The following is a 144,179-nucleotide window of genomic DNA, read 5'->3' on the forward strand; positions in this document are numbered from 1 at the left end:
ATTCTTTCTGACCCATTTTAAGTAGATTTTTCTGTTTACCTGTGAATTCTTTAAACATTTGCTGTACAATGATCACTCAGTTATTTAGCATGGATTTATTAGGTATCCTTTATAGGCATAGCACTTGGCTAAAGGATATTTGAGTATAATGATCTTATTTTCTAAACCAAAACAAATAGGACTCATGCTCAGACAAATATCTCTGGTGACCGTGCTTCTGTATCATAGAAATGAAAACTATCTAGGACAATCTCAAGCACAATGCTGCCAAATACACATTACTTGAAAAAAAAAATAAAGACATCTATAAAGTAATAATCAAGTGACTTAATGAATATCAATTATATGTCAAGCACTTTGTATACAGTATAGTGTACCTAATTTTTACAGCAACCCAGCAAGATAGGTGCACTTATTTCCATTTTATACTCGCAGAGGCTGATGTTTGGAAGTGGGAGTGAGATGGTTATGTAATTTGCCTGATATCAAATGGCTGGTCAGTGCCAGAGCTGAGTCTCAAAGTCAGAGCTGATCTAACATGGCCTATGGTGTCCCAGTATCTCAGTGTACTGATACTCGTGGTTAGAAAAGAATGAGGAACTCAAATATGATACTAGGTGTGGGTGAAATGTTTGATAAATGAAGCAACTAAATTAAATTATGTTACTAAACAATTTTGAAACTCTGAAATGCACTAGTAATATTCACATTTTTCTTTTACTCAATCAGATCAGATCAGATCAGTCGCTCAGTCGTGTCCGACTCTTTGCGACCCCATGAATCACAGCACGCCAGGCCTCCCTGTCCATCCCCAACTCCCGGAGTTCACTCAGACTCATGTCCATCAAGTCAGTGATGCCATCCAGCCATCTCATCCTCTGTCGTCCCCTTCTCCTCTTGCCCCCAATCCCTCCCAGCATCAGAGTCTTTTCCAATGAGTCAACTCTTCACATGAGGTGGCCAAAATACTTTTACTCAATAAGAAGGCTTATTTATGAGATTCTATTGTTGAACCTTCTTTTCTAGAGTAAACCTTGTAGAATTTGTACCAAAAAAAAAAAAAAAAGGAGGAGGAAAGGGAAGGAAAGGATGGAGAAGGGAATCAGGAGTCAGACAAATCTGGGCTGACTATTGGGTATATGGCCTCCACTACTAAGTAGCTGTCTGACTGAGCAAATAGACTTAACTCCTCTGAGCCTTAATTTTCTCATGAGTAAAATGGGTTTAATAATACCTATATTGAGGGATTATGAGGATTGAGTTGAGATAATACATATATAGCACTTAACACAATGCCTACACATCAGTTCAGTTCAGTTCAGTCACTCAGTCGTGTCCGACTCTTTGCGACCCCATGAATCACAGCACGCCAGGCCTCCCTGTCCATCACCAACTCCTGGAATTCACTCTAACTCATGTCCATCGAGTTGGTGATGCCATCCAGCCATCTCATCCTCTGTTGTCCCCTTTTCCTCCTGCCCCCAATCCCTCCCAGCATCAGAGTCTTTTCCAATGAGTCAGCTCTTCGCATCAGGTGGCCAAAGTACATGCACACCCAGGACTGATCTCCTTTAGAATGGACTGGTTGGATCTCCTTGCAGTCCAAGGGACTCTCAAGAGTCTTCTCCAACACCACAGTTCAAAAGCATCAATTCTTTGGTGCTCAGCCTTCTTCACAGTCCAACTCTCACATCCATACATGACCACTGGAAAAACCATAGCCTTGATTAGATGGACCTTTGTTGGCAAAGTAATGTCTCTGCTTTTGAATATGCTATCTAGGTTGGTCATAACTTTCCTTCCAAGGAGTAAGTGTCTTTTGATTTCATGGCTGCAATCACCATCTGCAGTGATTTTGGAGCCCCAAAAATAGAGTCTGACACTGTTTCCATTGTTTCCCCATCTATTTCCCATGAAGAGATGGGACCAGAGGCCATGATCTTTGTTTTCTGAATGTTGAGCTTTAAGCCAACTTTTTCACTCTCCTCTTTCACTTTCAAGAGGCTTTTTAGTTCCTCTTCACTTTCTGCCATAAGGGTGGTGTCATCCGCATACCTGAGGTTATTGATATTTCTCCTGGCAATCTTGATTCCAGCTTGTGCTTCTTCCAGCCCAGGGTTTCTCATGATGTACTCTGCATATGAGTTAAATAAGCAGGGTGACAATATACAGATAGGAGCATTCAATAAATGTCATCTGTTATTTGTTGTTGTTGTTGTTATTTTTATTATTATTTCATAGTAACAATTCAAAGAAGAGTGACATTGATATATGCTAGTAAAAATGTTATTGCTGGTGAAAATTTTTATAACATAGATCTTCTGATCTCATGTAATTCTCTTTTATCAGATTTAATAATTACTAATAAAATTATTTCTGAAAGATAATTTCATTTTTTAGGATTCTGCTTTTTAAGAAGTTTATTACTTTTGTGCTTATAGTAAATCTAGATGAAGCAGTAATAGAGTAGAATTAACAAATATTTATTGAGCAACTATGTGCCAGGCACTGTTTAGGAGTTGGGTCTCTAAGGCTGAGCAAATGGTGCCCTCATGGAGTATACAGTCTAGTGGGAGAAGCAGAAGAATCAAATAATCACACAAATAAATGTAAAGTGGTCCTTGTAGTAAGGGCTACAAGAAGATGTAGATGGTGCTATGAGAGACTGTAGAAAACATATTTAATTTAGCTAAGGAAGTTATGCTAGGCTTCCATGAGGAAGAGAGAGATAAGCTCTGAAGGATAGGTACAACTAGAAGAAAACCCTGGGAAGAATATTCCCAGCAGCGAAAGCAGCATCAGGAAAGTCAGGAGCACCAGGGACTGAAAGAGAGTCTGGATAAGAAGGATGCCCAAGCAGTGATTGGAATAGGAACTGGAGTAGGTGAAGGTCTAGAATGACCAGGATTTCGGAGGCTGTGCTAAGGAGTGTGGGCTTTAAGGACAATGGAAAGACAATGAAGGTTGAAGAGTTGAAAGTGACATTCAGTTTTCAGTTCAGTCACTCAGTCGTGTCCAACTCTTTGTGACCCCATGAACCGCAGCACGCCAGGCCTCCCTGTCCATCACCAACTCCCGGAGTCCACCCAAACCCATGTCGTGATGCCATCCAACCATCTCATCCTTTGTCATCCCCTTTTCCTCCTGCCCTTAATCTTTCCCAGCATCAGGGTCTTTTCCAATGAGTCAGCTCTTTGCATCAGGTGGCCAAAGTACTGGAGTTTCAGCTTCAACATCAGTGCTTCCAATGAACACCCAGGACTGATCTCCTTTAGGATGGACTGGTTGGATCTCCTTGCAGTCTAAGGGACTCTCAAGAGTCTTCTCCAATACCACAGTTCAAAAGCATCAATTCTTCTGTGTTCAGCTTTCTTTATAGTCCAACTCTCACATCCATACATGACTACTGGAAAAACCATAGCCTTGACTAGACAGACCTTTGTTGACAAAGTAATGTTTCTGCTTTTTGATATGCTGTCTAGGTTGGTCCTAACTTTCCTTCCAAGGAGTATTTAGTCAGTTCAGTCGCTCAGTCATGTCCGACTCTTTGCAACCCCATGAACTGCAGCACGCCCAGGCCTCCCTGTCCATCACCAACTCCCGGAGTTCACACAAACTCATGTGCATCGAGTCGGTGATGCCATCCAGCCATCTCATCCTCTGTCATCCCTTTCTCCTCCTGTCCACAATCCCTCCCAGCATCAGAGTCTTTTCCAATGAGTCAACTCTTCGCATGAGGTGACCAAAGTATTGGAGTTTCAGCTTTAGCATCAGTCCTTCCAATGAACATCCAGGACTGATCTCCTTTAGGATGGACTCGTTGGATCTCCTTGCAGTCTATGGGACTCTCAAGAGTCTTCTCTAACACCACAGTTCAAAAGCATCAATTCTTTGGCACTTAGCTTTCTTCACAGTCCAACTCTCATATCCATACATGACCACTGGAAAAACCACAGCCTTGACTAGACGGACCTTTGTTGGCAAAGTAATGTCTCTGCTTTTCAATATCCTATCTAGGTTGGTCATAACTTTCCTTCCAAGGAGTAAGCGTCTTTTAATTTCATGGCTGCAATCACCATCTTCAGTGATTTTGGAGCCCCCCAAAAATAAAGTCTGACACTGTTTCCACTGTTTCCCCATCTATTTCCCATGAAGTGATGGGACCAGAGGCCATGATCTTCGTTTTCTGAATGTTGAGCTTTAAGCCAACTTTTTCACTCTCCACTTTCAATTTCATCAAGAGGCTTTTTAGTTCCTTTTCACTTTCTGCCATAAGGGTGGTGTCATGTGCATATCTGAGGTTATTGATATTTCTCCCGGCAATCTTGATTCCAGCTTGTGCTTCTTCCAGCCCAGCATTTCTCTTGATGTACTCTGCATATAAGTTAAATAAGCAGGGTGACAATATGCTGCCTTGATGTACTCCTTTTCCTATTTGGAACCAGTCTGTTGTTCCATGTCCAGTTCTTACTGTTGCTTCCTGACCTGCATATAGGTTTCTCAAGAGGCAGGTCAGGTGGTCTGGTATTCCCATCTCTTTCAGAATTTTCCAATTTATTGTGATCCACACAGTCAAAGGTTTTGGCAGTCAAAAAGCAGTCAATAAAGCAGAAATAGATGTTTTTCTGGAACTCTCTTCCTTTTTCCATGATCCAGAGGATGTTGGCCATTTGATCTCTGGTTCCTCTGCCTTTTCTAAAACCAGCTTGAACATCTCAAAGTTCATGGTTCACGTATTGCTGAAGCCTGGCTTGGAGAATTTTGAGCATTACTTTGCTAGTGTGTGAGATGAGTGCAATTGTGCTGTAGTTTGAGCATTCTTTGGCATTGCCTTCTTTGTGATTGGAATGAAAACTGACCTTTTCCAGTCCTGTGGCCACTGCTGAGTTTTCCAAATTTGCTGGCATGCTGAGTCCAACACTTTCACAGCATCATCTTTTAGGATTTGAAACAGCTCAACCGGAATTCCATCACCTCCACTGGCTTTGTTCATACTGATGCTTTCTAAGGCCCACTTGACTTCACATTCCAGGATGTCTGGCTCTAGGGCAGTGATCACACCATCGTGATTATCTTGGTTGTGAAGATCTTTTTTGTACAGTTCTTCTGTGTATTCTTGCCACGTCTTCTTAATATCTTCTGCTTCCGTTAGGTCCCTACCATTTCTGTCCTTTATCGAACCCATCTTTGCATGAAATGTTCCCTTGGTATCTCTAATTTTCTTGCAGAGATCTCTAGTCTTTTCCATTCTGTTGGTTTTCCTCTATTTCTTTGCATTGATTGCTGAGGAAAGCTTTCTTATCTCTCCTTGCTATACTTTGGAACTCTGCTTTAGATCTTACCAAAAAAAAAAAAAAAAAGAAAATCTATAGCATGGAGAGCTGCTAAGAAAGAAGGAAGAATAACTACAGGTGGAACAAGAGGGCACGGAACTATTTGAAGCTAGGCATGATTGGTTTGCATTTGGATGCTCTCCATGGTGGTGGTAGGAAAATTAAATTCGATTTGAGTGATATTTAAAAGAAACAAATGGAGAAGGAAATGGCAACCCACTCCAGTGTTCTTGCCTGGAGAATCCCAGGGACGGGGGAGCCTGGTGGGCTGTCGTCTCTGGGGTTGCACAGAGTCAGACACGACTGAAGCGACTTAGCAGCAGCAGCAAAAGAAACAAAAAGTTTTTTATGGAATGGATCATAAGAATTAAAGGACAATGAAGTAAGTGGTTTTACCATGAAATATAGGCATGCTTTAGAGATAAAGTAATTTGGGAGCTAATTGTATTCACAACCACCACAGCAATAAATCAAAACAAAAACGTTCCTAGAATGTAACTGAAGACTAAGTGCTATTAACAGATAAAATATTTTATCTACACATTATTGACTATAAAAAGCATTAGTAAAAATCTAAATTATTTCTGTTTTTTGGTGGTAGCCGAGATGTGGAACATTTACATGTCTTCTTATAAAATTTGAAATGGTATGTTAGATGTACTTTCAGATTTCCACATGCAAATTGTGATTGTACTCTTCTTAATGATGCATTAATCTTGATCATCTTTCATCCCAGCATGGTAAAAACCTTTGCAGATATTAAAATTCACAACCCCTCTGACAAACAGTTCATAGGTAATTAAATGCTGTTATCTACCCACTTGATATATGAATCGTGTGTGTGTGTGTGTGTTCAGTTGCATCTGACTCTTTGCAACCCTATGGATTGTAGCCCGCTGGGCTCCTCAGTACATTGGATTTAGGTTGCCATTTCCTACTCCAGGGGATCTTCCCAACCCAGGAATTGAACCTGAGTCTCCTCTGTCTTCTGCACTGGCAAGCAGATTCTTTACACTGAGCCATCAGGGAAGCCCCAATATATTAATCATTTCCTGGTTAACATGCTCTCTTACCTATTTAGAGTGAAATATTAAAGTTTAAATAACAATAATGACACAAGTCACAGAGAAATACAAAGGAGTTTAAAATAACTAGGAAAACTCTATTCAACCACAGAGCTCCTTTAGAAATATGTGAAATCTTAAGCTTATACTAGTTCATGGTGGACCTAAGACACTGAAAATTAATTCATTCTTCAAGAAATATTTATAGATGTCTATAGTGCATCAGACATGTGCTGGAGCGGGTAATACAAAGATGCATAAATACAGCAGCACTGGCCCCTGTCCTTGAGGAGCTATGAGGGAAGCCATCAAGTAAGCAAATTATACTACAAAGTGACAAGGGCTATAACAGGAGTGTTTACAAAACTGCTATCCTACTGATGCATAAGGATATTGTCACGTGAAAACAAAAAATACGTTCCTAAAAGTAATAACAATCACTTCAGAGACTCTGTTCATGACACTAATTTTTCTAAAGCACGAAGCTGTTTTCGTACTATGAAATAATGTGAGGGGCCTCACGAAATCTATGAATAAGCTGGTTCTTTGTCAAGCATCTAATTTAAACCTCTGATTTTATAGATTCGTTAACCCACCACTGAGAAAACTGAGTGCCTACCACTACCAGAAGTTTAGTGAATAGAGTTAAGAGCAGAGACTAAATCTCTTTGGAGTGGGTAGCCAATACCGTCTCTAAGGATTCTTCCCAACCCAAGGATCAAACCCGGGTCTTCTGCATAGTGAGTCTTCTGCTTTGCAGGCATATTCTTTATCATCTGAGCCACCAGGGAAGTCCACTGTTTAAAACATGTACTTACTTCAACCTTGTTCTTGATTAAAAAAAGGAAAAAGTACTTCAAATCTCTGTAAATTCATACAATAGAGATGCAGAAAATACAGTCCAGATTATTTCTAGTGTTCATTCGTTCATATTCCTTTACTCAGGATATATTAAATAGGGTCAGGTCTTATTTTAGGGGAGGAAGGCCAACTCCCATCCCAGGAATACTGACGTAGGAACAAGTGGATACAATGTGTTACAGGAGCTCTGTAAGGGAGTAAGGAGAAAAAGAAAGAGACTTTCAGCATTATGGGTGTTTGGGGGCGGGAGTACAGGAAGTGCTTCCTTGAGAAGATAGTGCTTAGTCTAATATGTATTCTTAATCTGTACTTGCAAAACAAGGGCATGGTCTTTGCAATTATATCTGACTTGTACAAAATTTGGAGGCAATAGTTGCTTTTTTTCGGGCCAATTAAAGTTATGTAAGAACTTTCCTAGGTCCTGCTTATTTTGGAAATTTTAGCCCTAAGTTATTGCATTTATGTTTTCTCTGACTGTTGACACACACTAATGAGCTTTTGTTCTTGAACAGACTGGTTGCAACAGCTTTGGAATGTGTTTGTTAAGTTAAAAGACAAACAGAAACACTACAGTTCAAATTTAGCTTTCTATTAGACCTGCTACTTTGCTTCAGACTTTAAACTGTGCACAGATAATGCAAAAAACAGATAAGTGCAAGTTGCTGAGAACCTTCTGTGCTGATTGCCTCTTGGGAATCAACATTTGAATATACTTCCCAAGGTCTGAACATACAGTAGGAGTGGACTCTGGAAGATACAGGCGCCTACCTAGTTGTGAAACCCATTATTATGAAGAACAGAGTCACAGCCAAATGAAATTTTAGGCTGTCCTTGAGGACATGCATAGAAAGTTATGTTACTAATAGATGATTTGTAAGCCTGAAGCCTTCAAAAGATTCAAGCAATATTCAGGCTAAAACAAAACGTGCTACTTTGTTAGAATAGAGAGAATATGCTTTTTGTTGTGAAGCTAAGTCCTAGGAGAGTCAGAGACTAAATAAATATAGATAGCAAGTCCCAAAGAATCTTATTTTATACTGAGTGGCATTGAGCTACCATATGAACCAAGGTGGCAGGTGTTTAGTTGCTCAGTCGTGTCCGACCCTCCTGTGACCCCGTGGACTGTAGCCCTCAAGTCTCCTCTGTCCATGGGATTTCCCAGGGGAGAATACTGGAGTGGGTTGCCATTTCCTACTCCTGGGGATCTTCCCAACCCAGAGATTGAGCCCACATCTACTTCATTGGCAGGCAGGTTCTTTACCACTGAGCCACCAGGGAAGCCCAAGACTCAATGACCTTCCTAGAAAAGTGAAGTGTTGCTGTTGCTATAGCATAAAAGCATCAGAGTGGTGTTTTTAGTGGGTTAGATCGGGGGCTTACAGGAACTCTGAGGAAGAACAGAACCAGCATAGGCATAGAGCTGAAATGTATGAGTGGGGGTGTAACTTTGAGGGGAAAACACTAGAACAACGTATAGACAAGGTTGGGCCCAGATTGTGTTATAATGGGTGCCTGCACAGCCTTTTTTGGCCCAGCATTTTTTTAAAGGTAAAATCAAGTTAAAATGAACATGAAAGCCTAAAAGTAGAAAAGAGATCTCTCAGGTTGCACAGATAAGGTATGATTAGTCCCACTCTTGGTGGGAGGGTGACTAAAAACATTGACCACTGATTTTGCGCCTACGTGTAATAGAAAGAACAGCGTGTCTATAGTAGAAAAGTAGAGAGTTCATGATGGTATGGGCTTCCATGGTGGCTCAGGAGTAAAGAATCTGCCTGCAGTGCAGGAGCTGCAGGAGACCTGGGTTTGATCCCCGGGTAGGGAAGATCCCCTGGAGGAGGACATGGCGACCCACTCCAGTATTCTTGCCTGGAGAATCCCATGGACAGAGGAGCCTGGCAGGCTACAGTTCATAGGGTCACAAAGAGTCGGACACGACTGAAATGACTTAGCACACACAGGATGGTATGATAGTTCGATTTCGAATAGAAAACTTGCATTCCGGAGAGGGCAGTGAACCCATCTATCTCTATGTGTTGTTTGTTAAGTTCCATTTTTCGTTGAAAAGAGCATTCTAGGTGCATCTGGTAAGGGTCTGGCACACCACAGATTCTAGAAGTTCTTTTTCTTAGCTTCCACTGGTGGGCTGTGTAACATCTTAAACTTTTTATTTTGAAATTATCGTAGAGTCACAGGAAGTTGTTTTTAAAATGTACAGAGAGATCCTATGTACCCTTCACTCTCAGTCTGGGCACTTTTTGAGTGGGATCTTTCTTCCCTTATATTTTCCAAATGGTTACTGCTACTTTATGGGAAAGTTCTCTTGTAACCAAACATTTTTCTGAAACTCTCTTATTAGTAGTAACACTTTCTTAGTTGACTCTTGGTTTTCTGGTTTTACATCATCTACACACAGTCATAATTTCTCTTTTTTTTTTTTTTGAGACTATACCTCTTATTTACTTTTCTTATCTCATTTATTAACTAGCTTCCTGAACAAATATGAGGAATAGCAATAATTATGGGGATTTTTTTGTTTTCTATTTTGGTGGAAATGTAACCAAAATTTTAATGTTAAGTTTGAATTAAAAAAAAAAAAAAGATGAGTTTTGCTTTGTAAAACATAAGCTTTATTGTGTCTTCATTTACCCTTTTGTTTGTTTACAAACCAGGAACAGACATTGAATCTGATCAAGTCCTCTTTCGTTCTGTCTCAAAGCACTCTTGGATTTTTACTCTTTTGATCCATTAATGTCGTGAAATTAATTTATTGATATCCTAATGTTGAACCATCTGTTCATTCTTGAAATAAGCCCCACTTGGTTAGGGTGTGTTATTCTGATACTTCACCACTGAATTTGGTTGCTAGTATTTTATTTGGGAATTTTGGCATCGGTTTTCATAAATAGTGTTAATCTGCTGTTTTCTCTTTTTTGCCACTTTATTTTTTTTAATTGAAGGATTATTGCTTTACAGAATTTTGTGGTTTTCTGTCATACACCAGTAAGAATCAGCCATAGGTACACCCATGTCCCCTCCTTCCTGAGTCTCCCTCCCATTTCCCTCCTCATCCCACCCTTCTAGATGGTCACAGAGCCCCTGAGTTCCCTGAGTCACACTGTGGCTTTCTTTTGTGTGTGTGTATGCTGAGTGCCTCAGATTTTGTTCTCAAATTATTCTAACTTTATAAAATGAATACCAATAAAGCTTTCCATAGCATTCTGTTTTCTAGATTAGATATTATTGATTGTAATCTATGTATACCTCAAAGTTTTGGTTGAATTTGTGTGGAAATATTTATGAGCCTGGAATCTACTTCCACTCTTTCTAGATAAGGAAACTTCATTTCCCAAGGCTTTGTGTACCAAATAGAAAATTAACACTCCCATCTTACCAAGGCATTTGCTATCTGCAACAGCCTGTTGTTTCTCCAGCATGATGAATTATCCTGAACTATTATAAGGATATCTGGCAAATAAGGGATTCTTTTCATCTGATAGGACAGACTTTACCAAAAGCTTCAATAATCTGACGTGGAGGGGAAATGAAACTTCTGTATTTGTGAATTTCCCATATATGATCACCCAGTGGTTAGCTGTCCCTCCCATCCCAGCCCCCACTTGCAGCTTCACTTTTAGCCTATGGGGGAGAACCAGTCAGGCTTATATTCTCTCTTGAAAACACTCTTTCTGGCCTTGAGACTCTCTGCTGCTACCGAAAACCACTAGAAACTGACTGAAGTCCATTCTTTAAGCTAATGCCTTCTCTCTCAACAGTATACCTCTGGCTCTAGCCTCCTTGTTCTTTTAGACTCCACAAAATTTACCTAGTAAGCTTTGAAACATAGACAAATTTCATAGACAAATTTCTCTAACGCCTATTAACAAAATAACATTTTCTCTATATTTGCTGGCCTTAAGCTGAGTCAGTAGAAACAATGACTCTCCTTTGCTGTACAGAGAAACTTTGGGTCTTTTCTTGCCTTGCTCAGAGAGCCCAGAAGCAAAATTAAAGCACTTTTAATAGCGGTTCTTTTGTCCCCTTCCACCTAACAAAAATTATTCTGTTTATTTCAACCACTTACTATGAAAATCTTTTAAAATGTGAAGAAATATCACCAAAGAAAAATCTAAATGGCCAATAAACATATAAAAAGATAATTAACTTCATTAGCAATCAGGAAAGTGTAAATTTAAGCTACAGTGAGGTGTTACCACACACTCACCAGTATTGCTAAAAAAGAGACAATACCAAATATGAATGAAGGTATGCAGTTACTAGAACTTATATAATGCTTCTGATGAGAATGCCAATTTGTATGACTACTTTGAGAGAGTTTGACTATCTAATAAAGCTAAAAGTAGTCCTATTTCACTCTTATCTACACACTCACGTGTCCAAGAAACATGCATAAGAATATTCGTAGGTAAAAACTGCAAACAACTAATATTCATCAACAGAAGAATGGATAAATTATGGTGAATGCCATATAGTGATGAAAATGAATAATCTGCAGCCATATGTGAAAACATAGATGAATCTCATAAACAATGGAGTACAGGCTACCTTCTCTTTCTTTACCTGGGTAGTGGTTTTTTCTTTCTTTCTTTCTGTGTGTTTGTGTGTATATGTATGTGATAATTCATTGAGCTGTATGTTTATTTTGTGCACTGTTCCATGTAATTCACAATGGAAAGGATTTTTAAAAAGTGCACGTATATACAGTATGTATATGTACTATATGTAGTATATAACACTGAGACTCTTGAACAGTATGTTGAATATCATTTTGTCTTTTCCTAATGATTTAGAGGCACTAAGTTCTTGTGATACTGGGCTGAAATAAACTTGATTTATGTGGAACTTTTTGTCCTACCACTAAATGACTCCATATCCATGCTTTTTAAGTTCTTGTATCTGGTTCTTGAGTGTATTGAGTCAGAAGCAGTCTGAGTCACCTTCTGAGTGGTAGAAATGATATGCGATTTTTATACTAGCTTGTAGTTATCTCTACTTTTCAGGAAAATGTATGATACAATAAATATGAATATGTATTTTCTTTTTTGTATTAGAAAGCTCTTAAGATGTAAAAGGAAAAATTCCTCTAGATGATTTCAAGAAAAATTTAGCTAATTTTCTGTCTTATTCAACATCTTACTGTGATGACAGGAGATGGTCCTATTTCTCTCTTAAAGATACTCTTATGGATGTGGAAATACAGTTCTTTTAAAGCTAGGATAAACTGACTTCTTATCAGTCAAGGAAGGAGTTTTCAGGAGTGGTCAGAATGCTTAAATGTTGTAGACAAATTGAGAGGCATGAGGACTGCAAACAACCTTTGGAAGGAAAAAGAGGTAGCAGAGGGTTAGAAGAGTGCTGTGGAATATGGGGTATGGTGTGGAATGAGAAAAAGAAATGAAAATAGGGACATAGAGTCATCTTTCAAGATGAGACATGACATGTATATTTAATGTGGTTGGATGGATCCAGTGAAAGAGGCAATAATGAAGCTGGGTTTCAAAGGAGACTTGTGATAAAGGTGATAAAATCAACAGCCTCAGTAGAAGGGTTAATCTTGGGAAAATAAATTCATCTTTACATGTGTAGATAGGTGGCAGGCGAGAAGACAGAGGCGTTGTCAGCTAACAAATATTAATGCCAAGAATGCAGGGATCTTGTTTTCTTCTCTGATGAAGCCCAAGTCTCTAGAACTGTATCTAACATATAAAAGGCACACAGAAATATTTATTGAATAAATGGACTTTGACATCTAATCGATCTGAATTCTAATCCCAGCTCTTCTACCTACACAGAAGAGGGATCTTGGGTGATTTCTTTACCCTGCTATACCTCAGCTTTATTATCTCTAAGACAAGAATAATAATATGGAATGTAGTTCTCCTATACACGTTTGTGACATAAACCTTTAATCTGAGCCCTTATGACTTTCTTATATTTAAATATTAAGCTCAGTGCTTGGCAAAGACCTTTACACCTAAAAGTTGCTCTCTAAATGATGTAAATTTAATTTTTATACTTAATTAAGAGGAATAAACTTGATGTATTATAGATCATAATATCTTTAGATATTTTTCAGGAGTTTTCTAGCTGTGGGGCCTTAATTTTGTTGCTGCTAAGCTGCTAAGTCACTTCAGTCGTGTCTGACTCTGTGCGACCCCATAGACGGCAGCCCACCAGGCTCCCCATCCCTGGGATTCTCCAGGCAAGAACACTGGAGTGGATTGCCATTTCCTTCTCCAACGCATGAAAGTGAAAAGTGAAAGTGAAGTAGCTCAGTCGTGTCTGACCCTCAGCGACCCCATGGACTGCAGCCTTAACATTAAATACATATTTTATTTTTGTGAAATTACAAAAATAACTTTTTCTAATAGTTGGTTATACAGTTAGTTTTTACATAGCTCATTCTTTAGCTCTTAAATCCAAATACTTAGCAATACATTCCGGCATTTTCTCTAGCTTCATCAACAATTAAAAAGGCAGTATAGTGGACAAGGGTGAAAGGTATCTATTTTTTTTAATTTATTTGTTTTTTAACTGAAGAAAGGTAGCTTTGTATGCTAGAAGGAGAATAAGGTGTATGTGTAGAGCAGAGAGGGGAACGCACTGTCAACTTTCCTGATAGAAAGTTCTAAAATGTAAATAACCTTTATGAAGTAAGATTAATTGTATCTAAATTAATAATGGAAAAAATTAGTATTCTCATGATGCCTTCTAAGTTTAAAACTGGAATGCCCACTTCTCGTGCTAGCATCTACATTTGTTGCTATAGGGATCGCCCAAGACTCATGTTTATGTTCTTAAATGAGTATAATTGCTATTGTTACAGACATCAGAAAAATTCTGACTTATGACCAAGAGATAACCATCACATGACAACTCTAAGTACATTTACAATTTTAACTCCTTGGAAACAGATAAAGGCAAAGTAGTACTATATTATTTATTGTTTCTTAGAAGTCAGCCTCCCAAATCTCACAATTATTTCTTGATTAATCATAGCTGAAAACATTTTATGATTAATTTACCATATGATTTCTGCCCTACCGAAACTTAAATTTTGGAGTCTGCGAGACAAACATATAGGATATACATAAATAAAACTGCTCTAGTGAGAATCAAGCCACTATCAAGATGATGTGGTAAAGTTTATATTAATAACACCAAAAAAGAGTAATAAGTTGATAGTTCTGAGGGAATCAAAGTGAAGGAAAAAAGGTTTGTTAAAGGATAACATGGGCTTGAATTTGTTAGCAGGTCAAAAAAGGAGCAACTGAGGGGAGATACTAAAGAAACAAGCATGGGATAAGATCTTAGAGGTTGAAAAAAATATGGTCAAAAGCACAGCTGTAGCCTTGGAAAGAAGACAACAGAGGAGGAAAAGAGGGTGAGGTGAAAAGAAAATTTGGGTTGAGAACAGAAGTCATACTGAGTGGCCCAGATTTTGTAAATAAATGAGGAGGCAAGATGCAGCTAAGAAGGAAGATGAGGTTGGAGTCTTGAGAAAAATGAAGAGGTTTGGAAAAACTGTTGTAGCGTGGTCAGTAGAGATGGCTTTAAAAGACATTAGCGTGTCTGTGAGGCCCTACGATTAGAGGGCATGTGTTTCATAATACCTTCCAATGATAGATCAGGAAAAGGCAGCAGAAAGCAAATGCTGGGGCTGATTCACGGTGCGAATACCAGTGAGGAATTCTGGAGTGCCGGTGAGGCTCTAGAGCATCCTGATACTTGGGTCAAGCACCTGAAGAGCAGAAAGAGTATCAAGAGTTTTATTTATTTAGTAAGTATTATTTACTTTTGTATACTGATCAACTTTGCGTGTATGTGTGTGTGTGTGTTCAGTCGTGTCCAACTCTTTGTGACCCCATGGACTGTAGCCCGCCAGGCCCCTCTGTCCATGGAATTCTCCAGGCAAGAATACTGGAGTGGATTGCCATTTCCTACTCCAGGGGATCTTCTCGACCTAGGAATCAAACCTGGATCTCTTGCATTTCCTGCAATGCAGGTGAGTTATTTCCCACTGAGCCCAGTCTTCCCAATACCTGGAGGGCATCACTGCTTTGATATTCCATGTCTAAAATCCAGTGCTTCATCTTCTTCCCAAACCTATTTCTATACCTGATTGCCTCAACTTTGTTAATTATGACCTTCCTAGTCTCCTATGTCTGAAATTTCTGACTCATCTCTGACTTTTCTTCTCTCTCCCTTGATGTGTAATCAAGTTGTCACTAAATACATCCACTGAAATATTTCTCCTGGCTTTTCTTCCTTACCATTGCCAAGGCAATATTCAGGCTGTTGTCATTCCCTACTCATCCTTCTCCAGTGTCCTCTCAACTGGTTTCCCTGCCTCCAGGCTCCACTCAACACAGTCAGTCTTACCTACCACACCTAGATTAATCTTCATAAAATTTCAGTTTGTTGACTCACTCCTCATCTCAAAAAATCTTCAAGAAGCTGTGGTGGAGTCCCCAAGGGAACAGGGAGACTCTAAGAAAAGCTCATGTTTCAGTGAGAATAGGAGTAGTTGATGTCGTCAGGAGGAGATGTTGGTTTAGAGAAGGCTTCCCTGAAGAGTGACAGGTGAAGAGAATGGATGGAAGAAAGCTGGGAAGTACCAGGATTTAGGGAATAGGCTGAAGAGGAAAAGGTGATGGCAGAGACACTCAGGACAGTTCAGAGAGGTAGAAGGAAAGCCAGAGTAGAGTGTGTCACAAAACCAAATGTAGGAGAGGATGCCAAGGAACAGAATGAATAAGGTGGGCTCCTCCTTGGTTAGAGTCTATTGGATTTGGCAGTTAGGGGTTTAGAATCAAAAGCAGTTTCAGGGAGGAGTATGGGGAAGCTACAGAAGGTTGAGAAATAAAGAAGTAGAAACAAGGAGCATAGGTTTCCTTTTTTAAATGTTGGTTGAGAAAGAGAAATAGTGCTGAAGATCAAGAAAGATGTACTTAATCTCCTCCCCACCCCCACCCTCAGGAAAGAAACTTGCAGCTAGATTACAGTCGAAGGGCAGAGATCTCAGTAGTGAAGGAAAGCCTAATATTGGATAGAGGGAAGATTGATGGATCAAGACCCTAAGGAGGTCTGAGGAGATAGAAACTAATGAGGGGGAAAAGTCTTTGTTCACTGATAATCCTCTTACTATATTCTGCTGCTGCTGCTAAGTCGCTTCAGTCGTGTCCAACTCTGTGCGACCCCATAGACAGCAGCCTACCAGGCTCCTCTGTCCCTGGGATTCTCCAGGCAAGAATACTGGAGTGGGTTGCCATTTCCTTCTCCAACTATATGCAGCTTATTCTAACTGTATATATATTATGGTTGTGTATGGTTAGGTAAAAATGCATTATGAAATAACTAGATGAATTTTTGCAACTTGGAGAGGTAGCAGTTGGATGAATCATGACAGAAAACTCTAGAAGTAGGAATTGCTAATAACCTCAGCTTGAAAGAGCCAAATCATTCATTAAAGATCAAAGGTATCATTCATTATTGCTGTGAAAATCAGCTGAAAATTAAGAATATTTTCATCACTGGATATATTATTTTTCTATTGCTTTTCTAAAAACTTACCAGAAACTTAGTGATAGGTCCACAACACAGGTCTCACTGGGCAAAATAAAAGTGTAGGCAGGTTTATGTCTCTTTCTGGAGGCTTTCAGGGGAGAATCCATTTCCATGCCTCTTCTAGCTTCTAGAGATCACTGCATTCTCTGGTTTATGGCCCCCTTTCTCCATTCCACACCAGCAACATCATATCCCTCTGACCTTTATTTAGTCCTCCCTTCTATCTGACCACACCCAGAAAAGGTTCTCTACATGTGAGCAGTCACATGATTAGATTGGGCCAACCTGGATAATCCAGGCAGCTTGGATTGGAGATGCTGCACCTAGAGATGCAGCAAGCTGCCTGGATTATCCAGGTTGGCCCAATCTAAGCATCTCTAGGCCCTTAACTTTAATCATACCCGCAAGTTTCTTCTGCCATGTACAATAGCATTCAGACTCTGGGAAATAGGCTGTGGACATCTTTGGGGGCTATAATTCTCCCTACCACACTGGAACCAAGAGAGAGGTCTTTATTTTAAGAGGGAAGATTGAAATGGAAAAAAAGAGAGGTATTTAGTATTGGGGAATTTGGGTTTTGTTTCTAAAATAGGCAAGATGTTTATTCTGGTAGGTAAACTCACTCCAGCACTCTTGCCTGGAAAATCCCATGGACGGAGGAGCCTGGTGGGCTGCAGTCCATGGGGTCATGAAGAGTCGGACACAACTGAGCGACTTCCCTTTCACTTTTCACTTTCCTGCATTGGAGAAGGAAATGGCAACCCACTCCAGTGTTCTTGCCTGGAGAATCCCAGGGACTGTGGAGCCTGGTGGGCTGCCGTCTATGGGGTTGCACGACTTAGCAGCAGCAGCAGCAGCAGCAGCAGCAAACTAGTTTCTAGATGCCAGGAATGTGGGGTCTAGATGCTAGGAAGTCATTAAGAAACATCTTACTGGTAGTTGAAAAAGCTTTTTCAGCTGAAAAAGATAAATTTCACTTTTGCTAAGACAATAAAAGATGGGTGTTTTGACCTAAACATTTAGACTAGAGAAAATAGGATAGCAGCATGACTGCTGGGTTCTAGGTCTGATGATGGATACGGAGGTAAGAGGGAGAAAATCCTAAATGTCTTAGAGTAACATTAGCATGTTTCACCAGGAACTCTTAGATTAGAATTAAATGTTCAGAACTGATTTCTGAATTTTAACTGTCTTAATTCTATCTCTTCATCCATAATCACCAGGCAGTCCATGAATACATTGCAATATGGGGCTAGTTATTGGTGTCAAACTTACAGTATGCCATGAATACCATGCTTCAACCACTTGAGCTAACTAGTAAAAAAGATGGTGGTCCTAATTACAAATATTATAAATAATAATCATTTAAATATTTTAAGGAAAAATTGAAAGAATTTAGTACATTTCTATAATAGGTTTGAGTGCCTACAGTGTTCCAGGCATGGTAGTAAATTTTTTTAAAAGATTTTTTTAAATACATAGCAATATTTTAAATTATATCTGATGATAATAGGTTGTAGCCTGAACACTAAAGAGGAGGAAAAAGTAGTATATTCCAGTATTTTATATTCAGTATTAACAGAAATTAGTAAATGAGATGGCAAATATTAATGCAACTTTTATCTGGTAGCTATTTACTACAGATAAACTAAAACTTAAAAATTAGTTTTGCAATTGATAAAAATAAGAACTCTGTAATTCAAATTTTAAAACTTTCTACTTGTTCATTATATGTCTTATTTTTAAAAACAATAATCTATTTGGCTGAATATAGTATAACTTTTTCTGTAAATTGATATAGAGATAATAATTAAGGTAGTCTCTCTAGAGAGAGTTTCTCGGTTGTGTGTAATCTAAATTCTATTTCTAGGATAAGATGAAAGCAGCCGCCTATCCGACTCTGTTTCTTTCACTGTAATCAAATTAAGTTTGTATTTTATATATCCCTTTAACTTCTCATCCATCCAACAAATATGTATTGAACTCCTGTCATGGAAAAAGCACTGTGCTAGGCCCTGTGAAATATTTAACAGACATTTTTTACTTTGTATTTGCAATTCTAAACTTATTTCCAATTGTTGTGTTGAAGACTTTATTATATTAGCTATCTGTCCTGACCTGCCAGCTTACCATCTAATCTCTGTATCTTAAAAATGTTTATTCAACTTTCTACAAGTGAGAAAAATCTTCCTTTGACCCCTGTCCCCAGCAACTCTTTTCCCAGAGGCAACAAGTGTGTTATTTTACAGTATCTTTCCAGATGCATTTTACGTATCAAGCAAATATATATATACATTAAGTCTGCATTTAATATACACTAAATGCATATTTTAATGAACTTTTTAAAAAATTTTCTTATTCTTATGTCTGCATACCATTCCATTGTATGAACACATCATACTTTAATTATGGACATTTCCATTAAGATTATGCTATTTCTAACAAAGCCAAAATAGAGTCTAATATTCAAATATGGGATATTTTCCTAGAGATGGAGATTTTATGTACATTTGTAATTTTGGATAAATATCACCAATTTGCCCTTTACAGAGGTTGTACCTGTTTCCCCAGACTTACCAACATATGATGATGATCTTTGCAAATCTGAAGGATGAAAAACGTCATCTCTGTGTAGTTTTAATTTGCATTTCTCTTATTATGGGTGAGGTTGAGAATCTTTCTATATGTTTTAAAAGCCATTTATGTTCTTTTTTCTGTGTATCTTGGCTTATTGTGATTTATTATTATGACAGGAAAACAGGAAGTTATACATTAGGGAAATCATCCCTTTGTCAGTGAGTTGCAAATAATTATTTTCCCAGTTTGCTATTTGTCTTCCAACTTTGTGGTAGCCTTTGTCATGCAGAGACTTTTAATTTTTATTTTATAGAATTATCTTTATGGATTTGGGACTGTGAGTTATAATACTTAGGCTTTCACTGCTCTGAGATAATTTTAAAAATTCTCCATGGTTTCCTCTAACAAACATTCTTGATCATTACAAGTTCTAAATGCATTGTTTAGTGCATTGGCTCAATTTCCCTGCTTCAATTTATATCTGAGTTAGATTAGCAAATCAGTCCCTTGGAAATATAGAGTAGTAGTAAGGAGTTTGGACTCCATAGAGTTGATAATTTCATTTTTTCTGCTCCTGAGCTATCTGACCTTGAGCAAGCTACTTAATTATCCTCTCTGAGCCTCAGTGGCTTCATCTGTAAAATGGAAGTGATAAATAGTACTTTGTTGAGAGAACTGCATGAGATGATTCATTTAAAGCCCTTAGCACAATGCTTGACAAGCTGGAAGCATTCATTAAATGTAAACTATTTCTGTGATGATGATGATAGCCACAGACATTCTTTCAACTCCTACTTACCATCCCATAATTCATATCTTTAAGGGGTTGAATAAAAAATGAATTCAAAAATTGCCAACATTCCTACTCCAGCCTTAATGATCCAATCTCCTCTTAGTAGTTCTCTAGTTGGCAGTACATTAGAATCATGAGTTGATTTTTTTTGAGTTGATTTTTAAACCCCCCAAACCAGGGTCCCTACCCCAGAGTTCCTATTAATTAGTCTAGGATATGACCCAAGCATCAGTATCTTTCAAAAACCCCTCTGGTGATTTCAGTGGGCAGCTAAGGTCTAGCACCTCTATCCTAATACAAGGCCAATGGTTTCGGGTACTCATTGCTTCTAAAGAACAATATATAAAAATCTTTTATAGGCAAAATTGCCATGAATTATAAAGACATTAAAAAGAGAGCAAGATCCCCCAGAGGAGTGCCTGGCAGTTCACTCCAGTATTCTTGCCTGGAGAATCCCATGGACAGAGGAGCCTGGCGGAATACAGTCAATAGGGTCGCACAGAGTCAGGCATGACTGAAACAACTTAGCCAGCATGCACGCATGTAAAAAGAGATCACAGAGTTGAGACAGGCGTCAGAGATACTAAGGAAAGGAGTTATGAAGTTGAAGATATTCCTTGAATAGAATTATAAGACACCTTTCTCAGCTATCCTCTGAATATTTGTGTAACTGCTACTTAGAGGCAAGGGACATTAAGTGTTTATATTTGTTAGATGTGTTTACTGAAGCATGGAGATAGGTCTTGTCAGCTCTTCAACTGGACAAATTTAGGATTTGTATTACCCCGATTGCTTTTCTGGATAATTCTCAAAAACTACTGTTTCTGATCATGAGTAGTATATCTTATCCCCTTACACATTTTAGGAGTTTAGGAAGGATTTGTAATAGTATTTTAGCTCATTTATAGATACAGTGCAACTAGGGTATACAAGAAAATTAAATATTATCAAATCCACGTCTAAAGAGACTAGACAAGGAGTCAGGAGGCCTAGATTTCAGTTCCTGAACTTCCATTTCTTCAGCTGCAAAATGAGAGAATTGAGTTCCCAAAGCTTAATAAAAATAATTTTTAAAAATGTGTTAAAAAAAAAAAAGTTCCCAAAGCGTTCTTTCAGTTCCAGATAACTACTGTCTCACCAAATCACCTAAGTAAAGCCTTTCTTAATCAGTCAATAGAAGACAAAGTATTCTAGCTCAAGCTTTTTAAAAAATACATATTTCATACCCTTGTCTTCACCTATCCAAGGCAGTATACCTTCTCAAATATTAAACTAGTCTGGATGGTATTAGATTGGTGTATGTCCTGCCTTACTAGAATATGTACACTTTACATTTAAGTGGGGGCCACTGGTTTCTTCATCCAGAGGGGTAACAGAGTGGAGGGTGGCATCTTGAGACTTGAGAGGAGGATATGCTGGAACATGAGCTTTCTATTGCCATCCAAATCATGCCCTGTGAATGACTTCATTTAGGACCCACCCTGGGTCCCCCTTCTATATTTTCTTTTAATCTTTTCTACGTCTCCTTTTGCATTGTATTACTCATGGTCATTAGGACTCACACAATTCTTGTATTAGTTATTTGCCCTTACATCATCTCTTTCCTATTGGAGAAGGAAATGGCAACCCACTCCAGTGTTCTTGCCTGGAGAATCCCAGGGATGGCAGAGCCTGGTGGGCTGCCGTCTATGGGGTCGCACAGAGTCAGACACGACTGAAGCAACTTAGCAGCAGCAGCAGCAGCATCTCTTTCCTACAAGATTATACATTTTTTGAGGTCAGGATACATTTATATTGTATCCCTTACATAAGCTAGTACAGTGTCTTGGCACATAAATGGAGGACAAATGTTTAACAGAATTAAATTGATAAAATTTTAAATTAATTTGTTTTCTCTTTTTTCCTTTGTGATACTCTTTCATAGTTTCCTTTACAATGTTTTTAATTTTTTAAAAACACAAAGTCCTATTTCATGACAGTATCTTTTAACTACTTTCTGAATACAGCAATCAGCTTTTCACTCTCAAGTCTAGAAGTAGTAAAGAAGCAAGAAGGTGATCATGATACCAATATATGAAATTAATAATACATTAGGTAAGTTTTCAGTAGTAAACATGTAGGATAATTTTAGGAGAAGTGTTATTTTGAGGTACGTTAGCCATGCTATTGATTTGATCAAATATAAGCATATAAAAATAAACTTTGAATATGTTAATTATAATTTATTAAACATGTTCTAAAATAATAACTATGTATAACAATGATTAAATATCAGAAATTAAAGTAAATCCTATGTATGTAACTCAGAGAACTGAGTTATGATGGTACTGAAATTTGGATATGGTAATTGAGAAAATTAGATGGTAGTAGTTTGAAGTAAAGTAAAATTTTAATTTTAGGTTAGTATAAAGAATCCAGTTGTTTAAAAATTTATATTTAATAAAAGTAAAGTCAACATTACTATTTTTGATCATGATTTTAACAAATTAGCTTAGCAAATAGAGCTAAGAAATATAAAGATTATATAATCAGACAAAATTTCATCTAATTTTAGCTTAACAGTTAAGGTGGGATTTTGAGTTGTGAGAGTGATGGTTTAATATTGGTTGAAAATTATCCATTCTCCTTGTCCTCATTTTGAGTTTATCTTTGTGGGTTCTAACATTTTTATCTGGGAAGTTACTTTATAGGTAGGGAAATCTATATTATCACTCAGTGTACTAATTGGAGACCAGTTTAAAACACCAAATCTTTGCATTTATAATTTTTTGAAGACTTTATCCGGGCTAAAAAATATACTTACTACTGAGAGCACTTTCAAGCTTCTTCAGCTGTACACTAGGTGCATTAATTTGATTAATGATTTTTGAAGCACGAAGTTTTATTTTGCTAGCCACCATAGAAGTATCTTAAAAGAAGTTTAAAAATAACTCGAGACTTGGATAGAATTCTAACATTTTCTGCTTCCATGTATATATGTACTTAATTTGAAAATACAGAGATGATCCCACATTGTTTCTATAACTGAGATCATTTCATAGTATTACTGCATCCTTTTTTGAATGACTTCTTCAGACTTACTGTCTTTTAGACCCATTCTTACATGTTAATCTGCAAATAAGCAAATGTCAAGGGCAGCAGCAAAAATGACCATTTAATACAAAGATGGCAAACATATTTTGACAATTCTTTTAAATTCATGAGTCACATGTACTATATGCATTAAAATTAGTTTCACAAATGGAAATCATAGATATGGGAAAGTTGTTTTAGGGGAAATTTCACTAGTAAATTCATAATCTTTGAAATTCTGGATGATTGAACTAAATATTGATCCCTTGCATATATTTTCAGCGGCGTATTCTAAACATTACTTTTTAAAGGTGTGGTTTTTAAATATGTGGGGGTCGTTCTACAGACATGACATTTTCTGACGTATACTTTTCTTTTTGGTCTTTTCTTCTGCTAAATCTTTGAATTATCCTAAGTATTAAAGAGCACGGCTGTCAAGAAAAGTATCTTCTTTTCGAGATGAATGTTTACACTAGCAAAGTATTTTATTTTAGACATGAGAATTCTAATTCTGAAGAAGAAAATTTCAAAAGGTTATTCATTTCTTATTCCTTATCTCTCGTCCCATCCTTAAAATACTAGTTAAATCTTAATCGGAATCCTTTTCCCATCGTGGAACCAAGCGCTGCTGCCAGACTTGAAGAGGAAGGCTTTTACTTTGTTAGCCATGTGTTTATGAAACCCCAGCGCTCTCCCCAGATCTTTGGGCTGATAATCGCAAACATGGAGGATGCTTCTGATTCTTCACTAGGGGTTGCTCCATTAATTAATAATGTAGCTCTCCCAGGCTCTCCGCCGTCTCTTCCTGTATCAGTGACAGGCTGTAAAAGTCATCGAGTAGCCAATAAAAAGGTAGAAGCGAGAAGTGAAAAGCTCCTCCCAACAGCTCTTCCTCCTTCAGAGCCGAAAGTAGATCAGAAACTTCCCAGGAGCTCCGAGAGGCGGGGAAGTGGCGGTGGGACGCGATCCCCCGCGCGGAGCCAGGCCGTGGCAGCGGGAGAAGCGGCGCCCAGCGGTGTGGCGGGGCGGCGAGAAGCGACCCCCCGGGGGGACAGAGCCTCCCCTCGCCGCCTTTGTAGTTGAGAAGGTGGAGAAGTGGCAGCCGGCGTGCTCGCAGGTGAGGGGCTCGGTGTGGTCGCTCGGTAGCCGGCCAGCGCCGGCAGGGAAGTGTAGGCGAGCGGGGGAACAAAGCGGAGCGGCGCCGGGGTCCGCCCGCAGCGAACTCCCTCGCGGCGTCGGGCCGGCCGGCTGCGCGCCGAGCACGTTGTGAGCCCGGCGGCGGCGGCAGCGGCAGCAGGCAGGGAGCGGGCGCTGGGGGAGGGGGCCGCCGCTCCCGCACCGCCCGCGGCAGGGCGTCCGGCCCCATTGTGAGCCGGCAGCCGGGTGTGCGGAGGTGGGGCGGCTCCGCCGGTTCACTGCTGGTCGCGACAGCAGCCACCTCGGCTCGGGTGGCAGCCGCGGTCGGTCAATCACACAAAAGGCAGCCGAGTTTCCCCCGGCGCGCGGACCGGCCCACGCCGCCGCCGCCAAGCGCTCCCTACCTTACCGGCTTTCCTTTCCCTCCAATTTTGATAGGGAAGCGGGGCCGGCGCGGGCGGCCGAGGGTCCGGGTGAGCCCGCGGGCGGACGCGAGATGCCGCTGCTACACCGAAAGCCGTTTGTGAGACAGAAGCCGCCCGCGGACCTGCGGCCCGACGAGGAAGTTTTCTACTGTAAAGTCACCAACGAGATCTTCCGCCACTATGAGTAAGGGCCGGGCCGGGCGCGGGGGGTGCGAGGGAGTGTGGGGACTCCCTCCCCAGCGTCCTTTTGTCTCTCTCCTTTTCCTCGCCCCGGGCTTCTGGCGGGGCGACTCGAAAGTGACGGGTGGCTGCGGGCCCGTGTTTCTCTGGCCCCCAGAGCCCGACCCGGTGACTCCGCGGGGGCCCCCGGCGGCCCGAGCGGCCGCGGCGCGCGTGAGGGACAGCCGGCCGGGGCGGAGGAGCCTTTGGTCCCCGCCGGTTGCGGGGACCGCTTCTAGTCGCGGCTGCCACCCGGCCGCCGAGCGGCGGAAACTCCCCGCCTCGCCCCTCCCCGCCGCGGCCACACGCGCGCTCCGGGGCCAGTTCCGGGATCCCCGCCCGGCGGCCGAGGGGATCCCCTTTCGGGTCAGCGGCACGGAGTTGCCGTCCCCCGGCCCGGGGAGGGAATCCCCGCCCCCGGGGGCAGGAAACGGCCGGGGCTGGGAGTCGTTTTGCCCAGTCTGGAGTGGAGCCTGACGTTGGAGCTGCCCCGGGTAGGGGCGGGGGTGGAGTGGGAGCGGAGTTGAGACTCGGGGAAGCGGGGGGGGGGGGGGGGTCCCCGACGGGCCGGGGGCCGTGGAGCGCGGGACGCCAAAGCCTCAGCCGGCCGCCCCCGGTCCCGTGCAGCTAGGCCTTTAGTGTGCGAAGCGAGCCGTGCGCTCTGTCACCGCCTCTTCTTGGTGACTAACTCCCGGCCCCGGGGAACTTGGCGTCTCCGCCCCCGGGAGACCGGGTGAGGAAGAAGTCGGGGCCGGGCGGGGGAAAAGGAGGGGGAGAGAGCCGGGCCCTGGGCGCCCCCTCGTTTTCACTTTCCCGTAGCCCGGAGCGGGGCGGTGGGAGTTGGGGGAGGGGGTTAAGACAAGTTCAACTCCAACCCTAACCAGCCTCTTTATCCCCTTGAGCATGTGGGCCGCCTGACATGTGCCACTCGCTATTGTTTTGATAAGAATCCGGAGCTGCTGCGTGTGTAGTTGCAACCCCTAAAATTTTAGTCCCTTGCCTGGTGTATCCCAAGAGATCGCCTTGTCCTGTGACACCTAACAACGGGGTGTTTCAGATCTCTGTGTTTAAGCAGGATCTCCAAGTGAGAACCTGAATTGATCAATCGCTGAAACAGCCGGACCCTCCCTTTTTCTTATGCTTTATCCTCTCCACTCAGAAGCAATCCTTTTGTGGCTTAGAAACCGAGTGTTATAGCAACCAAATAAATTGTGTGTAGGAGGCACCTTTTCTGAGTAGGGGCTTGATGGAAGGAGGGCTTTAGGCATCTGCACCTGTCTAAGGAATGAGCAGTGGTTAGGACAGACGTTTCCTTTAAGCTTTTATTTTTAAGCAAGTCTTTTTCTCCAGCTCCACAGGAGTTACACGTAAACGTGTTACATCTAAACAAGTTTTTCAGCACACAATACTTTTAAATAAATAAGAGTGCACGTCTTACTCTGCTCCTGTACGGACTTGTTTTGTTACTCAAATAGAGTTCACTCTTGTAACTACTTAAGTGAATTTGGATTAAGTAACTTGACAAGGATGTTGTCTTATTTTTAAGGAAGATTTAAGTTAAAATCCTTGGTAATTCTGAATTTTTTCACAGAGTTGTATTTAAAAGTGCCAACAAGATAGGAAATGGGGTTAAATTTCAAACTTTTCTTCTTTCATGTAAGCAGTCATAATTTTTGAGACACTCTTCTTAGAAGGGTGTGTAAATATGACCTTTATCCTCTTTGAATTAAACACTTTTCAAATACTTAGATTCTTGATAATTTATTGTTAATATAATCACGGAGAAATCCAAAATGCCAAATAAAGGAAGAGACTTTTGGTATTCCAAACCTACCTTCCATTAATGTTAAGGAACTGCTTCCTTTATTGTCTTATGACATTAAAATTTAAAAAGAAAAAAAAAACACTAGTTTTTTTGTTTGTTTGTTTGTTTGTTTTCTGTTTTCTCTGTGCTGAAGTGTTTGGATTTTTGGAAATTACGAGCAGTTTAGGGGATAGGATTGGTTTGGGAGCAAAAATACTTAATCATATATCCTGAGCAAAGCAGAACTGTTTATGACTTTGAATTGCAAAATTGGAAGAAGATTGCCATTTGTGTTAAAATTTATTTGAATTACTTTCTCTTATATGACTACAAAGAGATTTTTCTAAAAATGCATTCATGATGAATGGTATATGGTAGTCTGCAGATTATGGTAATCTGACCCTTGCCACAAGTCTGGAGAAACTGTGATGGAAGCTTCTGTTTTCACTAATTCATTAAATTACATATTGATTTATGTGAATTTGTTTGAAGATTATCCTTTAAGTGCATAAATTTGAATATTCTTTTGTATTTGTCTGAAGATCACTATGCTTACCTATTTGCTCAGGTTTTTGATTTCTTGAATATAGCTTTAATCAGTCTTAAAGATTTTTACAACAGCTCCCCACCTCATTCACTTCCTAGCACAAGGCAAAGAAACTGCCTCTAACTCTGGTTAATAGAGGTTGCCAGTGACCTTTTAATTGCTAACTAATGTTTTGTCTGTCTTACTTGATATTATAGCCTAACACTTCCTCCTTTGTCCTTCCAGCAGCAGTGGTCACCACCTCCATTTTATCTAGTGTAACTTTTATCTGCAGTTATTGCTCTGTAATGTAATGTGTTTGTTGCATCACATTTTCTCTTTTTCTAGACTCCAAATTCTTTGAGACAGGGACTATGACAAAGATGTATTCTTATCATAAGTGTAACCACTTATACAGCTCAAACTCCTTTATTTTTGAACTATGTACTCTAATTAATTGCTAATTCTTGTTTGACCTGCTTTCCACAAGTAAAGAAGACCTAAAAAATAGCACATTAACTGTAGGCAAATGCATAAGCTAGAGTGCAAAAGAATGAAACTGAGCCACTGTCTTATGCCATAAACAAAAATTAACTCCAAATGGATTAAAGACTTGAACATAAGACCTGAAACCATAAAACTCCTAGAAGAAAACATAGGTGGTAAGCTCCTTGACATAGGTCTTGGCAATGATTTTTTAACCCAATACCACAAGTAAAAGCAAAACTAGTGGGACTACATCAAACTGAAAAGCTTCTGCACAGCAAGAAGTATTAACAAAATGAAAAGGCAGCCTACTAAATGGAAGAAAATATTTGTAAGTCTTATATCTGACAAGGGGCTAATATTCTAAATATATAAAGAGCTCATACAATTCAACAGCAAAAAAATAACAAAACAATTAGATTTTAAAATGGACAGATCTGAATAGTTTTCCAAAGAAGATATTCAAGAGCCAACAGGTGCTTTACATCATTAATCATACGGGACAGACAAATGAAAACCATAATGAGTTATCATCTCACACATGTTAGAATGGCTATTATTATAATATCAAAAAGACAAAGTAATAAGTATTGGGGAGGATGTAAAGAAAAACAAAGTCTCATGCACTGTTGGTAGGAATATAAATTGGGACAGCCATTTAGAAAATAATATAGGGGTTCCTCAAAAAATTACAAATAGAACTACCATATGATCCACTTCTGGGTATTTATCCAAAGAAAATGAAAACACTAATTCTTTTTTAAAAGATATATGCCGCCCCAGTGTTCATTGCAAGATAAAGAAACAAACTAAGTGTCCACTGATGGATAGATGGGTAAAGAATACACAATAGAATATTATTCAGTCTTTAAAAAGAACAAAATCTTTCATTTGCAACAATGCCTATGAACCTTGAGGGCATTATGCTAAGTGAAACGTCTGACAGAGAAAAGCAAATACTATATGATCTCACTTATATATGAAACATAAGGGAAAAAATATAAGAAAAATGTGAAGCTCATAGATAAAGCAAGCCAAATAAAGTACATAATTTACTCTCTTAAATAAACATTTATTCTGTAATTTAGTTAGCTGACAACAACTTCATTAAAATTTTTTTTTTGGTCTGTGAAAATGGAACAGTTAGGTCTGAATCCCAGAAATCCTAGTTTTGTAGGATAGGAAAATGATTTGTATTACCTAGTGACTTAAATCTCCTTAATAAAGTGACTTCTTTTTTTAGGCATTTATACTCTTGGAATGTATTTCCCATCTTTATGTGAGTCATATTTTTCATATACAATGCAGGAATCTCTTCCACAACATCACTGACAAACCAGCTTTATGTTTCAACCTGACTGCAATGAAAAGTGTGACTGGTTTATAAAACATCCTGTTTTCATTGTTCATCAGCTCTTCCCTTGTTGATTCAGTCCTTGCTGTACTCTTTTTGCAGATGAGAAAGCTGGGATTGGGGTAAGAAGAATTAAGTCCAAGATCAGTGTCCAAAACTACCTATATAGCAATTTGGTGACACTAGAGTTCTCACTCACATACCTAAGACTCTAGAGCTTGTGTTCCTATTTACCAACACATAATGCTTATTATATGTTCCCTGGTGGCTCAGATGGTAAAGTGGCTGTCTGCAATGCGGGAGATCCGGGTTCAATCCCTGGGTGGAGAAGATCTCCCGGGGAAGGAAATGGCAACCCACACCAGTATTCTTGCCTAGAAAATCCCATGAATGGAAGAGCCTGATAGGCTACAGTCCATGGGGTCGCAAAGAGTCAGACAAGACTAAGCGACTTCGCTAATGCGCACTAGTGAGAAGTGAATGTGTGTCTGGAACACAGTGATATAATTCACATATGCTGTGGAGCCAGTGTAATGGAAACATAGACAATGGAGCTGAAAACTGCTGGGGAGATGAGGAAGCCCTCAAATAGGAGATAACATCTAAGTTGGGTCCTGAAAGATGGAGCCATATGTTTCACCTTTGTTGATTTGTGCTTTAGGCTTTGTCTAGATTTTAAAATTCTGTATTGCTATTCCTCACCTTGCACTCATGCAAAGTTGCTTCAGTCGTATCTGACTCTTTGCGACTCTATGGACTGTAGCCCACCAGGCTTCTCTGTCCATGGGATTCTCTAGGCTAGTATACTGGAATGGATTACCATGCCCTCCTTCAGGGGATCTTCCCAACCCCAGGATTGAACCCTGGTCTCTTGTATCTCCTGCATTGGCAGGCAGGTTTTTTACCGCTAGCGCCACCTGGGAAACCCATTCCTCACCTTAGTGTCATCTGAAGATTTTAGGAGCTTACCTTGTATGTCACTATCTTAAGTCTGACTGAGGCAGCACTAATTGCAAAGTAATATCTTGTTAAAGTGTCTTTAAACTTTATATTTTTAATTAATTGAACTCCCCCTCATCAAAACAAACGTAATTTTCCTCTTGCAGCTTTTTCTGTCTATAAGACATGTTTAGTCTACAATGGCCATAGTTAGCACCTAATCTGCTCTTGTAACCCCTTCAGTGAAAGCAATTGTTAGACCAACCCACGCTGTCTGTTTTAAGTTCATAAACCATACTTTCCATCCATCTATTGCATGCCATATGCTGTTTTAGTCGAGTTATGTTAGTTTTTAACCTATGGATGGGTTTCTCAGTTACTAATTATTTTGCAGATGGAGGAGTTTGCTTATGTCCCTTAGATTTTTTCTGCAGTTTTGTGCTGAATCTTTCTTGTTGTATGTCTAGTTAATAGTTTGGGCCATTAAGTAAATAAAGTATGCTTTGCATTTATCTTTTCTTAATTGTATTTGGTTTCTGTTTTTTATGTCACTTCATTCTTAACCTTATTCTACTAGGTTTTTGGTTTTCCAGATACTCAGCAAGTTAACAGAAATATTGCCCTTAGAAGTGTGTTCTTACCAGTACTTGACCTGGTAACTCAGAAGCAGTTTTTCCTTATGAAATAATAGTAAAGGGCAGGGGTCATCAAACAATTTCTTAAAGGGTCAGATAGTCAATATTGTAGGCTTTCCAGGCTGTTAGGTGTCTGTTGCACCTACCCAACTCTATGGATATAGTGAGAAAGCAGTCATAGGCAATACCTAAATATATTGTGTTCCAATAAAAATAGAAAAACAGGTGGAAGTCTGGATTTGACCTCTGGGCTAGTACTATGCCCATTTCTAGTAAAGAGGATTGTTGAAGGAATGTATTATAGCAATCAGTTGGAGACATAATAATCTATATTAGTCTAAACTGATATAAAATAGTACTTTGTATTTTATAAATTTTTCCTCACAATAATAAAATGTGCTTCTTGGAAATTTTTCATTATTTATAGCCTTATAATATTAAAATTGAAGAGGCACTGTAACCTATCCCCTAGAGTTCAGTATTATTAACAAGCCCCCACACATTTGAATGAGTATGATGAATGGGTGAAGAGCAGAATTGCAGAAGTGGAAGAAGTGAAGGTGTATAACGTTAGAGATGGTGCAATGTTGGCAGGGGTGTTGAATAGGGAGACAGAGCTTTGGGCTTTATTTCCCCTTGCTTCCCACACCACTATGATAGTGTGTCCTGCCTCCCTCCTCCTAATGGTGGATTTTGTACATAGCAGGGCTATAATGTAACAGCAGCTTTGTAGAATAGATAAGCATAAAGGAAACAGTAGAAACCCTTTACAAGAGGCTGTGGAAACCTGGTGAAGTCAGGTAGCTCTACATCACTGGTTGTTGTCTATTTACATGTTTAGTGGAGGTTTGTGGTACTTACACCATTCCTCTCCTTGGTACTTTGAACAGTGATAACAAATCTAAATAACGTTTATTCAGGGAGCTTAGCTCCCTGCTTTTTGATGACCTGGAGGGGTGGAATGAGGGATAGGGTGGGAGGGAGGCTCATGGATGAGGGGGGATATATGTATACATAAGCTGATTCACATTTTTGTACAGCAGAAACTAACACAACATTATAAAGCAATTATACTCCAATAATAAAAAATTAATCAAAATAAATAAGTAGTGTTTTTTGCAGCTCAGTCCAAAGTCTTCTCCCTGCCATGGCTGCAAATACTCCAGCCTGTTAGATACCGACCTACAAAGGCTAGAGCTGTGTTGTCTAATGCAGGAGCCATTGGTTATTAAGAACTTGAAATGTCACCTGTCAGAATTAAGATGCACAATAAATGTAAAATATTTACTGGATTTTGAAGACTTAGTACCAAAAAAAAAAGTAAAATATTTCATTATTGATTACATATTGCAATATTTTGGAATATATTGAGTTAAATAAAATGTATTGATTTCATTAGTATTTCTTTAAAAGTTTTTAAATGTGGCCACAAGAAAATTTTAAATTGTATGTGTAGCTACCATTTTGTTTTTGATAGCAGTGTCTTAAACTAGTTGGGCTTCCCAGGTGGCTCAGTGGTAAAGAATCCACCTGCCGATGCAGGAGATACAGGAGACGTGGGTTCGGTCCCTGGGTTGGGAAGAGCCCCTGGAGTAGGAAATGGCAACCCACTCCAGTATTCTTGCCTGGAAAACTGCACGTGGACAGAGGAGCTTGGTAGACTACAGCCCATGGGGTCACAAAGAGCTGGACGTGACTGAGCACAACCAGAGACTAGTTAATGTGTAAAATAGCTAGATTTGAAGTATATTTTTCCTTAGAGTTGGGGCTTACCTGGTAGCTCAGTTGGTAAAGAATCTGCCTACAATGCAGGAGACCCTGGTTCTATTCCTGGGTCGGGAAGATCCACTAGAGAAGGGATACGCTACCCAGTATTCTGGCATGGAGAATTCCATGGACTGTATAGTCCAAGGGGTTACAAAGCGACTGACACAACTGAGCGACTTTCGTTTCACCTCACTTCCTTACAGTTGACTGTGAATAAGGAGAGCTGATTGTAAAGTTACACGCAGATTTTTGACTGTGTGGAGATTAGCACCCCTTCTTCCTCTCCTCATAGTGCAGAGGTCACCTGTAAAAGTGAAAGTGAAGTCGCTCAGTCGTGTCTGAGTGAGTCACTACGGTCCACATGTCTCAGACCCCGTGGACTGTAGCCCACCAGGCTCCTCCGTCCATGGGATTCTCCAGGCAAGAGTACTGGAGTGGGTTGCCATTTCCTTCTCCAGGGAATCTTCCTGACCCAGGGATTGAACCCAGGTCTCCCACATTGCGGGCAGACGCTTTAACCTCTGAGCCACTAGATACAGCTTAAATTATTAGAATATCTCATGCACATTAAATATGTGGCTTGGGAACCTATGTTTGTTTCTAAAGGAAAAAGTTCAAGACTTTTTATGAAGCTTTCTAAGTGAACTGCAGTTTTAGGCAGTAAAAATTGAATAAGACCTCTTCCAAGATCTGTCTGTTCATTCATTTTATTCTGCACTATTGATAACCCTTGATTGGGTAAGTCTCTTGCCTCTCACTTAGCTAATAAATTATTTATCTGACATAGATTTTATTATAAAAATCAGATTATATTCATTGTTTTTTTCTCTCACATATTTTTTCTTCAACTCTACTTTTCCATTTCATCCTAACTTTTAATGCCACTTCCCCCCAAAGATGTTTCCTAGCATTTCTTGTTTGTGCCTGTCTCTCTTTGTTCCCTTCCTCTGAATTCCCAAAGGATATCTGCCTCTGTTTAGTAAAGATAATCACTTTTTACTTTGTATTTTAACGATGTGCACCCATTATCTCCATTACTGAAAGGTACATACTTCAAAAGGATTTTCCTTTGTACTGAATTAGTCTGAGCTTTCCAGACGGCGCTAGTGGTAAAGAACTCACCTGCCAATGCAGGAGACCCAGGAAATGCTGGTTCAATCCCTGGATCAGGAAGATCCCCTGGAGGGAGGGCATGGCAAACCACTCCAATATTCTTGCTTGGAGAATCCCATGGACAGAGGAGCCTGGCAGGCTACAGCCCACAGGGTCTCAAAGAGTCAGACACAACTGAAACAGCTTAGCATGCAGGCACAGTCGTGTAACTTGGCTTATGTGTGTTATCTCTTTAGATCTCATTTATGTTAAGGTATGATTAGTTTCTCTTTACTTCTGTAGGTTTTATTTTTTGTTGTTCTTGTAGACTACAGACAAATATACAAATGAAACTATCTTAATGGAATTATTCCAAATCTTCTTTGAAAATCAGACCCTACTGTAAGGGTAACCTGGACAGATATACTGATGAGGAAATACGCATGTAATAGTTTTTAACAATTTTTAGAATGACAGTAGAAGGGAAGGTGAATCTCAGGAAGGAGGAAAAGTTAGAGAATTGTGAGTTATGTTGGTTACACATAATTGTTGAAAAGGAGACCAAAATATAGAAGAGGGCAAAATATTTACCCAAATTTTGCCACTTAGAGGCAACTATTGTTAATCTTTTTGCATATTTCTAACCTTTTCCATTTAAAGATATTTTTGTTACAAAAACATGAATACTCATCATAAAAATTCAAATAGAGACTTCCCTGGTGGTTGAATGGCTGAGACTCCACACTCTCCATGCAAGGGGAGTGGGTTCAGTTCCTAGTCAGGGAACTAGATTCCACATGCCACAAGTAAAGATCCTGCATGCCTCAACAAGAATCAAAGATCCCGTGTGTTGCAACTAAGACCTCGAGCAATCAACTAAATACTTTTACAAACGCAAACAATATGGAAATATTTAGAATGACAAATTTTCTTTTCTTCCTTCCCAGTTCCTCCCTTTCTCCATAGGGAACATCTGTTTATGGTATTTGTATAAATGCAAACCTTTGCACATTTTTGCTATTACTATATTAATGCATGTGGAATTATATCATTCAGTGATTGAGTTTTTTCTACTTAATATACCTTAGAAGTCTATCTCTATACTAGATCTCTTGCATTTTAAAAATGACCAAATTAAAGTTTTGAAGAGAAATCAGTGCCGTAGTAAGAAATCCCAACAGTGTAGAAAAACACTGAGTAGAATGGTCCCTTAATCCCATCCCCATTCTGTAGCTGTTACCTTGATTTTTGTATTAATATAACATATATTTTGTATTACAATTCCAGAAATATTTTATGCTTCCTTAAGCCATTTCTCTACTTTCCTTCCATCTTTCTTTTTTTAATTTTAACACAAGTGGACCATATTCTATATAGTTTTGGTAAGCTTTTTTTATATACTTATTACATTTTTTTTGGAGTATAGTTGATTTACAGTGTTGTATTAGTTTCAAGTGTGCAGCAAAGTGACTCAGTTATACATGTATGTATATCTACTTTAGATTCTTTTCCTATATTAGGTTGTTACAGAGTATTGAGTAGAATTCCCATGCTATTCAGTAGACCCTTGTTAGTTATCTGTTTTATATATAGTAGTGTGTATATGTCCATCCCAATCTCCCCATTTGTCCCACCTACTTTTTCCCTTGGGAACCATTAGTTGTCTTGGTAAGCTTTTACTTTGAAAAAAATATAGGATGGAAGCAAACTGGAAAGTTGTCTTTCCTGTTTACATTATTTAAGAACTCTCTTACTGTTTCATGACTGTGAGTTTTCATTGTATGAAGTACTATAATTTATTTAACTTTTCTCTTATTGTTAGATGCTTAGATTTCCCAGTTTTTCACTATTATGTTAAACCCTTTCAAAATTCATAGCCAAGTGCTTGAATTCAGTGTTTTGACTGCTTTGGAATAGAAAGCTTAAAAATTAGAAGGAAAAAGAAAGGCTGAGTTTATTTTGTTTCACGCAGTTTCAAAACTGATAGAAATCACAGTCCAATTTTGGCCAAATGTACCTTTAAATTGAAAACTATAAATGTCTAGTTTAAATATACTTTTTCTTATGTTTGTATTAATGTATAAATTGACCAGTCCCTAAATTTTTGTATGAGTTATATGATTCTGTATAAAATTTTGCAATAAAGGCTCAATCCTTTGTCAGCTTTTAATATAAAACTTGTGAATGACAGGTAATGCATTTTTGTTTGTGTTTTTGAATCAGTGACTTTTTTGAGCGAACCATTCTGTGCAACAGTCTTGTGTGGAGCTGTGCTGTGACGGGCAGACCTGGACTCACCTATCAGGAAGCACTTGAGTCAGAAAGAAAAGCGAGACAGAATCTTCAGAGCTTTCCAGAACCACTAATAGTTCCAGTTTTATACTTGACCAACCTCACCCATCGTTCACGCTTACATGAAATTTGTGATGATATTTTTGCATACATCAAGGATCGATATTTTGTTGAAGAAACTGTGGAAGTCATTAGGAACAATGGTGCAAGGTAAAGTACTTTTAATTTTTTCTTTTGAATACATACATTCACATTGCTCAGATTCAAAATACACAAGCAGATGAAATGAGGGAAAGCTTACCTTTTACTGCTTTCCGGCTACCATTTTATCCTCCCCCCAAATAACCCTTGTGTTAACAGTTTCATATGTATTTTTCCAAAGCTGATTTTGGTATAGACCACCAAAAGTGTGTACACACGCGCACACACACACACAGTCTCCTGCCCCTTTCAATGCGAAAGGTAACATACTGTATTTTATACCTTTTTTCACTCAAAATATCTTGAAGATTGGTCTATTGCTTTATAAACCATTTTCCTTCTCCTTTTCATTTACTGTGTGTTCTATTATATCAGAGTTTCATCTCTCTTTTTTACCAGTAAAAAGATCTTAGATAAATGTATCTACTGTGTTGTCATTAGGTTATCTATTAAATATGCCTATATTTCTTGCTGGGTTTTAGTAGTTCTTGATAAGATGAGGACTACATTTTTGATAAGATTAAGAGAATTTTTGCTAAGTTCTCTTCTTTACCCAGAAAAAAGTGGATTTTTCATATATGAAATTTAAAATGAGTTTGTCTGTGGCACTAAATTAAAAATTATCTGCTTTTCTGAAATGTTAAGAATTTATGATTGGATAGTCACTGATACTTATTATAGTAATCTTTATTTGCATTAAAACTTTTTATACCCTCTTTTGAGGCAGTGACTCTTTTGGGATGCCTTTTTTCCCCTTCTTTGTTAACCTGAATGCAAATTTATTTCTTTTTGAATTTTAAACTTCAGCAGCCAAAACTTATTATATATGTTCTTAATTATATGTCAATAATTATGTTCTTTATTATTTTATTTTGAAGAATCATCATGAATTTATGTGTAATTTCAGAATAATGTCTTTAATATAATCCATTTCATTTATTAAATGCTACTCTATGTGAATGTTAAAAAGCCAAAAGATATTTATGTTTGAATTTGATTTTGGTGAATTACTGAACAAGTTCTTTTTTTAACTGTAGAAGTAAAAAATGGTAAAAATTGAAACATTTTTCATTTGTCTCCTGACATTTAGTAAAAGACATATCTTTATTTTCAAGAGGAAAGATTGGTATGTCACCAGTAATCCCACCAAGAACATACCAATCTGTATTACGAAAAGAGCCTATTTGAGGATGAGGGCAATTTTTTTCTCCTTATAGTCATTATTTTATTTGACTTACGCCAATAGTGTTTTTTAACTCACAAATCATTGCGATACATTAACCTTTAACACTAGGTTAAATATGGCTTACATCTAGGAATATAGTTGTTTAGTGTTTTTTGCATAGCTTTTTTAAGTTGTACCAACTGTCTTTGGCTTCAGATAATTATTGCTTTAATCACAGTAGTAAACTAGGATACATTGTAGAAATGGGAAATCTGAGAGTCACAATTTTGTTGATTATTCATTAGAAACACTCTTCTGCCTTATGAAGCTTCTAAATGGTAAAGTATAAGAAATTGATATTTTTCTGAGTAATTTAAGGCTTTATTTTCATAATACATATTGGCTGTTCTTAATCTGGTGTGAAAGGAGAAATCATTGATGACTCAATCTTTATTTTTTGCCTTTAGCAGCTGGGTGGATGATAAGATGCAGAGACCTCAGGAAGTAATAGTGCCAGAGTCTAGCCTTCTGCACTGTCATCTCAGGCCCAGATATTTCTGATTGCTCTGATTTTGTCTTTCATCCACATACTGCTTAAGTGATTCATGAGTGTCACTTAGAGGGTAGACGCTAGTTATTGGGGATGTAAAAAGGATTATTAAGATGTCCTTTAAGAGTTCAGTTAAAGGAGAGACAAACATGCCAACTTGTGGGATATTAAAAAAAAAAATGTGAATGAGGTGATTCAGGAGCAACCAGGTCCAGAGTGACTGTAGAGGCTAGGCCTGGGTTTCTTCACGTTAACATTGATTATTTTGGTCTTTTCTTCTTTGCCAGATTTGATGATATCTCAGTGTTTAATATGCTTTTCAGGTCCTTTGCTCATTTTTCTTTTGGTTTGTCTGTGATTAGTAGATTTGTGAGAGGGCTGTTAAATATGAGGCATATTAAACTCTTTGTCACTTTGTTGCAAATATTTTTGTTTCATTTTTTGCTTTTTTTTAAATGTTCAGTAAATGTAAAGTTAAAAAGACTTAAAAAATATGTAAAAGGAATACTAGTAGAATTAAGGAATAATGAATAAAAATTCAATAAATACACATTCACCACTTGGTTTTAATAAAATATCTTTGTCTTTGATGTTTGTTTATAGTTTGAGAAAAAGTATAAATTTTTAGTTTTATAGGAAGCAGAATTGTGTGATACTGAAGGTTTAGGCTTTGGAGTCAGACTGACCTTGCTGGACAAAATATTTTCAGGTTTTTGTGAGACTAAAATGAGAGCGTGGCTGGAGCGAGGGTGGGGGGTTTGAATTGCTGTATAAATAGAATATAGTGGCATTTTACTGGGGAAATAATGCTGCTTTTGGCCCACAAGTCTTATATGCAAGTTAGTATTTTTCTTCTATTATTGGCTAGTTTTTCTATTACTTTATATTGTAATTAAGCTTCAAGCCTGACTTGGGATTTCTGCAACTTTAGGTACTATTTTCTGCGTACACCCTTATCTTTTCACCTTTTTCACTTAAATTTCAGTTTAAATAACTTTAATATATATTAAACTTGACTAAATTTCCTTTGGTTGGAATTGTACCACCGCCATCTATTTATTATGGGCATGAACTTGGACAAACTCCATGAAATTCAAGGGAGAAGCCTGGTGTGCTGCAGTCCATTGGGTCACAAAGAGTTGGACATGACTTGGTGCCTGAACAACAACAACATGTATTTGTTACTTGCGCCCATGTCTCCTGCATTGGCAGGAGGATTCTTCACCAGTGAGCCATCAAGAAAGCCTTTGAATTCAGTTTTGAGGTGATGATGCTAGTGGTAAGGTTCTGGTGTCCTCTGGGTGGGCTAGGGCAAACCTGGCTTCAGTGATGAGAGAAGCATCACATTGAGTTTCCTCAGTATCTCTGTTGACTTTAACTGCAGGCTCCTGTGACCTTTGTACATAATTGTGTCTTGAGGCTTATCCTTAGGGGACTTATTTGGAGAATTCAATGGATTTCTTACAGTGCCTGAGAAATAGCAGGCTCTATCTTCATGGGGATCCATAGGATCCACAGTATGAGATATCTGTGTTCCTACTTCCACTTGCCACTCTCTGAAAGTTAAGAGTGTGAAGTTAGGAGAATTTTCTTGCACAGTGCATAAATTTTTATCTACCTTTGCTTTTAAAGTTTATTGAGATATAATATTCACACACTGTAAAATTCGCCCAGTGTACAACCCAGTGGGTTTTAGTTATGTGACTGTTTCCGCTATCTAATTCCAGCATATTTTCATCACCCCAGTAAATCCTGTACCAATGAACAGGCCCTCCCAACTGCATTTTCCCTCAGCCCCTGGCAACCACTAATCTATTTTCCATCCCTATGCATTTGTCTATTCAGGATATTTCATATATATGAAATTATAAAGTATGTACCTTTCTTTTCTGTGTTTGGTTTCTTTCACTTAGTACAATGTTTTTCAGGTTCATCTGAGTTGTAGTATGTATCAGTATTTTATTTCTCTTTATTAATACTGCTGTATGGATTTATCACATTTTGTTTATCCATTCATCAATGGATAGATAAATTTGAGTCATTTCCACTTTTGGACAATTATAAATAATGTTGATATAAGCATTCCTGTACAAGTTTTTGTGTGGACATATGTTTACAGTTTTCTTGGGTATATACATAGAAGTAGAATTGCTCAGTCACATGGTAACTTAGCATTTAAGGCATCTTCCAACTTTTCTAAGCAGCTTCATCATTTTACATTCCTGCTAGCAATGTATGAGAGTTCCAGTTTGTCCATGTCCTCACCAAGCCATACATATTTATTATTGTAAATCTTTTTTTAAAAAATTAGTTTATTTAAATTGGAGGCTAATTACTTTACAATATTGTAGTGGTTTTTGCCATACATGGGCATGAATCAGCCACAGGTACACATGTGTCCTCCGCATCCAGAACACCCCTTCCACTTCCCTCCGCACCCTATCCCTCTGGGTTGTTCTAGAGCCCTGGCTTTGAGTGCCCTGTTTCATGCTTTGAACTTGCACTGGTCATCTGTTTTACTTATGGTAATGTGCATGTTTCAGTTCTGTTCTCTCAAATCATCCCACCCTTACCTTCTCCCACAGAGTCCAAAAGTCTGTGTCTCTTTTGCTGTCTTGCATATAGGGTTGTCGTTATCGTCTCTCCAAATTCCATATATGTGCATTAATATACTGTATTGGTGTTTCTTTTTCTGACTTACTTCATTCTGTGTAATATGCTACAGTTTAATCCACCTCATTAGAACTGACTTAAATGTGTTATTTTTCATAGCTGAGTAATATTCCATTGTGTATATGTAACAACTTCTTTATGCATTTGTTTGCAGATGGACGTTGTCCATCTGTTTTGTTTTACCATCCTAGTGGGTGTGAAGTGGTTTCTCTTTGTAGTTTTGATTTGCATTTCCCTAGTGGCTGATAGGAGAAGGCAATGGCACCCCACTCCAGTACTCTTGCCTGGAAAATCCCATGGACGGAGGATCCTGGTAGGCTGCAGACCATGGGGTCGCAAAGAGTCGGACACGACTGAGCGACTTCACTGTCACTTTTCCCTTTCATGCATTGGAGAAGGAAATGGCAACCCACTCCAGTGTTCTTGCCTGGAGTATCCCAGGGACGGGGGAGCCTGGTAGGCCGCCGTCTACGGGGTCGCACAGAGTCGGACACGACTGAAGTGACTTAGCAGCAGCAGCGGCAGTGGCTGATAATGTTGAGCATCATTTTATGTGCTTATTGATCATTTGTGTATTTTCTTTGGAGAAATGTCTACTCTGGTCCTTTGCCCATTTTAATATTGGGTTATTTATCTTTATTACCGAGTTCCAAGAGATCTTTGTGATTTTGGGTACAAGTCCCTTAGCAGATACGTGATTTGCAAATATTTGCTCCCTTTTTGTGAGTTGTCTTTTCATATTCTCGATGGTACCATTTGCAGCACCATTTCCCTTTGCTTTTAAGCTTTTGTATCAAAAGTATCTACCTTTTGTTTCTATCTCTGTTGGCAGAATTTAGCAGTGGTCCTAAAGACCTCTTCATCCATTAGAATTAGATTTACTGGAAAGAACATGCTACATTACAGAGAAGTGGATGGGCCCCTTCTTAGGCTGAATTATTTCAGTATGGGTACTCTGGATCTCCTCACTTCAGTATTCTTATTGTCTTATTTATCTTTAGATATCCCTCCCTCCTTTCTTTTTTGCATCTTAGAGATTAGGTGCTTCCCTCCTCACCAGAACTTTCTGTTTTGAAATTAGCAAGCAAGCTGACAGATTCTTCTAGAAGATCCTTTGTCATTTCTGTGTTAGATAAAGAGAACAGCAGGCTACCTTACTGAACCACACCAGATTAGTTCTTTATATGCCCATCTGCATTACCACCAGCTTGCCTGCCAGTCATGCTGAAATATGTTTTCTGCTACTTCCTTGGAGCCTATGGGAGAAGTGAAGGGATGAGTGGTCTTGTGAAAAAACCACCAAACAGTCAGGTCTGTGAATTCTTAAATAACTACCAGATGTTTGTATATACATTACATCAGCAGATATGAAGCAGGGACTTATGGTTTCCATTTACAGATGAGGAAACAGATCCAAAGAAGTTGTGATTTTGGGGGGGGTAATTTTTTTTTAACATATATTTACTGATACCTGCTGTTTACTTACACTGGTTCCAGACACTGGAGATTAAGCAGTGTACAGAGCGGAGTCATGGACTGTCCATTCCAATCTTACAAGTCATAAATGGTAGGATTTAAATTCAGATAGGCCTGACTTACAAAATTATTTCTTTCTCTGTATCACTGTGTCCTTGGTTTTGGATTCTGCCATTTGTGATTAGCTGTATGGTTCTGTGCAAGTGATTTAAACTCTAAGTTTCGGTCTTTTTTTCATGTGTTAAATGGACCCTTGACTTACAGGGTGGCCTCATGGGATAAAATGGCATAATGAATGTGGACTTTTAAAAGCTATATTAATATAATACTGTCTTTGCTGTAATTGTCTTGTTAGCATTTGAATGTGTTTATCAGTGGCCATGCAGTTGTATTTTTTATTTATTTTTAATTGAAGGATAATTTCTTTACAGTATTGTGTTGGCTTCTGCCATACCTCAACATGAATCAGCCATAAGTATACATATGTCCCCTCCCTCTTGAACCTCCCTCCTACCTCCCACAGCATCCCACCCCTTTAGGTTACAGAGAGCCATGTAGTTTTAGTGTTTTATTTTTGTTTGTTGTCACATGCTAGTAGTGATGTGAGGCTAAACAGTAGGCGCCTGGGACACTGTAACTTGGAATCAAATTTCTGTTACAACTCTGAAAGGAAACCCCACAGTTAAGAATTTCTTAGAAAGACATAGTTGTTTGTTTTTGAAGACAGTCATCCCACATTTTTATGTTATCTTCTAACAATGCTACACAAGCAGATTTACAATGCTATAGAAGCAGATTTCAAGACATCCAAGTTTCAACTAACTTTACCATCTTTTTTTTTAACCACCTTGATAACCATTGTTTAATGAAAGGTTAGGAGGATGATGAGCTAGAGCTCAAATTCTTGCATGATAAACTCATCTTTTGTCCCTAAGCCTAGAACTAGAGAATTAAATTAGGAAAAAGGAGGTAGAAATCACACAACAAATAAACATTTTGGACTGTTGAGTCATTCAGTGTAAAGAAAAAACTATAGAGTTTGAAAGAATTTTAAAAAATGAGTCAGAATTATAATTTTATATTTGGTAATTTTTTTTTTTAGTTAAAATAGGCTTTGGGCAGCTTGTTTTCAGGCATTTTACAAGCACAGTCAAGATGTTCTGGGAGCTGAAAGATTCATAGGAAATGCGAAACAACAGGTGTGAGAAGGTACTTTTAAAAGCAGATATACTGACAGCAGCAAGAAATGGCACCTTAAAGGAGGAGATGGACTAAACATTAACTCCAAAATATACTGGCCTGGCTCAGTGTATATTTTGATAAAGTTTGAAGACATTGCAGAATGGCAGTATGCTGGATGCTTTCATTTTAATTCTCATGATATTGATGGATGACTCAGAACTTCTGAAAGGTTATTTGCATGTTGGTATTTACCTTAAGGAGTTGAAAACTTATGTCTACATAGAACCTGCACATAATTGTTTCTAGCAGCTTTATTAATAATTGCCAAAAGTTGGAAGCACCAAAATATCCTTTAGTCAGTGAATGGGTAAATAAATGGCAGCACATCCAGACAATGGAATATTAATTCAGTGCTAGAAAGAAACGAGCCTTCAAGCATGAAAAGACATGAATGAACCTTAAATGCGTATTACTAAGTGAAGCCATCTGAAAAGGATACATATGGTAGGATTCCAACAATATGACTTTCTAGAAAAGGTAAAATGTGAAAAAGATCAGTGGTTGCCAGGGGTTGAGAACGGTGAAATGGAGATGAATAGGTTGAACTTGGAGGATGTTTGAGGCAGTAAAAATACTCAGTGGTGCTATAATGACATATTTGTCCAAACCCATAGACTGTATACCACCAAGAGTGAAACTTAGTAACTGTGAACTTCAGCTGATAATGATGGTCAGTGTATGTGCATTGATTATAGCAAGTGTTACTTCTCTGGTGTGGGGTGCTGAAAGAGGAGGAGGTTATTCATGTGTTGGGGCAGGGAGTGTATGGAGATTTTTGTGTCTTCCTGTCAGTTTTGCTGTGAATCTAAAACTGCTCTAAAAAAAATGGTCTTTAAATTTTAAAAAGTTATATACTCTGCTTATTAAGACTGAACTTTCTCATTTTTTAAAAATCTGCTTTTTTCCCCTATAAAAACTCACATGTAGCAGAGAAAAGTGAAAGGTGAACGCCTGGAATACATTTCCCAAATGCTCCTCTCAGAGATAACCATGGTCAAAAAAAATAGTGCACAGTTTTTGGGGGGGCGGTTTGTATATAACACTAAATTTTTTTCTTTTAAAGTAACTTTTTCAGTTAGTAATGGTTTGGATAGCTTCTTATATTAGAAAACCATGCACACCGTTTCTAACTGATTTTTGCATAAACTAGCTAAACTGTTTAAAAAGCTTAATTGGAATATTGCTTTTTCTGAGGGTGGAGAAAGTTATTTCGTTTGTTAAACTTTGTGTGAATTTGCTCTTTGAAAACAATGACCTACATTTTCTTTCACATAATCTGTGACTTAATGACAGACCTTTTCTCCAGTGTAGGTTAAATCAGTACAAAAGCAGAATTGGATTTGCACCAAAGAGTTTCCCCTGTAGCTAGATTTTCCAAATACTATCCCCAAACTAGATTTAACATTTCGAAATGTTCTCTAATTAAGCGTAAGAGACTATAGTTCAGTATGGTTTTTAGAACTGCTTTGTAAAATGCAGGTTGTGAAATTCCTTTTAATCTTACAAACTGATATCAATTTTGTCATGAAATAGGGACCGACCACCTAGTTCCTAGAACTCTTATCTATTCAACTATCAAGGCGCATTCCCTGTGGCTTTCTGTGTTTCATTGGTGCGTTGCTCCAAGCACTTTTGTCTAATGAAGTAAGAGAAGATTAGCACATAAACCTAAAATATAGAGAGTAGTACTTGTTATATATTAGAATTGGAAATGAGAAAATGAACTTTTTTTTTTTTTTTTGAGAAAATGAACTTTTTATCTTTGCGCTCTTTTTTGTGCTAACCTAAATGATATTAGTGAATCATAATGCATTAATTAAAATGCGTTAATATTAGGACAAAGGGAAATACTAAATATATTGAGGAGATAAGAGGAACATAAAAGGTGTAAGTAAGGAACAATACAGTTATTTTGATTTAAACAATATGTGCTTGGATATCAGTGACTGGATCCAGATGAGATTAATCCAAGGAGAAGTTTTCGGAAAAGGGTTTTTTGACTAGAAATTTGAAGACAGAGAAAAAATTAGCAGAAAGGATTGAGGGGGGGAAGGCTTATTTAGGTGCTAAGATAGAGTGTATAACTTTTATTGGGCACACCATGCAGCATACGAAACTGCCTTGACCAGGGAGAGAACCCATACCCCCTGCAGTGGAAGTGCAGAGTCTTAGCCACTGGACCACCACGGAAGTCCATAGTATATAAATTTTAACAACATATATTAGTTAAGTTTATTATAGTTCTTTCAGATAAAGGCTTTCTATTGATCAGCTTACTCTGCTGCCCTTTTAAGGTCAAAGTTCCTGGTTCTTAGGCAAGGAGAATCCTAAGGAACATCCCCAAATTGATGTTTCAGTCTTTAATTGCTGATGACCCTAGTATGTTGATGATATAATTATTAATAGGGGAAAAAAGACTATTTGGGACAGCTGTTATTTCTTTGGAATTCTAAGTTAGAATGGAACCATATTCTTTAGATGTATATTATTGTATATACCAGAGACCCAGACTTACAACCTGACTACCATATTGTTGCAAGCTTAACAGTTAAAATTTAGAATTCTTATTTACTTGTATAATAATGTAAATTGAGAGGCCATCCTGGAAAACACTTTTTATACCCTAAAAATCCCTATTAAGTAGTCACAAAGACAAATGAATTTGTCTTTCTAAACATGTTTAATTCAAATAACATATAAAACTTCTGTTGTAAATTTTCTGTATGGACTCAACTGCCTGATGCTTAACAAAATAGTTCAGTTAAGTTTGGACTGATCATATAAACGTATTCATCTTCTTCAGTGTTCTAAGGACCTTCACATTTGCATTGGCCATTAGGAGCATCTGTCTAATGCCTCTCAAAAGTCTTTGATAAATAGGTGTGTGTGTGCATGCTGAAGTCTCTTCAATTGTGTCCAACTCTTTATGACCCTATGGACTGTAGCCTGCCAGGCTCCTCTGTCCATGGAATTCTCCAAGTAAAAATACTGGAATGGGCTGCCATGCCCTTCTCCAAGGGTGGTTGGTATCTGTGGCAGTTTCTTTATTAATCCCTTGTGCTAACACGAAGTCCAAGAGTCAGCTGAGTCTCTGCCATGACTTATGATCTCTATCAAGGGAGTCTTACTTGTAGTAAGACAAGTGATAAAAATGGGGGACGGCAAGTAAATTGAGGTCACCTCTTTTCTTACATAAAAGGAAATCAGTGTTTACTTCAGTTCATGTCTTGTTTAACTGATTAGCAGCAGGATGTCAGTAGAATGGTAGTAGTCCTAAAGTTCTTAGTTCACTGTGGCCAGAGAATATTAGAGACAAATCTCACAAAAGAGAGGAGACTATAGCTACTTCTGCCCTGAAATCTCTGTTAGGAATAAAAGGGAAGTCCATTTCTATGTGGTTGTTACACAGGCTCAGGTCTGGGAAATTAGAGGCCTTCTGAATAAAATCTCTCTCCTACATCATCTTCTACTTCCTGTCTGGTCTGTTCCATTTGGCCAATATAAGATCACAATGGTTCCAAATAACTGTTTTGAAAATGAAGTTATCTGTCTTTCTTAGACCAATTCAGAGACTATCCAAAAATAAAAGTTAAAGAGAACCTAGAGAAATGACATAAGCTAAAATAATTTCCAGTGAACGGAAAAGGGGTGATAAAAGTACAAAAAAAGTCTACTCATCACTAAAGGCCAGGCAAGGTCCTTTGTTTAACTTAAAAACATATGCCAAGAGAGTAATTCTGAGCAGATATTGGCATACCTTTTTAAAAATAAAGAGCCAGATAGGAAATAGACTTCAATGTCCATATGGTCTCCAGCACAGCCAGCCAACCCTGCTATAATAGTGCAGAAGCAACCATACGTAATAAAAACGTGAGCTTGGCTCTATTCTAGTAATTATTTATGGACACTGAAATTTGAATTTCATATTATTTTCATGTGTCACAAAGTATTCTTATTTTTATTTTAAGCCATTTTAAAATGTAAAAGCCATTCTTGGCTCATAAACCACACAAAACAGTCAGTGAGTTGAATCTGGCCCTTTGACCATAGTGTGCTGATTCCTGGTAGAGAGGAAAGATTACTTACTGCTTTAAAAATGGTTCTAGAAAAAAGTTTCCAGAGATCCCCTTTTAATCTGGAACCTCAGAGTATAGCATAAAGAGGTGGCTTTGTGTGGTGGAAAAAGCTTTGGGAACCAACCTGAGTTAACTAGTGTTGGGAATCTTTGCTCATCTGTAAAACAGTGTCTCCATTCGTATAGAGGTTGTATTTGGTTAGCTTTTGCTGCATAACAAACCATCCCCAAAACTTAGTGGCATAAATCAATAAACATTCTCATGTTTCCTAGTTGACTGGAATGTTCTTATTATCTGGAGCTAGATTGTCTAAATTGCTTACTCTGGCCTTACATGTCTGGGGCCTCAGCCCGGGGTGGGTATTTTCTTGTGGTCTCTTATCAAGAGGCTAATCCAAACTTGTTCCCAGGGTAGGAATAGAGTTCCCAGCAGCAAGAGAAGGCAAAGCCGCAGTGTGCAAGCACATATCAAGCCTCAGCTTGCTCCATGTTTGCTGGTGTCATAGACCACTGCAAGTCACACGAGCAAATCTAGAGTTAACGTGCGAGGGGATCAAGGAGGTGGGGGCCATAACTGCAGTAGTCTGTCACAGAGGTTAATATTTTTTGGCGCCCAGCATAGTGCCTGGCACATAAAGCACTCTGTGGATGCTAGGTCCTTCCTGTACTTGTCAGAGACAAGTACTGCCAGCTGTGATGACTCATCTTTTCTTGTAGCCAGTCACTAATTTTCTTACATCATAGTTACTGTTCTTCCGAGTTCACTATATGACATTTTAGAGAGATGATGGCAATACCACTAAGCTTTTGAGAACTTACTATATGCCAGGCAGTGTTCTAAACTTTTAACTTAGACTATCTTATTTAATTCCCACAGCAGCCACATGTGATAGGTGCCCATTTGCTCATCTTACAGTTGAGGAGTTCATGCACAGAGGTTAACTAACTGAAGCTTGCCTACAGTCACAAGCAATGATGTTATCAAGCCCAGGCAGTTCTCCTCTGTAGGAGGAATGAATGTGAAAAATTACTAAAAGAGAGCCCTGAAGCAGGGTTGAAAGATTATAAATTGAATGTGCTTATTGATTACTGTTTACTTTTCACTTTACTTAAGCATTTTATAATTCTGTCAAAGTGTGAAGCAACATAGGATTGTATATGATGTGGTTAGATTAAGCTTTTGATCATTTACTCTTAAGACTGACCCATATTGTTGAATGTCTGAAAATTAACACTGTCTTATGATTGTTGATTCAAAATGAAAAAAGCTCCTGCATTTAAACAGGTTCTTCTGTTTATATTTTTAACCATTGTACTTATCAAGGTGCCTTAATGATTTTACTTCTGCATTCTGGGCTATATAAGCTTTCTTCTCTTCAAATATTTTGCTTGCAGATGAAAGAATGCTTTTGAGTGGCAACAAAAGATGAAAATGACTGCAAACATGGGGAAAATAGAATTTTAATTTATGTATTGTTTTTCTGTCTTTTGGCACAGTTTCAAGGGATGAAAAATACAACAGTGTATGACTTTTTCTTAGAGGTGGTAGGGAATATTCTGGTTTAGTATTATACAAAGCCAGATTTTTTGTAATTCATTTATTGAACATTGCATGCTCAGTTTTGTTGTAGGTATTGGGAAGAGGGTAGTGAATAAGACAAGGACTAGGGACTTACATTCAAGTGCAAGAGAGAGAAACACAAATCAGGATAATTTCAGATACTGATGAGTGCTGTAAAGAAAGTAAAACTTGATGGAATAATTTTGAGTCATTTTTTGTTTTAGTCACTTAAATTCAATTCTCTGAAAATCACTGTGTTAGATGCAAGTGTTAATCAAGTGTCAGAAAAACATAGTACTTATTGTTCTCTTAGCATTATGTAGCCTGTTGGTAGTAGGAGTAGAATTTTTAGGGCAAAGATAAGCAAAATGCTTACCTTAAATACAAAATACTTATCAAAATACAAAGATAAGCAAAATATGTGTGACTAATGAAAGAGTGAATAAGATAAATGCATTACGAGGACATAGAGGGAAGGAGAATGAAGGAAGGGTAGTCAAAAGGTGGGCTTCCCTGGTAGCTCAGTGGTAAAGAATCTGCCTGCCAATGCAGGAGATGCAGGAGACGTGGGCTTGGCCCCTGGCTCAGGAAGATCCCCTGAAGAAGGAACTGGTAACTCTCTCCAGTATTCTTGCCTGGGAAATCCCATGGACAGATGAACCTGGGGGACTACAGTCCATGGCGTCACAAAGAATCAGACAGGACTTAGCAACTAAACAACAACACTCAGAAGGTACACACTTCCAGTTATAAGATAAATAAGTACTAGGAATGTAATGTACAACATGATGACTATAGTTAACACTGCTCTATGATATACAGGAAAGTTGTTAAAAGTAAATCCAAGAATTCTCATCACAAGACGAATATTCTTTTTTTTTTTTAACTTAGGAAATGCTGGGTGTTATATGAGGTGCTGAATGTTAGCTGAACCTATTGTGGTAATGATTTTCACTATATATGTAAATCAATCCAGCATGTTGTATGATTTAAGCTTATATGGTAGTACAGGTCAGTCCAGTTCAGTTCAGTCGCTCAGTTGTGTCCAACTCTTTGTGACCCCATGGATTGCAGCACGCCAGGCCTTCCTGTCCATCGCCAACTCCCGGAGTTCACTCAAACTCATGTCCATTGAGTCAGTGATGCCATCCAACCATCTCATCCTCTGTCGTCCCTTTCTCCTCTTGCCATCAATCTTTCGCAGCATCAGGGTCTTTTAAATGAGTCAGTTCTTCACATCAGGTGGCCAAAATTTTGGAGTTTCAGCTTCAACATCAGTCCTTCCAATTAATGTTTAGGACTGATTTCCTTTAGAATGGACTGGTTGGATCTCCTTGCAGTCCAAGGGACTCTCAACAGTCTTCTCCAACACCATACATAGTTCAAAAGCATCAATTCTTCGGCACTCAGCTTTCTTTATACTCCAACTCTCACATCCATACAGGACTACTGGAAAAACCATAGCTTTGACTAGACAGAACTTTGTTGACAAAGTCATGTCTCTGCTTTTGAATATGCTATCTAGGTTGGTTACAACTTTTCTTCCAAGGAGCAAATGTCTTTTAGTTTAATGGCTGCAATCACCATCTGCAGTGATTTTGGAGCCCAAGAAAATAAAGACTGTCAGTGTTTCCATTGTTTTCCCATCTATTTGCCATGAAGTGATGGGACCAGATACCATGATCTTAGTTTTGTGAATATTGAGCTTTAAGCCAACTTTTTCACTCTCCACTTTCACTTTCATCAAGAGACTCTTTAGTTCTTCTTCGCTTTCTACTGTAAGGGTGGTGTGATCTGCATATCTGAGGTTATTGATATTTCTCCTGGCAGTCTTGATTCCAGCTTGTGCATCTTAAAGCCCAGCATTTCTCATGATGTACTCTGCGTATAATTTAAATAAGCAGGGTGACAATATATAGCCCTGACGTACTCCTTTTCCTATTTGAAACCAGTCTGTTGTTCCATGTCCAATTCTCACTGTTGCTTCCTAACCTGCATACTGACTGGCATTACGGTACGTTTTATTCATTCTATTTGAATGTTAGTGATATATTCACTAGCCAAATAAGACTTCTTATGCCCCTTTTTTCCAGTTTTATCAATAATTGAACAAAGCTAGTGGAGGTGATGAAATTCCAGTTGAGCTATTTCAAATCCTAAAAGATAATGCTGTGAAAGTGGTGCACTCAATATGCCAGCAAATTTGGAAAACTCAGCAGTGGCCACAGGACTTGAAAAGGTCAGTTTTCATTCCAATCCCAAAGAAAGGCAAAGCCAAAGAATGCTCAAACTACCGCACAATTGCACTCACCCCACACACTAGTAAAGTAATGCTCAAAATTCTCCAAGCCAGGCTTTAACAGTATGTGAACCATGAACTTCCAGATGTTCAAGCTGGATTTAGACAAGCCAGAGGAACCAGAGATCAAATTGCCAACATCCGTTGGATCATTGAAAAAGCAAGAGAGTTCCAGAAAAACATCTACTTCTGCTTTATTGACTATGCCAAAGCCTTTGACCATGTGGACCACAACAAACTGTGGAAAATTCTTAAAGAGATGGGAATACCAGACCACCTGACTTGCCTCTTAAGAAATCTGTATGCAGGTCAGGAAGCAACAGTTAGAACTGGACATGGAACAACAGACTGGTTCCAAATCAGGAAAGGAGTACGTCAAGGCTGCATATTGTCACCCTGCTTATTTAACTTAGATGCAGAGTACATCTGGGCTTTTTGTTTTCATCAAGAGTCTCCTTAGTTCTTCGCTTTCTGCCATAAGGGTGGTGTCATCTGCATATGTGAAGTTATTGATATTTCTCCTGGCAGTCTTGATTCCAGCTTGTCCTTCATCCAGCCCAGCGTTTCTCAGATGTACTCTGCCAAACAAAGCCTTGATGTACTCTGCAAAGCCTTTCTTTGGGATTGGAATGAAAACTGACCTTTTCCAGTCCTATGGCCAATGCTGAGTTTTCCAAATTTTCTGGCATATTGAGTGCACCACTTTCACAGCATCATCTTTTAGGACTTGAAATAGCTCAACTGGAATTCTGTCACGTGCACTAGCTTTGTTGGTAGTGACGCTTCCTTCCTAAGGCCCGCTTGACTTTGCATTCCAAATAAAAGGTACTGTAATGCCAAATTAATGTAGTGCTTCATTAATAATTTCCTGTGATTAACACTAGATGGGCTCATGTTTACCTTTTATCTTTATAAAGATGTGTTTGTATTTTTCTTCTTAGCAAGTGATTCAGCATGTTGATTTCATCCTTATCATATTAAATATGCTTATTGACCATAAGGATAACAAAAAATATTCAGATTATTTTGTTTGAGCTTTTAGCTCAAAGAATCTGAGAATGCAGGGAGTAAAAGTATAATTTTGTCATCTTAATTTGTTATATAAAAATCTCTTTGCAAATTCTTATAGTTTTTTATGCCCTGTATTTTATATGTGTAGAAGTCATCTGATTTTGTTTGATTTGGCTGTCTTGAACTTCTTTCTATGAAAAATAGGGATTTTAAGATGAATTTTTGTGATGTTGAAATGGAAACAAATTCTAGAAAAGGATTTGTTACTCCCTTTTTGCATTACAAAGGACTCTCTGGCTATCTTCTTAGTAGGACCCATCTATATACTTCCGTGAGATCTAACAAATAGACCTACTTCAATTACCCATTTTCATATATATTGTTTTAAGAAAAGCAATAAATATTTTTCTTTTATGTTAAAGAATAAAATGAATAAGTTACATTCAGATAGGGCTTTATCCCAAGTAGTAAACTAATTAATTTTGATTAAGGTACATTGGGCTTCCCTTGTGGCTCAGCTGGTAAAGAATCCACCTGCTGTGCGGGAGACCTGGGTTTGATCCCTGGCTTGGGAAGATCCCTTGGAGAAGGAAAAGGCCACCCACTCCAGTATTTAGGCCTGGAGAATTCCATGAACTGTATAGTCCATGGGGTCGCAAAGAGTTGGAGAGGTCTGAGAGACTTTCACTTTCAAGGTACATTACTTTCTTCTGATAAAATTTATCCTTTTTAGTGTATGCTGATGCTAAGTCGCTTCAGTCGTGTCCGACTCTGTGCAACCCCATAGACAGCAGCCCATTAGGCTCCTCTGTCCCTGGGATTCTCCAGGCAAGAATACTGGAGTGGGTTGCCATTTCCTTCTCCAATGCATGAAAGTAAAAAGTGAAAGTGAAGTTGCTCAGTCAAGTCCGACTCTTAGCGACCCCATGGACTGCAGCCTACCATGCTCCTCTGTCCATGGATTTTCCAGGCAAGAGTACTGGAGTGGGGTGCCATTGCCTTCTCCGTTTTAGTGTATAGTTCTGACTTTTGATGCATAGTTGTGTATAAAACATTTATAGTATTTCTTTGTGCCTCTTGTTACTGACCGCACGATCTTAGTTCCCCAGGCCATGGATCGAACCCCTGCCCCCTGCAGTGGCATTTGTGCCTCTGTGTGGTCACCCTTTACCTCCATCTTCTAGACTCAGGCAGCCAGCAATCTGTTTTCTGTCCTCATAATTTTGCCCCTTCAGAATATGAATGTAAATAGAACTTTGGGTCTATCTCTGAACTCCCTTCTATTGAACTGTATGGCTGTCCTGCCAAAACTACAGGGTCATTCTTTATTGTAGCTTTTCAGTGATACATATATATTACTTCCATCTTTTACTGATTTTTCCCCCATGATGTGAACTGAATGCTTTTAATTGGAGTTAATATTTTCCTAATGTTTATCATTAGCATTTTTAAACTGAACTTTCTATTTTGAGATAACTGTCGAATCACATGATGTTGTAAAATAATACAGAATAATACACAATTTCCCCCACTGGTGCAGTATCACAACCAGGATATTGACATTACTACAGTCACGGTACAGAATATTTCTGTCACTGTAAGGATCCCTCATATTGCTCTTTTATGCCACACCCACAAATCAGAGGTTGTTAAACTTACTTTCCTGTTTCAGACTTTGTTTTCTGAAACAAATCTGACTTGAAAAATCTGTATTGCCCATGACAAGGTAACTTTCAAGTTTGAAAATCTTAACTCAGCTTTTTTGGCTGAATTGAAGAATACAGTACTCTGACTCAAAATAAATTTAACATATGTCAAGTTATAAACTGATTACTGTTTAATAAATAGAATACCTGATGGATTGCTCATATCACTTTTCCTTATCAGCTGGTATTTGACTCATGTGCCTATAATAGGACAAATATTAGTGGCATTAACAAAATAGGAATTTCTGTCTCGCACAGAACCAAGTGCAGAAGTTGTAGTGTAAGGGCAGATCCACAAAGCTGTCAGGAGCCCAGGCTTTTTCCCGTGTTCTACTCTTTCATCCCAGGGTTGTGACATTGTTTTTTTGTTCAGGACGGCAGTAGGACAGAGGAAAGGCAAGAAGGCCTGCTTCTCTTCCTTGCCTAGCCATCCTTCACACTGAGGCCAAGTGAAGTGCTCTAAAGTACTACTAGCATTTTGAAACAGAAGTCACTTGCTGCTGAGTCTGTCATGGCTTTTCATTATGTTTGATGTTTTGTTTTTTCTGATCTGCATATGTTGGTCTTTTTTCCTCACAAGTTATCGTTTCTGTTGGTGTCAACATAAAGCTGAGCCCACAAACACCTTGAATACCTATTAACTTGAATACACTAGTTGGAATTTTGTATAAAGTATTTTGGTGAGACTTTCATTAATTTAATTGAAATTAACCAAACTTAATCATGTGGCTTTAACATGGTAATTTTGAATACTAAAGAGTTTAAACAGTATATTGATACTATCCAAGTGTTTGAAACTTTGGAGATACATAGGATATAGCCCATATCTTAAATCTAGAATTCTTCTTTCTAGAGATTTTTATTCACTATATGTATCTTTTAATAAAAGATTTAGTCTTTAGTAAGAATCTAATGATTCTAGTTGTCTTAGGATATTTAGGCTTATAATAAGTCAAATGCCAATTGGAGAAGTAAGAAGATGTGGTTCTCAGATCCACAAAGAGCCTCAGAGCAGTTCAGGATGAAACATTCTTTGAGCTACTCTGATCAATTTGTCTAAAAAGAGAAATTACAAAGCAACCTTTCCTGACCTCTTCTTCCCCACTGACAAGTAATCAACATAATTCACAGTCTTTTTGTTTGAAGTAGCAAACTTGTTGAGTAGTCTAGTTTCCTCCACTTAAAATGAGGTATCACTTAACCTTTAGTTTTTTTAAACTCTAAACTTCAAATTAAGCAGGTTTTACTCTGTTTCTACCTATAAACTTGAAGTAATTATTCAAGCATAACATTTTTAAAATAAATGTTCTTGGCATCTGGATTTCGAGGAAATAAAAGGTAGCACAGGTAAGCAGGTGTGAAACACGCCATCAGTTCAGCATTTTCCGTTTTTAGAGACCCAAACAGAGAAGGACAATCTTCTATGTCAAGCAGGTCTCCCCAGGTTTCTAGTCTTCTTATCTTTTGCTGTTAATTATTTATCTTCTACCCAAATGCCTTGTAAATGCATGTTTCTTCTAGAATTTACTTTTATATTAATTAATTTGTATTTTGGGATATAAATTGAACTATGTGCATGCATGTGTGCAGAGTTGCTTCCGTCATGTCTGATTCTGTGGCCCACCAGGTTCCTCTGTCCTTGGGATTTTCCAGGCAACAATATTGGAGTGGGTTGCCATGCCCTCCTTCAGGGGATCTTCCCAATCCAGGGTTCAAATCCACATTTCTTAGGTCTCCTGCATTGGCAGACATGTTCTTTACCACTAGTACCACATAGGAAGCCCCAAATTGAACTATAACTATTATTAAATGACTATTAAAACAAAAATAACTTTTTTGGGGAAAGACATATACCATTCCAGAATATTCTCATAAAAGACTGTTTGCATTTTAGGTGGTCACTATTAGAAATTTATGACTAACTTCGGCTATATCCTCATCCTGTGCTTGCTGCTGTTCCACAGACTTGCTTTCATTCTGAACCGTGTTTTAAGTTTGAAATGTGTTTTGGAGAGGCTCCAAAAGTGCCTCTTGACTACCTGGGCTTAAAGCTCTGAACTACTCTTGTGTCAGTGTAGTGTTGTGTTCCCCTTACCTCCAGTAATAGAGTGGAAGATTAGAAAATATATGGGCTTCACATATATACCATTAGTGGTTGTGTGACTATAAGCAAATGATTTAACTTCTCTGACTCTGAATTTCATCTTCTGAAAAATGTGTCCCTTGAGGAGCTGATACAAGGAGAGCACTTTGTGTCAGTTAGGTACTTATCTGGCACACAGGAGCTCTAGTCATAATGAGGACCATCTCTTGATTGTCATTCTCTACTCTGTCCTCAAATAATGGAGCATCATTTTAGAGTTGCCATACTCTCCAAGACCCACTAGCTTGGTCTTAATTCATGATCCTTTAACCTTTTCTTAAACCCCAATCTTTTTTGAACTCCCTAGAACTAAGAAATTACAGCAAGTGGATTTGAAAGAGAGTCTCTTTGGAAATCTATTAGAACATGTTGACTTGACATTTTGCAGTTAACTGAAGTTTAGACAGGCACCAGTGAGAGGCCCAGCCTTGATTAGATTAGCAAAACTTGACCTATGGTTTGGGTGTGGTGCGAAGTTATAGTAGCACTGATAGTAACTAGTATAATTTATATATAAAATGTTTACTACATTATAAGCAATGTCTGTTGGAAAACTCAGCAGTGGTCACAGGACTGGAAAAGGTTAGTTTTCATCCCATTCCGAAAGAAGGGCAATGCCAAAGAATGCTCAAACTACCACACAATTGCACTCATCTCACACACTAGTAAAGTAATGCTCAAAGTTCTCCAAGCCAGGCTTCAGCTATACGTGACCTGTGAACTTCCAGATGTTCAAGCTGGTTTTAGAAAAGGCAAAGGAACCAGAGATCAAATTGCCAACATCTGCTGGATCATCAAAAAGCAAGAGAGTTCCAGAAAAACATCTATTTCTGCTTTATTGACTTTGCCAAAGCCTTCAACTTGTGTGGATCACAGTAAACTGGAAAATTCTGAAAGAGATGGGAATACAGACCACCTGACCTGCCTCTTGAGAAACCTGTATGCAGGTTAGGAAGCAAAAGTGAGAACTAGACATGGAACAACAGACTGGTTCCAAATAGGAAAAGGAGTACGTCAAGGCTATATATTGTCACCCTGCTTATTTAACTTGTATGCAGAGTACATCATGAAAAACGCTGGACTGGAAGAAGCACAAGCTGGAATCAAGGTTGCCAGGAGAAATATCAATAAGCTCAGATATGCAGATGACACCACCCTTATGGCAGAAAGCGAAGAAGAACTAAAGAGCCTCTTGATGAAAGTGAAAGAGGAGAGTGAAAAAGTTGGCTTAAAGCTCAGCATTCAGAAAACTAAGATCATGGCATCCAGTCGCATCACTTCTTGGCAAATAGATGGGGAAATGGTGGAAACAGTGTCAGACTTTATTTTTGGGGGCTCCAAAATCACTGCAGATGGTGACTGCAGCCATGAAATTAAAAGACGCTTATTCCTTGGAAGGAAAGTTACGACCAACCTAGATAGCATATTCAAAAGCAGAGACATTACTTTGTCAACAAAGATCCGTCTAGTCAAGGCTATGGTTTCTCCAGGAGTCATTGGAGAAGACTCTTGAGAGTCCCTTGGACTGCAAGGAGATCCAACCAGTCCATCCTAAAGGAGATCAGTCCTGGGTGTTCATGGGAAGGACTGATGTTGAAGCTGAAACTCCAGTACTTTGGCCACCTCATGCAAAGAGCTGACTCATTTGAAAAGACCCTGATGCTGGGAGGGATTGGGGGCAGGAGGAGAAGGGGATGACAGAGGATGAGATGGTTGGATGGCATCACCAACTCAATGGACATGAGTTTGGGTAAACTCCAGGAGTTGATGATGGACAGGGAGGCCTGGCCTGCTGCAGTTCATGGGGTCGCAAAGAGTCAGACACAACTGAGCGACAGAACTGAACTGAACTGAAGCAATGTCTCTATAAAGCTGTGCTGATTTGCTTCTCCCTTATTTCTCTGCCAGGGAATTGTATTTCTGTCTGTTAATTTTCTATTAGTTTTAAATTAATTAGTTCTTAAATTATTTTAGCTCTGTGGGCCCTACAGGACTGTTCCCTTCAGTGGGCTGTCAGACCATTTAGGCACCACACCAATGTCCCTGTGCCCAGCATAGATGCATTTATTTTTTCTCTGATGGCCACCACTCCGGCCACTTAGGGGCACGCACCTGGACTCTGCCAAATGAAAACCACCCCTTTTTCTAATCTGAAGAAGCTTGCTGCAGGTTCATGAAAAGCCTCCTTTATCACCTCCTGTAACTCTGAGCCATATAATCCCTGAATGTCATACCTAGGCCCTTCAGAGTTGGTTCCATTTGATTATTGCTTATTTTTGTGCAGTTCATGTCACTAAATTACAGAACCTTTTAACCATCAGACTACATAATTTCCTGTAGATGTTCCTCTTTAGAAACACTGTTTTGTTTCTATCAACCAGTGGTGAAAGTTGACCTGCAGTTCTTTTGACACCATTTCCATTTGCTTGGTAGGCTTGGTAATTGGGCCTTCTTCAGCTTTACTGTTGGGACAAAAAAATAGTTTTTTTTCTCAGTTGTGGTAAATAAACATAAACTTTACCATTGTAATCATTTCTAAGTGTATAGCTAAGTGGCATTAAGTACATTCACAGTGTTGTGTAACCATCACTACTATTTCAAGAACTTTTTCATCATCCCAAACAGAAACTCTGTACCCATTAAGCAATAACTCCCCATTTCTCCCTCCTTTCTGCCCCTGGTAACCTTTATTCTACTTTAAGTCTCTGCGAATTTGCCTAGATACTTAAATAAGTGAAGTCAGACAATATTTGTTTTTTTGTGTTTGGCTTATTTCACTGAGCATAATGTTTTCAAGGTTCATCCGTGTTATAATATGTATCAGAATTTTTTCCCTTTTTATGGCTGAATACTATTCCATTATATGTGTATATACTACGTTTTTTTAATCTATTCATTTGTTGATAGATACTCGAGTTGTTTCTACCTTTTGACTATTGTGAATAATGTCATTATGAACATTGGTGTATAAGTATCTGTTGAGTTCCTATTTTCAGTTCTTTTGGGGTGTGTGTATGTGTGTGTATATATATATATATATGTATACATACACATATATGTATACATATATATACACATAGATGTGTATATCTGTATATATATACATGCACATAGAAGGGGAATTTCTGGGTCATAGGATAATTCACTCATTTTTTTAGGAACTTTCATATTGTTTTCCATAGCAGCTGCATCAGTTTACATTCCTACCAGTAGTGTACAAGAGTTCCAGTTTATCCTTCTCAATACTTTCTTTTTTTAATAATAGACATATTAACGGGTATGAAATGGTATCTCATTGCAGTTTTGATTTTTCATTTCCTTTATGACTAATGATTCTGAGCATTTTTTCATGTGCTTATTGACTGTTTGTATCCTTTTTGGAGAAATGTCTGTTTAGATCCTTGGCCCATTTTTGAATTAGTTTGGTTTTCGTTTGGTTTTTAGTTTTAAGGTTTCTTTTGTTCTTTTGTCTGGTTTGTGCATGAGGGTAATGCTGGCCTTAGGAAATGAATTAAGAACTGTTCTCTCCTTTTCAGTCTTTTGGAAGATTTTAAGAATTGGTATTAATTCTTTAAAAGTTTGGTAGAACCTACCAGTGAAACCATCTGGTCCTGTACATTTCTTTGTTGGGATGCTTTTGATTACTGATTCAGCCCTCGTATTAGTTATAGATCCATTTAGATTTTCTGTTTCTTCTTAAGTCAATTTATGTGTTTCTAAGAACTTATCCATTTCATCTAGGTTATCCAGTTTGTTAGCATATAGTTAGTGCATGGTATTCTCTTATAATCTCTTCCAACTTTTACTTCTGGTTTTAATAAATTGAGTCTTTCCTCAATTCTTTTTTAGAAGTAGATTAGTAAGGAGTCATATATGATGCTTGAAATGAATTGAGGGAGGAAGATGAAATGCTTGAGGGTTTTGTATTCACCCACATAGTCTTTATTTTATTGATTCTTAAACCTCAGGGTTCTGTGAAACCAGTTGTTTTCCTCTATTTGTGTACAGTGCAAAATTCCTAGCAGAGAATCCATGGTCTTGATTTCCTTTGCCAACCCACTCCAGTATCCTTCCCTAGGAAATCTCATGGACAGAAGAGCCTGGTAGGGTATAATCTATGGGGTTACAAAAGAGTTGGACATGATTTAGTGATGAAACAACAACAAATAGCAATATTAGATTTTGTTGGGATACTTAATGTTCTCCTAAAGGAGAATATAAGCAAGCATATGCTAAAATGTACACTAATGAAAATAAGTTCAGTTATCTTGGAAAAATCAATCAGCTTCCCAAAATGAATCAGCTCTAAATATACTATTTGTCTTTCTGGAATTGTATGCTTCTGTTTTGACTATAAATACAACATTTTATTTTGAAAATGTAGGCAAAATGCCAAATTATCAGTTTATAGGATAAAAGGAAAGATTATAAACAAGTAAACTTGAGATTGGGCTAGGTGCAGCAGGAATAAGAGAACGAATTGCCTCTAGAACCCTTGCTGTCTCTCCTGTCTTCTCTCACTGCACAATGACCTGTTGCACATGGCAGAAAACATGGCTGCTGGCAGCCCTGGAATTTTATGTCGTACAGATTCCATGATGGGAGAGGAGCTGATTTTTACTTTCTTGACTGCAAATGTTTAAATCTTGGAAAAGATATATTGACTCAGCAAAAAGGTACCCACTGGGTAGCAACTGACTCTGGCCAGGGTCTTGTGGAAGCATGTCAGCTCTACTATTAATAGACGTCCAGTACTCTTGCCTGGAAAATCCCATGGATGGAGGAGCCTGCTGGGCTGCAGTCCATGGGGTCGTGAAGAATTGGACATGACTGAGTGACTTCACTTTCACTTTTCACTCTCATGCATTGGAGAAGCCGATTACGCTCCTCTTTCACCTTCTCCCTTATTCCCCTTTACCTTCAGGTTCCTTGCAACCACTCATCTACTTTCCCTGTTCTGAATGTTTCATATAAATGGGATCATATATTATATGACCTTTTCGGTCTTTTTTCCTTAATTTACCATAATGTTTTAAAGGTTCATCCATACTATATCATGCATCAGTATTTCATTCCTATTTTTTGCTGAATAATGTTCAGTTGTAGGGCTTACCAAGTTTAAATTACTTATCAATTGAAAATTGGCACAGTAAAAATGAGATTGAGGAATATTTCAGTTGTGGTGAGTGAGTCTGAAATTGCAGCCCATAAAATCCATATTCCGCAGGCAGAGGTAAGGCAAGCCAAAATGTTACTATGATAAAGGTTATGATCAGGAGAATTTCAGAATTTAAAATATTGAATGCTTAAAAAAAAACTCTCATAATACCAATCTGTATAATGAGATATTATGCAATAATTGATTTTCTAAACTTTAGTGATAAATTGCTAGGAATCTTGATAAACTGACTTTTAAAATAAGTTTGTATTGTTTTAAATTGTAGCTAACCTTTACTTAAGTTGGCTGTTTCTTAAATTGACGGTTTTCTTTTGTACTAAATCGGTTATATTAATCAGCCATAGTTTCTGCAAAATTGCTTTTTACTTGTTCAAAATAGATTGCTCTGAAATGTTTGATTATAAAATATCAAAAGACTTATATTTTTAAATGTCCCGTTTTCTTTCAGATTACAGTGTAGGATTTTGGAAGTCCTTCCTCCGTCACACCAGAATGGTTTTACTAATGGGCATGTCAGCAGTGTAGATGGAGAAACTATTGTCATCAGTGATAGTGATGATTCAGAAACACAAAACAGTTCTTTTCAAAATGGGTAAGCGATTTTTATCAACTTTTAAAATGTACGAATTCTTTGGCTGTCCACACACTGCCAGGGGCCCAGGTTCAATCCCTGGTTGGGGAACTAAGTTCCTACAAGCCACACACAGCTTAAATAAATAAACAAATGTATATGTTATGTATGTATGTATGTCAGATTGGGTACTGATAACCCACTGAAGTAACTTTTTCTTCTTTCTAGCCATACATGTATATACTGTGCATCTAGACCATGTGGTTCAACAACACGTTAGAGTTTGCAAAATTGAAATTTACCTAGTTAATTCTAGTCAGCTATTGAAGAGCGAGTGAAGCTCACTTCATTCACTTAACACTTATACATTCCACTTTTGTTTACTTGGAAAAATTCATTCTGTACTTTATTTTTCACTTTATGGTGTATATAGTAAAGAAACTCGGAGAAGGCAATGGCACCCCGCTCCAGCACTCTTGCCTGGAAAATCCCATGGATGGAGGAGCTGGGAAGGCTGGAGTCCATGGGGTCGCTGAGGGTCAGACACGACTAAGCGACTTCCCTTTCACTTTTCACTTTCACGCATTGGAGAAGGAAATGGCAACCCACTCCAGTGTTCTTGCCTGGAGAATCCCAGGGACGGGGGAGCCTGGTGGGCTGCCGTCTATGGGGTCGCATAGAGTTGGACACCACTGAAGCGACTTAGCAGCAGCAGCAGTAAAGAAACTGTAACTTTCTGAGCTTTATGTTTCACTTTATAGTGCAGATAGTAAAGAAACTAACTCTGAAATTCAGTCAATTGACAGTTTTGGTCAGCTGAGTGTTCTCCGAGAAAGTTATATAAATCCAAATAGATTGACTCTGCAGTGTGTGTACTGTATTTGTATCACTTTGTATCTTACTTTCGTTGCCCAGTGCTTCTCTTTATCATCCTTTCATATCATTTTTTTCTCTATAACCTCCACTTATATCCCCTTTACATTTACACTGGCATTCTAGAGGCAGCTTTTCTTTTATCTAACCATTTCTCTCTGCCGCTGCTGCTACTAAGTCGCTTCAGTCTTGTCCAACTCTGTGCAACCCCATAGACGGCAGCCCACCAGGCTCCCCCATCCCTGGGATTCTCCAGGCAAGAACACTGGAGTGGGTTGCCATTTCCTTCTCCAATGCAGGAAAGTGAAAAGTGAAAACGACCCCATTTCTCTCTACTACCGTCTTCTTCTGTCCTGCCAACATTTTTTCCCACTTAGTCTATTGCATTGCAGTTTTCTAACTGATATCTCTGTTTTCACTCTATCCTCGTGTTCACAGCCAAGATGGTCCTTCAGAAGTATTAAGTTAAATCATCATCACTCCAGTATTCAGAATCCTCTGGTGTCTTTATTCAGAGTAAAATTAAAGCCCTTCATGGTGACCTCATCATCTGTCCCTGCTTTTACCTCTCTGACTGGACCTTCTTTTTTTTCTCCCTGTTTATTCTGCTTCTTGTGCAAACCATGCATGCTTCTCTGTCAGGACCTTTACACACTCTTTCTCTCTTACTTTAAAAACTCATATCCCCAAGATTTTTCTCATGAGTTGCTCACTCATTTTTTCAGATCTCTGCTTACATGTCAACTTTTTGGAAAACCTACCTGGTCAATTTATTGGGGACCATCACCCTATATGAAATAGGAACCTATCACTCTGTGTACTCTATTCCCTTCATAGCAGTTAACCACCTACCCTGTTGGGTATTTTGTCTGTCTCCTTACTGTATTTCTGTTTTGCTCACCACTGCATCCTTAATCTTTATTAGTATATGGCACATGGTTGGCTCTTAACTATTTAGTGAATGGATGGATGGATGGATGAATGAATGAATGTACCTTCAAAGGGCAGGAAAAATGAGAAATTGGTGGGGGTGGGAATTAAATGTGTAGGCTTTTTGCTAGTTCTTGAAACAAGGTAAACTATATTATCTCCACTTTTGCTCTTGGATTACACAGCTATGAAGAATAAAGTAAATCCAATGTCTATGAAGAAGAAAGTAAATCCAAGAAGAAGTAAATCGAGAGCTATTTGTTTGTTTATAAATTTATCTAACCTAAACTGGGTATTCTGCTTATTTATCTGTAGTTAATTTCTTCACTCAGGAAAACTTATTGAATGAGCAATTAAAGTACCTATCTAACAAAATAGCGCTTTGTACTATTTTGGCTAATAAAATAGTGAGGCATATCAGTAACATACAATCATAATTAAAAGTTAAATGCATTAAATTCTGTTATAGTATGTTTTTCAAAACTAGATTTCATTTAAAATATCTTGTTTCCAAACAAATTATTAACTTATTCATATCTTTGCTTTTTTTAGAAAGAAAAAAGATGCAATCGATCCCTTATTATTCAAATACAAGGTGCAACCCACTAAAAAAGAATTGTATGAGTGTGCTATTGTTAAGGCAACACAAATCAGGTAAAAATCTGTATCTTCTCTATGCTGGTTTAAAGTAGAATAATTATATTGTTCAGTTTATGGGCTAATGAATAGTATAGTTGAGATGACCAGTATTTTCCTTATTCATAACTGAGTTTCTTCCTTTTTTTGCTTTTAGCTCAAAATATGATTTTTTTTTCTCATGTTTTCTTTTTTTTTTTAATTTAACTTTACAATATTGTATTGGTTTTGCCATATATCAAAATGAATCTGCCACAGGTATACATGTGTTCCCCATCCTGAACCCTCCTCCCTCCTCCCTCCCCATACCATCCCTCTGGGTCGTCCCAGTGCACCAGCCCCAAGCATCCAGTATCGTGCATCAAACCTGGACTGGCGACTCGTTTCATATATGATATTATACATATTTCAATGCCATTCTCCCAAATCATCCCACCCTCTCCCTTTCCCACAGAGTCCAAAAGACTGTTCTATACATCAGTGTCTCTTTTGCTATCTTGTATACAGGGTTATTGTTACCATCTTTTTAAATTCCATATATATGCGTTAGTATACTGTATTGGTGTTTTTCTTTCTGGCTTACTTCACTCTGTATAATAGGCTCCAGTTTCATCCACCTCATTAGAACTGATTCAAATGTATTCTTTTTTTTTTTTTTGCTTTTATTTCCAATATTCTGGTAGGTGGGTCATAGAGGATCCTGCTGTGATGTATGTTGGAGAGTGTTTTGCCTATGTTCTCCTCTAGGAGTTTTATGGTTACTGGTCTTACTTCTAGATCTTTAATCCATTTTGAGTTTATTTTTGTGTATGGTGTTAGAAAGTGCTCTACTTTCATTCTTTTACAAGTGGTTGACCAGTTTTCCCAGCACCACTTGTTAAAGAGATTGTTTTTAATCCATTGTATATTCTTGCCTCCTTTGTCAAAGATAAGGTGTCCATATGTGCGTGGATTTATCTCTGGGCTTTCTATTTTGTTCCATTGATCTATATTTCTGTCTTTGTGCCAGTACCAAACTGTCTTGATGACTGTGGCTTTGTAGTAGAGCCTGAAGTCAGGCAGGTTGATTCCTCCAGTTCCATTCTTCTTTCTCAAGATAGCTTTGGCTATTCGAGGTTTTTTGTATTTCCATACAAATTTTGGAATTATTTGTTCTAGCTCTGTGAAGAATACCGTTGGTAGCTTGATAGGGATTGCATTGAATCTATAAATTGCTTTGGGTAGTATACTCATTTTCACTATATTGAGTCTTCCAATCCATGAACATGGTATATTTCTCCATCTATTAGTGTCCTCTTTGATTTCTTTCACCAGTGTTTTACAGTTTTCTATATATAGGTCTTTAGTTTCTTTAGGTAGATATATTCCTAAGTATTTTATTCTTTTCGTTGCAATGGTGAATGGAATTGTTTCCTTAATTTATCTTTCTATTTTCTCATTATTAGTGTATAGGAATGCAAGGGATTTCTGTGTGTTGATTTTATATCCTGCAACTTTACTATATTCATTGATTAGTTCTAGTAATTTTCTGGTGGAGTCTTTAGGGTTTTCTATGTAGAGGATCATGTCATCTGCGAACAGTGAGAGTTTTACTTCTTCTTTTCCAATTTGGATTCCTTTTATTTCTTTTTCTGCTCTGATTGCCGTGGCCAAAACTTCCAAAACTATGTTGAATAGTAATGGTGAAAGTGGGCACCCTTGTCTTGTTCCTGACTTTTAGAGGAAATGCTTTCAGTTTTTCACCATTGAGGATAATGTTTGCTGTGGGTTTGTCATATATAGCTTTTATTATGTTGAGGTATGTTCCTTCTATTCCTGCTTTCTGGAGAGTTTTTATCATAAATGGATGTTGAATTTTGTCAAAGGCTTTCTCTGCATCTATTGAGGTAATCATATGGTTTTTATTTTTCAATTTGTTAATGTGGTGTATTACATTGATTGATATGCGGATATTGAAGAATCCTTGCATCCCTGGGATAAAGCCCACTTGGTCATGGTGTATGATCTTTTTAATGTGTTGTTGGATTCTGATTGCTAGAATTTTGTTAAGGATTTTTGCGTCTATGTTCATCAGTGATATTGGCCTGTAGTTTTCTTTTTTTGTGGCATCTTTGTCAGGTTTTGGCATTAGGGTGATGGTGCTCTCATAGAATGAGTTTGGAAGTTTACCTTCCTTTGCAATTTTCTGGAAGAGTTTGAGTAGGATAGGTGTTAGCTTAATGGCAACGGGATCATACTTATCAATAATTACCTTAAACGTAAATTGGTTGAATGCCCCAACCAAAAGACAAAGACTGGCTGAATGGATACAAAAACACAAGACCCCTATATATGTTGTCTACAAGAGACCCACCTCAAAACAGGGGACACATACAGATTGAAAGTGAAGGGCTGGAAAAAGATTTTCCATGCAAATAGGGACCAAAAGAAAGCAGGAGTAGCAATACTCATATCAGATAAAATAGACTTTAAAACAAAGGCTGTGAAAAGAGACAAAGAAGGTCACTACATAATGATCAAAGGATCAATCCAAGAAGAAGATATAACAATTATAAATATATATGCACCCAACATAGGAGCACCGCAATATGTAAGACAAATGCTAACAAGTATGAAAGGAGAAATTAACGATAACACAATAATAGTGGGAGACTTTAATACCCCACTCACACCTATGGATAGATAAACTAAACAGAAAATTAACAAGGAAACACAAACTTTAAATGATACAATAGACCAGTTAGACCTAATTGATATCTATAGGACATTTCATCCCAAAACAATGAATTTCAGGTTTTTCTCAAGCGCACACGGAACCTTCTCCAGAATAGATCACATCCTGGGCCATAAATCTAGCCTTGGTAAATTCAATAAAATTGAAATCATTCCAAGCATCTTTTCTGACTACAATGCAGTAAGATTAGATCTCAATTACAGGAGAAAAGCTATTAAAAATTCCAACATATGGAGGCTGAACAACACGCTGCTGAATAACCAACAAATCACAGAAGAAATCAAAAAAGAAATCAAAATTTGCATAGAAACGAATGAAAATGAAAACACAACAACCCAAAACCTGTGGGACACTGTAAAAGCAGTCCTAAGGGGAAAGTTCATAGCAATACAGGCATACGTCAAGAAACAAGAAAAAAGTCAAATAAATAATCTAACTTTACACCTAAAGCAACTGGAAAAGGAAGAAATGAAGAACATCAGGGTTAGTAGAAGGAAAGAAATCTTAAAAATTAGGTCAAAATATGTTTTTTATATAATGTAACCCCCTGTTTAATATTTTTCACTTTTCTATTTAATTTTTGACTTATACTTTGAATATAATTCTGCTAGATCTTGGTTACAGTCTTATTAACTCATTTTCTTCTTAATTGGTGAACCAGAGATTATAAGATGGGAAAGTTATGCTTGATAATAGAAGATTTAATTGACTTGCAGCTCTTTGTTAGCATCAAATGATAATACTATTCCTATAATAAAAGAGATAGTAATATTCCTCTAAGGTAGCCTTACTATGATAGAGTAGCTCTGACAAGGAGGACTTCCTTCAGTAATAGAAAGGTTATATGTGTACTGTCTAGTATGGTGGAAGTGTGGCTAGTTACAGTGCAGAACTGAAGTTTTTATTTTAATTTTATTTATTTAAAAAACATATGGCTAATAGGTGCCATGTAGAGCAATACATTTCTTGAGGACTAGTATATTTAGTTAACAGTCAAAAGAAAATTACTCTCAGCTAGTGTATGGTGCTGGGCTCCTTTTTCAGACCTTTTTTTTCATGTAGTCCTTCCTATAGTTTAGGAAAAATACGTATTTTGAGGAGGGCCACTACTTAAGAACTCCTATATTGTTTGTTTACTCATAGAAATTTTTAACTTAGCTTTTTCTTAAAAGGAGTACATTAAATTCAATTGAAATATTTGCTTTCTTTCGAGAACCTTTCTAGAAATACTTGTTATGTTTATTTTTTTGTCTTCTGTGTGTGGTGATGGTACTAGTGTGGTTGCTGTTTTTTAATTGGGGCCTAAGGAAAATGAAAAATAGTGTATTTTTAAAGCTTTAATCATTCTAACTCTTTAATTTTAATCTCATGAATTTGCTGGCTGCCATATGAAGTTTAAATACAAAATATTTTACAATTTGATAAAACCCATGTTCACTTCTGTTCACAATATCCATTTGAATGTTGATTTATGTAGCAGTATGTGATACATGGTAGTCTGTGAATTTTGATTATGTTAAGAATTTTAATGGTAATACTTATAGGGATGATCATCTAATTTTATAAAATTTGGTTTACTCTGTGTAGTATATTTTCTTTGAGGTTTATTTGATTTCTAAGTGGTTCCTAAGCAACAAATGCATATACTGTTTTTGTAATAGACTTTTATGGTAGATCCACTCAAGTAGATCTTATAACATTCTATATAAATACTTCTTTACATATAAATATATATATATTCTCTCCATCTTTTTTGTTTAATGAAGTAGTAACGTAAATACTTCTGTATAAGTTTCTTGTAACTTATAAATACTATTGGAAAATGAAATGTTCTTTTCCTAGGTTTGAAACTGAATTATGGATCTAAAGAGATTATGGAGCTCAGATTGAATTCTTGGATATTAACACTTTCTTCTTTCTCCTCCTTTTCCTTATAGCCGGAGAAAACACCTATTTTCTCGTGATAAACTAAAGCTTTTTCTGAAGCAACACTGTGAACCACAAGATGGAGTCATTAAAATTAAGGTAGTTAGAACAGTGATATTATTTGTTGAAAAGAAGGAAGAAAGATAAAAATGAGTAGTGTTATAAGGTTGTAACATTGCAGAAATGTTACTCCAAAGTTGCTTGAAAATATCTCTCTCTACCTGGAGCCAGTTTTTAGTAATTTTCTTTGTATTCATTGGATTAAATACAGTTTTTATGCAATTGCTAGAAATGCTAGAGGCCTCAGTTACTTCTACTGTTCTCCTTGTATAAAAAGGTCAACCACGATAGATGAGAGTAAATGGAAGACTATGGGGGAAATTCCCTGGCAGTACAGTGGTTAGAACTCTGCATTTCCACTACAGGGAGCTCAGGTTCGATCCCTGGTCAGGGAACTAAGATCCCACAAGCTGCATGGCCAAAAAAAAAAGGTGAATGGATAGGGCAACTAGAGTTTTCTAATAGTAATGCTGGCTCAGAAAAACAGATTCAAAGAACAATGCTAAAATAGATCCTACTAGGTAAGAAGATAATATATATAATAAAAAGAATCTCAGAGACCAATACTAAGCAGATAGATTATATTTCATTAATAACTATTTAGAGGGAAAAAATCAAGTTTAGGAACCTCATATTGTACACTCCAGTAAAAAGTTAAATGATAAAACTAAAACTAATTTTTTTAAATCAGAAATACTTATATTGGGAGAGAGACATTAAGTAAAACAATAGAATGGATTAGAGAAATGTATGCATGTATCAAAAGTCAGCTACTGTATGCCTAAGATTTGTGTATTTCATCATATGTATATATTACATCAAAAGAAAAGATATGAAGGAAAAGGGTATTTGGTTTATGTGAAGAGTAGTATTTCACATCTCTAGAGACAAAGATAAATAGAACTGGGACACTTGGTTAACTACTTGGAAAATAGTTGGGTCTACTTGGAAAATAGTTGGCTCTATTTGGAAAATGTTGGGTCTAACTCAAAAAATAAAAAGGACGTAAAATAAATCTTAATGTTATTTATGCTAAAGTACTTAGGTGGAGCAATATAAAAGAAATACCAAGGATGAGATTGATTTGACAATATGAACTTATGTAGGATTAAAAATGTCATGAACAGATTTAAAGGGCAAGTGCTAGAGGAAAGATACTTTCAGTGAATACATTGAGGAGCTCAAATCAATTATAAAATATGAGAACTCCATTAGAAAAATAGACATGATCAAAATTTATAGTGGATGAAGTATAAAACTTGAAAACATGTAAGGTAAAATCATCTGAAAGAATTTTTAAAGTATTTGTCTTGATAAGAGAACATGATTTAAGCATTCTTCTGTCTATAGTATTGAACAGGTAGTCATGTAAAATGATGCTTAAAAAAGTTGATGATTTAGACACTTGTGATAAATGGCTAGAACAGTACCTAACATTTGATAGACAGTCAATGAATATAGCTGCTTATGTGTATCATAAATAGCCAGTTGGCCAGTTCACCTAATTTTATAAGATTTCTTCCACATCAGTGAATAAAAATAGCCCAAATAAGGAAAAAATGGTGACAGACATAAGTTTTCACCCAGGAAAATAAAGTCAATAAGTTTGAAAAGTTCAACTTTACTTAATAAATAAATAAAAATTAAGGTTATAGTGAATATTTTTCTCAGGAGTATAATGAAAGATGGTTAGTGGCTATTCTAGTATACTTATACACACACACACACACACACCCACCCTTAAAACAACCAAGTTTGATACACAGTTAGTAGATATTCTAGTACACACACACACACCCCCTTAAAACAACTAAGTTTGATACCCAGTATGGTGAATGTAGACTGTTGTTAGGAATACCTGCAAGAACACAAAGATGTGGGATTCTTTTTTATTGTGTGTGTTGTGTGTGTGAATAAGGATACCTTGGCAGTTAATATAGTAAAGCCTATTTGATCCTTTTTGGGTATGTGTTTCAGAAGAAGCCATCCACTCATACTTAAAGTACTGTTCTCTATAAAGTGAAAGTTGCTGAGTCATGTCTGACTGTTTGCAACCACATGGACTATACAGTCCATGGAATTCTCCAGGCCAGAATATTGGAGTGGATAGCCATTCCCTTCTTCGGGGGATCTTCCCAACCTAGGGATGGAACCCAGTCTCCCATACTGCATGTGGAATATCACAGGTTATTTAAGTGGGACAGTAGACAGCCATCTTAATGGAATTTAATGTGAAATCTTAATGAATTATTCATTTACTGTGTTAGGTATTAAAAGCTATGTTCTACCAGAAGTAAAAATATTATTATAGTAAATTGAATTCCCAGTAGAAGCAATCCTATTTTATTAATAACTTAAAATTTTATATCATCACATTTTCTGTATTTCTGTAAATAGCATTTTTTTTGGAGAGGAAGAAAGAAGATAATCTTTGCTGTTAGACCAAAACTTATCTTCAGAATTGCTAATCGAAAATAAGAAGTTTAGAGTTGGACATGGATGAAAGTAGAAGGAAAGAAACTCTTGATTTTAGCAGATATCCAGGAACCACACAACTTACAGTAAAAATGAGGTTGACTTCTATGAACTTAAATTTTGAGTTGAAACTTTATAGAAATTTATCAATATTTCTGCTTTTATCCAGACCAGCTTTAAAATTTGATACATAAAGTATTTAAGTTATCATTTCAAACTGAAGGGGGAAGTCTAAATGTTCAGCAGTTAGGCTAAGAAAAATTTATTGATTTAATATAGTGGATTTTTTAATATTTAATATATGGATTATTTATTTACTAGAAAGCCTCATACAAAATTAGTCAAAAGCAAACAAAAAAGATTATTGTATAAGTGAAATTTTGAGATAGTTTTAGAATTCAGGAAACTGTTGAAGCATTCTTGAATATTTTATGGTGAAGGAATCCTTTGAATTGTGGATTTCTTCCTGGTAAAGCTGATTAATTATGTAATTTTTAAAAGGATCAAGAAATAAAATGTATGTTACTACACAATACACATAAAATTCTAATGCTTTTGACCTGGTTTTTGACAGTAATCATATGACATGTTAAAGCTTATATACATATGATTTACTAATGTGTTGTTATTATACCCTGTGTTGTCGTCTTTTTTTTTTTTTTTTTAATGAAGGCATCATCTCTTTCAACATATAAAATAGCAGAACAAGATTTTTCTTACTTCTTCCCTGATGATCCACCCACATTTATCTTCAGTCCAGCTAACAGAAGAAGAGGGAGACCTCCCAAACGAATATCTGTTAGTCAGGTAAATAGAGAATAGATAAAAAGTGCACAGTAGTTCTTAATAAAACTAACCAAAATTACGAGTAGGGTTTGGCTCGCTTCACCCCTGGACCCTGTAGGAAGGAACACTTTCCTTCACACAAGAACAGGGTGTAGTGTATTTTGACAACTGCTTAGCAGTGAGGCTTGTAGAAGTTTCAGGTGTGAGTTAGACATGAGTCTCATGCCACAGGGGTTTTGTACTGAAATGTAAGCAGTTACTAAAATGTAAAGCATGATAGACTACAAAAATGTCTCTGACATGTGTTTACTCTGCCTCTTTCTTATTTGATGTCTACACCAGCTAGTTTAAGTACCCTGAAATATTTTTGTTTTTCTAATGCATATTTTTAAGGCTCCTCTTATGTATTATTGGTTTTTTTTTCTGGGAGGTTTTTGTACTAATTTGTAGAACTATAGAATTAACTTATATTCTATATGTTACTATGATTAGAGTTACTAAAAGTTCAATTATATTTTCGAATAAAACCTTAGTATAAAGAAAGTATAATTGATGAGGGCTTTACATTTTTTCGTTTTTTAAGTGTAAGGAAAAAGTAGACCAGTTTGTAAAAGTTGTGGTTACAACTTTACTTTCTTGGTTTTTATGTGTGTGTTTTGTTTTTATTTTTTTTAGGAGGACAGCATTGCCAGTAAACAGACTATTGCAGGCTATAGGAACAAAACTACTAAAGAAAGAGACAAACTTTTAAAACAAGAAGAAATGAAATCACTGGGTGAGTTTTAATGTAAAGAATATACCAAAGATTTTGGCAAACAGAAGAGGCTTAATAAATGTCTCCAATTCCTTCACCTTCATTTGTTGTCAGCCCTCTTAATACCTTTTTTTGTCTCCAAAAACTGTTTAGTTACAGGAAAGTGTATTTCTCTGTGCCTAGGTAGGGGATGTTTCTAAAATGGCTTATTTCTGGTTTTGTCTTTCTTAAGATTAGTTTTTTCCCTCATATAACTATTAATTTCTTTGATAAATGAGACCTCTGTTTATCTCTTAAAACAACATTTCAAGGTATAACATATCCTCTGTTAAACTGACCTAATGCTAGATTAAGCACAAGTTGGCAGTTTCTAGCCATTTTTGTTTGATTCCTACAGCCTTATAAAACATTGTTTCCCAAATGTGACTATATACATGAATCATTTGGGAATCTTAGTAAAATGAAGATTCTAAATTAGTAGGCCTGGGTGGGAGAAAAGATTCTGCAGTTCCAACAAGGTGGTACCTTGCTGCTGGTCTTAGGGCCACACGCAAGGCTTTCAAAGGCAGGTTTGTGTTTGTCCTATGGCAGTAGTTTGTCTTAAACAGAGAGGACTTGCTCTTCCCATTTTAATCACCAGCTGACTCCCTCTGTGAGTGTCTCTTGATCTCATTTAAACCTTAAAATATTTCTGAGGTTCTTTTGTTACATTTAAAAAGTGTGGTATTTTCTGTCTGTGTACAATTCTAAGTCTGATCTTCTCCACAGCTTTTGAAAAGGCTAAATTAAAAAGAGAAAAAGCAGATGCCCTAGAGGCAAAGAAAAAAGAAAAGGAGGATAAAGAAAAAAAGAAGGAAGAATTGAAGAAAATTGTTGAAAAAGAGAGACTGAAGAAGAAAGAAGAAAAAGAGAGGCTTAAAATAGAAAGAGAAAAGGTATATCCAAGTATATTAGTTATACTCTCCACAAATAGTAAATAGTATTCAACACTTTATATATTTAAGTTCATGGTTAATTTAAAAATACTTTTATCACTTTCATTTACATTTATAGTTGTGCATAGAGCACTGATAAATGGTATTGCGATATCTCCATTTTCCTTGGAAAATTTAATGAATGATTTAAGGTTCAACATATATGAGTGACTTTACATCTCAGAGCCTCTTCCGAAGTACAATTCTAACGTTGCTTTTCTTCATTGTTTAGACTTCCATATTTAGGGAAATAAAACTTTCAGAAGTAAAACTACATTGTTAGAAAAATACAATAAAATGTATGAGCGATAAGAATTAGTGTAGTGTTGTTATTTTCCTTGAAGAATAAAGTATCTTTGTTTCAGCAAATCTTTTATTATCATCTTCAGCGGTAGATATTTCTTAGAGAATTCCATAGCTGGTTTCTTCTGAAGTCCATCGTTGTCATTGGTTTTCTGGATATTCACAAGCACCCTTGGAGAAGGACATGGCAACCCACTCCAGTATTCTTACCTGGAGAATCCCATGGACAGAGGAGCCTAGTGGTCTACACCCCATAGGGTTGCAAGAGTGGGACACGACTTAGTGACTAAGCCACCACAAGTACCCTAGATGATCATGTTATATATTATGTTCATTTAAATTGCATGTGTTTCTTGAATTATTTCAGATAGGCCCTTGCGTGGAAGTAGGGAGTGTCTGATATGTGTTCACTCCAGAAAGTGTAGAATACAAGAAAAAAAAAAAAAAAACCACTTGTAATCTAAATGGTAATATTTAGAGATAGCATTATTGCTTTGATTAATTTATTTCTAACTTTATTGTGGCGCTTAAAGAATAAGATCCAGCATTTATAATTTTGTATATATATATTTTAACATTATTATAAACATTCTGTCCTGCTACTAAATAAACTAAGTAATGTGAAATTTTTAGTGACTGCATGTAGTATTTAATCAAATAGATACAGGTAAACACTTTACAAATTTTTGCTCATAAACAAGGATACTTTGTTCAAATTTATGAACAAAAGTCTTTCCTGTTTTTGGATTGTGTCTCTGGATTAATTTGTAGAATTGAAATACTAGGTCAATGGGTAAGAACATGTTAAAAACTTTCTGTACCTAGTGAACATAGGTATTTGTTTGTCAAATGTGTTGTACTTATGTATACTCTTAGCAACAGTGAATGAAAATACCCATCTTATTACACCCTACAAGAATTATTTGGGTGGAGGGAGGGCTTATTTCAGCAGGCCACTCAAAGCACAGTTAAGTTCTGTAACTATCTAGGTGTTTTCTGTTAAACTTGAGAAGTGTACATCTGTTTACTTTCAGTGTTAATAAATCTCAAAGAAAGAATATTAACATGCATTAAACATATATATTATTACATAGTTAGCATATTTATTGGAAATAATTATAACAAAATATTTTGCTTACATTCTGCTTTATCAGAGACTTTTTAGGGTCAGTATTTATCCTGCAGTTTCAAATACCAGAACCAAGAAGAAAAGTTGTCAAAAGACCAACTGAGCAAAAAGTTCACCAATTGTACTCTAATATTGCTTTTACTTACTGTCCCCTCTGTGTGTCTCTAGGCAGTTAATTAGGTTTAAATGAATCTTGAAAACTAATGTATTACAAATATAAGGGGAGGGTAGTTATGTTAGGTACTCTAATAATTTCTTATCTCTTCACTTGAGATCTCATTAATTTAAAGTGGAGAAAGCACTGCTATAGACAAGGTCAGATTGAATTAATGTTTATCCATGAGTTGCTATGTGTCAAACATCTTTCATCTTTGTAGCAGTTGTATCAGACAGGCATTGTTTTGATCAGTGGTTTTAACCCTTTTATGTACAGCAGAATCCCCAAAAGAGCTTAGTAAAACATCAGTTGCTGGGTCCCAACCCTGGAGTTCCTAGTTCAAGAGATCTAGGTAGGGTGCAAGTATTTGTGTTTCCTACTAGTTCCGAGGTGATGCCGATGCTGCCTTATAAATATCTTATAAGAATTTTTATTGACCTTTCATTTTAGGAAAGAGAGAAGTTGCGTGAAGAAAAGAAAAAGTATATGGAATACTTAAAACAGTGGAGTAAACCCAGAGAAGATATGGAATGTGATGACCTTAAGGTATAAGCACGTTATGTGATGTTTCACACACCTGTGTAACAGAGGAGATAGCCAATTAGGCAAATATGTATATTTAGAGTTCTAGGAGAGCATTGTTAGTATTTTATAACAAGCTTTGATAATGATTCTTATCCTGTGGAAATAGTTGGTCATCTGTGCTATCCTTGGTAGTCCAGTAACCACTGGAGCCAGGCAAACATTTAATGTGGTTACTGGACAAAGATTCTGCCTGTCTCCAGAAATAACCAAAGTATCTATACCAAACTCATTCATCTCATTTTATATGGAACCATTTCTAAGACAATAGATGGTAGATTAATTTTGTTCCATATCCTAAGGAAAATACCACATTAGAGATTATACTGATATGGCTAATGCCTTGGCCTCAGAATCTAGGTTAGGAGTCGCTCGTAACTAGGAAATGTAGTCAGAAGTACAGCTCAACCTAAATTATGCTGTTAGTTGAATGAAAGAAAAAATGATTTAGTAAGTAATTTAGAGACTGATTTAGTATAAGGTATAAGGTTGAATTAAAGCCACAGCATCTATAATTTTTAAAGTTCTAAAAGTGATTATAATGAACATCCAGGGTTGAGAAATGTGAAATAGTTCTTAGGTAAAGAATATATCATATCTGTCTTTGTACAATTTCCTGTACTTGGTTCAAATAGTTATATAAATTGTTTAATCTTGCAGGAACTTCCAGAACCAACTCCAGTGAAAACTAGACTACCTCCTGAAATCTTTGGTGATGCTCTGATGGTTTTGGAGTTCCTTAATGCATTTGGGGAGCTTTTTGATCTTCAAGATGAGTTTCCTGAGGGAGTGACCCTAGGCAAGTGCTATTGCTATGTGATAGTTCACCCTAAAATTAGTGGTTTAAAAGAACGAATTATTCTCTCTCAAAGTTCTGTGGAGTCACTGGACCCAGCTATCCAGTCCTCTCTTGGGGTCCTTCATGTGATTATAGTCACAGTGGCTGGGACTGGAGTCACCTCAAGGCTCACCTGGCTCAGTGTTCAAGGTGGCTTCTTCACACACATGCCTGGTACCCCGGTGTTCCTCCACATGGTGTCCTGCTTTGTCAGAGTAGCCTGCACTTCTTATGTGGCAGCGAGTGCTCCAAGGGGCTGGAAACAGAAGCTATCACTTTTCTTAAAGGCCAGGCCTAGAACTGCCAAGCCTTGCTTCTGCCGTATTCCATTAGTTAGGCCTGCTGGGATTCAAGGGGGTGAAGGAATAGACCTCATTTCTTGAGGGTGGCATGGTATGTAAGTGCAGGGAAGGGAGGGATTGACAGCCAAATTTGAAGACAAGTTACTGCCTAACTTTAACTTATGATTGCTTCTCCTCTGCACTTACATACTGTTACTTTGTATGTACATCATAAGAGCTAAATTAGTATGAGAAGGGCTTTAGATCCCAGTTTAGATTTTTAGCTAACCAATAGAAAAATAATCTTCTTTAGATCCAGATAAAAATTCTAAAAGAATTTTAATGCCACTCTTATTTTATCGACTGTATTCTTCAGGAGGGCTTTCACAGTCCCTTAGTTTTTCTTTATGAGCTAGGTGAGGCATGAATCACTGTGCCTTACAGATCAAGAAGGTCTAAACAACGCTGGTTGAGGTAAGACATTTAGGGTAGGTGAATTAGATGAGAATTATTTATGACCTGAACACAATATTAGGATTACAGCTAATGCTGATGATTACCTCTTATGTGTACTGTTTGGTAAGCAGTCATGTCCCATATAGCTCTTGAGAACACTGGGACAACAATAACATCTTTGGTGTCATTACTCAAATTAGAGTAAGATTATAATTTTTAATATATGACTAATTTGCATCTCAGGTTTAAATTTAGGTGAAATATTGTATCAACTGAGGCTAATTTGGCTTTCTTTGAATGCAGTGATTTTTGGCTTATGATTTTGTTGTAATTACTAAAAATTACTTTGTGATACTTGGCTTTACCTGATGGGCACTTAAGAAAATAGTTACACAGGCTATTGTTGATTAAAATGTTTATTGTTCCAATGGAGTTGTTTTTCCAGTATGTGACCAGAACTTTAAATTCATTTTAAACATTTTATTCACAGAAGTGTTAGAGGAAGCTCTTGTAGGAAATGACAGTGAAGGCCCACTATGTGAATTGCTTTTTTTCTTCCTGACTGCCATCTTCCAGGCGATAGCTGAAGAAGAAGAGGAAGTAGCCAAAGAGCAAATAACTGATGCTGACACCAAAGGTCAGAATTCAGTATTATTGCTGGCTGATAGTAGCTTTGTAGTGAAATAAACTTGTGATTAAATTTTAAATTAACTTGGCTTTTACAGTTATAAAACATGGTTGTTCAAGTTACTTGATTTTTGAGTCATATACTAGCAACACATTATCAGTTGTTTTACAGAAGCTTTGTTTTAATATATCCTGTTTCTGATGACCTTAAAAATGCTGCAACCCCCACCCTGCCAACCTATCTTGTTTTTTATTCCTCTAGATTTCTCCTGTGATTTAGGAATCTTAGAAATTTCATTGACCAGTATGTGTAATTCCAGGAAATTTACTGAATAGCACTGAGTTTTTGTCCCCATCTGAGAAAATACTTCAGTTGTTGTTATTAATACTTTAAGTTAAAAGTATTATTACTGATTTCATTTCATATCTGACAATTTTTAGATCAGAGTTAAGGAACATTTAATTTTTAAATTTTGCTAGTTTGAACTAGAAATTTTGCTCTTTAATTTCTGTACAGTTAAGTATCTAGAGTCTGTATGGTACATATTAATGTAGGAATAATTCTTGGGGAAATCTTTTTTATTTTCAATACAGAGTAGAGTGTTCATTGTTTTATTTAGGATTTACCTCAATCCAAGGAATTGTTAAGCATTTATATTAACAGGTTGATTTGACTTCCTGAATAAAATTCTCTGTGAATTTTGCCACCTATGAGATCGGACCATTAAATAAACTTTAGTGTATTATGTAGAAATACACGATAAGAAATAGTTTCGAGCCATCTTGATAGCATAGTCTTAGTAGGAAAAAAAATGGGACATTCCTCCATTCAGGTAGCGTGGTTGGCCTTAGATACTTTGAGCTAATTTCCTTTATGCCTGGTCGATGGAGCAATAGGATAGTCATGAGGATATAGTCAGTTCAGTTGTCTTTTGATTTTGCAAAGTTCAAGCAAAATATATTCTCTTGCTTGAGTGCTAATCACTCTAGCTCCCTTATCAAGGCCATTTTAGCAATGTGGTCTTCATTGTCATCTTAGATGATTTAGTCAGTTTCATAAAAGGGAAGGGAGAGGGGTATATCCATTTATAAAACATCCAAAGATTTTCTATTGACAAGTACCACCACTAAAGATGGATGATCTAAGATAGACTGTGTAACATATATTCATTCTTTTAACCTTTAGGTTGTCTTAATGACCGATAACATCACAAGGTTATTGACCAAATTCTGACCTTAATACAAGACATAAAGCTTCTTTAATTCAGGATTTGAATTAGGTGAATTTTGTAGTTTTGGAAGCCTTAATGACAAAAAGTGGGGTCAAAAGGAAATTATATTGGAAAAGCAGCTAATGTAAAGGAAAAACTGTTGATTTTGTATTGCCATTTTATTTTCTATTCATGATTTGTCATTCCTGTAATTTTTATAGCTCTACTTCTATACCAACTGTCTATAAAGTCTACCTCGGAATAAGTATTGACCATTAATAATGCTTTGTTTGAAACTATTTAAATGTTATGGAGGGAGAAAAAATTACTTCAAAAATTTCACCCTTCTCTCATTTGCCTATTACCACATTTTAAATGGTGACTTCAGTTTCATTAAGGGCCCCAGACTGTTCCCCCAGGTATTTTTCATGTATTCTCCCATCTCAGTAACAAAAAGGGTTTTCTGTAGTCTTCCTGAAAGCACCTGAATAATCACATGGGATTGAATATTATTTACTTCTTCATTAGCTGGCCTTCTGTAAGGTGTTTCTTGCTCCTTTTAGAAATGGGGAAATTGGGCAGACAATAAAAGCGTGTATTTACCTCAGTGGTGAAACATGAGGTCCAGTGAGGTCATTTACTGAAGATCACATAGAGAGTAAGTGATCGCATAACGAGAAAGACACCATGTATGTGTTGTTTTATCCTCATACCACCATTATAAGGAAGATGTAATTATTTTTGCCTTTATATGTAAAAGAAGCTAAGTCTTAAGGAGTTTAATTAACTTGCCTAAAGACACGTGGCTAATAAGAAGTGATGGATACAAACTCAGGCACTCTGGACTGGAGCCTCGTAATGATTACATTTTATTACCTTATAATATGGCAAAGAAGTAATTATCTGTCAAGAACATGTAATTTTTTGGCCTCCTTGTTTTTATATTGAATCTTGGAAATTTTGACCAGCAATTTTTTAACTTACATTATAAATATCAGTTCCTCTCTTTAGTCTTACATCATGAACTTAAATGCCTTTCACAAGTATAGAGACAAAAGCATTCTCCTGATATATAATAGTTATGTGTATTGCTGAGATGTTATTGTTTAGTGTTGAAATTATATGTACCTGATTCTAGATTATGATGATGATAAATGTATCTGTTTCAGGTGGTCATCCCCCACACAGTTTAGCTGTATTCTCTTGGTATGATGTATCCAAGTGACTATCTCAGCAAATAAATCCTAGAATGATATTTACAGTTTCTTGAAAGAGCAATTTGGTAGATAGTTGAGTTGAAGAATATGTATTTTAGCATGTTAAACACAACTAAAAGTAAATTGTCATTTTGTTGGTTGTCCATTTCCTGAGGCCTTTACAGCCTTTGTCCCAGGAAATTATAGCTTACTATAGATAAAATAAGTTGAATTGCTGCAAAGGAAGAGAGCCAGTACACTTATACAGCTTTTTAACTAGGACTTGTTAATTTTAGAGTGCCTATATTAATTTTAAGTTTGTTTGGCTTTGTATGTAAAATGAAAATTGAAAAAAGTTTTACATCTAGTACTTCCCTGGTGAGGAACATTATAATGTCTATCATTTCGACTAAATTCATGGCCTTGTAGGAATAACTTATGTATATATGTAACATTTAGTTAGGTAACTTCTCCTGTGTGGTACTGTTTATGCTTCAAATGCCGTGGAATTGTCAGTAACTGTAATCTGACATAATCCCAAAGGGCCTTTTTCCTTTAGTAAAGGACAGCAGTTCTTTTCTCTAAGGTTCATTTTTTCAGCTTGTGAACTTTGAGGAGGGAAAGTAGAAAGTGAAGGAACCACAGAACCAGGTTAGCTCAGTGATTTCCCAGCTCTAATCCATGGAGGCCTACAAATTGTACAGGGATTCCTCCCTGCTAGTGTAGGAGAGTTGAAAAGATGAATGGGCAGGATTATCATGTCCATTCACTTTATATGGTGCTTCCAAGAAATACTTGAGGAATTTGAAAACTGCTGATCTTGACTTAGCGCTATAAAAAAAATGAAGCCAATTAAGTGCCTGATCTAGAGGCTGTGTAAGTAGAAACTAGGGATGGACAGAGCTAAGAGTAGAATTTACATTATCTGAGACTTAGTCTGAAGCTGTGTCTACTGTGGTAGAGCAGAAGGGCTTTTTATCAGCTTAAAAGTTTTTTCATTGGTGACATTTTATTATCTCTGTAAGGAATAATTGTATATCCTAATGGTTTAAATATATTTGTGTCAGTAGACTTGCTCTTTGGTCCTATTTGTAGCTTAAGCACTGTTTTCAAAGCTGAAGCAGTTTACTTAGAAAGTACAGGGATATCTTCCTATTGTTTCATGGATCAGAGAGTTTGCACAATAAAAACAGGCAATTTAAATGAAGAGATAAATCTGTGGTTAAGTGACAGTAGTATTGTCTTTAAGTTCTTCTAGCTCTTTTCCTGCGTTGGTTTTGTGATGATTACAACTTATACTTTGTTATGATTCAGTATTTGTAATTGAATATTTATGAAAGATTTGGGTATCTTCAAATAGATTCTGATTTTCAAAGTAGAGTTTTTTTAAAGTTATATTGAGCAAGGAAATTTGTCTTTCATTTTAAAGTGTATTTTACCATATTTTTGGAATGTGTATGTGTATCTTGTTGGTAACTTGGAAATTGTCTTCTCTATGTTAAGTAAGGGGAAAATTAGTGTGTAGTACATGTCTTGGATTTATAGTTTTAGGTGGAGCCTAGGCAGAATGTGAATGATGCTTGTGGTACCTAGTGTCAGCTCTTTTGAGGTTCCTGAATGTTAAGCTGTTTGCTGTTTCTTTCATCATTTTAAAAAGGGCATTATTCCCAAATATTCAAGCTTTGATTTGCACTAGAATAAAGTATTTATTTCCTTAAAGATCTAACAGAGGCTTTGGATGAAGATACAGACCCCACAAAATCTGCACTGTCTGCAGTTGCATCTTTGGCAGCTGCATGGCCGCAGTTGCATCAGGGTATGTGTGGGTTTTTGTTTTTTTTTTTTATTGCCTTTTTATTTTTATAAAGGTATATTTTACATTACTGAGGATTTATTGTTTACATTCTAAATGACTGTTTCATTTTTAATGACTATAGGCTGCAGTTTGAAAAGCTTGGATCTCGATAGCTGCACCCTTTCTGAAATCCTCAGACTACACATCTTAGCTTCGGGTGCTGATGTAACATCAGCAAATGCGAAGTACAGGTATCAGAAACGAGGAGGGTTTGATGCTACAGATGATGCCTGCATGGAGCTTCGTTTGAGCAACCCCAGCCTGGTGAAGAAACTGTCAAGCACTTCAGTGTATGATTTGACACCAGGTAAACTTTGCAAGTTAGAATTTGTATAACCTTCCTACTTATGCCCAGAATACTCGGTAGCCGATGAGAAAATTTTAGATGACATTTGGTTTTAAAAGAGAAAGGAAGAAAACAGCCTTTTAAAAAAAATTATCAGAATACAAATAGTGACCTAAATTAACTACAGTTGTTATTCATATTAACTTTTAATTATTTATGATTTTCTTGTCTTTTTTCTCTTTGGATTTTCTATTAATTTAAAAATGTGTGGTTAGTTTACTACATCTAGCAAGTCTAGAAAGATAAGTGGGAATTAGCTAGCTTTAATTTTTATTTATTAATATATCAGAAATGTAAGCTATAGCTGCAGAATGCTAACATTCAGTTGAGTAAATGTTTGAGCAGTGAGGCACAATATGTAAAATTAAGAGTTTTTTTTACTTCCTTTTATAGATAAAAGTAAAAATTGTAATGTACAATATATAGTATTGAATTTATTATGCTTATTTAAGGAAACATAAGAAAACCTAATTCCTAAGAGTCATGTAGTTTAAAAAATTTTTATTGTGGTATAGTTGAGCTAACATTCATATAATTTTTAAAATTTATGGTAGTGTTTTTGTGCAGTCTTTTCTGAGTAGCAATTTGCCTGTTGCCATTTGTGTGCGTGTGCGTGTGTGTGTGTGTGCGCATGTATGCATGCTCAATCACGTAGTCATGTCTCTTTGCAACCCTGTAGACTGTAGCCTGCCAAGCTCCCTCTGTCCAAGGGATTCTCCAGGCAAGAATACTAGAGTGGGTGGCCATTTCTTACAGGGATCATCCCGTACCAAGGATCAAACCCACATCTTGCGTCTCATGTGGTTATAACTTAGTTTTGATTTGAACTTCATACATAAGCTACATAAGCCTAAAATTAAAACTTAAAAGTTAATTCTTTGCAATTAGAAAGTTTTTCATGTCTGTTTAGTAGTTATTAGTATTTGAAATGTGTTGTATATCACATAACTGTTAATTGGATTCAAAGTTGCTTTTTTCCATAAATGCCACTAGCTTAGTTGATCTTAAGAGTCTCTTCCCTAGTCTTTATTAAATATTTTCACATTGAGCCACAAATTAAATTTTTTTCTTGTTATTGATAATCCAGAAGTTATTTACCAATTTTTGGCAGGAGAAAAGATGAAGATACTTCATGCTCTCTGTGGGAAACTACTGACCCTAGTTTCTACTAGGGATTTCATTGAAGATTATGTTGACATATTAAGACAAGCAAAACAGGAGTTCCGGGAGTTAAAAGCAGAACAACATCGAAAAGAGAGGGAAGAAGCAGCTGCTAGGTGAGAGATAATTATAGTCCGTTGTGCTAATGAAAGCTATTTATTTCTTTGCCTCTAAAAACATGTTGGGGACTTTCTTGGCAGTCCAGTGGTTAAGACTCCACACTCCCAATGCAGGGGACATGGGTTCAATCCCTGGTCAGGAAACTAAAATCCCATACATGCTGTACAGCACAGCAAAAACAATAACAATAATAATAATAAAATTTATTAAAAAATAAAACCATGTTGGGCTGTTATGAATAGATTACTTTGTAGTTTGTGATAACATTTGGAGCATTTTCTGTAATTGGGTGGTTAAAGATAAAAAGTTAAAAGTATCATGTAGACTATAATATTTTATTTTAACTTTCAGAATTCGTAAAAGGAAAGAAGAAAAACTTAAGGAGCAAGAACAAAAAATGAAGGAGAAACAAGAAAAACTAAAGGAAGATGAGCAAAGAAATTCAATTGCAGATATATCTGTTGGGTATGGTTTGAATTACGCTGCTTATCTGGATGACATAAAGAATAAAAATCAGCACCTTAAACTCTAAAATGCTTTCCAAATTTTTAGAAAACGAATTTTCTGTAGTTTTGTAATAGTGTCAGCAAGCCTATGAAATTTACATACAGAGAGTCCTCAGATATACATGTGTTGGTTTTTTTTTTTTTTTTAAAAAAAAGCACTTTGAGGGAATCTAAAACTGCTAGCATTACTCATTCTAGCATTACTAATAGTATCTCTCCCTTCCACCACCATCATCACAGTTGTACTCTGTGTTTCACAGAGTTCCTTCAAGCTTTTTAAGGAAGAGATTGGAGCTTTTGGTAGAAGGTGGAGGGAGAAGATGTCAACACCTTAAATAATTCAGTGACTGCCTAAAGTATTTTATTACATATTGACATATTAGGGATGAAGATTGGCTGTGAAGACAAGTGGGAACTTTTCCTATATTGTAGATGGCAAATCATATTCAAAAGTAGCAGAAATAATCATTATAAAATAAAATCTGAAAAAGAAATTCTAAAAACCTCAGTATTCCAAATTCAGCATATTGACTTTTGATTATACTTACATATAAAAATACTTGTTACATTCATAGGTCACAAACTTGGAACAGTTGTATTTTATATGGCCATCAGTAATACTTTAAGAAATTTATTTGGATACCTTGAGAAAGTTAATAATAGATATGACACCTAAACTACAAGCAACCAAATAAAAAATAGACTTCACCAAAATTGAAAACTTTTGTGCTTCAAAGAACACTGTTGAGAAAGTTAAAAAAACAACCCAGAGAAGAGAAAAAAATTTTTATAAATCATATATCTGATGATGGTCTGACATCCAGAATGTATAAAGAACTCACACAACTCAATAGTAAAAAGACAACTCAGTTTTTAAAATGGGCAAAGGATTTTAACAGGCATTTCTTCAAAGAAGATCTATATGAAGCACATAAAAGGTGCTCAACATCGTTAGTCATTAAGGAAATGCGTATCAAAACCACGATGAGATATACTTCACACTTACTAAGATGGCGGTATTTCAGTTGAGGGATGGTAACATATGTTGGTGAGAATAAAGAAATTAGAACTCTCATACATTGCTCACAGGGATGTGTAAAACAGTGTGGCTGCTTTGGATAAGTTTGACAGTTCATCAAACAGTCTAAACCATGTGTTACCATGTAGCCAGCAATTCCACTCCTAGGTATGTACCCAAGAAAATTAAGAGCATACATTCACCCAAAAATGTATACATGAAAGTTCATAGCAGCATTATTCTTCGTAACCAAAAAATAGTCCAACCCAAATGTTCATCAGTCCGTCAGTTGATGGATAAACAAAATGATATACTGCTTCTGTGGTATATCCTTATAGCAGAATGTTATTCAGAAATAAGAAGGAATGAAATTCTGATACCTGCTACAACATGGGTGAACTTTGGAAACATGCTAGGTGAAAGAAGCTAATCAAAGACCGTGTGATTATTCTATTTATAGGAAAAGTCCAGAATAGGCAAGTCCAGAGCAGAAAGTAGAATCAGTGGTTACCATGGGCAGTGGGGAAAAGGAATTGAAAATAGTATCCAGCTTTTCTTCTGAGATGATGAATTAGATAGAGGCAGTAATTGTACAGCCTTGTTAATATTACTAAAAACCACTGAGTTGTGCACTTTAAAATGGTGATTTTTATGTTATGTGAACACTGTCTCAAATTTTTTTTTACACTTTATAAATATTTTTCCAATTATGTCAGTTATACCGAAAATACTGTATGCATTTAAGGTATATAAAATAATGATTTGATAAATGTATATATTGTTAAATGATTACTATAATTTAGTTAATATTCATTGCCTCATGTAGTTGCAATTATTTTTTCCGTGTGATATCTTCAGTTTTTTAAAAAAAGAAATTAGGCATGTAATAGATCCCACCACTTCATATGTTTGTACTCATCTAACCTCACTCATTTATGTTATCCCTCTGGCTCCTGAATACATTGAGTTTGCAAAACTCTTTGAATGTAGAACATAAGTGGTGGGATTCAAATTCCATGCAACTTTAATTTTGATTTGGACAGTACAGTGATTTGGACAATACAGTGATAAAACATCCATATTGTTCCTACTTACTGTATCTGAATTTGTCTACTTCTCCCGCCTACTGTTTGTCTGCTTATCTCCTTTTATACTCTGAGCCACCATTACCTCCCAGCCAGCTACCTGGATTAATTACAGTGGCCTCTTTACTAATCTCCCCTCATCTGCTTTCTATCTCAGATGATTTTCCACATAACAGCAAGAGTACCTTCTAATCATGTCATTTCCCTTTTCTAAACTCTTCCACTTTTTCCCTGTAGCTTCTCCCCATCCACCCCCATTGCTCTTTGAATAATGCCCTAAAAGGCCCAGTATGATCTTGCCCTGATTTTTCTCATTCGTATCTTAAATTGCTTCTTTTTTGTTTATATTCTTGTCAAAATTACAAGCTCCTTCCTTTTCCCTTGAGCTCAGTGCATTTGCAGGTTATTCCTTCTTCTAGAAACAAAGATTTTTTCTTACCTGCCACCTCACCCCTCCCAGCCTCCTTAGTCTTGCAGTTTAAACGTCACTTCTTATAAGCGAGCGTTACTTGATCCCTGAGATTAGGGATCAAGTTCTCCTCAAAATGCTTTCATAGCATTTTGAACTCCTTCTTTTTTAGTATTTATTACATATTTTAATTGTACAATGATTTATATAGTTATCTGCAAGACTATAAACTCTGTATTATCTTGTTCACTACTTCTCGAAGGATAAACCCTGGCACTTCATAGGCAGGCAATAAATATTTCACGAATGGAATTATAAATATTTTTTTCTTCTTAAGGGAGGAAGAAAGGGAAGATTTTGATACTAGCACTGAGAGCAAAGAAATAGAGCAAAAGGAACAAGATCAAGATACAGTTTCTGAAGATGAAGATGACCCGGGACCACATAAAAGAGGCAGAAGGGGTAATACAGAATTTCGTAAGGGCATGCTTGCTTGCTTTTAATTGATAAGGCATTTTATTAATTCACTATTCTGAAATATATATTAGGTTACTTCCATTTGTGATTCCAAGGTGTGTTGTTGATTTTTTGTATTTGCTACTTTATGTTGACCAAGTAGAAATTTTTATTCTGTAATGTACCAATTCAACATTGAATGCCTCTTAGATGCTAGAGATACAAAGATCAGTAATGCTTGTAACTGGTGTCATATTACTGAGAATGGAAATCTATGCTGCCTTAAAGTAATCTCATAAGTTGCTGGATCAAAGGAAATGCATTTTTTGAAGCTTGTGATACAGGTTACTTCTGAGGATCTCTAACCATTTTCATTTGATAACTATTAAAGGAGATACTTAAGTTTATTCTGTGCCTCTAATTTGGACAGTATCTCTTTTTTTACATTATTTTTAAAGTGGTTATTGTAAGTGGACAGAAAAATCTCTTATACAATATCATGGAGGCTGTATTCTCTGACTGCAATGCAATTGATTTGGAAATCCAAAACAAATCTTATGCCATTAGAATTTAGAACATATTTCTAAGTAATTAGAGTTTCAAAGGAGAAGCCCTAATAGAAATTTTAAAATATTTAAAACTAATTAATACTGCATATTGATGGATACAATCCATACGAGTCCATACTTGTTGGATACAGTCCCTCTACTTAAAGGAAAATTTATAGCTTTAATACATATTAGGAAAGTAGAAAGGCAAATTACACTAGGCATTCATTTAAGAAGTTAGAGGTAAAAACTAGAATAATCTCCCAAAATATAAGGAGACAATAAACGTGAGTGAAATTAATAGAAAATAAAACTGTAATAGAGAAAAACAACAAAGTCAAAAGCTTGTTCTTTGAAAAAGACACAAACTAGACAAACCTTTGTTGAATTGACTTTCGGGGGGGTGAGGGGTCACAATAAACAAAATTAGGACTAAAAATTGAAGCAGTATAACTAGATAGAGTAGAAATTTAAAGATAAGGGGATAACATAACAATTTAATAGTAAATTTGAAAATAGAGGGCAGAAAGCTAAATCCTAGAAAAAATGCAAATTATAGAAATGAATTAATACAAAGATTAAAAATATGAATGGTCCTAAACTGTTAAAGATCTTGAATTAGTATTAAAAACCTTCCTATAAAGAAAACATCACTCCTAGGCGACTTTATGGTGAATTCTGCCAAATTTCAAAGAAGCAGATAATTCCAATCTTACACAAACCCTTTCAGGCAAAAAAAAGAGAAGAAACACCCCCCATCCGTTTAAACAATTTGACAATGAATGAAACAGGAGAGAAGTCTAATGCTTCAACATAGCATACAAGGCTAGCCAGGAGGAGTCTAGGCTCCTTCTGTCTTGTTGGTACTGTCATCCTTGAGCATTTGCTGCCATCCTCATGTTCCAAAGTCTAGGCTCCTTCTGTCTTGTTGGTACTGTCATCCTTGAGCATTTGCTGCCATCCTCATGTTCCAAAATGATTTATCACCCTGTCTCCATTCTGTCTAGGGAAAGGGGAAAAAGAGGCATAACCCAGAGGTTACAGACAGTGCTTCTGCTTCCATCTCTTTGACCAGTAGTTTCTAATGTAGCCATATTTACTGGGGAAAGAAGGTCTGGGAAACATTGTCCTTCTCTTGGATTGCTGCTGCTGCTGCTGCGAAGTCCTTTCAGTCGTGTCTGACTCTGTGCGACCCCATAGATGGCTGCCCACCAGGCTTCCCCATCCCTGGGATTCTCCAGGCAAGAATACTGGAGTGGGTTGCCATTTCCTTCTCCAATGCATGAAAGTGAAAAGTGAAAGTGAAGTCGCTCAGTCGTGTCCAACTCTTAGCGACCCCATGGACTGCAGCCCACCAGGCTCCTCCGCCCATGGAATTTTCCAGGCAAGAGTACTGGAGTGGGTTGCCATTGCCTTCTCCATTGGATTGCTGCTGCTGTTGCTGCTAAGTCGCTTCAGTCGTGTCCAACTCTGTGCAGCCCCATAGACAGCAGCCCACGAGGCTCCCCGGTCCCTGGGATTCTCCAGGCAAGAACACTGGAGTGGATTGCCATTTCCTTCTCCAATGCAGGAAAGGGAAAAGTGAAAGTGAAGTTGCTCAGTCATGTCCGACTCTTAGCGACCCCATGGACTGCAGCCCACCAGGCTCCTCCGTCCATGGGGTTTTCCAGGCAAAAGTGCTGGAGTGGGGTGCCATTGCCTTCTCTGATTGGATTGCTAGGTGCCTGCTAATAATTAAGGCTTCTGTTACCTTAAAGCAGTGGTTGTTAAAGTACAGCCCATTGGCCAAATCCACCCTGCCCCCTGTTTTAATATCACCCATGAGCCTGAAAGGGTTTTTACATTTTTAAATAGTTGGGAAAAAAAATTAAAAAGAGTGATACTTCGTGACATGTGAAAATCACATGAAATTCAGACTCAGTGATCTTAAGTAAAGTTTTGTTGCGTATAGCCATGCTCGTTCATTTGCATATTGTCTGTGACTGTTTTCATCCTACAGTGGCAGAGTTGGGTAGCTGGGATGGAAACCGTATGACCCAAGCAGCCTAAAATATTGACTAGCTAGCCCTTCATAGGGGAGAAGGCAATGGCACCCCACTCCAGTACTCTTCCCTGGAAAATCCCATGGACGGAAGAGCCTGGTAGGCTTCAGTCCATGGGGTCTCGAAGAGTCGGACACAACTGAGTGACTTCCCTTGCACTTTTCACTTTCATGCATTGGAGAAGGAAATGGCAACCCACTCCAGTTCTTTCCTGGAGAATCCCAGGGACAGGGGAGCCTGCTGGGCTGCCGTCTATGGGGTCGCACAGAGTCGGACACGACTGAAGCAACTTAGCAGTAACAGTAGCCCTTCATAGAAGTGGTTTGCTAACTTCTGCCTTAGAAGAAGGACTGAATGTATCTTGCAAAATAACTAACAGACTCTGGCACACTCTCCAGTATGGAGATAGAAGGTTTTTGTGTATCTCTTTATATATAAGTGTGCCAATTTCTTATTAACATAGTTTATTAGGCTATTCATGTTGCCATAACAAAATGTTACAGACTGTGGCTTAAACAACAAAAATTTTTATCACAGTTCTGGAGACTGGAGGTACAAGATCAGGGTGCCAGCAGGGTTAATTTCTGGTGAGGCCTTTCTCAGCTGGTAATAGCACCTTCTCACTGCGTCCTCATATGACCTTTCTCACTCACAAGTGGAGAGAAAGAGTGCCCTGATCTCCCTTCCTCTTGCTTAAAGACACCAGCCTGACCTTAATTACCTCCTTAAAGGCCCTGTCTCCAAATTCAGTCACCTTGGGGTTTAAGACTTCAACCTACAAATTGGGGGTATGTGGGAGTGGCACATAGTTTACTCCATAATGTATAGTAACTTGGGGTAGCTTGTCATGTTTTTCTAGTGAAAAATTAAAATATGATGGTGGTTTCAATTACAGGAAAAAGGGGACAAAATGGATTTAAAGAATTTACAAGGCAAGAAGAGGTCAACTGCGTAACAAGAGAGCCTCTTACTGCTGAGGAGGAAGAAGCTTTAAAACAGGAACACCAACGAAAAGAGAAAGAGCTCTTAGAAAAAATCCAAAGTGCCATAGCATGTACCAATATCTTTCCCTTGGGCCGTGACCGCATGTACAGACGGTACTGGATTTTCCCTTCTATTCCTGGATTGTTTATTGAAGAGGATTATTCTGGTCTCACTGAAGACATGCTGTTGCCTAGACCTTCATCATTTCAGGATAATGTACAGTCTCAAGTGCCTCAGGTATCCACTAAAACTGGAGATTCATTGATGTCTGAATCTACCTCCAGCATTGACCACGGTCCGTATGATGATACTGTGCAGCTGCCAAAACCGGTGCATAAGCCAAATCGGTGGTGCTTTTACAGTTCCTGTGAACAGCTGGATCAGCTGATTGAAGCCCTTAACTCTAGAGGACATAGAGAAAGTGCCTTAAAAGAAACTTTGTTGCAAGAGAAAAGCAGAATATGTGCACAGCTATCCCGATTTTCTGAAGAGAAATTTCATTTTTCAGGTAAATTTTCAATGACACCTATTTCCTTTATTTTTCTTTTCCTGTAATCTCTGGCTCAGGAGTAAACATTTTTCAAACTTACCAAGAGCTGTATTTAAAACACTTTCTCTTTCATCTGAACAACGCTCTCAGTTCTTGAGTTAGAGAAATTTGCCAGTTAGAGAAATAAAGTTTTCTAGATTCTCCTGGGTTCCACTTGGATTATGAGAAGCACATCTTAACAATATGAGAAGTTACATACTCTTTCTGAGCTCATTGTTTGGATTGTTTGATCAGTAGATCGAATACTTGTGGCACTAGGGTTACCATCGAGTTTTGAGATCTAATAGTGAGTGAGGTCACTCACTGAATGTATTAGCTGAGGGTCCAGGAACAGGTTCTATTAGTGATCACACCTTAGGAGACGGGCAGCAAGGACAGTTCAGGTAGCAGTATTTCCTATTTGATGGCTGGTCTGTTGACGACAAATACGAGAAAGAAGTAAGACATTTTTAGGTGTAAATGGGGTTTTCTAGGTAGAGTGATCTTAAATTTAGGGTTTTATTATTACCATGACTACTTTCAGTTCATTTCAGTTCAGTTCAGTTGCTCAGTCGTGTCCGACTCTGCGACCCCATGAATCGCAGCACGCCAGGCCTCCCTGTCCATCACCAGCCAACTCCCAGAGTTCACTGAGACTCACGTCCATCGAGTCAGTGATGCCATCCAGCCATCTCATCCTCTGTCGTCCCCTTCTCCTCCTGCCCCCAATCCCTCCCAGCATCAGAGTCTTTTCCAATGAGTCAACTCTTCGCATGAGGTGGCCAAAGTACTGGAGTTTCAGCTTTAGCATCATTCCTTCCAAAGAAATCCCAGGGCTGATCTCCTTCAGAATGGACTGGTTGGATCTCCTTGCAGTCCAAGGGACTCTCAAGAGTCTTCTCCAACACCACAGTTCAAAAGCATCAATTCTTCAGCGCTCAGCTTTCTTCACAGTCCAGCTCTCACATCCATACATGACCACTGGAAAAACCATAGCCTTGACTAGACGAACCTTTGTTGGCAAAGTAATGTCTCTGCTTTTTAATATGCTATCTAGGTTGGTCATAACTTTTCTTCCAAGGAGTAAGCGTCTTTTAATTTCATGGCTGCAGTCACCATCTGCAGTGATTTTGGAGCCCAAAAAAAATAAAGTCTGACACTGTTTCCACTGTTTCCCTGTCTATTTCCCAGAAGTGATGAGACCAGATGCCATGATCTTCGTTTTCTGAATGTTGAGTTTTAAGCCAACTTTTTCACTCTCCTCTTTCACCTTCATCAAAAGGCTTTTTAGTTCCTCTTTGCTTTCTGCCATATGGGTGGTGTCATCTGCATATCTGAGGTTATTGATATTTCTCCCAGCAATCTTGATTGTTGATCACAATTCTTTAACAGCTTTGTTGAGATTTAATTCATTTATCATACAGTTCACCCTGAAGTGTACAATTCAGTAGTTTTTTATATATTCTTAGATATCTTACACTGTCAATTTTAGAACATTTTCATTATCCCCAAAACTGGTATTGTGTAATATATGGTCTTTCGTGACAGGCTTCTTTTACTTAGCATAATGTTTTCAAGGTTCATTCAAGTTGTACCATATGTCAGTACTTCATTCTCTTTATGTTCATTGTATACTACATTTTAGTACATTTTACTTATCCATATGTTAGTTAATGGACATTTCTATTGTTTTTGCCTTTTGGCTGTTATGCTGCTTTGAACATTTGTGTATACATTTTTGCTGACATATGTTTTCATTTCTCTTGGGTATATACCTAAGAGTGAAATTACTGGGTCATATGGCTTCCTCAATGGCTCAGGTTGTAAAGAATCTGCCTGCAATGCAGGAGACTCAGGAGACTCAGATTTGATCCCTGGGTCGGGAATATCCCCTGGAGGAGGGCATGGCAACCCACTCCAGTATTCTTGCCTGGAAAATCCCTTGAGGAGCCTGGTGGGCTACAGTCCATGGGGTTGCAAAGAGCTGGATACAACTGCAGCGACTTGGCATGCATATATCATCACTACGCACTATGGTAATTCTGTTTAATCATTTAAGGAACTGTCATCAGACTGTTCCCTAAAGTGGCTCACTATTTTATATTGAAGGTTAAATTTCTCCACATCCCTCTCAATGCTTGTTATCAGACTTTTTTATTCTAGCCATTGTAGAGGTGTGAAGTATCTCATTGTGGTTTTGGTGTGCATTTCCCAAATGACTAATGATGTTGAGCATCTTTTCATGGTTTTATTGGCCAAAGAAAAATGTGTTCAGGGAAATTCCCTGGTGGTCCAGTGGTTAGGACTCAGCACTTTCACTGCCATGGGCCTGCGTTCAGTCCCTGGTTTGATAACTAAGATCCTGCAAGCTTCATGGCACAGCAGGAAAAAAAGAGAGAGAAAGGAAGAAAAGTGTGTTCGGATCCTTTGCTTATTTTTTAATTGTATTATTTGTCTTTTTATTGAGCTGTAAGAGTTCTTTATATATGCTGTTGGATAGATACAAGTCCCTTATGAGATAAATGATGTGCAGACATTTGCTTCTTTTTTTCCCCATACTTCAGGACTTACTGTTTTTATATCCACTGTCTCACAATCATACAGTCATATGGGTAATTATGTTTTTTAATGAGAAAATCATAATAAAGATGTTTGCTAACTATTTCAGACAAACCTCAAACTGATAGCAAACCTACATATAGTCGGGGAAGATCTTCCAGTGTGTATGATCCATCCCAGATGTCTGCAGAAAGACAGCTTGAGTTGAGGCTGAGAGATTTTCTTTTGGATATTGAAGACAGAATCTACCAAGGAACATTAGGCGCAATCAAGGTTTGTACCTGTTCCCATTTTTAACTTGCCTAGTTACCAGAATTTTGGTAACTTATTTGATATTTTATGTTTGTTAACTTATTTGATATAGTCAAGGCATGTATGTTCTGAATAAATAGCAGGAGTGATGCATTTTTTATAATAACTGATTTTATTTCCCTGTATCAAATTATATATATATATAGATCTTTCTTAAAACCTTTTTTTAATATTAACTTTTGGTATTTAAAAAATATCTGTTTTACGGTATTTTCATCCAAGATGTTGAAATGTATAAGGATATTTTCTTCTTCCTTGACTAGCTCCTGCCTGCTCTGCTGAGTCTGGTTTGTTTATTGGTTTCTTTGTTACCTTTTTAAAATCTGTAAGTAATTCATGCTTGATCTGTGTGTTCTGTTCATTCCTTTGCTGTCATCTGTCACTCTTTTGCTACTGTCAGGTGACCAACCTTAGAGTCATTTATAATTTCACTATATAGAGAGTAAGGTATTAAAGCTTCCATCTATGAATGATATGAACTCCATTTTGGCCACTTAGTACCTTATTTTTAGATCTCTTTTTGATTCACAATCTGTTCTAGAATATTCATGAATTTTTCATATATACATTGAACTTCATACTTCTTAGGAACAGTACATGCCATTTTTCAGAGTTAGTAAATCTGAGTTTTGTTACAGGTTACAGACCGACACCTCTGGAGGTCAGCATTAGAAAATGGACAGTATGAGCTGTTAAATGAGGAAAACAAGGAAAACGGGATAATTAAAACTGTGAATGAAGATGCAGAGGAGATGGAAATTGATGAGCAAGCAAAGGTCATAGTAAAAGACAGGTAGGAAAAGGATTTTTCTAAAGTAACCATCACTTTTTCTTGCCATTTTATGTTTTTAAGAAACTGTTTCTTTTTCTTCAAAAAATGGTCTTAAAATCTTATTGTGAGGACATTAATATTTATAACCACTGAAATGATGATTTTGCTAAACTGCAAGTTCTCTGTTACCTTTCTTAGTACTAAAGCAGCTGAAAGACAACTTGTTAAGGTGATGGTAGTTATTCAAGTTTTTAAAAAGACTTTGAACTTAAAGTTGTATTAATTTCAGAAAGTAGCTTTACATTATCATTTTTCTGTTCTGTAATAGACTAAAATATTATTTGAGCTATTAATCAGAACTGATTTCTCTATAGACAGATACTTTTACTTTTTCAGATAGCATCTGCCCTTAGAATAAATTTGTTGTCTAGAAGGAAATGGTGGAGGGACCTTAAACTAGCAATTATAGAGCAGTGTCAGAGTTCTGGTAGAAGTAAATACCCAGTGGAAATGTAATATTGATACATAGGAGAATATAGAAGACAGCAAAGGAAATGCTAGAGGAAGTGACTGAAACTGAGACCTAAAGGTGGAAAGGATATGAAACTGGGAGGGAAGACATTATACAGGTTTTGAGTAAATGAGCCTACATTTTTAAATGATCGTTTTAAGTGCAGCATGGAGATTTATTGCAAAGCGAGTAAGATTGGAGGCCAAGGAACTAGTTAGTTAGGAGGCAGCTATAAGTAAAAGTTGAAGCACGAGAAATAGAGATGAGCTGCCTAAGCTACTCTTCCCTTAAGGCCCATCTGATACCCACCTCTCTAAGGAAAGGTTAGAGCCATCTAAGGCTTCTTTCCTAAAGCCTTCTAAGCCTTCTCTCATCCACCTTCCCTCCTCTCTGTATTTGCCCTTGTGATGTGCCTAAATGATATGATAGTTTAGCTCCTGATTCATGTTTTTCTCTCCCTTTCCTGGTGGCTTATGAGAACTCCTAGAGATTGAGGAAACCATTTCTTACACAGGTATAAGTAAGGATTTGGGTAAGTCAGTGGACTCAAGTTTCATCTAATAGTGGTTTTAGGTACTGTAAACTCTTCAATGTTTTAATTGTAGACTTTTGGGCATAAAAACAGAATCTCCAAGTACTGTCTCAACCAATGCAAGTACACCACAGTCAGTGAGCAACGTGGTTCATCATCTTGCAATGGCACTTTTCCAAATAGAACAGGGTATTGAGAGGCGTTTTCTAAAAGCTCCGCTTGGTAAGTATCTGTTTTTAATTCAAAATATGTTATATTTTAAATGCTTTTCAATTACCCCTTAATTAATAGAACTTTACTGGCTGACAGAATAAAATTGATCAACTAATTTGAAAATTTTGAGATTACGTTTTCATTTTAAAATATAAGTTATTTCAGGTGAGATTTATTTAATAATACTTTAAAATTTTATTCTAGGTATTCATTCATTTCAATGAATGTCTAACTATTTCTGTCGGTCTCTTTTATGAATGTTTCTTCCAAAGACATTACCAAGTTCTATGACTCGCCAGACCCTGAATAATCAAACACTATACATAAATGTCTTGTCATTTAAAACAGAACCTCAAAGAAACTACTTAAATGCCCCCCATTAAGGGTATGGTTTAATAATGTGGGTCACTCACCTGAGCATGTGTACGAAGTGCTCGAAATACCAAGTGTTTCAGGGTACATAGATGAGGAAGTGCTCTACAATCTATGGTTAGGATGACAGAAATAATTCTATCATGAGTGTGTTTCAGTAGTTATGAAATTAATGTGCTTTTTAGGGCTAATCTAGGAAACATAATCCTTATGTTTTTAGGAAAATATGTGTCAAGTTCCAAATCAATTTTCATATCATAACTGCCTCCAGTTTGCTGTGGTCTTTCTGAAAAACTGAATTAATTTATAATTTATTATATTGAGATAGTTTATATCTCAATAGTGAGGTACTAGAAGAAAGAGTTGTTTTATTTTATTTATTTTTTTTAAAGTTGTTTTAAACTGTATCTTTTTGATCTCATATTGAGAGAGTCTTGAGTAGACTAAAATCCTTTAAAAATGATTTGAATGTTAATGTTTTGAGTAGTAAGAACAAAGTTTTCATAAATATATGGTGCTTGAAACATTAGTATATTCGTAAATTATCTATTTTTAAAATGAAGAATTTGTAGTTAGTATCTCATTGTTCTAATAAGCCTGTCCATATTTTAATTTTCTTATAAATTGATAATTCCACCATGAGCTTAATAACTCACTTTTCACATTGAAAGTAACATTTGTAAGAAATAAAATACATATAAGCACAAAGATTCAAATTTGTGTTTGTTGTATCACTGTTATTTTGTCTTCAGTATTTCCTAATACTTTGTGTCAAAATCAAATTATGTATATAAGGGATGTCTGCATTGTTCTTACAAACACATGTGAATTTATAGTTATTTCAATTAAAAGTTATTTGTAAGTCATAGGACTCTTATAAATGTAAAATGTTATTACTACTATTAATTCTGTTAATTCTGTGATTCCAAAAGGGGTATGGGAATAAAATGTAATTCTGCTGATTTTTCCACTTCTGAAATTGCCATCAATTAAAGTTATTTATAGGTTTGGTGAGGGGGGATCAAATTTATTATTTAATGTTTGAATTTTCATCAGTACCTTTTATTAACTATTTAGACAAAGGGAAAAAGTTGACACTGAGAGATATTGCAGTTTACACCTAATAGATTATACAAGAGCAGAGAACTATAGTGTTCCCTATGCTTGTTTGTATACAGCAGTGTTTAGACATTCATTTCATCCTGAGACATATAAAAGAAAAAATAAATGAAATAAGACAAGTTCAACTTACCTTACTTATTTTGTAAGTGTTCAGCTTACCTTACTTTGTAAATATTAATCAGAGTCAGATGTTGATCATTTGTAATAATGGATGTTACCATCTACCATTGCTGCCTCAAAGTTAATAGAACTGGTGTCTGTAATTCTTTAAGCCTTTGAATGATCTATTTTGAATGAGACAGCAGGAAATGGAAGTACCTCTAGGGTTTTAAGGTAGTCTAAATATTTGGAGAAAGGTAATCAAGAATATATACTTAATCCAGGAGAGAAAAGGGTGTTCCACTTTATAAATGCTTAAGATAGAAAACATTAAAATTCTCTATTTTTGATAATTTTTCAACATAGCAAATTAACTATAGTAGGAATTTTCCCAGTTTAGCTTTAGAAATTATTTCAGTTTCTTGAAGAATCAAGTAAGAAATAAAATTTCTGCTTATGTTCCACCTTCTCTAGATGTCCCTCTTATTCTAGTGATCAATCACATTGATAAAACTTGGCTTTTTTAACTTGGGGAACATAATCATATTTGACTTAATTTTAGGTAAGATGTGATAATTGTTTTAGGTTGATAATTTAATAATTTATTAAGTCATGCTTAAGGTTAAGCCCTTAAGTTGTGGGGGGGAAATTGTCAAACTAACTTGATCAATTTGAAACTTGGTAGCACAGAAATTCGGAGAAGGCAATGGCACCCCACTCCAGTACTCTTGCCTGGAAAATCCCATTGGACGGAGGAGCCTGGAAGGCTGCAGTCCATGGGGTCGCTGAGGGTCAGACACAACTGAACGACTTCACTGTCACTTTTCACTTTACTGCATTGGAGAAGGAAATGGCAACCCACTCCAGTGTTCTTGCCTGGAGAATCCCAGGGGTCGGGGAGCCTGGTGGGCTGCCGTCTACGGGGTTGCACAGAGTCGGACACGACTGAAGTGACTTAGCAGCGGCAGCACAGAAATTAATAAAGATCAAAAAGGGAGATAGAAAAAAAAAAAGGGACAAGAAAAAAAGGAAGATCAATCTAGTGTGAGAGATGGTAAATATTTAACTTTTTAAAGAATTTTGTATTTTTAAGGAATTATGATTTTACTTTACTGCTGAATATTGATTTACATTTTTAGCTTTTGAAGGAAAAACCTTAAATTTGGTTTTTTGGAGAGAATAGGGTTGAGGGCAAGCTTATAAAACAATATCTTCCTAAAACTTTTCTTGCTCTTGATACATTTCATACCTCAGCTAATCAAACTCTTTTACCCTGTTATATAAAAAACTGACATTGTTGCACCTTAGTATACTTAGTTATTGTTAAAGATTGAGCATCAATGGAATTTACGTGTTGTTTCACATATAGTATTTATTCACATTGTTTTTTCCTTTATGAGCACAGAGAGAATTCTGGAGTAGGAGATGTTATTGTTTTATTTCCTAGGGAAGCCGGCATGGCATGGTGACATGAATTACTGTATAGTGGCAGTTAACAGCATAAAATCTCCTGGTGTAATATTTGATCATATGAATCTACCAATATTTTATATTAGTAAAATACATTTAATTAGCAATATCTTGAGGAATTTATCTGTGCTAGCTTAATGGAAAATGAAAGACATTTCTGCCCTTGAGAATTGTATAATCTGGAGAAGCAAAGTTTAAAATGAGAAAACAATTAACAGAAAAAATGGTATCAATGTTATATACTATTTTTTATCCTTTAAGTAGTTATATGAAAATAGAAAAATATGGACATCCATATATATTTCATATTTAGAATATTTTAAATGGATTGGAGTAGGTAGAATAAAAATGGAACTACCACTGGGTTAATTTTCTTAAAGCACATCTTTGATCAAAACCCATAGTTTCACCAGCCGTTGAGTCAAGAACCAGTCAAACTGACTTTTAATGTTCCAGTTTGTCGTAATTTTTCTTCCATTCTTCCACATTGGTCTCTGCAATCTTATTTCTTGCCATTACCAATAAGAATACCCTCTGATTTACCCAGAAATATTTCTTTAAGATCTTTGAACTAGCAACTCTTGTTGCCTTCTTCCTTGGAGAGTCCCACTTAGGCCAGAACTTTCCATGAAGACTTACATTAGAAAATTAGGATAAATAGAAGCACAAAATGAGAGGATGGAAGTAAATTACGTGAACTGTATTATTGCATTTATGTCCCTCTTTGCTAATATTTCTCTCTAGCTTTGTCTAAAGAGTCATTTGACCCATCCATTTTTATCCTTCTCTCTTTGAGTTATAAATCTCAATTATTTTTAGAGATCTAGATGCTTTTTCAAATGGCTTGGTCATTTATGGATATTTTCAAATGTTTATTTCTTAAGACATGTTAAACACAGTTATTTTATATAGTGTCTAATTCTGTGTCTCATGCCTCTTTATGGATCAGATTCTGCAGGCTCTTGATTATAGTGTTTTGTTTCCACATGTGCCTCATGGGTGTTGACTATTAACTCTCACTCCGTAGAACTTAATCTGCAGAAGTTTCTTCATTGCAGAGATTTGCCCTTGTTTCTGCCATACCTGAGGTCACCAGTTCAGTTCAGTTGCTCAGTTGTGTCCGACTCTTTGCAACCCCATGGACTGCAGCACTCCAGGCCTCCCTGTCCATCACTAATTCCCAGAGTCCACTCAACTCATGTCCATTGAGTCGGTGATGCCATACAATCATCTCATCCTCTGTCGTCCCCTTCTCCTCCCACCTTCAATCTTTCCCAGCATCAGGGTCTTTTCAAGAGTCAGCTCTTCACATCAAGTGGTGAAAGTATTGGAGTTTCAGCTTCAACATCAGTCCTTCCGATGAATATTCAGGACTGATTGCCTTTAGGATAGACTGGTTGGATCCTTGCAGTCCAAGAGACTCTCAAGTTTTCTCCAACACCACAGTTTGAAAGCATCAGTTCTTCAGCACTCAGCTTTCTTTATAGTCCAATTCTCACATCCATACATGACCACTGGAAAAACCATAGCCCTGACTAGATGGACCTTTGTTGGCAAAGGAATGTCTCTGCTATATGCTATCTAGGTTGGTCATAACTTTCCTTCCAAGGAGTAAGCGTCTTTTAATTTCATGGCTGCAATCACCATCTGCAGTGATTTTGGGGCCCCCAAAATAAAGTCAGCCACTGTTTCCACTGTTTCTCCATCTATTTGCCATGAAGTGATGGGACCAGATGCCATGATCTTATTTTTCTGAATGTTGAGCTTTAAGCCAACCTTTTTACTCTGCTCTTTCACTTTCATCAAGAGGCTCTTTAGTTCTTCTTCACTTTTTGCCATAAGGGTGGTATCATCTGCATATCTGAGGTTATTGATATTTCTCCCAGCAATCTTGAAAGCAGAAATAGATGTTTTTCTGGAACTCTGGTCACCTGGACCACTGTAAAATCTTAGCTTGTGTTTTTTTAGGTTTTAAACCTGTTCAAGATTTTGTTTGTAGTTACATAAAATAGATTTATTTCCCCTTTCCACCCAATATCACGGTCCAGATGAGCAGATTTCCTTGCCTGCTTCCTTCTTTGTGGTACTTGTTTCCGCCCTGACACTTACAGGTGCGGCCTTTTGGGGCCCTAACTTTTAAGGGAAGATTCACCACATTGAGTGGGCCCTAGGTTTCATGTCCTGTCTCTCTCCTGCCTAACAATCAAAACAAAAGTTCAAGATCTGCTAGTGTTTGACAGGTCTCTTGCTTTATGACTTCCCCTCATTGTGTACATCTTCATCCTCCCAGCTGTATTAAAATTTTCTTAAGAGCAGGGGTCATAGAGTAGACTTGTTTCTTATCTTCTAAAATGCTGCATATTGAAGGGAAAATACAATGCAGGAATAATGATAACAACAGTAGCATTTACACTGTGACAGAGTTTACATGTCTTATGTGTATTATCTCATTTAATCTTCCCAATAGCACTCAGAGGTGTAAGCTGGCCACATACTGCTGCTGAGGCACCTTAAGTAACTTGCCCAAGCTATATAGGGGAGCTAGTGCTCACCTCAAGGCAGATTGACTCCATAGCCTATGTTTTCTTTTTTTTTTTTTTTTTTAGCCTATGTTTTCTTAACTGTCATGCTGCTATCCATGAGATTCCATTTGAGGATATATCTTGCAGAATTTTGATGTGATGTGGTAGGCACTTTATAGTTAAGTATAATGTCTTAGGAAAACTAAGGTAGTTGCAGTAGTGAAGATCAATTCAAGGTCAATATCACATGCCAATATAAAATGATAGACTAGCTAGATTAATAGCATCCAGTCAAATGATTCTTAATAGATTCAAATGTTTCTGTATAAAAAATCTACCTTATTTTAAAAATAATATTTTCTTAGATATAGAAGGCAATGTAGTTGGCATTTATCCATAATTGATATTTTTAGTAACAGTTTTATTGAACCGTATTTCACATATATAAAATTCACCCTTTTAAAATTGTTCAGTTCAGTGGTTTTTAATATATTCACAATAGATCCACCACTATCTAACTTCAGAGCATTTTCATTAGCCCCAAAAGAAACCTCAGATATGACTGAGACTTAACTTAAAGAGCAATCCATCTTTATCTTTTATCTGCAAATGAGGCAGTGACATTCTTGATTCATATGAATAGTAGCTGACTTGTTATTGTATTTAGCCAAGTTTCTAAATAAGATCAAGATTTGATACAAAGAACTAGATTGCTAGATTGAGAACACATTGCCCTAAGTTATTTTTCTCTTTTAACTGTTGAAATCCCCAAGCATTTGTTTTACAGATTTAAGTAATTCTTCATGTCATAAGCAAGGTGTGGCTCAGCAAATTTTCTTTATCATGAATTTTTTATGTTTAATCTCAATATTGTCTTTTTGTGAAGTATTAGGAGAGAAGAACTCTAAATTCTTACCTATTTTAACAATACCAAGAAAAATAGTTCTAGGAGATGTCTAGGGTTTTCCTAGGAAGTTTTAATTACTTTCCCTTTCATTTAAGATGCCAGTGACAGTGGGCGTTCTTATAAAACAGTCCTGGACCGTTGGAGAGAGTCTCTCCTTTCTTCTGCTAGTCTATCCCAAGTCTTTCTTCATCTCTCCACCCTGGATCGTAGTGTGATATGGTCTAAATCTATACTGAATGCCCGTTGCAAGATCTGCCGAAAGAAGGGTGATGCTGAGAACATGGTACTTTGTGATGGCTGTGATCGGGGCCACCATACCTACTGTGTTCGACCAAAGCTCAAGGTATTTTTATTTTTTCTTCTGCTTCTCAGATTAGAATTGAGATTTTGAGTGACAGATGATTACTGATCATTTATGTGATTTATCAGACTGTGCCTGAAGGAGACTGGTTTTGTCCAGAGTGTCGGCCAAAGCAGCGTTCTAGAAGACTCTCCTCTAGACAGAGACCATCCTTGGAAAGTGATGATGAGATGGAAGGTAGTATGGAAGGTGAGGATGATGAAGTTGATGATGATGAAGAAGAGGGTCAAAGTGAAGAGGAAGAGTATGAGGTAGAACAAGATGAAGATGATTCTCAAGAAGAAGAAGAAGTCAGGTAAATCCTAACATGCAATAAAATGAGAGTTCGTGAGTCATGACTAGGCAATCTCTTGACTTTTCAAATACAAATGGAATGGTTTGGCCTCTAATTTTTAAAAAACAAGTGTGCAGTATAGTGTTGTAAAGTTCCCCTTGTTTTTTATGTATTATAAACATATGAAATTATTCCCAAAGGCGTATAGTCCTTGTGTGAACTTAGCCAGATAACAAAGTCAAGTATGAGTTTAAGTTTGGATAGGATATCAAGTCAGAGCCTCATTAAGGTTGACATTACTTACTTTTTCACTTTAGCAAATAAGCAGTCCAGAGGACAGCTAGGAGATACAGATGAACACAGCTCTGGATGCATGTTTTGCTTTCTCAAGAAGTTATACCCAAATATTGGTGATCTTGGTAGTCAACAGAGAGAAATGCCAGGAAGCACGTTGTATTTTTATACTCCTGCCACGTCAGCATCTACTACGCTACTATAGTATACTACTGCATAGCCAAGTATTTGACAACTTAGCGCAAGCTGTGTCACCCAGGCCTAATGCATGGATTTGGTTATTCCTGCTGGGCAGTCTCTTCTTGTTTGTCTCTAAGACTCTCCATCCCTTTTCAACATTTGAACTCCATTCATGTGGAATCGCTTCCCAGATGGTTCAGTGGTAAAGAATCCACCTGCCCACACAGGAGATGCAGGTTCAATCTCTGAGTCGGGAGGATCCCCTGTAGTAGGAGATGGCTACCGATTCCAGTATTCTTGCCTGGTAAATTCCACGAGAGAGGAGCCTCGAGGGCTGTAGTCCATGGGGTTGCAAAGAGTTGGACAGGGCTGAGCAACTGAGCATGCACACATAACACACGTGGAATCAAGAAAATGAATGTGCAGCAAGGGCGACTGGAACTGACACAGTCCAAAAAGGTCACCGCCTGAGGAGATGAGAGAGAGCCAGCCCCTCTATTTCAAGCAAGTTGTTTAGTAGCTCCAACTCAACAGTATTATAGAAGCGTAAAGACAATAAAGAACTTGGAAAATTCTTGGAAATATTTTAGGCAAACCAGAGGTTCAGGTATGTGGGGAGATGGATATAGGAGGCTTAATGGGATTGTATCATCTTTGTCTACAACATAAAGGCAAATAAAAGGTTGAATATAGTTTTGTATCTTACAGTAAACGTCAAATACAACAAAGAGATTCTTGGCCTGGTGTTGAGGAATAGTAGGTTTAAGGCCTACTTTTGTGGGACCCATTGGCCAAAACTGTAGGTTACCTCAGTATCAGTAATAAGGAAGAGTGACAGTCTCCTGAAGCATAAGGAAACTAAAGATTTGCATTTTAAGTTTTCAACATGATCAAGTCCATTTTACTCAGTTCTTCTGAGGATCTGATTGCAATTTATTCATGACTTAGGATTTGATTTTCATGATGATGTCCTGGAGTTATACTGAGAAATTATTACATGTTCTCCTTGCATTACAAAGATATAAATGAAAGCACATTTTAGATTTCGTCAGTTCTAAGTTTAAAAAAAAAGTGAAAGTTGGTCACTCAGTCATGTCCCCCTCTTTGCAATCCCATGGACTATAGCTCTCCAGGCTCCTCTGTCCATGGAGTTCTCCAAGAAAGAATACTGGAGTGGGTTGCCATTTCCTTCTCCAGGGAATCTTTCTGACCCAGGGATCAAACCCAGGTCTCCTGCATTGCAAGCAAATTCTCTACCGTTTGAACTACCGGGGAAAAAACTGAGTAATAAGGATGTTACTTATCCACGTGTTACTGAGGATAAGTCTCAGTAACACATAAGTGATGTGTATTGAACTCATTGGCTGAATAGTAGAACAAGGGGGATAGAAGTGTCATATGTGCATCATTGCTCTGTACAGTAACTGTTCTCTAACACTGTTTATAGCCCACCAAAACGAGGAAGACCACAAGTTAGATTGCCAATTAAAACAAGAGGGAGACTGAGCTCTTCTTTCTCAAGTCGTGGCCAACGACAAGACCCTGGAAGATACACTTCACGGAGTCAGCAGAGTACACCGAAAACAACTGCTTCTTCTAAAACTACTGGTAGAAGCCTAAGAAAGATAAAATCTGCTCCTCCTACAGAAACTAAATCTTTAAGAATTGCCAGTCGTTCTACTCGCCAGAGTCATGGCGCACTGCAAGCAGATGTATTTGTGGAACTACTGAGTCCTCGTAGAAAGCGCAGAGGCAGGAAGAGTGCTAATAATACACCGGAAAACAGTCCCAGCTTCCCTAACTTCAGGGTGATTGCCGCAAAGTCAAGTGAGCAGTCAAGTCCTCTAAATGTTGCTTCAAAACTTTCCCTCCAAGATAGTGAATCCAAGAGAAGAGGCAGGAAAAGACAATCTGCAGGTATGAAGATTCTAAATTAATGTTTTCACCTGAGAAAATTGAGTAATCTGGAAGGACTGAATGTTGAGATAGTTTGTATCATTTTTGAAAGGCTGTCCACTATAGGGAGTTTTTAGGGAGCAACCTGACCTGAAGCATAATGTTCAAGGAAGGGGCAGCTCTTTGGGGAATAAAGGTAAACTACACTGCTAGTGTTTGTAGTAGTGTAGCAGAGTACTTGAGAAAAATTTGCTAACAGCATTTTGTGTTTAATGGAGAGATTTGGCCAAAACTTGAGCAACCTCAGTATATCACATTATAACACATTTCATTCTCATCCACTTTTGCTCCCTTCAAAATGCACATACTCAACATCACCTAGACAAGCTACCATTGGTAATTTGGTAAGGTTCCCACCTGATATACTGAATTTGGGGGCAAGGGAGAGTTGGGAACATTAATATTGTTAGGGAGTAATTACCAGCTATTGTTTTTATTCTGATAATTTTTTTAATATTTATATATAATATATAAATTGTTTACATACTATATAGGGTTATGTTGTTTTATCATATTTATTATATGATAAATTATTTGTCATATTTATCTATGTAATCTGTTTACCCATTAATCTCTTTTTTTTTTCAGATTTCTTTTTTTTTTTTAATTTTATTTTATTTCCATTAATCTCTTTAATGCTATCCTCTTTCTTCTTTATCAGTGGTAATAAAACCTTGGTATTTCAAAAAGAAGTTACACATAAAAATTGCTACTAGTCATTGACATAAATACACTACTATTTGTAAAATATGTAGCTAATGGGAAGCAACTTTATAGCACAAGGAGCTCAGCTCAGTGCTCTGTGACAACCTAAAGGGGTGGGATGGGGGAGGCAGGGCAGGTGTGAGGAAGGCTCAAGAGGGAAGGGATATGTGTGTACTTATAGCTGATATACATTGTTGTACAGCAGAAACCAACACAGCATTGTAAAGCAGTTATCCTCCAATTAAAAAAATTTTAATGCTAGTTACTGTTCTTTGAAGAATTTCAGGTAGCTTGTACTGCATAAACACATGACAGGATTAATTCACTGGGGAAAGAATGCAGCATGATGCAGTCATTGTTGTCAGGCTTGGTGGGTTGTGGATATGAGGTAACTTTGTACCAAGATCTAATTGAGCTTTTCCTATCCTCTTACGTGCTTCGCTCTTCCACAATCCTGAACCCCAAGCTATTTGGAAAATAATACACCTGAAGCATTTTTATTAAAAACAAAAACAAAAAACCTGCTGGAAAAAAATGTTTTTAACCAATTTATAATGTGGTTCTAAGGACAAATAAACAGGGAAATGTGTGGATTTACATTTAAGCAGGGAATTTAAACACCTAGATTCATCTATGGACTATACTACCTTTTTCTACTAATTTATACACCTTAGATCTCATTATGTACCTTACATTTTATGAAAAAGCATTTTGCTTTAAGAAAATTCTCCATATGAAGTTAGATTTATAAGAACAATCTTTTATTTCATCATTGAGAAATATTTTCTGTTATGCAAGGTAATTTATAAAGAGGCCAGGTTTCTAGATCTGAAGAGGTTATTTTCTTAAGGATGTATTTCAGAAAATACCAGACGATTGCTTGCTTTCATCTTACTGTAGTTGAAAACATATTTTTAGAACAATGCAAAAACTTTGTGTTCTAGAATTACCTTTTGTATTACACTCTTTATACACCAATCTGTTCCCAATGAGTGTTTATTTCAATTTGAAATTTTTAAGATCAAAAGGAAATAATGAACACTTGGTCCAGATTTACTTGTCTCTCAGAATATATGTTAGTTTAACATCTCAGTGTGTAGAGTGTTGATTTTCTGTTTGAATGTCGTTTGTATTTATATGCCTTATTTATAAGTTAAATATTGTTAGGGAGTGATTACCAGCTATCTTTTTTATTCTGATAATTGTTTGTATTTTCCAAATATTTCATTTTATCATCACCTAAAGTTAATATAATTATTTGGTCAGAATCATCCCCTATGACACTTAATCGAAGGAGTTCAGGTCGACAGGGAGGAGTTCATGAACTGTCTGCTTTTGAACAACTTGTTGTGGAATTGGTACGGCATGATGACAGCTGGCCTTTTTTGAAACTTGTTTCTAAAATTCAGGTAATAATACTGGACTGTATAAAATGTATTTGTGTATATGATCTGATTTAGTCTGCATAGCAACTTGAGGTGGTCAAAATGCTTATTTAGTCACTGTCTACTTAGAAAACAAGGCAAAACTTGGACAGTTGGTTCCTATATTGAAGAAAATGAAGTTAGCATAGTCTCCTCAGTCCCTTCTAGTCCTGTGACTGATGCTTAGAAACGATGGCAGTGTGTTGCAGTAACCTCACTGTTTTTATTCTGTGTAATGAATATGAATAGAGTTGATTCAACTAAGTACCATTTTTGGTACTTCCCTTATGTAAAACAGTGTTTCTTAAACGTTAGCATACACCAGAATCAACGGAGGGCTTGTAAAAACACAGCTGACGGGGCCCCACCCCAGGGTCCTTGAGTCCCTAGGTCTGGGATGATTGCCCAAACAATGCTGTTAGTGCTGATCCAGGAACCACATTTTGAGAAACACTGACATAAAAGGTACTCTTAACAGAGATGGCATAACCTAACTAAGGGGTTTGAGATGGTGCTGTGGTTATTTATATATGTATGGCAGAATATGATGTGCCGTAGCAGAGACAGGACAGTGTTCGAGTACTGTACTGGAAGTTATACTGGTCTTGCAGAAGTAGAAAAGAGAGGATAGATTTGAGCATTTCAGAGGGAGGAAATAGCAGGAATTAGAAAGTTTTTTTATGGAAGAAAAATGGCAAGTTAAAGACCTAGAAATGAGAATATGGGAATGAGGGATATAGTTTGAATGGAGCAGAGGGTGTATTAGAGGGGCTCAGACACAACTGGATTGTAAAGGGCCTCACTTGTCAGTATCAGGTGAAGGTTTCTGAATGAAAAAGTGACATCATCAGATTTCTGTTTTGAGACTTATAGAGCCAAAATGTGAAGGGTTAATTGAAATAGCATCTTATAAAAATTAGCTCTCAGTTGGACTGTAACTTGTTTTTCCTGAGTAGTTTTTTGTGCCAAATTTTGTTATGCATATTTTATTCTTCATTACAAATGTAGTCGTGCTCATTAAAGAAGTTTTTTATAGATACATATATACAGAGAGAGACTTTTACAGTATTAAATAATCTTTTACAACATTATAATGACTAAAATGTATTATGTAATTTTAATGGAATAGTAGTATTCAGAGGCTAATATTCAGTTGCTTTCAAGTGCAAAACTTGCATATATTTGACTACTTATCTTCAATAAATTGTCTATAGGAGAGATATATTTGAATTATTTTACAGGTCCCAGACTATTATGACATCATCAAAAAGCCCATTGCCTTAAATATAATTCGTGAAAAAGTGAACAAGTGTGAATATAAATTAGCATGTGAGTAATTTATGTTTTTCTCTGATAATTATTTTTAAGGAAGTAGAGGCTGTTTTTCTTTCAATGATGCATATTAATGTAATTGTGTATATGGCACCCCAAGAAATCCCTAAAATACATATACATGCATATATGGAAATGAAAGATGGATGGGGATTAGATGAGTTAAAGATATTTTATAGAATCTGATCTTAATAGATGTTCTGTACAGTTATATAAAATACATCTAATTAAATATTAAGCTTCAGTTTTGCCACCTTCTAAAAAAAAAGTGGACTTACATTTTCTTAATGAGATTTCCAGATATGATACCAACAAAGATTATAATTGACTTTCATCTAATCTCATTTGTTTTTTTCATTCTAGCTGAGTTTATCGATGATATTGAATTAATGTTTTCGAACTGCTTTGAGTACAACCCTCGTAACACAAGTGAAGCAAAAGCTGGAACTAGGCTTCAAGCATTTTTTCATATTCAGGCTCAAAAACTTGGACTCCATGTCACATCTGGGAATGTGGATCAAGTTAGCACACCACCAGCTGCAAAAAAGTCACGAATCTAATTTTGTCCTTCTGAAGGATATGAAGAAATCAAATTGTTCATGAAAATGGAACATTAAATCATGCTCTAAAGCAGACATATATGTATAAAGCAATAACAGCTGATTGACCACATTGAAGTGTGGCCTGCACTATATTCTCAACTTTAATATTAAGCACTCAGGAGAATGTAGGAAAGATTTCCTTTGCTACAGTTTTGTTCAATATCTAATAAGTTTGATATATGTATTGGATACAGTACTGGTTTACAGAGGTTTTTGTACATTTTGAGATCATTCATGTGTCCCAATATCTCAGAAAATATTTTTCCACCTATGATTTATTTTGTCATTGATCTTTTTTTAGAAGTGTGGTATTAAGGGAGATTTATCCACACAGAAAAATCTTCCATTATAGCACAGATTAGGAAAAAGTATATACATCTAAGAATTGTTTAATGAGCACATTCTTACAACACTACACATGAATGAATCCAATTTTATATCCTTGAAGTGCTGTACCAGTGCTGGCTGGAGGTATTGAGTCTGAGTTTATTAACTAGATATTTATTTAGCATTCAAAGTAATTTTGTGAATTTGTTTTGTATTTATAAAATTTGTACCTGGAAAATGTTCTTTAATTTTTTAAACATTTATTGTGTTTTTGTTTTATTTCTCTAACTTCCTTAATGATCAGTCAATAAAGGTAACACCCTCCCTTTTCCGTGACAGTTCTTTCAGTTTTACACAACTGTATTATAAGTTTCTATGTACAACTTTTTAAGTGTACAAATAAAATGATGCTTTTTTTTTTCAAGAATTCTGAGTTTCTGGAATTTTTTACAAATCAGAATTGGTCTTCTACATGTGATAAATACAGACCATAGGAACCAATGTTTTATTGTACCTGAGTCTCAAGCTGTGAGTTGAATCTCTTCTGCCCAAAGCCTTTAGGAGTAAGATACCTCCTGTCAGAACAGTAACATTCTATCCCAGGGATTCTTATTAAAAAGAAAAAAGAAAGTTTGGAATATACCCACCTATGTTAAGAAACACAACTCTGAAAATTTTTTTTTTAATAAATGTTATTTCCTATTCAGACAATAACCAGTCTGTTCCAGCCATAGAAAAAAACTGGCCTTATTCACACCCACACCAGCAAAGACAAAATAGGGAGCCTAGACCTCACCTTCATAAGGATAAAATGAAGTGCCAACACCCCCACTGGTGTAGGGCCCCAGATGACCAAGTAGAGATCCTGGACTTTCATCCCCATCAGCCAGGAATGACGGGTCCCTCTATCCCTGAGCAGTGTCAGTGGAGACCAGGTGCGGGGCCAGGACTCACCCAGCAATAACGAGAAGCACCCAGTTTCTGGTGGCAACACAGGCTGAGTGGATAACCTTGACTTAATGCTTACATCTGGCAGTCACAAGGTTCAGCCCCAGCTTCTCCTGTCAGTGGGGTCAGGGAAGGCCAGCTACTGACAGACGGTTTAAATAGCATCTGGAGTCTCATAATGCAAAAAATGTCCATGATTCCATCAAAATTATACCAAGAGCCAGGAAGAGCTCAAATTGAAGGGAGAAAAAAGACACCAACACCAAGATAACATGTTAGAATTGACAGATTTTAAGCCAGGATAAAAATGCTTCATGAGCAATTTTAAACACACTTGAAACATGAAAAATACAAGTTTCAGTGCACTAGATTTCTATTGATACTGTAACAAATTACCACCAATTTAGCAGCTTAGACAATCCAAAGTTAGTTCTAGAAGTCTGACAGGAGTCTCACTGAGCTAAAATAGTTTCCAAAGGGCTGCTTTCCTTTCTGGAGGCTCCATTTCCATGATTGTTCTAGATTTTAGAGGTTACCCACATTCCTCGGAGAAGGCAATGGCACCCCAACTCCAGTACTCTTGCCTGGAAAATCCCATGGATGGAGGAGCCTGGAAGACTGCAGTCCATGGGGTCGCTGAGGGTCGGACACGACTGAGCGACTTCACTTTCACTTTTCACTTTCACGCATTGGAGAAGGAAATGGCAACCCACTCCAGTGTTCTTGCCTGGAGAATCCCAGGGACGGGGGAGCCTGGTGGGCTGCCGTCTATGGGGTCGCACAGAGTCGGACACGACTGAAGCGACTTAGCAGCAGCAGCAGCAGCAGCAGCAACACATTCCTTGGCTCATGATCCCCTTCCTCCATCTTCAAAGCTGCAACGTTACGTGTCTTAGTTTCGCAGTGGTTTCTGTGCTTTCTTCAGTAGTCACATCTTCCTTGACCACTGCCGGGAAACGTTCTCCCATTTTAAGGACCCATGTGATTAGATCACACTCACTCAGACAATTCAGGATAATCCCCCCATTCAAGGTCCTTAAAATTTTCACATTTTTAAAGTCTCTTTTGCCATGTAAGGGAACATATTCATAGGGATTCCGGAATTTGGACATGGATATTTTTGGAGGACTTATCCAAAATCTACAAAAACTCTTTAAAATGAAACAATAAAAAAATGAACAACCCAATTTAAAGATGGGCCAAAGACCTTGAGACATCTTATCAAAGAAGACACATAGATGGTAAATGAGCATATAAAGAGATGCCACACATCATATATCAAAGCCATACAAATTGAACAACAATGAGACACCCACAGACGTATTAGAATGGCCAAAATCCAGACCACTGACAACACCAAATGCTGCTGAGGATATAGAATAGCAAGAACTCTTGTTCTTTGCTGGTGGGAATGCAAAATGGTTCAGCCGCTTGGAAGAAAGTTTGGCAGTTTCTTAGAAAATGTATCAATGTAACAACTACACTCCTTGTTATTTACACAAGGAAGTTGAAAACTTAAGACATATCCACATGAAGATCTATATACTAATGTTTATAAGCAGTTTTGTGCATAATTACAAAACCTGGATGCAATCAAGATATCCTTCAGTAGGTGAATGAATAAACTGTGGTACAAATAGACAATGAAATATTCAACACTAAAAAGAAATGAGCTATCAAACCATCAAGAGACATGGAAGAACCTTAAATACATATCACTAAGTAAAAAAAGCCAATCTGATAAGGCTCCATGCTATATGATTCCAACTATACGACATTCTGGGAAAGCCAAACCTATTGAGCTAGTAAAAGGATCAGTGGTCACCAGAGATTAGGGAGGAGAGTGGGATGAATAGGTGGAGCTCAGGAGGTTTAGGAGGCAGGAAAACTACTCCATATGATACTATAATAGTGCACGTGGGCTTCCCTGGTGGCTCAAAGGTAAAGAATCCGTCTGCCAATGCAGGATACACAAGTTCAATCCCTGGTCCAGTAAGATCCCCTGGAGAAGGAAATGGCATCCTACTCCAGTAATCTTGCCTGGGAAATCCCATGGACAGAGAAGCCTGACTGGCCACAGTCCATGGAGTCGCAAAAAAGTCGGACATGACCTAGCAACTAAACAGCAACAACATATCTTTATATTACTATTTGTCCAAATCCATAGAATGTACACCAAGAGTGAACCCTAATATAAACCATGGACTTTGCGTGATAATAACATGTCATTGTAGGTTCATCACTTGTAACAAATACATAACTCTGATGGGGTATGTTGATAATCTGGGAGACTATGTATGCGTGAGGATAGGGGTATATTGGGAATCTGAATCTTCCATTCAATTTTGCTATGAACGGGACAATTTTTAGGACAGGAAACTAATCTGTATGATACTATAATGATGGCTACATGTCATTATAGATTTTTTAAAACCCATACAACATACAACACAAAAAGTGAATCCTAATATAAACCATGGGCTTTAGTTAATAATAGTGTATCAATAGTGACATCAATTGTAACAAATGTACCACACTAAATGGAAGAGACTAATAGGGGTAACCAGGATTAGGAGCTATATGAGAATGCTGTACTTCCTGCTCTGTTTTTCTATAAACCTCCAAGTGCTCAAATAAATAGTCTATTAATTTAAAAAAGAGAGTGGTAAAATGGATTTAAAAATATGATCTAACAATATGCTGATTTCTATAAGAAATCACTTCGAATTTAACTATATAGGTAGCTTAGAAGTTAAAAGGATGGGAAAGACATAGCATGCAAACATTGACAAAAGAAAACCAGGAGTGGCTATTTTTAAAAAATATTTACCTATTTATTTGGCTGCACTGGGTCTTAGCTGGGGCATATGGGATCTTCGTAGCAGTATGTGGAATCAATGGCATTTGAACTCTTAACTCTTGGTTGCAGCATGTGGGGTCTAGCTTCCTTACCAGGGATCAAACCAAGGCCCCTGTGTCGAGAGCACTGAGTCCTAGGCACTGCACCACCAGAGAAGTCACAACCCTGTGTCTTTTAAGCAAGTTTAAGCTCTTTTTTTTTTTTTTTTTGAAGAATTTTCAGTGTAAATTAACAAATGTGAGTTTTCCGGTGGTCCAGTAGTAAAGACTCCATGCTCCCAATGCAGGGAGCCTGGGTTCGATCCCTGGTCGGGGAACTAGATCCCACATGCCACAACTAAAGATCCTGCGTGAGGCAACCAAGACCCAGCACAGCCAAATAAATAAATAAAAATAAATGGACCACTTTCTCATCGTTTCAAATTCTACCCTACTCCTGAACTTTATTCAATATTCCCTCTCTTATTCTTCTATATTCATCCCAAGCCTGCAAGTTTCCATTTGAAGGGTTAAAAGAAGCAATATGATGGAGTGATTCAGTCTTCTGCAACATGTGGTAGCAGAAGACTAACTTTCCAAGTTCTCAGATGCTGATCTAAGCTACAGGATCAGATGATGAGAACTATTCCAGTGACATAAACTCATCAATGAAGTACTTCTGTCTCTCTCTGGGCAAAATGGAAGCTTCAGAGATAGACGAGTTTTTGATGTTTTCTATCTCATTTTATAATGGTGCTTATTTTTGGTCGTTGAAAGTTAAGAATTGGTAGAAATGAGAATGTCTCCTAAGTCTCAAGTATCTATTCTTACTTGAAAGGATAGAGAAGCAGATACAACCAATGTACCTCTTTGAACACTTGTATCTGCTGCAAGGACTATCACTGAGTTCTCTGCTTTGCCATTAGAGTTGGTAATGGGTTGATTAAGACTTTTTGCACAAAGAGTTGGGCCAATAAAGTACCAATCACATAGGGGATACTCAATAAAGTAGCATGGCCTCTAAATCTGCAGGAAAGGAAGCCAGGTTTCCTTTGTGCTGGGTTGTATTACAAGAGCATATTTAACTTTATTCTGAGATCTCCTGGATCTCAGTAAGGCTGGGCAATCACATTTTATTTCAGAGGAAGAAAAAAATTGTTTTCAAGCCATCTGCTTCTTCCTTACTACTCTTCCTCCATTTCAACTCAGAGCTTTTTCTCTCTAATGTCTAAACTAACAATGTCAGAATCTACACTATATTGTATTTAATTTACCAAATGTTTTAATACTTTAAACATCTCTTAGGACAAACAAAGATAAAGGGCTCACCAGTCCAGACTATTTCTTGATAATTTCTTGGAGTAAATAAGCAAACTACAAATCAAAAGAACTCCTGAAAATCCATCCCATGTAATATAAAGCAAGCAGTCTGTAACTAAAGCAGCTTAGGAGTTGATGAACTCTGAACAGCTTGGCTACATCTGGTAGAATTAGAGAAAGTGTGTTGAGGGTTCACATGGGTTAGAAATCCGAGCAGATCAGTGACTCTGAGCTTGAACTCTTTGCTAGTAGATTCAAAAACATCTGCCACTCACCCCACCCCAAATGTAACAGGAGCTCTTCCTCTCTCTCAGTATATGTGTTACTTTGAAGGTAGGAATTTGGGGGCAAAATCTTGAAGAGTGAACTTTTGAGATGAAGGCTTCAGCAAAATTATCTTATACAGATCAATAGGCATTCATTACATTTTAAAAAATATTCTGACATCACTGAAAACGCATAAATGGTCAAAAAGAAACTAAGGATTTAAAAATCTTTTAATAATTTCAAATGTTTCCTTTGGTTATTCCTATTTCATAGAGATTTCTCGAATTTGTGTCCAAAAGCATGTTTCTACATAGCCAAGGCAAGTTGTCCCAATAATTTGGATAGGGCTTTCCAAAGACAGAGAAATGTCATAGGACCCAGCCAGCCACACAAGCACTCCTCGTGAGCACGTGTGGGGAGCCCAATAAGAGCCCATTCTCTGATGCTTTTCGCATTTTTCTATGATGCTCCTTCAGAGTTATCTGGGATTAAAGGCCTAAATGGAAAAACAAACTTTAACATTATTTGAAGAATTTTAGGAAAATATTTTTATATCAAGATTAGAAAGGACTTTTCTCTCTCTTCTCTCTCTCTCTTGCCTAAATAATAACAAAAGAAGGAACTGGCTAAAATCATTGAGATTAATTTGGGCTGAAATAGTTCCCAATTAAAAACATATCCTTTGATACTGAATAAAACCCATCTGTGAAAGTGGTGATCCCCACCTTGGGGAAAGCGTTCAAAGACTGGAAACTTAGTTCAAGTAATCATACATGAGGACTATTAGGATAGATTTGGTTCCATAAAACAAAAAACAGTCCAGGCCAAGTAACAGCAGCTTGAATAAGACAAATTTCTCTATCAAAATGAATCAACAAAAACTACAGTTAAATAAAGTTGGAAGACCAGAAGGGGAAGCTCTCATGCCCTGTAAGGATAGCAGAGGCCCAGAGGAAGAAAGACTTCTTTCGTGGCAAAGATTCAGCCAAAAAAAGCCATAGATCCTTTGTTTCATATAGCCTGCCTACTTCCCTCCATATAAAAAGCATGGGGGGCAGGGGAACGGGGTTGGGGGGGGTGGGTTGCGGTGGGAGGTTGGAGTTCCCTGGTGGTCCGGTGGTTAGGGCACTGTGCACTGTGCTTTCACTGTTGTGGCCCAAGTTCAACCCCTTAGCTAGGGAACTCAGACCCCACAAGCTGCTTAACACAGCCAAAATAAATAAATAAATAAAAAGCACTCTCCTTCCCTTGCCCTGAGAGGAACTGCATGTGGCTAGCGCCATGGTCGGGCTTCCCAGGTGGCGCTAGTGGAAAAGAACCTGCCTGCCAATGCAGGAGACATAAGAGACGCAAGTTTGATCCCTGGGTCAGGAAGATCCCCTGGAGGAGGGCATGGCAGCCCACTCCAGTAGTCTTGCCTAGAGAATCCTACGGAGAGAGGATCTTGGCAGGCTACAGTCCGTGGAGTCACAAAGAGTCGGACACAAGTGAAGCGACTTAGCACACACAGGGCAGCCCCACAGTAGCAGATCCTGAATTGCTATTTGCTGATCCTGAGTAAACCCATCTTTGCTGGAGAAATATCAATTTGTTTTAGGCCAACATATATGAGTTCCAAGGAAGACTGTCCAGGACTACTGTGGTGGCTCCACAGTCATCAGAGACGCCGGCTCCCCCATCTTTCTGCTCCATCATCCTAGCATCTGGCTTTCATTCTCAAGGTCATTTCATGGTCCAAGAGAGCTGGTAGTCTTCTATGAAATCCGTGCCACAGCCAAAAGAAGGCAGGGCAGAGAGAATACACCTTCCAGGTGACTCAGCTCCTTTGAAGCAGCCTTCAGTGAAGGCCACATAACATCAGTTGAATTGATCACATGGCCACATCTCAAAATTCAGTCTGTTAGCTGGGGGACCTAACTCCAAATAAAATGGAAACTGATGCTCTTTTGTTTACTAAAGTAGAAGGGAGCCAGTGGACACTGGAGCACGAGTAATCTCTATTACAATAGTCGAACCCATTTGAAAGGATACAAATTTCAAGCACTTATAAAGGAGGCAGATTTCCTGGCATGAGCTATGTTAGATTTCTATTCCATTCTTTACAACCTAAAGTGAACCAAGAGTCATCAGAGTACTGGGTCCTGCCCCTCTCCACCTTTCTGTTGACAGTTTGTGGAAGGAGAAACAATTTTAAGTCAATAAAAGAAGCTCACTTCTGCTTGGGTTCTTGATTGGTCTCTAACCTTGGGGCAAACCTTTCTCTTAGGGAGGAAAACACTGACGTTCTTAATTAGAGCTAAATCTAAAGACATTGTTGTAATTAAACAAGTAATTGAAAGCAAAATCACTTACATAAAATGTCTAAATTTTAAAAATATCACTTCAGTAGAAAACATCAAAGCCTCCAGCTCACTCTCCCCATTTCCCTTTTAATAATTGCTTGTGACATTTAGAATAAAACTCCAAAATCCTTAACAGTAGAGGCTCCCAAATCTTCTCCGTTTACAGTGCCCTTGGTATAGTAAAAATTTCTTCACAGCACTCGTGGGCCAGAAGAAATACCTAACAGTTCTGTTTATTAAGTAGTTACATCCAAACAATATTTATGTCTTAGCAGCTTTGCACATGCTGGACACTGCATAAGTTCTCAAATCTTGGAATCATGTTGGACACAGTCACCCTCATTTCCGGCTCCACACTGATTTTCTCAACGGACTTGTTCTTTATCACACCAACTGCGGAGAACCTCTCGGTTGGAACTGTACAGGCATCTGAAATTAAAGTGTAAAACCGAATGATTTAGTAGTTCCCTTTGTGTCCGACAGATGGCGCTATGTTTCCCATAAAATTTAAAGCATCTGTGGCGCATGGCACCCCACTCCAGTACTTTTGCCTGAAAAATCCCATGGACGGAGGAGCCTGGTAGGCTGCAGTCCATGGGGTCGCTAGAGTCGGACACGACTGAGCGACTTCACTTTCACTTCTCACTTTCATGCATTGGAGAAGGAAATGGCAACCCACTCCAGTGTTCTTGCCTGGAGAATCCCAGGGACGGGGGAGCCTGGTGAGCTGCCGTCTATGGGGTCGCACAGAGTCGGACACGACTGAAGCGACTTAGCAGCAGCAGCAGCAGCAGTGGCGCCCCTGAGAGTTTGGCACACGGTTTATAGGTCCATTCACTGGCCCTGACCACTTCTTCAGGTTCATCCTGTACTTCTCTTCTTGTCCGGAACACTTTAGTACCACTAGCGTTCCCCCACCCCCCACCCCCGCCCCTGCCAAAGGTTAAGCTCTGGAGAAGGAAATGGCAACCCACTCCAGTATTCTTGCCTGGGGAAACCCGTGGAAAGAAAAGGGTAGCCTGGCGGGCTACTGCCCGTGGGGTGGCAAAGAGGAGGACATGACTGAGCGACTGAGCACGCAAAAGTCAGGCTCCTTCCTTGCTCAGTCTTTTTCATGCTGTGGTTTTGTTTGCGGGACTCTTCAACCAGAGAAACCTTCCTCAGTTTCTCTAATCTGTTAATGTATCAGGGCCCCTGGTTACTTTCTCACTTGATTACAAGATCCATGAAGGCAAGGGACTGTGTCTATTTTGGTCATCTTATACTCAGCGCCTAGCACATTTCCTGGCACATAGTAGAGACTCAATACTTAAAAAAAAAAAAAAGAAAACAAACTACATTCCTACTGACGTGCTTATTAAGGAATCGATTTTCAGACACAGAAGTAACTAGTTGTGAAATACAAGGGAAATTCCTCTCTTATAGTCAGTTAAATTCATCAGCAAGCCATTAGAAATCTAAAAATTGACAGCATTTTACAATGTGATTGCCAGCATACCTGTAACAGCATTTAAAAGGCAAATTTGAGGACAAGAATAATCTTTCAACAAATGGTTCTGAGACAACTGTATATCCACATGCAAAAGAATGAAGTTGGACCCCCTACTTCCACATAGGAAAAAAGAAATCTCAAAATGGATCAAAGACCTACTCCTGAAGCTGGAACTATGAAACTCTTAAAAAAAAAATAGAAGTCTACAAACCTAGATTAGGTTTCTTATAACACCCAATGTATATGGCATTTTTCTTTTGGGGGATAATTAAAATGTTCTAAAATTAGATTGTGGTGATGGTTGCACAACTGTGAATACACTAATAAACATTGAATGTTAGTGCACTTTAAAGGGGTGAATTTTATGGTATCTGAATAACATGTCAACATAGCTGTTATTTAAAAAACAAAACACTGCTGAAAAGCCTTTATTACCTCCCTGATCTGCAGAATACAATTCTGACTGTGGACTTGTATACAAGGTTCACAAGAGCTGGTATTTCCTACCATTCTATCTTCATTCTCTACCAAGGGCACAGGCTCCAGCTGCAGCTAACAATTTGGGGTTTCTTGTGCTTTATATTGGTGCTACTGAGGCTTTGTACATTTGGTTCCCTCTGCTTTGAAAGTCCTGTCTCTACCTGCCTAGTCAACTTCCACTTGTCTCTTCAGACCCAGCCTGCTCCAAACTGAACTGATGGTCCTCTTCGGTGTTTCCAAAGCATCTTGTATGTACCCCATTGGAGCATGCATTGGATTGTTCCATATACTGGCTTCCTTGAAGAACTTATTTTCTTCAAAGCGAGAATTTTGTAACTCTTACCTTTGTATTCTTACCCTGGCAGAAATTCTCAGTAAATGATGGAAAGGAATGAATGAATAAATGAAATGAACAGACTCTTCTCATTCTTAATTTGGTTTTTGATCTCTTGCCTACTCTTATTCATATCTGTTAACATACAGTGTAGGTATATTACATTTTTTTCTGTATTACATTTCTGTATGATTCTCTAGAATATAAAAATCCACAACTTTTGTAATAAAGTAATCTAAAAAAGGCTCTGCACCTTAAATAAATTACAAGCCAGTTTCTTTTCTCAGATGCTGTTTTTGTATGGTTTGTATAATTTAGATAACCAGTTGCTACTTATTATCATGAATTCAATCAATATTAGAAATAACTGATAGGTGGATCTGATAAATGTGCTTGTGAGTAAATAAATGGAAACTAGCATTTATAAATTTAGAGTTTGAGACCATTTTGAACTACATTTCAGTACTTAGTGCATTTCACTGCTGCTACCCTGTACCTCATCATCTCTTTCCTGGACAGACGCTAAGTTCTTTTAGTGTGAGGGCATTTTCCCAAATTAGAAAGAACTGAAGATGAGACATGGAAGACCCAAAATGAATTTTGTGGATGAGGGAGTGAGTCACAGAGATCAGACTCCAACACACATTTCCCACTATGTTTATTTTCTAGTTCTAAGTTCAAATTTGGATTTAGAAAAATGCATGACTTGCCTCCTGACCGGTCTTTTAGCTAAGGCGTGGGTTATGAAGATGTCAGATGAAGCAGGCATGTGGGTGGAAAGGTACATTTGGAAGTGGTGAGCATCTTTCCGTTTACATTTGTCTTTGTCAGGAAGTGGCTGTGGGAGCTGAATATGATGTGTCTTGACAGGGAGTGGGGCTCGAACAGAATGTATCTACATAATCTGCTGGATGTATCGCTTCAGTTAAGAGTTGATGGGATGGGGAGGGAGGTGGGAGGAGGGTTTAGGATGGGGAACACATGTACACCCATGGCTGATTCATGTCAACATATGGCAAAAACCACTACAATACTGTAAAGTAATTAGCCTCCAGTTAAAATAAATTAATTATTTTTTTTAAAAGGAAAAAAAAGACTTGAAAAAGGATTCTGAGCTTTTACATGCCACAGGAACCATATTATCTGCTTCGTGGGAGAATATGCATTAAGGGGTGTTCACTTTTCCAATCTTCTAAGAAATCTTCAGCAAACAAACCTTAGCTGAGCCTTACAAATCAATAACAGTGAGGTTTGGGATTGCTTCATGACTGCTGCCTGTGTGTTGGTAAAGTTATGCTCTCCCCTTCACTCTGTACTGGGGGTAAGAGCCCCAGGGTTCCTTTTTCTGTGCTGGAAGGAGCTTTACATACACTATTTCACTTGATTCTCACCACAACCCTGAGAGGGAGGTTGTAATATAATCCCCATTTCACACGTGAGGAAACAGCTGTGGAGCAGTTAAGTAAATGGACCGGGGTTACACCACTGCCGTGTCAGAGCCGAGATTCCTTTCAGATCCATCCTCTTTGAGGTTACCCTCACGTAGTTCCTATGATTTTCTGCAGCTGTCACCCATGTGTGATCCCGCAAATGGCAAATTAGAGTTTTGGTGGCACTAGTGGTAAAGAACCCGCCTGCCAATACAGAGACATAAGAGATGTGGGTTCAATCCCTGGGTCGGGAAGATCCCTTGGAGAAGGGCATGGCAACCCATTCCAGTATTCTTGCCTGGGGAATCCCAGCAACAGAAGAGCCAGGGGGTCGCAAAGAGCTGGACACCACTGAGACAACTTAGCCTGCGTGTACACAGTATCGTTTAGGGTCCTTCTGTCCCACGTGTTAATCTTTTCTTTGGGCTTGAGATGGCTAAAGAGAACAGATGTGGCATGGTAGGCAGAATAACGGCCTCCCAAAGATGTCCCTGTCCTGTGAATATGTTACCCTACATAGCCAAAAGGGCTTTGTGGATGTGATTCAGTAAATGATTTTGAGATGAGAGAGTATCCTAAATTATCCAGTGGATCCAAAGTAATCACAGTGGTTCTTAGTGGTGTAAGAGGAAGCAGGAGAGAGCGAATCAGGGATGTGATGACAGAAGCAGAGGTGCGAGTGATGGTACTGCTTTCCGGGGGCCACAAACCAAGGAATGTGGGCAGCCTCTAGAAACTAGAAAAGGCAAGGACACAGATTTTCCTCCTACAGCCTCAAAAGCAATGAAGTGCTGCTTTTAGTCCCATGAGTCATTTCTCACTTCTGCCCCCCAGAACTGTAAGAATAAATTTGTGTCGTTTTAAGCCACTAAAATGTGGTAGCTTGTTAAGCAGCCACAGGAAACTGACACACATGATGTCTGACACTCAGATCCCTCCACCACATAGGGGCCAAAATTCATGCAGCAATACTTGGTAATGCTGTCTCTCTAGCAAGCAGCGGTAAATTCTGGTTATAAATTACAGGTGTGAAGAGTTGTTACTAGTTTCTACATCCTAAGAGCTGGCCTGACAAGGGCATGTAGAAAGGTCTCACAGTCTTGAGGTGCTTCCTTTTTGTTCTCTTTCTAGCACTAAAGCATCTTAAAGTTGTTATTTTATCACCTATTGAGTACCTGTATATGCGCGTTAAGTCGCTAAAGTCGTGTCCCACTCTTCGCAATCCCATGGACTGTAGCCTGCTGGGTTCCTCTGTCCATAGAATTCTCCAGGCAAGAATACTGGAGTGGGTTGCCATTTTCTTCTCCAGGGTATCTTCCCCACCCAGGGATCGAACTTAGGTCTCTGGCATTACAGGCAGATTCTAGGGAATAACCCTCCTCACTATGATTTTCCATCCCTAAATTTACTTAATCCTGCCAGGTTCCTCTGTCCATATAATTCTCCAGGCAAAAATACTGGAGTGGGTTGCCATTTTCTTCTCCAGGGGATCTTCCCCACCCAGGGATCGAACTTAGGTCTCCGGCATTACAGGCAGATTCTAGGGAATAACCCTCCTCACTATGATTTTCCATCCCTAAATTTACTTAATCTAAGAACACACACACCATTTCCTGAGAAACACTGGCACGCTAGGAAACTGAGTTTTTAAGCTCGAAAGGACTTCAAAGATAACCACAATGGCTTTCCAGATGGCTCAGTGGTAAAGAATCAGCCTGCAATGCAGAAGACCTGGGTTTAATCCCTGGGTCGGGAAGATCCCCTGAAAGAAACGGGAATCCACTCCAGTATTCTTGCTTGGGAAATCCCATCGACAGAGGAGCTGGCAGGCTACAGCCCATAGGGTCACAAAAGAGTCAGACAGTGACTAAACAACAACCACAGCTTATAATACAGATGAAGAAGATCTACAGCGGTTGAAAGTTTTTCCAATTTATAGAGATGGGGCAGTGCCAAGATTCATACTAGTTTCTCAACTCATAGTTCTTACCCTGCACTTCTGGCTTAGCTCACCTTGAAGTTTATCTGGACTATTTTGTTTCCAACAGTTTTAGTCATTAACAATTCTAATTTTTTAGAGCAAGTCTTTTTCACTTGAAAATAAGTTCAATTATTAATCAGAGTTTTAAATTCATTTTGCCAATTTTACAAATGAAGAAAGTAAGGTGGAAATGATAAATGTTCAGGAGAAAAGGTGATATAAATTAGCCCCAAAACTCATGAATGAAACTTTATTAATTTTTCCTTGTATTAAACATAACCACATAAAGTGTTTCATTTAAACACTTTCATTATAAACTCATAAAGCATTGAATCTTCATGTAAAATTTCCTCAAAGTATACGGTGACAATTTTTTCTATGATAAATGCAATGGATACTTGTAGTAAGTATCAAAAAGGTTTAGTCAGAGAAGAGCCTTGGCTCAGTCATATGGGTTTTGCTAGAAAAGGTTGTGATCGCCAAAAAGAGGGAGGAATCTCTATTCTTGGGTCCACTTATTTGATGCCAGCTGTTAAAGGTAGGGGCCTCATGAGGAAAAGACTATTAGCAGAGAGTACAATCCTACTAAACCTAATAATATATAAAAGAATATTACTAAAGGATGTTATTAATACTACCCCAAACTCCCCATTATTATTTCAACCATAGACTTTTAGAAAGTGATTTCCCACCTCTGTTTATCATTTTCTTTTTGCTGAGTAATTCAATCGCTAGGTTTAACCTCCGCCCCACAGTGTTTTATTCTCACTGAATTGATGGAGATCTAAATAATTTTCGCCATTTCTGACGGGGGTTTTCCAAAAAGACCCACAACGTAGGCATCCAATGGAAACCACAAACGAATAAAAGACACCCGGTGCCTCGTTCGCCTCACACGCGCCCAAGCCGGGGAGTAGCGGCCTGGCCCTCGGGAGGCAGGGTGGAAACGCCCTCCCGAGAGCCGGCTGGACCGGACTGCTGGTGCCCCGGGGTTGGAAACCTCCCCGCCAAGGCCCGCGGCTCCCACCGCGGATGCACAGCCCGCGGGGGCCTGCCGAGCGCGCGCGGGGTCAGGCCGAGGACGCGCGGAGGGTGAGGAGGGCCAGCCGGCGGGAGGGCCGGCCCGGGGCGTGCCCACGTGACCGCCCCGCCCGCGCCGCAGCCCCCCGAGCCGCCGCCGCCTCTCGGGCCGCACTCCCGGCGTGCCCCGCACTCGCCGCCGCCCGCCTGCCCCTCCTTCTCCTCGCAGCGCCACACCGCCGGAGCCCGAGCCGCCGCCGCAGCCTCAGCCGCGGGCACTATGGTAAGGCGGGCGCGCCGGCCGGGGGTCGCGGGGTCGAGGGGCCCCGGGGGCCGGGGCGTGGCGAGTGCTGCCTCCCACGCGGCTCCGCGGGGCCCTGGACCTGAGGCCGCCATTTTAACCTGATTTCGGCCTCCAAGGTGGGCATTCCTGCGCTGCGGCCCCGGTGCTCTCTCTCCACCCGGCGGGCCTGCCCTCTCGCCGTCAGGCCCGGCGAGGCAGCTCTTCGGATTCCTGGGGGCGGGGAGGGCCCGGACAGGGGGCGACACGCGGGGGTTCGAGGCCTGAGCCGGGCGGGCGGAGGCCGGGGGCGCGGGAGGGTCCGCCGAGTTGTTCCCCGGCCACCCCACCCAGCTCGCCGCCTTTGCCCTTCGCTTCCTTATTTTATTCCCACGCGGGCTTTCAATTCGGTATGTGCGGTAAAAACCCCTTGCTGAAGGCTGAGGGTCTTGAGGGCCTGTCATAAAACCCTTACGGGGAGATAAAGGAGGTGGGAAAACTCTTGAAAATGCTTTCTCGCCGTAGAAAGCTTTTTACACGCGATCCGTTAGTTTTGAAGTGCCTGCATTTGAGCTGTGAGTCAATTATATTGTAGCCGTGGGCGGTTTGGAGTTCACACTTGATTCTCTTTCCTTATGAGGAAACGGCACTGGCTAGGATGACTTTAAAGAAAAAAATAGTAGAAGCATTAACTGAAATCCAAAAGTGTTTTTTTAAGGCCTGCCGGGTTGACACAATACAGAAGGTATTTTTGCTGCTGCTCCTGAAGCTCTGACATCACCCAGTGAAATAGGAAACATTTCAGGGATGGGACAGCCTGTATTTGTCCCTTTCCGTCTACCATCCACTTGCTTTAACCTCCACACACCTTTTTTAAAAAGGATGAATGGAGCAGGATGAGTTAGAACCCTTAGGTGCATCATATCCTGATACTTAAAATGTGGCAAATCTGATTAGACGGCTTGCAGGGTATGATGCAACTTTTGATGTCCAGACTAAAGTGAATCCTCTTGCGCAAACAGTAATTTTGGTTAAAACCGAATTACTTGTTCTGAATTTCTGTCCTTTCTTTACTTTCAGGCTTCTGGAGTTACAGTGAATGATGAAGTCATCAAAGTTTTTAATGATATGAAAGTAAGGAAATCTTCTACACAAGAGGAGATCAAAAAAAGAAAGAAAGCAGTTCTCTTCTGTTTAAGCGATGACAAAAGACAAATAATTGTTGAGGAAGCAAAGCAGATCTTGGTGGGTGACATTGGTGATACTGTAGAGGACCCCTACACATCTTTTGTGAAGTTGCTACCTCTGAATGATTGCCGATATGCTTTGTACGATGCCACATACGAAACAAAAGAGTCTAAGAAAGAAGACCTAGTATTTATATTCTGGTGTGTAAAAACAAAAGAAAAAAGTACTTTTAAAATGCAAGGATTATTATTAACATAGTCAGTTTTGCCTTTGTTTTTCTTTTAAATAGGATTCAACCATTTTTTTTTCCCCTGTAGGGCTCCTGAAAGTGCGCCTTTAAAAAGCAAGATGATATATGCTAGCTCTAAAGATGCCATTAAAAAGAAATTTACAGGTACAGGCATTGACTATTTTGTGCAGAAGAATTGCTCCTTTCTTAATTATAATAAAGTAATTGGATAATATTTTTTTTCTTTTTAGGTATAAAACATGAGTGGCAAGTAAATGGCTTGGATGATATAAAGGACCGTTCCACACTTGGAGAGAAATTGGGAGGCAATGTAGTAGTTTCACTTGAAGGAAAACCCTTATAAATCAGTCAAGTGCCATCTGGATCTTAAGGAGCTTCCATTTCTCCAGCTCAGTCAATTGGAATAGTATTAGGTTTTTTTTTTTTCTCTTTTCCCACTGGGTCCTTCCAACACAATGAATGAAGGAAATATCATTCATGTAAGCAGCCTATCAGTGATTGCCATTAGACTGTTTAATACTGTTACTTTTATGTAGAACCCAAGGAATGCCTTCCCATCATATTTTAGCCAAAACAACTGGGTATATGCCTCCTTTGCAGCAAACACTACAGTGAATTGTGATTGTCAATGTGAATAGCTTAGAACACTACAAAGGGTTAAGCTAATTGAATGCCTTCAAAGTATTATCCACTGGTGAGATGGTAAACTCTATTCAGTATTACTGATAGTTGCACTTGACTGCAGTTCTGTGAGGCTTGAGCATTCATACACCTCACCTGCCTTGGCAAGCCTATTTTTTTTTGACATGGCAGCACGGATGTAACACTATGCATTAAAAGCACTTTTTTTGTAATAAATTTAATCCCCCACCAGAAAAGGAATGCCAATTAAGTTGTGTTAACTGTGTCATCAGCTTATCCTAGTACCTCAGTGTTCATTCCTTTTACCTGCATATCTTAAAAGAAATAGCTATTATTAATGCCTTTTTTCCCCCATTGAGTGTATACTACTGAATACACGTAGGAGTTTTATGTTTACCATGTGAGTCTTGCAACACTAAAGATATTTTGAGTATCAGTCATGATGGCAATTTCTGTATAAAAGAGCCTTAAATGGAACATTGTTTTTGAGATCAAACTCCCCACCCTCACAAAAATGGCCACGTTGCAATAAAAATTGTGGCATATTACAGAACGGTTGCCTTGTTTTCCTTGGACATTTTGCAAAATACCATGTGAAGCAACTCCTAGGCTAAACAGCTATTATTAATCTCTGCACTGGTCATTTAAGAATTTTTTTTGTACAACATTCTTGCATGATATTTTCCAGTTTGTTGATTTTATTTGGTTTAAAAAATATTCTGTCCTAAAGCTAATATAAAATATTACAGAGGTATACTTTTATAAGCTTTATTTATTTCCTTATGTATTAATATGGTGATCAGGAATTATTTTTTGCACTTTGACATAAATACTCTTCAGTATCTGATTAGTTCTCTGAATAAATTAGCATAGTTATTTTTTTAATTCACGTTTACATTTCTAAGTAGTTGACCAGTAGAAGAAACAGGAAGCTCTTATTGCCTATTTGGTCATAATGAAAATAATTTATAAAATGTTGTCCTTCAAAGGTTAATAGTACTTCTGTTTAGGAACTTTAATTTCAGCTACTATTTCTTAATATATTTCACAAATTCAAAAAAAAAATGTTTATATAGCAGTCTTAAAGATTAGTAGTGGAATTTGGCTGTGGTCCAGGCGGCTCTCCTTATAGAGAATTTGATCTGTTCAGTGTGAGCAGTTTGCTGTTAGCCAGAGCTATTTATGGCAAACACATGCTTTTGTATCTTGTCATAGCTACCCACAAATGGCAGAACTGGACTTGAGGCTACTGGTATGCAAAACAGGCGTGCTAGGAAGCAGTGGCTTGCAGCTTCGGATTTAACCCCATAGCTCTGAAGAATGCTCTTATTAGAAAACAGGGACTGAAAAATCCCTTCTTTTTCTGATGTCTGGAAGTAATTTTGAGTTTAGTTTTTTTCCCCATGTTTTCAAAAGGTTTTTCAGATGAAAACAAAAATAGGAGGTAAATGTCTAGGTTTCCATTTAAAATTATATGAATGGCTTGGGATCTTTTGCACTGAGCAATTTTATTTCAGGCTTCCAGCTGTCCCTGTGAATTATTCTGGACGTTTTGATGGCTTTTTGGTAAGGCCAAACTCATATAAGTAAAGCATGAGAATACTGACATACACTAAACCGTATGTGAAACTGATACTTGTACCATGAAATTTTTCATTATTTTCCTCATTCTAAAAAATAAGGGACTCTAAAGTTGTGCAGTCTCTTGTCTTTTTATAGCTGATTTCTCAACTTTTCTTACGTACCTCTTTAATTATATAATAATTTCAGAGGTTAAATATTGCTTTAAACTGTGGTACTTTGATTTGTTAGATTGACAGAACTGATACTAATAATTAAGTTCATCTTTGAAATACATCTTTGTGCATAAAGCCAAAAATAATGATAATTAATGGTTCTTATGTTACTTGAGACTAATTTGGCATTTGAAATGATCATTCTACTTTACAATCATTTACATTTGAAACAATGTTCCAGTTAGCTTTAAAAGGTATACGGTGCTAATTAGTAAAATATCAAGGACAATATTTTACTGCTAGCTTGCAAAATTATAAGTGTTTAAAAAATAAAATATATGAAACTATGTAAAGCTGTGGAGATGTGTTTACTTATACTTTGGGACACTAAAATTTTTTTAAACTAATATTTCAAATCATTATCTTTAGTCTATTTTTTAGGATTTTAGTTGATATACTTTCTCGATAGATAACAATATTCTTTCAAAACAAAGTGTTGTTGCAATTAATTTTGACATCTTTCAGACAAATGGAAACAGTTGGCATTTGTCCCAAACTGGCTATCAGCTGTTGTTTTCCATCATTATCAAAAATAATGTGGCCAACGTTGTGCATTTAATGTGCCTTTCTGATAGTGTAAGAAAAGCCTCTTATTAGGTTTGAATTTCTCTGATATGGATTCTTTGTAACAGCTAATTTATGGAATACAGCAAATGAGCTCTAGGAGAAAATTATTTTTCCTTGTTAAAGAATAATCTCAAAAAAAAAAAAAGAATCTCAGCAATGGTAATCATAGAAACACTATGGTAATCATTGGTAATCATTGAAACACTTTTCCTTAGGTTTGCCACAGAAAAATAATCTACTTTAGTTCTTTAATAATAGTTTGAGATCCCAAACAAGCATGAATATTCATTTTTCTATGAACATTAAAGCTACTAGAGATGTGCAGACAGGCTCCAATGAATATTGCTTTTGAAACAGCATGAATTGACAAATGTTCTGTGTCTCATCTCAGCCAATAAGGAAGTTTGAGGTTTTTACTTTTCTCTAGAACATCCAAATAATTGCTTTCTTTCCATGTAGATCAGGAGTCATCCTTCCACTTCAATTTCCTGTCAAAAAACAGTTGTGCAAATTAATTTCCCTGAGCCTCAGTTTCTTCATAAGAATGATGATATCTGTCTACCATACCTGCTTGCTGAGGATCAAATATGGAAATACTTTTTGGAAGACAGGAAAATACTATGTAAATATAATTATTTAAGCTTCACTCTTAAATATATATAGTTAAGAACCATGTTAAAAATAAGATTTATTGTAAGCCTTTGAACCTCTTTATTGTAACTATTTAATCTACAAATTCTTTAAGGACTGATTAGCTGATAAATTACAACTGTTTCACAGAATGAAGTATAAAGTGTGGCCCCCGAGTTCATGACTGCTCTTAATGTTTTTAGTGTAATTTTCTTTTTCACATGTGATCCGTGAGAGACTAGCTTCTTTTCCCCAGACTTTGAAGTAAAGAGTAAATAAAGAGATATTCTTGTTTTGGAATACTTGGCATAAATGTATGATCCAGGTTGTTGAAAATCTGTGACTGTTTATTAATACTAGAAGTTTAGGTAGTGCTTCATAGTTCTCAAGGCACTTGAAATCCGTTTGATCTCCTTAGGTCCTCTTAACAAGCTAAACCGTATTTCTCTGCTGCACATGAAGAGACTGACGTTTGGAGAGGTTAAGGGACATCCAAGCTGTTGAGTAGCAAAATGGATTCCAGTCCAGTACACATTTCAGTCTGCGTTCATATTGTAACATACAGTGAGTTACTAATTTTCTTTTTTAAAAGATGGAATAATCTGACTTTTTGAGCAGAACATAACTAATTAGTATGTTTTTAAAGCATCTCAGAGAATATTTGAAAAACATTCTTGGACTATTTGTTTTCTAAGAAAGCCCATACTCATAAAGATCTGAAAATATTTTTACACTTCAAATATTTTCTTAGATGTTTCAGTATCATAAGTTTTTTGAAAACCATAAGGATTGTATAGACACATTTTCTAGAAAGCTGATACCTCTCAATCCTTATCCAAAATGTTGGATATTTTCCTCCTCTGTTCCTCTACTCACCTTTCTAAGAAATAGTACAGTATATTATGATAGTTAAATACTAGGACTTTGGTATCAGACTGTCTGGGTTCTTCACACATAGACCTTTAATACTTTCTAACTGAATGATCTTAGGAAAATCACTTAACCTCTCAGAGCCTTTAGTTCATCTGAAAAAAGGGATGATTATACCTCGTCTCATAGTACTGTGAGGATAAATGAAAGCCATTGGAATAGTTCCTGCATGTAATAAGCATTCAGTAGGATGACCCTAAAATTTAGTTCAAACCATTCTTCTTGAGACTGAAAGGGAGAGCTAAAAATAATTATGCGTAGACAACAGCCTTAAACTGGTACAGTCCAAAGCAAATCAGATGTGTTCCTCCATCAAAAAGTAGGCTAATAGCAACATGATAGTTAAATAGAAGAAACTATTGATGACTCAAGGTCATCATCATTTCAGTTATATGTACTAGCATACTAACTTGGGAGTCTCCTGAAGAATATGATTTCTGTTAAGTAACCTCAAAAGGGTTGATTCTGGCTTTTTAGACCTTTTTTTTTCTTTTGATTTTCATACTTTTAGACTCTCAGATACTGCATTTTGTTGTTTTCAGTATGCTTTGCCCATAGTAGCTTCTCTTACTGTTGCTTTTCATCTCATGTGGACGCGGAAAGCTGAGTTTGTTAAACTTGTGAGGAAGGAACCCAGTAGACTCAGAGTGAGGGCTTGAGAGCAGAATGCCTGATGGAGCACAGGAGCCTTCTAACATTCCTTTTGACTGTTCAGAGAAAGTTGTCTGGGTTTTGGTTTTATTTTATTATCAGTAAGGTTTGTATGAGATCTGAGCTGTTGGTAAAGGAAACATTACTGTATTCCAATGAGGTGTCTAAAATACCATTAATTAGAGAAGTTATATTTGCTTTTGATTGTACTTTTGTCATTAAAGGCATACAAAAAGGATTTGTTCCCATTATTAAGAGAGAGAAGGTTTATTCTTGATCCAGCTTTTCTGGATTTTTGAAACAATAATAGGATCTGAGAACAAACATTTGATAAATCTTTAAAAATATAAAATGCCAATTGATTTTTTTTAGTTTGTTAGACTTTTCTTACATGTATCCTAGACATGTTCACTTGCAAGTAGCTTTGATTACTCTTCATCTAGACATGTAGATACTTCTCATTTACTCTTTTCTGTCAACTAATTTGATTATGCATGTATAACATTTTGGTACTTTATTTGGCATAACAAAAATTTGGAACAGATTTTTTCAAACGTGTAATTTTCTCACAGAAATGAAAAAGCATCTGTGTTAATTATGTTTTGTAGTAGCCCTTTTTTTCTTGTTTTATGTATTCCTAATAGTGGAATTTCAAATATTTCCTTTGGGAAGATGATAGTTACTGAGTGAATCACAGAATTCCTGGGCATGTGGCCCAAAACCTTTTATGTGTTCCTGTGAGCTGATGGGGCCCTTTTTTAATTAGCTGTAAACTAAATCACCAGCTAAAAAGTAAGACAGTTCCCAAATTGGCATAATTTGAAAGTTTTATAAAATGTAAAAGTGATAGCAGAGTATTTGTTCTAGAAATCATAAAATTCTGCTGTACCACATAAGAAATAAGATACGAAGGAGATGTATACTTTATGAAATAAGTAGAAAATAATTGTATGTGAAGATTAAATTAAGCCTTTTGTGTGTAAAATAGCTATGGTTCAAATAGGTTCCTTAACTCATTACTGCTTGTTGATAACTGTGTTATGAAGGAATGTATAGAAATATAGTTTTCATTTCAAAAAGTCTTTTACATGAGAGAAAAAGGGGATGAGCTAGCAAATCTGGTGTTAATCATTTTCCTATTTTGAAGTATATTTAGGCTTTAGAATGTATCTGGGTTTTTTTCTAAGGTTTAACTAAGTTTTAAAAGTAAAAAATAGAATTGTTGATTTACCATTTTCACATATTGAGTAATATGTACACTTTGAATAATTACTGCATTAGAATTATATGCAGTTAATTTAACAGTGCTTCCCTCCTGAAAGAGGACAGAAAAGAAATAAAGGGAAGCGAAAGATAAAGATTTTACCAGGTGCTATAAAAATCTGTATGGGAAGGAGCTGTATGAAGTATATTTTTTTGTCTAGTTAGTACAGTATATTTAAAGCGCTTGAAAATTCTGTAAAAAAAAAAAAAAATATATATATATATATATATATACACACACACACTTGCCTCTTTATTTTAGTTTTGTTTTTATCTACCTGATAAAGAAAAATGCTTTATGGTTATCATAGTGTACTGGTTCTTAAGAAATAGCAGGTAACTGAATTAGGTATCTTGTGCCCTGGCTTTAGAAAAAAAGGTTTGGGGACTAGTTGAAGTGTCACTGTTACTGTAACAAAAAAATTTCCTTCTCTGAGCTAGATATTTTATTTCACTCAGTTTTTCTGTTTGCAATATGTAAAATAATAGAATTTTTGAAACTGAGCCTTAGGTTAAACAGAGAAGGTCTAATGGTATTCTTATAGGAAAACCCTAAAAATTGGGGCAGGTTAATATTTTTTTATTTGTGCTGGGTAACTCTTTAAAATAATTGTGTTTTTATTTGAAAAATAATATGTTCAGTGTGGAACCTCTGTAAAATACAGAAAGGAACAAATAAGGAAGTGAAATCATGAATTATTTTCTTATGTTAAATTATTATGACTAATTGGAAGATTCCTGTAGTTAAAACTAGTTTTAAGTTAAAACTATTAATATATGCTTATCAAAGGCGAGATTTTATCCTTAAATATTATCTGTGCACATTCCTTAGTATTTTTCACCCTACAAAGAATTTTGTTGTGGCTCTAGACAGAGGAGCAGATTTAAATCTTGAAAATTATGCATTGTCCCTACTTGAATGCTTGCTGTATGACTTGGGGCCATCCACTGTAAATATTTGAAGCCACAAAATGTCCCTGTATTTCTCATGCCACCTACTTTTTTTCCATTGGCATTTGATAATAGGCACCCCTTGAATAATTTTTATTTTTCTCCAGAGGAATTATTTTGGGCTTTCCAGGTGGCGCTAGTGGTAAAGAACCTGCCTGCAAATGCAGGAGACACTGGTTCAATCCCTGGGTTTGGAAGATCACCTGGAGGAGAACATGGCAACCTACTCCAGTATTCTTGCCTGAAAAATCCCATGGACAGAAGAGCCTAGCGGGTGACAGTCTATGGGTCGCAAAAGAGTCAGACTCTTTCAGCAACTAAACAACAACCCTGCCAAAAGATTTAAGGTAAAACATAATGTATACATTTTGCACTAAGCCAGAAATACTCAACCTATATGTAAGAGTTTGTATTTTGTATGCTGTTCCAAGAGGGTCTGGTAATCCCTCTGATTAAAGCAATGTATGATTTATGTTTGCTGTGGCAAAGCATGATCATCTTGGCCACTATGAATCACTCTGGAAACATTCCACCTCTGTTTCCCAATTACTCAGATCGTTAGATCAAATTCAGTTCAGTTCAACAAACATGAAACACCTTTCATGATCTCAAAAGGTTTACATTGATAAAGAAAAGGTAAGCATATAATCAAGTAATTATAATACAACATGGTAACTAAAAGATAATAGATTTAGAAGAGGGAGTGATTGATTTTGGAGTTGGATGGACTTCAAGAAGGCCTTACAGAAGTCACTTTGAGCTGGGTTGTGAAGGATGATGGAGTTCATCAGAAGTCAGTGTGAAAGGATGGTCCTGGAGAAAGGAGAGCTGTGCAGAGCCCTTCTAGCGGATTAGTCTAGCATGAAGCACTGGGGCGGGAGAAGTACAGGAAAGGCGGGTATGAGCCAGATCACCGAGGGCCATGGGTACCCTGCTCACAAACAGACCTGTGCGTGGTGAGGAGCCACTGCAGGGTTTTGAGCAGAAGGATGGGCTGATCCTTCTGAAGCACACATCTGATCACTTTGTGAGCATGTTGAGAACCTATGGAAGAGGAAGGAAATTGGAAGCAGTTAGGAGGCCTGAATTGAGGCAGTGGCAAGTGCACTCAGAGTGGATGTATTTGGGAGGTATATAGGAAAATTGACAGGACTTGAGTAATTTCATAATTAAATGAGAGGGTACAAAAGCTTTAATCATCTTGAAAAATGTTAGCTATATTTTTAATATTGTTGACATTTAAGAGAATTTAATCATCAGATTGTCTTAGGGAAAACTTAACAGGAAATGTGGAAAGAAAAAATATTAAACACATTTTTAATGAAGGTAACATTTTGAAAGCATGAAATAAATCACTGACTAAAATGTCATAGGTGTGCTGTTTGAATTTAGATTTACAAGGCTTATTTGTAGTAATTTTTGTATAACAGTGGTTTCAGTAGATAAAAGAAAATTTTGAACTACCATAACAATAGCATCTTTGAAATGAAATATCCTATAGTTTTAAAAAATTATAGTTGTTTTTTTATTATTCTGTGTTGAGCTTTCATTATAAAACTCATGTCTGTCCACATATAAGCTGTGGCTAAATTCCTGGATCAAAGATTTTAGAAAGAATTTAGCAATGTTCTTCATCACATAATCTGCTCATTAGAGAAAGCTTGGCCCACTCTGCTAGTGTTAGAATATGGAATTTTCAGGTCATCTGAGGGATCACTTTCTATTAAAGAAGACTTTTAATCCTTACTAGTAAATAAAAGTTATTTATAAACATGGTGTCTTAATTCCTTTCACAAGTACTATCCAGAATCTGAGATTCCTCTCTTTTCACTGCTTTGTAATAAAATTTCTCAACCATACTGGCTTTTAATATGCTTTTATGGTAAATAAATTCACGTTTCTGAAAAGCCTTATACTCATCAGGAAGCATTTATTGAGTGTCTATTTGTAGAACACTATTCTGGCCCTCCTGAGAAATAAACTTCTCAAGGGCACTGTTATAATCCAGCTGGAGAGACAAAATAGACCTGTGAACTAAAAAGTATTCAGTGATAAACAATTGAATAACCATTGAGGGAATGCAGGGAAAAAGAAGGGTCAAAAAATGATTTCCTAGAAAGGAGTTTTAAATGGTACTTAGAGGAAATGTTTTTTTTTAAATTAAGGTATTTTCACTTCAAATATACAATTACTATTTAAAATGAGGTTCCAAGAGGCTCTTTCTTCACTGAGAATGTCTCCATAACATCACGAACAGAAAGGGCATTTTTATCACCACTTTAATTAGATCATTTTGGAGTAGTGGAGCCAAAATAGAGACCTTACGCTGGGAGTTCTGTGTTCAATGTGAGTAAATTGTCATGGAGCCCTGAGTTTCCACGGGGGTTCTTAACGTTTTCATGTGCCATTCATCCCTTTGGCAGTCTGGTAAAGCCAATGAAGCTTTTCTAACTTATTTTTTAATTGGAGTATAATTGCTTTACAATGTTGTGTTAGTTTCTGCCATACAACAACATGAATCAACTATAAGTATACATATATCCCCTCCCTCTTGTTCCTCCCTCCTGTCCCCCAACTCGTCCACCCCCTAGTTCCCCTACCCCCACCCCCCACCATCCAGCCTGTCTAGGTTGTCACAGAGCAGGGAACTCCCTAATAGTATACTTTTTTGTGTCAATCAAAAGTGATACCTTCACGTGTATGCTTTTGCTTAACACATTGTACAACAATATCTCTGTCAGTAATAGCTACCATAGTATGTCCTGATGAAGGTAAATGATACTTTGAGGTATATACAACCACATGATATGACTTGTATGAGTCTGTGATTTCTATTGGTGATGAATGTTTATCCTACTATGGTGTGGCCTAAGTTTAAAATCAAAGGAACTGGTAGATTTCAAATAATGGTTAGTTAAAAATGAAGTCTTAATGGGTCCTCTGAATTCTTTCCATGGATCCCTTCAGGGTCCAAAGATCCCTAGTTAAGAAATCCTGCACTTTAGTGATTACTGAGAAGCCCCAGGAAGTGAAAGACTGAATGAATAGGGGTCACCTTCATTTCAAGGAAACTGCTTTTATTTTGCTTTATACGTTAGAATTTCATATACAATTTCATTTGAAATAAAAATGGTTTCTGGAACTAAATATATAATTTTGAAGACAATTATAAACAAAAAACTTGATTCTTTATCTTGGTTTTTTTTTTTAGCTTTAAACTTCTTTTGTAAACATTCTCAGTACGTTAGTATATGATCGAGTTGATAAATAAAGATTTAGAAGTCAACAGTATATGGTTGGAAGATATGAGACATCAGTCAGGTTGCCCAGCAGTAGTATGTGTGAGTATAGCCCAAGATGAGGAACAATAGGCAGAAGAAGAGTTGCCTGGAAAGAAGACAGAGAAGGAGTTGTCAGAGGGATAAGAAGAGAACATGATTTCTGCTATGTTAAAGAAGCAAAGGGTATCAGTGCTGCGGAGATGTCATAGATGATGAGAGAATTCACTGAACCTGGCTATTAGGGAGGTGAGTAACCTTTCCTACATCATTTTCAGCAGAGTGAAGAGGGCAGATGCCATATTGAAAGGGCTTGAAGACTCAACGAGAAATGATGTGGAGACAGTGTTATATATACCTGTGATTTTCAAAGGTCTGTAGTGAAGCACAGTGCCTCATTTCTAACCTATTGTGGACTTACGGCAGTCCTGCCACACACAGCTAGCATGCTGGTTGTACCAGATGTAAGCTACCCTAAGGGTTGGATGGCAACCAAAGTGGTCCAGACTTTTAAACAAGACAGGTCCACTGATGACAGGCTTGGGTGGCATGGCCGTGTCACATTGCTGTACAAGCTTCTAAATGCTTATTAATTCTGTACAGTAGTATCTCCCGTGCATGCTCAGTCATGTCTGACTCTTCCAACCCCCTTGGACAGTAGCCCGCCAGGCTCCGCTGTCCATGGGATTGTCCAGGCAAGAACACTGGAGTGGGTTGCCATTTCCTCAGGGAATCTTCTCGACCCTGAGTCAAACCCATGTCTCTTGTGTCTCCTGCTTGGCAGGCAAATTCTTTACCACTGAACCACCTGGAAAGCATAGTATACGTACAGATTATTCTTTCAAGAAGCTTACTTGTCAAGGAAGAAGGAGAATAGCCAGTGCTCTGTGGGGCCTTTAAAGGGTTGAAAGAAGGTCTCTACCAATATTATTTCTTACAACTGTCTCCTCATGTTCTTCATGCTTCACATTCTTTTCAGCCCCTAATTTGCATCTCCAACACTGAAAATAGTTCCCTGGTACATAGAAAGCATTTATATTGAAAGGTGGTTGGGAATACCCTGGCAGTCCAATGGTTGCGACTCTGCACTTTCACAGCTGAGGATCAGGGTTCGATCCCTGGTCAGGGAACTAAAATCCCATAAGCCACATGACGTGACCAAAACAAAATTAAAAGGATGTTGAAAAAAATAAATTTCATATGAACAGTGGAGGATCTTAGTAGTCGTGTGTTTTCCAGGTTTTACAGTAAGAATATCCTGCCTCTTTAATCTCTGGATATTTGTTTTGTCAGGGAATTACCAGGGAGACCCATAGTCTTCACAGTCTTTGAGTGCATTAAATCATTGCCTTCTCTTTTCAAAGATGACATCACTGACTTGTTCTTTGAGGAGTTTTGTTTCTTGTTTTTAAAATTGGAATTGGGTTTTCCTCTTGATTTGCCTCTTCTTTCCTCTTCATGGACATACATTAACAAAAAACTAGACACATTTGGGGCCGTACCATGACCACAGAATAAGGAGAACTGAACTGAGCAGCGAGTTAAAACCTAAGAGTATCATCTAGTATGAAGGACTCTGGTTTTCCATAAATCTCTTCACTTTCCTCTTTCTCTGATAGGAATGATTTTCAAACCTCTTGTTTTCTCATCTACAGCAGTGCCTATGGCCAACACAGAACTCAAATTTGTACCTGAAAAAAAATGAGAATTCTAATCTAAAATATGGGCAATATGAACAGGAACCAAAGAAAAAGGGACAATTTCTGTCCTTTGGCCAGCAGGCTTTTACTGCTGAGTGTATCATATGTGCCAGGCACACGTGCCAGGTATATGTCTCTCTATGCTATGCTATGCTAAGTCACTTCAGTCGTGCCCGACTCTTGGCGACCCCATGGACTGCAGTCTACCAGGCTCCTCCGTCCATGAGATTTTCCAGGCAAGAGTACTGGAGTGGGGTGCCAATGTCTCTGGGAAGTGTAAAACTTGGGTCTAATTGGTGTAGTAGGCTAGACTTGTGTATTTAAGTGCTCACCCAGACTTGTTTTCCTATGATAGCTGAAAGGCTTTCCATAGTGTGAGTCACTTATGCCACTCAGATTCATCCTTGACTAGATTGTTAACCTTAATCAGGCATTATTTAACAGATTTAAGGATCCTAGCTGTGTATGTGTGTTTGGTTTTGTGTGTGGAGTAAAGGGGGAAGTGATTAAATGAGAACTTTTAGTAATTTTTGGAAATAAGCGGTAGTTGAATTTACAACTTAAAAAGGACTTACGACTTTTTATCCATTTCTGGAATGAAGAGGACCTTGACTCTTTAGCTGTAAATCTTGTTCTCCATCTGGTCCTTAGTATGAAGTTCTCAATCTCTAGGAAAATCTATTGCCACATTAGAGCCAATGACTGCCAAAGGGTGTGGCTTGCGTGTATTTGTTCATTCATTTATTAATTCAAAAACAATTTACTGAGTATATTCTACTTTTATAATCCTTAACATCTCTAAAAGAGCTTGGCTGAGAAGGGAAGAGAAGAAATATGTCAATAGCCATAACAGGTGGGAAGTGTTCAGTGCTGTGCTTAGATAATATGTTATTAATTCCATTAACCTGGCCATAAAAATAGCCCAGTACCATTCAGAAACACCCCATGAATAGAAGGAAAGTCTGCTTATTTCTCACAAAGACAAATTATGATCTTATTGCACCTCTTTATATCAGATCAAGCTAGAGAAGTTTTACGTGTTTAGTCACTAAGTCATGTCCAACTCTTTGCAACCCCATGAACTGCAGTACAGCAGGCTTCCATGTCCTTCACTCATCTCCTGGAGTTTGCTCAATTCATGTCCATTGAGTCAGTGATACTATCAAACCACCTCATTCTCTGCCACCCTATTCTCGTTTTGCCTTCAGTCTTTCCCAGCATCAGGGTCTTTTCTAGTGAGTCAGTTCTTTGCATCGGGTGGCTGGAGTATTAGGGCTTCAACATCTCTCCTTGCAATGAATATTCAGGGTTGATTTCCTTTAGGATTGACTGGTTTGATCTCCTTGCAGTCAAAGAGACTCAAGACTCTTCTCCATCACCACAGTTCGAAAGCATCAATTCTTTGATGCTCAGTCTTCTTTATGGTCCAACTCCCACATCCATAGATGACTACTGAAAAAACCATAACTTTGATTATAATGGATCTTTGTCAGCAAAGTAATGTCTCTGGTTTTTAACATGCTGTCTAGGTTTGTCATAGCTTTCCAAGGAGCAAGCATATTTTAATTTCATGGCTGCAATTGTCATCTGCAGTGATTTTGGAGCCCCCAAAAATAAAATGTGTCACTGCTTCTGCTGCTTTCCCTTCTATTTGCCATGAAGTGGTGGGACCAGATGCCATGATCTTAGTTTTTTGAATGTTGAATTTTAAGCCAGCTTTTCCACTCTCCTCTTTGACCTTCATCAAGAGGCTCTTTAGTTCCTCTTCACTTTCTATCATTACAGTGGTATCATCTGCATATCTGAGGTGGTTGATATTTCTTCCGGCAGTCTTGATTCCAACTTCTGAGTCATTCAGCCCAGCATTTCACATGATGTACTCTGTATATAAGTTAAATTAAAAAGTGAAAGTCGCTCAGTTGTGTCCGACTCTTTGCGACCCCATGGACTGTAACCTACCAGGCTCCTCAGTCCGTGGGATTTTCCAGGCAGGAGTACTGGAGTGGGTTGCCATTGCCTTCTCCAGGGGATCTCCTAACCCAGGGATCGAACCCGGGTCTCCTGCATTTCAAGCAGATGCTTTACCGTCTGAGCCAAGGAGTCACCTATTAAGTTAAATAAGCAGTGTGACAATATACAGCCTTGTTGTACTCCTTTCGCAATTTTGAACCAATCAGTTGTTCCAGGTAAGTTTTCTTACTGTTGCTTCTTGACCCACGTACAGGTTTCTCAGGAAACAGGTAAGGTGGTCTGGTATTCCCATCTCTCAAGAATTTCCCACAGTTTGTTGTGATCCACACAAAGATTTTTGCATAGTCAATGAAGCAGGAGTAGAGAAGTTTGGGAAATATTAAATAATACCACTTTGGCATAAAAAATTATGTCAAAATTATGTGGGTTTCTTTCAGCATATTGATTTCTCATATGAGTTACATGATTCTTGAAGCACTTTCTTTAAATGTATATTATACCACTAAAGATATCTCCACTCTGGCAGGCACAATTACATGGTGGAAAAGCCTGGCTTTTGCAGTCATGTGTTGTCAGAATGCCCACTCTTACTTTCTATTAGATTCATGACCATAGGCAAACTATTAACCTTTTTGGGCCTCAGAGCTCTGATGTGAAAAATGGGATTAGTGCCAACTTCTAGGGTTGTTGGATTATCAGGAATATTAATGATAGCTAATATTCACCATTTACTTTGGGCACTTCACATAGATTTTCTCATAGATCATCCCCTCAAACAAGGCTAGTAGTGGTGCTGCTACTTCTCTACAGACACAGTTGCTTAGAGGTTAAATAACTTGCCCGAGGTTGCATAACAAAGCAGCAGAAACAGGATCCAAACTCAGGCAGTCTTTTTTTTTTTTTTTTTAATTTATTGTTTAAATGAAACAAAGATGAATTTTTTTTATTAAATTTTTTTTTAACTGAAGGATAATTGCCTTACAGAATTTTATTGTTTTCTGCCTAACATCAGCATGAATGAGTCACAGGCACACACATGTCCCTTCCCTCCTGAACTTCCCTCCCATCTCCCTCCCCACTCTACCTCTCTAGGTTGTCAGAGTCCCTGTTTGAGCTCCCTGAGTCATACAGCAAAATTTCCCTGTTGTTCTCGCCATACATCCCACCCTCTCCCTCCAACCCTCCCCACCTCTTCCCCGCCATCCCCACCACATTGGGTCCACAAGTCTATTGTTTATAGTCCATATCTCCATTGCTGCCCTGCAAATAATTTCATCAGTACCATCTTTCTAGATTCCATATATATGCATTAATATACAAGATTTTTCTTTCTCTTTCTGACTGACTTCACTCTGTATAATAGGCTGTAGGTTCATCCACCTCATTAGAACTGACTCACATATGTTCCTTTTTATGGCTGAGTAATATTCCATTGTATACATACACTACAGCTTCCTCGTCCATCTGTCTGTCAATGGACAGCTAAGTTTCTTCCATGTTCTAGCTATTGTGAATAGTGCTGCAGTGAACACTGGGATACATGTGGTCTTTTTCAATTTTGGTTTCCTCCGGGCATATGCCTTATAGTGGGTTGCTGGGTCATATGGTGGTTTTTTGTTTGTTTGTTTTTTTGTTTTTTTTTTTCATATGGTGGTTTTAGTCCTAGTTTTTTAAGGAATCTCCATACTGTCTTCCATAGTAGATATATCAATTTACATTCCCACCAGCAGGGCAAGAGTGTTCCCTTTTCTCCACACCCTCTTCAACATTTATTGGTAGACTTTTTTATGATGGCCATTCTGACTGGTGTGAGGTGATTATCTCATTGTAGTTTTGATTTGCATTTCTCTAATAATGAACAGTGTTGAGCATCTTTTCATGTGTTTGTTAGCCATTGTATGTCTTCTTTGAGGAAATATGTGTTTAGGTCTTTTTCCCACTTTTTGATTGTTTATTTTTGCTTGCCTAGTTGTATGAGCTGCTTGTATATTTTGGAGATTAATTCTTTGTCAGTTGTTTCATTTGCTATTATTTTCTCCCATTCTGAGGTTTGTCTTTTCACCTTGCTTACAGTTTCCTTTGCTGTGCAAAAGCTTTCAAGTTTAATTAGGTCCCACTTGTTTATTATTGTTTTTATTTCCATTACTTTAGGAGGTGGGTCATAGGGGATCTTGCTTTGATTTATGTCATTGAGTGTTCTGTCAATGTTTTTCTCTAAGAGCTTTATAGTTTCTGGTCTTGTATTTAGATCTTTAATCCATTTTGAGTTTATCTTTGAAACGAAGATGAGTATTTTTAGTGATAAAAGGTTTATTTCACAAAGAAGGTAGACATCATAAACCATTAGACACCTAACAACAAAGAAACAAAGATGCATAAAGCAAAAATCAGAAATATAAGGGGAAGAAAAAACATATAATCATAGTGAGATGTATTAACATTTCTCTGCAAACTCAGGCAGTCTTGACTCCAGACTTCATTCTTTTTTTTTAAACAGTTCTATCGAGATATAATCCACATGTCATACAATTCACCCACTCAAAGTGTAAAATTCAGTGGTTTTTAGTATATTCATAGCTGTGCAGTCATCACTAAAATCTAATTTTAAAACACTTTCATCCCCTCTAGGGACCTCCCTGGTAGCCCAGTGGCTAAGACTGCATTCCCAATGCAGATGGCCTGGGTTCAATTCCTAGTCAGGAAGCTAGATCCCTTGTGCCACAACTGAGTTTGTGTGCTACAACTAAGACCCAGTACAGCTGAAATGAATTTAAAAAATGTTTTTATCCCCCCTAAAAGAAATCTCAGGAGACGGTCCTAAGATGGTGGAGGAATAGGACGAGGAGTCCACTTTCTCCCCAACAAATTCATCAAAAGAACATTTAAACACTGAGTAAATTCCACAAAGAAATCTCATATCTATTAACAATCACTTCAACCCTAATCCCCTGCTTCCAGCTCTTGGCAGCTACTAATCTATT

The 144,179-nt window shown here is 37.6% G+C and overlaps 3 protein-coding genes and 1 long non-coding RNA gene across 12 annotated transcripts; 2 read left to right on the plus strand and 2 right to left on the minus strand.

Annotated features, from left to right (window-relative positions):
* Positions 1-13,592: 13,592 nt before the first annotated feature.
* Positions 13,593-17,131, minus strand: LOC147349264 (uncharacterized). The gene is made up of 2 exons (XR_015149749.1): positions 16,853-17,131; positions 13,593-15,020 (listed from the first exon to the last, which is right to left on the minus strand). It is a non-coding gene; the product is annotated as an uncharacterized LOC147349264 (long non-coding RNA).
* A 7,056-nt stretch (positions 17,132-24,187) lies between these two features.
* Positions 24,188-111,076, plus strand: BAZ1A (bromodomain adjacent to zinc finger domain 1A). 8 transcript variants are annotated; one of them, XM_086363610.1, is made up of 27 exons: positions 24,188-24,405; positions 24,864-25,034; positions 35,896-36,174; positions 61,694-61,837; positions 64,172-64,273; positions 68,927-69,014; positions 72,123-72,257; positions 72,912-73,011; positions 73,759-73,925; positions 76,004-76,099; positions 76,796-76,934; positions 78,201-78,347; positions 82,465-82,560; positions 82,682-82,906; positions 84,057-84,222; positions 84,578-84,691; positions 87,582-87,721; positions 91,186-91,782; positions 94,472-94,635; positions 95,313-95,467; positions 96,563-96,711; positions 103,290-103,537; positions 103,624-103,850; positions 105,751-106,220; positions 108,210-108,373; positions 109,630-109,717; positions 110,084-111,076. In XM_086363610.1, the coding sequence occupies exons 2-27, from the start codon at positions 24,922-24,924 to the stop codon at positions 110,278-110,280; spliced, it is 4,710 nt and encodes a 1,569-aa protein (XP_086219736.1). In that variant the 5' UTR covers positions 24,188-24,405; positions 24,864-24,921; the 3' UTR covers positions 110,281-111,076. The 8 variants fall into 8 exon arrangements, with proteins under 8 accessions (XP_086219736.1, XP_086219739.1, XP_086219738.1 ...); XM_086363613.1 differs by having other exon boundaries at positions 108,231-108,373; XM_086363612.1 differs by having other exon boundaries at positions 87,582-87,706.
* A 7,355-nt stretch (positions 111,077-118,431) lies between these two features.
* LOC147349266 (uncharacterized) lies at positions 118,432-126,073 on the minus strand. Its single transcript, XM_086363624.1, has 2 exons — positions 125,504-126,073; positions 118,432-118,793 (listed from the first exon to the last, which is right to left on the minus strand). The coding sequence occupies exons 1-2, from the start codon at positions 125,843-125,845 to the stop codon at positions 118,749-118,751; spliced, it is 387 nt and encodes a 128-aa protein (XP_086219750.1). The 5' UTR covers positions 125,846-126,073; the 3' UTR covers positions 118,432-118,748.
* CFL2 (cofilin 2) lies at positions 125,335-129,544 on the plus strand. 2 transcript variants are annotated; one of them, XM_086363623.1, is made up of 4 exons: positions 125,335-125,521; positions 126,462-126,769; positions 126,887-126,963; positions 127,050-129,544. In XM_086363623.1, the coding sequence occupies exons 2-4, from the start codon at positions 126,510-126,512 to the stop codon at positions 127,160-127,162; spliced, it is 450 nt and encodes a 149-aa protein (XP_086219749.1). In that variant the 5' UTR covers positions 125,335-125,521; positions 126,462-126,509; the 3' UTR covers positions 127,163-129,544. The 2 variants fall into 2 exon arrangements, with proteins under 2 accessions (XP_086219749.1, XP_086219748.1); XM_086363622.1 differs by having other exon boundaries at positions 125,335-125,384.
* Positions 129,545-144,179: the final 14,635 nt, after the last annotated feature.

Source organism: Bos grunniens, chromosome 21 (assembly GCF_055505025.1).
Source record: "Bos grunniens cultivar Pamir isolate PY7600 chromosome 21, Bosgru_T2T1.0, whole genome shotgun sequence".
NCBI classification, from domain to species: Eukaryota; Metazoa; Chordata; class Mammalia; order Artiodactyla; family Bovidae; genus Bos; species Bos grunniens.

What these genes read in the sequence shown, in the direction of transcription:
- CFL2 (XM_086363622.1), top strand. An exon ending in GACCTAGTATTTATATTCTG is followed by an intron (nt 126,770 to 126,886) that starts GTGTGTAAAAAC and finishes TTTCCCCTGTAG; the next exon opens with GGCTCCTGAAAGTGCGCCTT. An exon ending in CATTAAAAAGAAATTTACAG is followed by an intron (nt 126,964 to 127,049) that starts GTACAGGCATTG and finishes TTTTCTTTTTAG; the next exon opens with GTATAAAACATGAGTGGCAA.
- LOC147349266 (XM_086363624.1), bottom strand. Translation starts at nt 125,845, where the DNA reads ATGACAGGCCCTCAAGACCCTCAGCCTTCAGCAAGGGGTTTTTACCGC. An exon ending in ACCTTGGAGGCCGAAATCAG is followed by an intron (nt 118,794 to 125,503) that starts GTTAAAATGGCG and finishes CTTTAATTTCAG; the next exon opens with ATGCCTGTACAGTTCCAACC.
- BAZ1A (XM_086363610.1), top strand. Translation starts at nt 24,922, where the DNA reads ATGCCGCTGCTACACCGAAAGCCGTTTGTGAGACAGAAGCCGCCCGCG. An exon ending in GTGTTCGACCAAAGCTCAAG is followed by an intron (nt 103,538 to 103,623) that starts GTATTTTTATTT and finishes GTGATTTATCAG; the next exon opens with ACTGTGCCTGAAGGAGACTG. An exon ending in CAAGAAGAAGAAGAAGTCAG is followed by an intron (nt 103,851 to 105,750) that starts GTAAATCCTAAC and finishes CACTGTTTATAG; the next exon opens with CCCACCAAAACGAGGAAGAC.